The sequence below is a fragment of the Notamacropus eugenii genome, chromosome 4 (assembly GCF_028372415.1).
Source record: "Notamacropus eugenii isolate mMacEug1 chromosome 4, mMacEug1.pri_v2, whole genome shotgun sequence".
In the NCBI taxonomy this organism is placed as follows: Eukaryota; Metazoa; Chordata; class Mammalia; order Diprotodontia; family Macropodidae; genus Notamacropus; species Notamacropus eugenii.
The window spans coordinates 64,909,432-65,053,071 of record NC_092875.1 but is presented as its reverse complement, the minus strand read 5'-3'; the positions used below and the strand labels follow the sequence as shown (position 1 = coordinate 65,053,071).

Genomic DNA, 143,640 nt, shown 5'->3' with positions numbered 1-143,640 from the left:
TGGGGAATGGCTGAATAAATTATGGTATATGAATGTAATGGAGTACTATTGTGCCATAAGAAATGATGAACAAGAAGACTTCAGAGAGGCCTGGAAGGACTTATATGACCTGATGCTGAGTGAAAGGAGCAGAACCAGGAGAACTTTATGCACAGCAACGACCACAGTGTGCGAGAGTTTTTTCTGGTAGACTTAGATTTTGTAATAACACAAGAACTTCTTACAAAAAAAATCCCAATGGTGGTTTTCTAAGGCAAAATGCCTTCCGCACTCAGAGAAAGAAATATGGAAGTCATTCGCAGAATGTAGCAGATCATGTTTGTGTATGTGTATGTTTTTGTGTATCATGTTTTGATTTGTTATATGATTTCTTCCATTTATTTTAGTCTGACTATATAGCATGACTATAGTGAAAATGTACTCAATAGGAAAGTATACGTAGAACCTATACAGAACTGTATGCAGTCGTGGGGGGTAGGTGTGGGTGGGGATAAAATCTCAATTGTATGGCAGTGATTGTTAAACGTTAAAAAATAAAAAATAAAAAATAATAAATAATAAATAAAATAAAAATGAATGTTAAAAATTTTCTTTATATCTAATCGGAAAAAATAAATTACAAAAAAAACCTGACTTGACATTTGTGGGAAACAAGGAAGTTCTGTTTCCACAGAGTCATGACCTAGCATGCTCAGGTGAGAGGTCAGAAACTACGCAGGTTCTATGAGTTGTTTGAGGGAAAGCCTATCAGAGAACGTAAAGTCACATGACCAGGGGATAGTGTCGAGGGAGATCCAAAGTTCTGAAAACAGTCTAAGAAGTTCCATCTTTCTGAACATGTTGTAGTCATCCTGTAACCTTACTGGGGAGGCTACCCGTCCATTCAGGGGGAATGGACGTAAAGATGAATAAAAGCTTTCCTGATTTCCCAACAGGTAGTGTTCTTTGTTTAAGGTGAGCATGTTTCTCACAGTTGGGGGCTTGTTAGATAGCCTCAGTTCTCACAACCTAGAAAAAGAAAAAAAACCTTACAGTATAATTTTGGCATTTTGTCCCTCCTAGTTCCTAATGCCTCCCAATTTCTTTCTATTTATTAATAATAATAACTAGTGCTTTAAGATGTATAAAACATTTTAATCTATCTCATATTTACTTTGTATCTATTTTATATTCATTTTTCTATGTAACTGTTGTCATTCTGATATGCCGCCCTGGGTTTTTTGGCCTGGGCTGCCCCCTGTGCCTAAGATGTGCGCCCTCCCCGTCTCATCCTGGTAGAATGCCCTGGCTTCCTTTCCAGGCTCAGTTCAGGTGCCTGCTCTGGCCTCAGTAATGAAGGTTTCATGGGTGCGGAGCTGGATTCCATTCAAGGTCTGTCTCTGACACATCCTAGTTACATAACCAGTCAAATCACTTAATCTCCCAATACTCCACACCAGAGGCACCTAACTCATCACCCACTGCAGCAAGCAGTGGCAAAACCCTCAAGTACAGCCCAACCGAGATTAAAATAGAATTGGGAAACATTTAACAAAATAAACAGAAGTATAATACAACATAGATAATGTTAATTTGTGGTTTTCTAAGACAATATGTAGCCTGCAGGGATTCATTTTCTGTTGGATCTTGACATTACAGCTCCACACAGGTCGAAGTTTATAGGTTACTGAAGAAGTCATATTCTTCTAATTCAGGAATTCCCTAGAATATTAATGGAATAAGAGGTCTAATGAAATAATAATAACTAGCACCAGCTATGTGCCAGGCACTTTGCAAATGTTATCTCATTTGATCCTCACAACAACCCTGGGGGATAGGTGCTATTTATGATTCCCATTTTACAGATAGGACAATTGAGACATGCTGAAGTTAAGTTGCCATTAAGTGTCTGAGGTTGCATTTGAACTCAAGTCTTCCTGACTCTAGACCTCTGGATCTATCTATTGCAGCACCGAAATCACAACTCTAATCTTTATCCTTCCTTAAAGTACTACAACTTTACTTATCTCTATATTCTCCTTCAAGCAGAATAGAAACTCCTTGAGTGCAGGGATTCTCTTTACTTTTCCTTCCTTCCTTCTTTCCTCTTTCTCCCCTTCTCTCCTTCCTTCTCTCTTTCCTTCCCTTCTTTTCCCTTTTTTCCTTCCTTCTTTTCTTCTCTTTCTTTCTTTCCTTCTTTCTCTCTTTTCTTTCTTTCTTCCTTCCTTCCTTCCTTTTTCTTTCTTTTTCTTTCTTTCTTTCTTTCTTTCTTTCTTTCTTTCTTTCTTTCTTTCTTTCTTTCTTTCTTTCTTTCTTTCTTTTCTTTCTTTCCTCCTAGAATACTACGTTGTATAAAGAAGAATATAAAACTTATTGTTCAACTTAATTGAATTTTTGAGAACTGAAGATAAATGTCGTACCAGTCCGAGCCATCAGTGCAAAGAGGAGCCAAGGGTTAAAAGGCCCACCAGGAAAGAGACATAGACCAGGTAAGGTTTCTTCAGGGGAGGCAAACATCCAGCTGCATTTGGATGGAGAAGAATTGGCCAGGAGGAAATGCTGTCTTGCTGAGCTGTGAGAAAGCCCCAAGGCTATGGATAGGGAAGGCCAGAGGGCCAGCCTGGCGAGAGCTTGGGGAAGAAGCAGAGCTGAGATCTAACCCCCCAATCCTACTCTGGGGGGTTGGCCAGAGCAGTAAATCTCACAGACCGAAGGATTAAGTGAACCCTCTGTTCTCCAAGGAGGATCAAGTGGTCCAAAGAAGGAACACAGCACCTGCTCTGGCTTGGGGTGGGGTGGGGGTGGGGTGGTAAGGAGAGGAGGCAGAAGGAAGTATCTGGAAGTAACAATTTCCTGTGTCCTGATTTCTTATGAAAGAGGAAGAAATCCAATTGTCTCCCCATCTTCATGCCAACCTCACTATCCCTTAAATCCCTTCCTCTTTCTTCCTCCTTAAAATATCTGTTAAGTCTTTTTCTCTGCAAGACTCCTAAATATTAACTCACACCTAATCAGAGTTCTAGAGGATGGTAGAATGTCTGAGCTAGGATGGGCCTAGAGGATGCAGAATGATAGCTCACATGTGAGGGCTGGGAGGGGTTATGTCTAAATCTAATCCCTTTATTTTGCACAGGGGGAAAATGATACCCAGAATGGTTAACTGATTTGCTCAAGGTCACATATATACTCACAACCCCTCCAGAAACCAATAGACACATTCAACTAGAAAAAGCCAAGAGATTATGGAAAAGCCAGCCACAGCATTCAGAGAGAAAGCTGGATAGGTTTTTGTAAGATAGGAAAGGGAAAGATGTTTCCCAGCCTTCGCATCTAGAGACTGACTAGCAAACCTGGAATCAGATTTCTTGATTACAATGTATTCTCTCAATATCTATCTACCTGCTTCTGGCTCTTTGTGAAGCCTTTGCAATTTATTTATTTATCCCTTGTTTTGGGGGAAGTAATTGGGGTTGAGTGACTTGTCCAGGATCACACAGCTAATAAGTGTCTGAGGTCTGATGTGAACTTAGGTTTTCCTGACTCCAGGGCCACTGCTCCATTGACTGTGCCATCTAGCTGCTCCCCCTTTTGTGATTTATAAAAATCAACTAACTGTGGAGGTCAGAAGAGTCAAGAATTTCAGGGGTGGGGAACTTGAGGCCTCGAGGCCACAAGTGGCCCTCTAGGTCCTCTAGTGCTGCAGGTTCTCCATCCCTGGTTAAGATAAAAGTTCTTATTCATCAGAGGAAACTGAGGTCCAGAGAACAGGACTTTCTTGTGCAGAGACACAGGGATAATCAGTGGCAGAGCTGGCAGTAGGATGCAGGCCTCCTGCCCCTCACTCTAGGGCACATGGCCTCCTCTTCAATTCAGACTGTCTAGCTTGAACTAAGGGGGAAGGGTGGTACAGGGGAATTGGCTGAGAAGGGCAACTAGCTGAAGAGGACAGAACGCTGGACTTCAGTGGAACCAAAGACAAAGAAGGTGTTCTACTTCTGACCCACGCTAGCAGCTTGACATCAGGCAGTCTCATTCCGACATCGCATTTCTGAACCTCAGTTTCCCCATCTGTAGGATGTGAGAGGTAGAAGACCTAAGGACCTCTTCCTCTTTAAGTCACACAGTTCCTAGGGATGACTCACAGCGGTGCCTTTGGAAAGGGAAGGGAAAGCCGACCAAAAGTTAAACTGTCCCTAGCAAGTGGGCGGGGCCGGGAGGGGTGGGCAACTGACCTGGTGGGCGGGGCCAGACGAAGAGGCGGGGGCTTCGGGGGCGGGGCCGGAGCTGACAGCTGGGGCGGAGCGGCGGGAGCCGGCCCATCATGTGAATTTCCACATGTTACATTGGCCACCTCTGCTCCGAGAAAGTAGGTTAGCAGAGTCCTGGAGCCGAGCCGGGCCGGGTCGGGCCGGGCTCTGGGAGGGAAGAGGTGGGGGACACTGGAGCGACAGTCCAGGAGACCGAAGAGAGCCCGAGAGCCAGCCGTGCGCCCCGGCCCAGCTCTCTGCCCGGCAGTTAGTCCGTAAGAGTCGGTTGTGCAGAAGGGGCGGTAAGCGGCCAGCCGGCAGCATGAGAGGTAGGGAGGCTGGCCGGCGGGAGGGTCGGCTATGTGCGGGGTGCGGTGGGGGGAGTTGGGCAGGGAGGGGAGGCCCCTCCTCAAAGCTCACCATCTCCTCAGCCTGGCTGGACACCGTGTTCTACTCTGAGAGGGAGAGGAAGAGAAAGGAGGGAAAGAAGGGGAAGGAAGGAGAAGAAAGAAAGGAAAAGAGGGGAGATGAAAAGAGAAGGAGGCAGGACAGGCAGAAAGGGGAAAGAGGAGGGTAGGAGGAAAGGAGAGATAAGGAGGAAAGGAGGGAAAGAGGGGAGAGAAAGAAAAGTGAGAATAGGAGTAGAGGAAGGAGGGAGAAGAGAAGGGGAAAAAAGGTAGAAGGAAATTCAGGAAAGGGAGAGGAAAATGAGGGAGGGATGGAAGAAGTGGGTGAGAGGAGGGAGAGGGGAAGGGAAGGGCAGAGGATGAACGATCAAGAAGAGAAAATCAGGGGAGGAGGAAAGGAAATAAATAGGGAAGAGAAAAGGGAAAGGAGTGAGAGGAAGGAAAGAGAGACAGAGAAAGAGATAGAGAAACAGAGAGAGAGAGACAGAGAAAGAGAGACAGAGAGAAAGAGACAGAGGGAGAGAGAGAGACAACAGACAGACACAGAGAGACAGAAAAAGAGAGACAGAGAGAGAAAGAGACAGAGAGAGAGAAACAGAGAGAGACACAGAGACAGAGGGATACATAGAGAGACAGAGAGAGAAAGAGAGACAGAGAGACAACAGAGACGCAGAGAGAGAGACAGAGAGAGGGGAAGGAGATGGGGAGGGAGAGGAGGAGGGAGAGAAGGGAGAGGGACAGGAGATGAGAAAGAGAGGGTGGAGGGAGACTGAAAAAGAAAGATTGAGGCAGGAAGAGTAGAGAAGCAGAGTGTCACTGTAGTTCTCCTCTCTCTCAGTCCCCTGCCCTCCCCCTGGCCTAGGACCCTCAGTATGTGCTAGGCCAACCCTAAGGAGAGCCAGCTCTCAGAAAAAAAATTATTTTCCACTGCTCAAGTTGTTTGTTGCTAGGAGGGGTTTCCAGTTTCCTCACCCTCTGCGTGCCCAGGCGGGAAGTGCAGACGTGGGACCTGGGAACCTCCCATTCAGGCTGTCTTTCCCCTCCCTCGCCCTCTGTTCCCTGCCCCTCTAGCTGGTGCTCTCCTCAATTTCCCCAACTCTCCTTTCCTTTATTCCCCTTAATTGGTTCACTGCCTACCTGAGTCCTTATATTTGGGCAGCCTGTACTTTCACATCACCCTCCGCCCCCGCCCCACAAGCTTTTCCCTTTCTGGCCTCCTTCGTCTACTATTTGTCATTTCTCCCTCCTCATCCTCCCCATCCAGTCTTCTCTCTTTCCCTTCCTCTTGCCTATTCTGTCCCTATCCTATACACACACATGTATGTGGGATATGTGGGATATAAAACCCATATGTGGTAAAGGTATGGGATATATATACATATGTGTATACATTGTTGTTTCCTCTATCCCCTTCTTTCTCTTCCCTGTCCATTTTCTCTCTCCCAAACCCTCTATTTTCCCCATCCTTTTCATCCTCCTCCCATCTCTCTCCCTATCCCCTTTCTGTCTTCCATATCTTCTCTCTCTCTCTCTCTCCATCCCCTCTTTCTCTCTTCCCTATCCCCTCTTTATCAGTCCTTTACCTTCATTTCTCCTCCTCATTCTATTCTCTCTCCCCATCTCCTTTTTCCCTTGTTCCTTTTCATCTCTTCATCTCTCTTACTCCTCCCTTTTCCTCTTCCTTCCCTCCATCCTACTCCCTTCTTTCCTCCCCTCCCCATTAACTTTCTCTGTGTGGCTTTCCTGACCCCCTTCTTCTCCCTATGACAGTGACGTGCCTATTTTCTCCCCAAATATCTCCTAGCACTGGATCTGGGCCTCCCCTTTCACTGAGTTCACTGTCCCTTGTATCCTAGGTCTCCATCTGTCTTTATACCCACTAGAATATAAGTCCCTTAAGAGCGGTACCTTTGTCATAGCTCCCTTTGTATCCCCAGCCCAAGGGATGTATAGTTTGAACTGGATGTTTAGTGAGAGGTGAGCTTTCTGGGGCCCTGGGAAGCTTGAGTCACCCAGCACCTCCTTGAGGGCAGTGAGGTCCTTACCACAGGGACCTCTGTCTTTTTGGCCTTTTTCCTCAGGGGTGAAGAGGGTAAGGAAACAGTTGGAATGCCCTACTTTATCCCCTGCTTTACCACCAACTAACTGAGTAACCTTGCAGAAGTCACTTCGCTAAGACTCAGTTTTCTCAACTGTATAATGAAGGGAGGAGGCAGACTAGATAATCTCTAGGGGGCAGAGATTCTTAACCTTTTTTGTATCTTGGACCCCTCTGTCACTGTGGTAAAATCTATGGATCCCTTCTCAGAATAATATTTTTAAATGCATAAAATAAAATGCATGGAGTCATAAAAAAGACCAAAGATGAGTGAAAATAATGAGAAGACAGGCTCTCTCTTCGCTCACAAGCTCTCTACAGCTCCATTCCTCCAGGAGAGGAACACTGAATAATCAATCTCCACCATTGAGGAGAGTCTTATGCAAATGACCTTTGAGCCTTACAGACAGCATTTTATTCCATCCAAGTTCATGTCCACCTTGAGATCTAATCCAGGTTAAGAGCTCCTGCTCTCCAGTCTTAGTCCAGTCCCAGATCCTAGGATCCTGTGGCCTGGCACACCCTCCTCCTTCCCTCCTTTCCCCCTTCAAGGGTCTGGGGGGTTAGGCCCTAGTGCTCTTTCCTCCCCAGTTGCTCAGACTGCACCCAGGAAGCCAGGGGCTTTCTAGGCTTCCTTCTGGCATCTTATCTTACTGGACCCCATCCAGCTCATTTCCCCCTGGGTAAGAAAGTGTTGATGCCCCCTAGAAAGGATGGCAGACAGGCAGATGGATGGATGTAGAGGAAGACCTCCCACCTCAGTTCCTCCTCCTCACACTGGAGTTACCATGCTAATCCATACCACACACATGCATGTTCTCCCTAGGTGCTGTGCTCCCACTCGATACACACACACACAACCATTCAGCTTAGACTTTCTTCTTATGGAAAGCCCTTATAAGCCCACAACATCTGGCCAAGAGACTACATTAAGATCCAACAGCAGCCAGGCCTGGCCTGATTGTCCATCCAGAGGCTCACTGTGTCCTGAAATCCTTCCCAGTAATGACTCTCAGCTGCCCTGCTTTGTCTTTACCCTCCTCACCTCCATCAGAACCTCTAGATCCAGCTTGCCTGGGCCCTGGCAGAGTGGCCCTCTCTCCATTTTCCTCCAGCTCTAATCCTGTTGGCTTTACTGACCTCCTGCGGGCCTCCGGAAGAGCCAGGCAGCAAGGGGCTAAGCAGCCACAAATCCCGAAGCCTGGCCCAGTGACCTAGATCTGTTGCTGAGGAATAGGGGAGACCAGGGCTGCAGAAGGCCTAGCTCAGGTCGGGGTGGGGGGGGGGGGGGGATGGCGACGACTTGCCTGGGAGCCCAGGGGGAGGTGAGACAATGAAGTGCTGGCTGACTGGGAAACGGAAGCTTGAGGATACAAGGCAACCAAATGTCGCCATATCTGGGGGGGAGGGGGAAATGGATGTTCCCAATAACTTGGAGACTACTTTTGCCATCCTGATGGGCTCTAGGTCCAGCCCCCAGCCTCCCAGATGTGCTCCCCACAGTGTTCCATGAATCGTACAATTTGTAAGATCCTTGAGGGCAAGGATCGTTTTTTTTTATCTTTGTCTCTGTATTTCCAGTGCTAACTAGTAGGCTTAGCCTGGGGTTTTGAACGAGTGACTGGATGCTCTGTTCTTATTCATTTATTCAAGAAAAGCCAGCATTGGCAGCATCTCCCCTATCCTTCTTCTTGTTCCCTAGAACCGAGGACTCCCAATACAGCCTCCCCAGGGCATGAGAAAGAGAAGAACATTCACAACCCCCTCGGTTCCCCTCTTTTCCCTTTAGCTCAAGTGTTCTTAATTTGTTTTGTGTCCTGGACCCCTTTGGTGAGCTAATGAAACCTATGAATTCCTTCTCAGAATAATGTTTTTAAATGTATAACACAAAATAGATTACCAAAAGAAACCAATTCTATTGAAATAGTTGTATATATGTATATATATAATATAGATACACACAGATACACATATATGTATACATACACACACATATGTGAATGAACCCCAGGTTAGGAACCCTAATTTAGGTGAATTTCAATTAAAATGAACAATAAGGGCAGTTATGTTTGAAATGGAGGAAATCACTTCTTGTAGGAATCAGTCTATAATCTCAATGGTCCTCAACAGCACTGACACTCTGTGTTCTAGGGGTCCCTGTAACTCTGCCATCCTGTGTTCTAAGGGCCCTTCCAGCTCTGACATTGTGTTCTAAGGGCCCTCCTGGCTCTGCCATTCTGTGTTCCAGGGACCCTCCCAGCACTGAATTCTGTGCTCTAAGGACCCTTCCAAACATTTAGTCAACAAGCATTTATTAAGCACTTACTATATGCCATGTGAAATCCTGCCCCTCCCCCATCTAAAGGATAATAATTATGCCCTTTTCTTTAGTCCTTTAATGAAAATGCTTTTCTTGCGTTGTGTCACTATTATTATCTCCATTTTATAGATGAAGAAATTGAGGTTTAGAGAAGTGAAATAACCCAACTTCAGTAATGGACCCAGACTCAGGTCTTTTGCCTCTGGGTCCACCACTCCTTCTATGATGCCAGCTTGCCTCTCTTATCCTTCTCTTTCTCTCTCAACCTTCCTCCACTGGCTCTGGATTTCTCTGGGCCTCTGCCTGCTTCTTGCCCTGAGGGGCCCTGAACAGTCCACCTCTACTAATGGTCTCTCATTTTTCTTTCTTCTCAAGTTTTTTTTAAAAAATGAATAAAAATCCATTTTCTCTCCCTCCAACCCCTCACTCTGTTGGAAAAGACAAAAATAAATTAAAAAGTTCCTTGTAACAAATATTCATACGCAAAACAAATTCCCTCATTGACCATGTTCAAAAAAACATATACCTCATTGTGTCCTCTGAATTGGTCACTTCTTTCTCAAGAGGTGGGGAGCATGCTTGTTTCATCATCAGCTTTTGGAGTCATGGATGGACGTTGCGTTGATCGTGGTTCTTACTGACTCAGCTTTGAAAACTGTCTTTACATATTGTTGTTATTGCAGAAATTATTCTCCCGATTCCACGCATCTCATTCTTCATCACTTTATAGAAAAGTCGTTGAAATTGTTCGTTTTTGTGAGATTGATGTTAAGCCTGGTGTCCCAAAAGTCTTAGTACAGTTTTAGGCTTAAAATTCTCTCAAGTCCTTAAAGTTTAAAACCACCCTAATACTTTTGGGACACCCCGCAGTGGAATCCATTCTTTGGTTTCTGCTTACTTCCCTTCTTCATCAGTTGGGACAAATCATTCCATGGTCTCTTTGAAATCATCTTTTTCCTCATTTCTTAAAGCATGATAGTATTCCACCACATTCATATACCATGATGTGTTCAACCATTTCCCAGTTGATCTTCCCACCCCACCCCAGCCTTCGTTTCCAGTTGTTTGCCAACGCAGTCATTCAACGTGCATTTATTAGACACCTACTAGGTATCTATGTTAGTTTATGGTATTAAAAAGGCAAAAAAAGAACTAGTCCTGGACCTCAGGGAGATGACATTCTGCTGAGGGGATTCAATATGTAGATGGCTAAGGAAAGCCTCAGTAGTTTTAGGGTAGAGGAGAGGATGTTGGTTACTGGGGAAGATAAGGAAAAACCTCAGGAAAGAGGTCATGGATCTGAGCCTTAAGGGAAGCTAGAGAGTCTAAGAGGTGAAGGTGAGAAGGGAAAGTGTTCCCCAAGAAGAAAACCTAGAATTATCAATGTCTGCCCAAGAGCTGATCAGGCTTTGGAAGGCCCTTTGGTTAATAGCACATGGATGCTCACCCAAAAGCACATAGACACATGTCTGTCCGTGTGCATGTAGGTGCTTGTCCAAGCACAAAGGCACAGATACCCGTGTGCTCACCTACACAGGCATAATTCTTCATAGAAGTGTGCTCACCTGAATGTTTATATTCTATGCCTAATAATACTTCCTCAGGTTTGTAGGTCACATTTGCAATTTATTTACAATTTAGCTCTACCATGTAGCTAGGTGGCATGGTAGATAGAGTCCTGGACCTACAGTCAGGAAGACTCATCTTCCTGAGTTCAACTTTAGCCTCAGACATTTACCAGCTGTGCAACCCTGGGCAAATTACTTTACCCTGTTTGTCTCAGTTTCCTTATCTGTAAAGTGAGCTGGAGCAGGAAATGGCAAATCACTCCAGTGGTTATGTCAAGAAAACCCCAAATGGGGCCTCAGAAAGTCACAACTGAAACAATTGAACAACAACACTGTCCATCTGACCCTTTTCAGATTCCCCTCACCTCAGACCCCCAGTCCCAAAATTACCTTTTACATATTTTGTTTACTCATGTGTTGTTTCCACTGCTAGAATTGAAGCTTCTCGAAGTCCTCATTCGATAAAGGAGGAAACAGGCTCAGAGAGAGAGCATGGGGTGTACAGCTGTAAGGAAACAAAAATTTTCAAGTGCAAGCTCTTTATTTTTAAGATAAGGATACTGAGGCCCTGAGAACAGAAATGATTCACCTCTAGTCTCACAGGTTTTATGTAGAAAAGGAAGGATTTGAATCCAGGCCTTCTAACTACAACTCCAGGACCATCTCCATTAGGAACATGAGAGGGCAGAGGATTCAAGTGTGGTACCCAAGCTCAGAGTCTCTTTGCCCAGGCTGAAGCAGCCAGACTCTCTTGAGTCTACCTATCCATTCTTCTTCTCACCCGAGGACTCTGCCCTCCTGATGTCAACAGGAGTCAGCCTCTGGTACAGGGCCAGGTACACTCCTCCCAGGCCCTTACTCTGTCAGGGCCCAAAGGGAATGGGGACACCACCCAGGAGAGGGAGGAACAGCTTCCAGGCCTCATGGAGGAACTGAAGCCACCCTGGCCGGGGAGCAAGAATGCTAATTCTGGTCCCAGCACAATCCCTAACTTGCAGTATTTTCTTGAACTACACTACATACAAAGCCTGCTCCTCTATGGCCTAGTTTTGTCCTCTGTAAAATGTATGGGTTGGGCTGGATGACCTTTGAGGGCTTGGCTACTTCTGATAATCTGAGTCTATGTTTTAAGGCCCCTTTCCCCAGGTCTAACATTGAAAATTCATTCAATGAACGTTTTTAAACTCCTGAATTATGGAACACTGGGAGAGATAAAGTAAAGTTCAAACAAAGTTCCCTCTTCTTTGGGGGATTAGAGTCTAGGAGAGGGATGAGACTCAAATCTATTTCACTACAACACCTTATTACTTGGTGAGTACATCAGAGAAGGAATAAAGCCTAAGATGAGATCCAAAGAGGAAAGCTGGGAAGGTGATGATAATAGTGAGGATCTCACCCAGATATGAGGATCAAATGAAATCCTACTTAAGTGCTTTGCAAACCTAAAGTCACTATATGCATGTGAGATGTTACAGAAGCCCAAGGAAGGCTTCCTGGAGGAGGAATGCATAAGTACCTTCCAGGCCTGGACCACAGTTTGCTGTGATCTGATTGTCCCCACCCTTCCCCCTCACTTCTTGTATTGCTCTAGGATTCTGAGAAGCAGCATGATGTACTGGATAGAACCAGAGAGCCCCGACTTAGAGTCAGGAAGACCTGAGTTCAAATTCTACCTCAGATGCTTGTTAACTGTGAGACCCTGAGCAAACCAGCCAACTTCTCCCAGCCTCAGTCTCCTCAACTGAAAATTGAGGTTTGACGAGATGACCTTTGAGGTCACTGCCAAATCTCAGTCTCTGATCCTATGATTTTGTATTATGGGGTTTTTGTTTGTCTTTATATCCTTAGGGCCCAACACAGTGCCTGGCACACAGTAGGCCTTTAATAAGTGATCGTTCATTTGAAAATCAAACCTTGGGGATCATCAGTCCAATCCAATCTTGGGAGTTCAATGGCATTTCTCCCTCCCCTCCCAGCTGATCCCCCCAGATTTCAAAGCACAGCTCAGTTTCTCCCAGACACTTTGCATTTGCATAGGATATTTACATGTGAACCAGACTTCAGATGCGAGGAGACTGCCACCTTTAAACCTCCCAAAAACTTCCTTTTGCTTTGAGGATTCTTCCTTTCAGACCCCACCCACTGGAAACCTACATCCTACTACTTTTGTGTTTGGTGAGGGAAACAATTGCTATTCAGCTTTTAGCGAGTGTTATATCCCCATCTTACAGTGAAAGAACCTGCGGCTGGGAGAAGTGAGGATGTGATTTGCTTAGGGTCACACAGTTAGGATGTATCTGAGTCTGGCTTTGACCCTCCTGACTCCAAGTGTAGCACCCTTATCCACAAAGCTGCTCTGTAAAATGAGGGGGGTGGGCTCTGTGGCTTGAGGCGCAGAGATTGTGAGAACTGAAAAGAAACCTCAGAAGTCTAACCTCTTGGTTTTATAGGACATCAGTGCCCAGAGAGTTTTAAGTGACTTGGTCAAAGTAGCACAGCCAGTTAGTGGGCAAGACAACCCTGGCACTCCACGGCCCTCAAGCTCTCCCCAAGACAATTTCACTGAACAAACATTTATCAGACGCACTGTGTAGTGATACAAAGGGGATAAAATAGTTCCTGCTCTAAAATAGTTTACACTACACCCAACTTTGGGGACCTGGTAGGAAATAGTGAGTGACCTGGTCAGGAGGACTCAGCCCTGGGTAACCTCTGTTCTTTTACCAGGGGTAAAAAGGAGAGGCCTTGAAGTCTCTTCTGAAATCTCGAGGTAGATGAATGAGCCTTGGGAAGGATGGGGTTAATCTCCCACACTGTCTGTTACACAAGCAGTGTTGCTGGCAGAAGTGTGTCAGTGGGACAGTGAGTGGGTAAGAGAGTGGGTGGGACAGCTGGGCCTGGGGACGCCCGCCCCCAGCTTGGAGGCCCAATCAGCATCTGCCTCTCCCCTCCCCTGCCCTCCTCCCATTCTCAGAATGATGTCACAGATAGATTTAACAGCTGCCTTTTATATAACTGCAGTTATATAATCTCAGGCAAGCTGGAGTTACAAGGTGCTGTGTGTCAGTCTATGAGGGGGTAGGTAGAAATGGAGGAGGGAGAAGAGGAGAAAGAGACTCAGAGAACACAGCATGTCAGAGCTGGGAGGGCCCTTAGAACTCAGGATGTCAGAGCTGGGAGGGCCCCTAGAACACAGGATGTCAGAGCTGAGAAAGCCCCTAGAACACAGGAGGTCAGAGCTAAGAGGGGCCCTTAGAACTCAGGATGTCAGAGCTGGGAGGGCCCCTAGAACACAGGATGTCAGACCTGAGAAAGCCCCTACAACACAGGAGGTCAGAGCTAAGAGGGGCCCTTAGAACTCAGGATGTCAGAGCTGGGAGGGGCCCTTAGAACTCAGGATGTCAGATCTGGGAAGGTCACTAGAGGGCAGAACATAAGAGCTAGAAGGACCCTTAGAACACAGTATGTCTGAGCTAGGAGGACCCTTAGAAGACAATATGTCTGAGCTGGGCGGGCCCTTAGAACAGAGAATGTCAGAGGTGGAAGGTCCTTCAGAATGGAAAATGCTTGGAGGAATCTCCTTTTTTTTTTTCATACTAACTACATATTGCTATCAAGGTGCCCAACTGACATAGACCTTTCCTAGGGGTTGCTTGGGGCTTCAGGGAAAAAGAAAGCTTCAGCTTCCTCCCTTCTTTCAAAACTTAGGGTCCATGGGGTACAGGGGCAGGTCAGCGGTGCCAGGGTGGCATCTCCTGGTCACTGGGGGAATTACAGCCACATCTGGGGATTCTAGGCCCAGGGGTGGAATACAGACACCAAGACATAAAAGGGATTCCCTGGAAACAGTCTCCAAAGGGGACCCCCACTCCCTTAGAGCAGGCTCTGTCACAGATTTACTTCCAACTTGAGGCTGAACTCCATCTCTGGAGAGTGACTGAGCCCCAAAGCCCAGCCAGCGACCTTGAGGGGCAGGTCCACAGGGAGTTAGAGGAGCCTCATTTTACAGATGAAAAAGCCAGGAGAGGCTAAGTGAATTCACCCATTACTGTATAGCTACCTAGTGGCAGAATGTGAATCAGAACCTGTGTGTCCCATCGCCTCCAGTTCCACATGGAATCCACCTGCCTACCTTTCTCTGGAAATCCTCATGGGGGGATATAGGGTCTAGTCCCTCGAAGTGTGGAAAAGCTCTGTCCTGTGGTTTGGGGGAGCTCCCTTTCTGCCTTCACCACACCTTCTGCTAGATGTGTGACCGTGTCTCCCTGCAGCTCAGATCGAGGTAATCCCCTGTAAGATCTGTGGGGACAAGTCCTCAGGGATCCACTACGGTGTCATCACCTGTGAAGGCTGTAAGGTAAGGGAACACTGGGGAGGAACAGAGGGAGGGACATAGTGAAGGGGAGAGGACCTCAAAGTCTGAGTCCCAGGATTTTGCCCCCTTTTATATACCAAATAATTTATTTACAATTACTTGGGACAAAAAAGCTAGTAAAGATGAGTTCTGTCTCTACTTTTCTCACCATGATGTTCCCTTTGTCTCTTGAAGACACTGGGCCTCACTGAGAAGTTCCAACTCATGTTCTGCTGGGACAGGTCTGTGGTCCTTTTGTAGTTTCCTGCCTCCCTCTTCAATATCCAGCTAAAGAGGGAGAAAGGACCAGGGACATGACTGCCAAGTGACCAATCTTCCTGTCAGAGACCAGGTCTGGCTGAGGCCTAGAAGCTCAGTCCTGACCTCTTTCCAATCCCCTCACACCCCCCACCCCTCTGGGTCACAGGGCTTCTTCCGACGCAGCCAGCAAAACAATGCCAGCTACTCCTGTTCCCGTCAACGAAACTGTCCCATTGACCGCACCAGCCGAAATCGCTGCCAGCACTGCCGCCTGCAGAAGTGCCTAGCCCTGGGCATGTCACGAGATGGTGAGTGAGCACATTCCCTCAGTGCCTTGACCGTGAGTGAGCAAGGCTAGTGCCTGAGTACATGGAGTATGAGAACTTCAGAGCAGGGAGAGCCCTTAGAACACAGGATGTCAGAGATGGGAGGGCCCTTAGATCAGAGAGTGTCAGGGTTGGGAGGATTCTTAGAACCCAGAATGTCAGAACTCAGAGGGCCTTTAGAACATAGACTGTCAGAGCTGGGAGAGGCCTTGGATAAAATATAGAATTCTAGATACAGAATAATAACAATAATGAAATCAATTCTTCTTATTATATTTCAAGGATTTATTTTCTTGGCATGGGTATTTCTGCCATCAATGTGGATTTCAATGAGTAGTTCCTAAAATTTTAAAAAATATTTCCAGATGCTATTTTTTTATACCATTGTAACTTTCCAATCAATGAATCAGCCAGCCTATTACGTACCAGGCACTGTGCTAATTACTCGGATACAAAGACAGTATTAAAATAGGCCTTGCCAGTAGAAGCTTACTTGGGGAATGACTTACAAGGCGAATGCCTTCTCAGTGATTCCCTCCCACCCCTCAAATAGGACTCTTTCTTGTATCAAATCAGGATAGTCAAGCAAAGCAGATCGGTACAGACACTGTATGAAATTGTGTGCTTCATTGGCACCTATATAATTCACCACCTTTCTACTGAGAGGTGGGAGACATGCTTCATTGTCAAGTCTTATGACGTATCACCGTTAGTCATTGCGATGATCAGAGTTCTGACGTCTCTTTGTGATGTTTTCCTCTATGTAGTCATTATGTAAATTATTCCCCTGTTTCTATGTACTTTTTACTCTGTATGAATATTTTTATACAGATATAGATATAACTATATGCATAAGTATACACACATATATGTGTGTACATATGTCTAATCAAATTTCTTTGAATTTTTCCTACTTATCATTTCTTATAAGAATAATATTTTGTTGTTTGATGTAACATGACTTGTTTGACACTTCCCCAATCAATGAACACCCTCTTTCCTTCTAGTTCTTGGCTATGATAAAAAAGAAAGTGGCGTTATAAATATTTTTGCATTTTGAAGAATTTTCCCTCTGTCTCTGAAATTATGGGGATATACCCCTAGCAGTGGTTTTGCAGGTTCAAAGGACATGTTCCCTTTAAGTGACTTTGTTATTATGATCTCCAGGTGTTTTCTAAAATAGCTCAAGCAACACATAGCTCTACCAAGAGTGCATCTATATGCCTATCTTGCCACAGCCCCTCCATTTTTGATTTTCCACCTCTTTGCTAAAAGATGTGAGGTGTAAGGTGAAACCTCACAGTGGTCTGTTTTCATCTGAATTCCTCTTATTATTAGAGTTGTAGCATTCTTTCACCTGGTTGTTGGTTTTTTTTTAGTTTTTATTGATTTTCTTTGTTCTTATATATTCTTCATTTTCAAGTATATTTTTACACCTCCTATTCCCATTCCTAAAATTTCCATGAAGTTTTTCCATTTCCAAAGAGTTTTTCCAATTCCAAATTCTAACTCCCATGGAGTTGTGTTTTGTTTTTTTTTAAATGAGGGTGGGGGATGGCAGTTCAGCAAAACTAACCAATATATCAACCAAGTCTGGCTGTTTGTATTTGGTGCTCTACCTTGATAGCCCCCCATTTCTGTGTTATCTCCGAGTTTCTACAGGACTTTCCCATGGTTGTTGGCACCTTCCTATTAATGACCCTTCATCTATTCAGGAATGGTTCTCATTCTTACATGTAGAGAATATTCAAGACATATCCCCATGGTCAAAAAAATGTATCCTCTTGTAGCTAACCTAATACTGACTAACCCTTCAAAACCTATCCAGACTGGTCCCCTGAGCAACACACACAGAACCTGCCCCCTGGTCTGCTGTCCTCTGGCATGTTTTAGGTCCCTTAACGTACTTTTTAGCTGGATGGGACATTCCAGAGCCTGTCCTCAGCTAGCATGTCCCTTGTGAGAGGTAACCTTTGGTTCTTCAAGGCTAAACCATTGAAGATCAGACTTTGACAAGTTTTCACAAGCCAGAAGGCTTTTGAGAGGTAGAGGTAGGGTTGCCTGGTGGGTAAGGCACTGAAATTGGAACCAAGAAGACCTGGGTTCAAATCCAGCCTTAGATTCTTACTAACCATATGACCAGATTACCTTCTCTGGCCTTGGTTTCCCATCTGTAAAATAAGGAAGTTGAACTTGATAGCCTATTAAGGACCTTTCCAGCTCTAAATATATATGATCTAGATCCTAGAACATGAAATGTCAGAGTTGGAAAGGACTTTGGAACATCATATGTCAGAGTTGGTAGGGCCCTTACAACCCAAAATGTCAGATCTGAGAGAAAAATGCTGGGGCTAGAAGGGTCCCTAGAACACAGAATGTCAGTGCTGGGAGAGCCCTTAAAACACAGAATGTCTGGCCTGAGAGGGCCATTAGAACAAAGAACATCAGAGATGGAAGGACTGGAGCACAGAATGATCATAGCTAATAATTGGTAGAATTGAGATTTGAACACAGGTCTTCTGAGTCCAAGTCTAATGCTTTCTCTGCTGTGCTTTGTCAAAATGATGGTAGGATCAAGAATGTTCCATCTGGAAGGAATCTTAGATAGCATCTCATTCAGTCTCATATTACAAAAGAGGAAACTGAGATCATGAGTAGGGAAAAAGCTTGCCCTAAGTCACAGAGCAGATCTCTGATGGAGCCATGGTAAGAAGCCAGGTCTTCTGGGTGTGTCCAGTGCTTTGTCCACTAGGGTAAGATGCTACCTACTGATGATGGACTCCAATGGCCAGATGTTGCCCACCCTGGTTGTAGAGTCTTTCTCCTGATCTCAGATCCTCATTCTTGCAGCGGTCAAGTTTGGTCGGATGTCCAAGAAGCAGAGGGACAGCCTATATGCAGAAGTACAGCGACACCAGCAGAACCAGGAGGCGGGCCAGTCTCTAGACAGTAGCGGCTTAATTCCCAGAGACGGCACCAATGTGGGCAGCAGTCTCTCTGACCTGGACCACCTCTCAGGCCTGCCAGATGGGTTACTCTTTGATATGCCGCTCAGCCCAGAAGAGACAGAAGCCAGCTGCACAGCCCCTGCCTACTACACCCTGGATCTGCTGGGTTCGGCCCAGCCATCACCAGAGCCAACGTGCCTGGAGACACTATATGAGATGGGCCTGGATCCTGGGGTCCTGGTGCCCAGCGGAGCTCCTGGAATGCTACCTGATCGTGACATTGGTCAGTGATAACAAGGCTATTGAGGGTTGGTGTTGAATCTGGGCATAATCTGTTCTGGTCCCATCTCCTTCCCTCCATTTTGTATCTTCTCTAGGGAAAGAGGGAAGAGTGCCAAAGTCATTTGTAATCAGGCTACTTTCCACCTATCTATCTCTAGATCCCCAATCTGTCCCCTGGGAGTGGATGAGATTTAGGGACAACCACTGAGGAATGTGAGGACCCTTAACTAATTCTGATAAGAGTATGGTCATGACCAGTCAGTGTGTGCCCTCCTAAAGGTATACTTCCTGCCCCTTGTCATATGGAGGCACAGGAGAAGTGAGTCTTACTGAGACTCTCTTCTGACACACTGGAACAGAGAAGAGGCTTAGAAACATCTTTATGAAGACCTGTAAAGGTTCCTGCAGTGGGGAGACTGTGCAGTGGAGTGTAGGGTCTGTTTATGGCAAATCATCCTATCTATCCCCCATATGCCCAATGTACAAGGAGAAATCAGGTTACAGAAGATCAGCCAATCAACAAGCATTTATTAGGCACCTACCATATGCCAGGAATTTTTCTAGGTGCTAGGGATACAAGTTCAGAAGTAACAACAGTCTTTAACTTTCAGGAATTTATAAGAGACAACATGGTTCATATAGGTATATGCAAAATCAATACAAGGTGATTTGGGAGATAAGGCACTAACAGCTACAGGGATCAGATGAGGTCTCATGAAAATTAGGTGGTGCTTCAGCTGAGTATTGCAGGAGACTAGGGATTCTGAGAGAACAGGGTAAAGAGGGAGAGCTTTCTCTTTTTTTGTTGTTTGTTTTGTTTTATTTTTTAATAAATCAATTTATTTTTAGTTTTCAACATTCACTTCCATTTGTTTTAAATTTTCTCTGTCTTCCTCCCCTCCCCCTTCCCCAAGATGGCATGCAATCCAATGTAGGCTCTACATGTACATTCTTATTAAACATATTTTCACATTAGTCATGTTGTAAAGAAGAATTAGAATGAATGGGAGGAACCATGAGAAAGAAAAAACAAGACTAGAAAAGAGAGCAAATAGCCTGCTTCCTCTGCATTCAGACTCCATATTTCTTTCTCTGGATGTAGACGGCATTTTCTATCATGAGTCTTTTGAAGTTGTTTTAGGTTCTTGCATTGCTGAGAAGAGCTAAGTCTATCAAAGCCAGTTATCGTACAATGTGGCTGTTACTGTGTACAATGTTCTCCTAGTTCTTCTCACTTCACTCAGCATCATTCCAGTCGTTCCAGGTTTTTCTGAAGTCTGCCTGCTCATCATTTCTTATTGCACAATAGTGTTCTATCACAATAATATACCACAACTTGTTCAGCCATTCCCCAATTGATGGGCGTCCCCTCAATTTCTAGATCTTGACCATCACAAAAAGGCTTGTTATAAATATTTTTGTATATGTGGGTCCTTTTCCCATTTTTATGATTTCTTTGGGATACAGACATAGAAATGGTATGCTGGGTCAAAAGGCATGCACATTTTTATAGCCCTTATAGTTCCAAATTGCACTCCAGAGTGGTAGGATCAGTTCACAACTCCACCAACAATGAATTAGTGGTCCAATTTTACCATATATTCTCCAGCATTTAAAATTTTCCCATTTTGTCATGTTATCCAATCTGATAGGTGTGATGTAGTTCTTCAGAGTTGTTTTGAATTGCACTTCTCTAACCAACAGTGATTTAGAACATTTTTTCATATGACTATAGATAATTTTAATTTCTTCTTCATAAAACTGCCTGAGAGCATTTTTGGTATAAGGAACAGTCAGTGCAAAGGCAGGAGGCAAGAGATAAGAGTGGCAGCTTGTGCAGACAGACAGGGGAAGGGTAGAAATAGGCCTTACCCATTGTACCTTGGTCATGGTGGGGATGTGTGGGCTAATTGTATGAATAGGAAGCACAGTACCAGGTTGAGGAATAGTGTTGCTTCCTTACCTCTGAGACACTGTCCAACAGATAAATGTCTAACAGAGGCCCTAGGAAAAAGCCCTGGTTTTCTTATATTTCAGGCTATTTATATTACAGTTTGAGGGATATCCTCAGACTGAGGGGCTGTAGGAGGTAAGGGACAAAGCCAACCTGAGATGAGACCTTAGCCTGATCCACAGGTGAGCCACAGAAAACTGGTATCTTCAAAGTGCACTAATGATAATGATACTGATAATAAAAGATCTGTCTTTATCATCCACAATCTTTTCAGTGCAAAGTGAATCTTAGAATCACAATACTGGAAAAGGACGTTGGAATATAGAATATCAGAGCTATATGCGCCCTTAGAACAGAGAATGTTTAAGTCCTTAGGACACAGGATATTAGAGCTGGGACTTAGAACAAAGAATGTCAGGGCTGGAAGAGCTCTTAGAACACAGGATGTCAGAGCTGGGAGGGCCCTTAGGACACAGGGTATCAGAGTGGGAAGAAATCTCCAAAAACACCAAGTCCAATCCCACCATTTTACAGATGAGTTCCAGAGAGAAATCAGTGCTTACTCCCTGTGTCACAGAGTGAGGATCAGGTTATAGAATCTTAGAAATGGGACAGTAGGTGCTATCTAAGACTCTCAAGGTCTTCCAGATCCTGGTCCAAAGCCATTTTGGCAACATTGTCTTCCTCTTCCACCAAATCCTGGGGGTACTTGCGCTCAAGTGGCAAGGAGCAGTCCTGGTTGTCTCCTCGTTACTCCTTGTATGAGGGAGGGGGGAGTATGGGGGCTCCTATGACTCCAGAGTCATAGAGTGTGGGGGTTGGAGGTTAGAGGTTTTTTCCACTAAAAGCCAAAGTCTGAGAGGCAATTAGGATTAAAGTCTAAAGCTTACAGAATCAAGATTGAGAGCTGGAAGTGATTTGGAAAGATTGTCTAATTACTCTTTTTTAGACTTGAGGGAAAACTGAGACCCAGAAAGAGATCGAGTGGCTTGTCCTCAAGGCCACAGAACTTGTAGAAGTTGCAAAGATGATAACAAGGGTGACATGACCTTGCTTCTTAAGTCCCATAGTTCTAGGATGAATGCCACCCCCCCCTTCAAGCCTGAAAGAAGAAAATTTAGGACATATTTCTGGCTGTCCTACTTACCCAGCAGGGAACAAACTTGAGGTAGGACAGGCTGAGATTATAAATAGATTGAAACAAGGCTAAGAGAAATCCCCTGTTGACAAATGGGCCTTTTAGGAGAGCTGGAACTGGGGTCTAGGATTCTCTTTGGAGGGGACCCATGAAGGGAGACCTCCTCCAAATTGTCTGCTGGGACCCCAAGAGAGACCAAAGGATCATAGCATCAGAATTAAAAACCATGTGTTCTAACTTTCTCATTTTACAGATGGGAAAACTGAGGTCCTGAGAGCAGAAGGGATATAAGCGAGGCAGCAATAGAGCTGGATCTGGAGCCAAGATCTCACTCTCCAATCTAGGGACTTTTCTATAATACCGCTATCATCTGCTAATGATATAGCTAGGGCTGGGGTAGAGGATGGATAGCTAGCTAGCTGGATGGATGGCTAGATGATAAATGGATAGCTAGCTCGATAAGACAGACAGATAAATAAGACAGAGATAGACAGAGAAATAGAGATAGATAGATGAGTAGATAAGACAGAGACAGCAAAAGAGCAAGATAAGGCAGATAGATTGAAATAGAGATAGATAGATAGATGGATAGATAGATAGATAGATAGATAGATAGATAGATAGATAGATAGATAGATAGATAGATAGATAGATGGATGGATGGATGGATGGATGGATGGATGGATGGATGGATGGATGGATGAGACAGACACAGAGAAATAGAGATAGGTAGATAGATAAGACAGAGACAGATAAGACAGAGAAATAGAGATAGATAAAACAAAATTCATTAAGTGCTAATTATGTGCCTGGCATTAAGCTGAGTGCTAGGAATATAATTAATTAATTAATATTAATAATTAATAATAATACAATTAAGCAAAACAATCCTTGCCTCAAGGAGATTACAATCTAATGAGAAAAGGCAACAGACAAAGGGAAAGGATGACTCTGGACAAGATAACAATTACTTGATCACTTCTGAGATAAATATTCTTGGAGAGCTGGGCATAGGAGAAGTCTGGAGGTATATACCAAAAGTAGAAAGAGGGGCTCTTTGAAGAGTGTGTGTGTGTGTGTGTGTGTGTGTGTGTGTGTGTGTTTGCCCAAGGCTTTCCATGCCTGTCCCTTTTCTTCTCACAATAGAAGGTAATTAGAAAAGAAGCTTACATTCTGGTATGCAGACTGTTAAATTTTTTTTATTTCTATCTTCCCACCACCTCTTACAATGTTTTGTGTCCCTTTTTTTGGGACAGGTGGGATTGGACCTGTGATTTCTCCCATAAGAAAACTTCTCCTACTAATGTAGATAAAAATCTGTTCTGCAACTTATGACTTTGGAGCAGGGATTCTTAACCCTTTTTGTGACCTGGACGCCTTTAGCGATCTGATGAAGCCTATGGGTCCCCTTTCTCTGAATGACATTTTTAAATAATTGAAGGAAATGCTAAAATTCAATTAGAGGTAGTGGAGAAGAAAAGGTGCATTTTTTTTTCCCCATCCAAGTTCACAAACTGTCAATCTTTCCTCAGAACCTCTCTCTCCCCCAATTCTCTTATGCTGGGGACCAAAGGTTAAGAATCTTAGAGAGTTGCCTGAGGCACTAAAATGTGAAATGACTTGCCCAGGATCACGAAGCCAATATACTCATACATACCTACATACATACATATACTCACATATGAGATGGAACTGATACAAAAGATTTGCTGACTCCAAGGTCAGCTTTCCACTCTGTCTTATACCTGTTACTGTTTGTCCTTCATTCTCAAAGAGGTCCATGATATCAGGGAGGTGATGTCATGACTTGTAAGTGAAGTGGATTTAAGTGAGGCAGGGTTGTGCAAGGTCACCGGCCTCATTCTGTCCTCCAGAGCCATCTGGGTCTAGTTGTAAGATACAGATCAAGATGACTGAAGATGGCCCCAGGTACAGTGGGAGACCTTGGTCTTTTTAAGTTAAAGACTTCCCCAGGTTTCAGTCTGACTGAGGCAACACCCATTCACTGATTAAGGCTAGGTAAAAAATGAGGCAAAGAATGGCTGGGAAGGGAAGACCTTCAGGGTTTCTAGCTAAAACAGGAACAATTGCTATTTACATTCACTCTGAACAACCAGGGCCCAGCTTGGGCTGGAACCTATTGTTGGCCAATCAATGAGAGCCAGAGTGATTTGGATTTAAGTCAAGGTCCTTAAAAAATAAAATCTACCTGGTCAATCCCAAGACATCTTATGAGTTTTCAGCGATCAAAACTTACACTCCTTTGGGCAGAGCTCCCAAAGGTAAGAGTATGATACTTATGCGGATAGAGGGAGAGAAGAGGAAGGAGGAGAGGAGAGAAGCTGCATTACCCAACTGGAACTGACCAATTAGGTCCCCAGTGGGGCGGCTCATGATACTCATAGATTTTTGTTTGCCATTCGTTCTTGAAGAGTTCTATGACATTAAGAAGGAGATGTCATTATCTGCAAGTGAATTAGATTTAAGGGAGTCAGGGCTGTGCAAGGTCACCAGCCTCACTTTCTCCTCCAAAGTTATCTGGGTCCAGTGGCAAGATCAGGATGACTGGAGATGGCCCCTGCCTTACACCTAGTAGGCACTTAAATTGGTGCTGCCTTGGACATGTCTCCTCCACCCTTGGATATGTCTCTGTCCAAGAGCATCTTCAGTGGCCTGTGGTGAATTGGAATGAGCTGTGGTCTCACAGTCACAAGTCCAGACTTTGAATCCTGGCTCTGTTCTTGACTTGCTGTATGATTTTTCTGGGAATACCTTCTCTCTCTAAGCCTATTTCATAACCTGGTAAATAAGGATGAAAATTGAACTGTCTCCTTCACAACACGAACTACTGCAATAACAGTTATCATTTACATGGTGTTTCAAGGTTTACAAAGCATTCTGACCTTCACGACAACTAGGGGAGGCAGATGCTACTCTTATCCCCCTTTTACAGATAAGCAAACTGAGAGACTTGCCTAGGATCACAAAGCTAGTAAGTGTCCGAAGCAGGGCTAGTATTCAGGTCCTCCTCGGTCCTGGTCCAGCGCTCTATCTACTGCTCGACTTGGTCGCTTAGGATAGTCAGTGTTCTTTGTAAAGACAAAGGTGCTATAGAAAGGTTGGCTATTATTATAGGGGTTTTTATTTAAATTTTTTTCTTAATTACATATAAACAAAGTTTTTTAACATTCATTTTTTTTAATTTTGAATTTCTCTCCTTCCCTCTCCTCCCTGCTCCTTGAGAAGGCGAGCAATTTGATATAATGGCTATTGAAGTAATCATCCTCTTTTTTAAAAAATCATTTCATTTCATCAGTGCAAAGAGGCCCTGGTGAAAAACTTCCTCTAACTCTCTCCACTGTCTTACAGAGTTGCCTGGGGCGAGAAGGAAATGAAAAGGCTTGTCCAAGGTCTTAAAGACTATAGGCCTCAGAGGTTGATTGTTGTTTGTATTAATAGTAATCTAAAAACTGTTAAAAGGGCTAGTGGAAGGCATCTAGTACCTCAGGATGGATTTCCCATCAAAGATTTAGGAAAAGACATTGACAGAATCAGTCAGGATGAGGACTAAAGAGCTGAGAAGCACTCCGGCAGAGAGAGGCTAACAGAGCATGGAAGGCTATTCATGGAAGGGTCTCCTTCCCCCCACAGAGCGAGTGGCCCAGAATGTCATCAGGTCCCACCGGGAGACCTGCCAGTACACAGCAGAAGAGCTGAAGAGGCTAGCGTGGGCCCAGCACACCCAGGAGGAGCTGTGCAGCCTGCAGGCAAAGGTAAGGCCCCTACTCTTGTCTTCTGTCCGGCTGGTTCACTCTCCCTTACTAGATAGTCCCTAAGGGTAGCTTTATAACTACTCAGAGTTTAGAGCTGGAGGAGGCAGTGTGGGTTGGTGGTTAGAGTACTGGCCTAGGCAGTCGGGAAGACCGGGGTTCAAGCCCTTTCTCTGACATATACAACCCATGTGACCCTTTACCTCTTGGGGACTCAGTTTTCTCCTCTGTAAAATGAGGCTATTGGACTTGATGGTTTCTAAGGTCCTTCCAGACTGATAGAGGGAATTTCATACTAGGAACTCCCTTACCCCATTGCATTCACAGGTTTCTCCTATCCTCCCCCAAAAATCTTAGAGCTGAAAGGATCATTAGAAGCCATGGAGGGCAACCGTGGGAGTATTCCTTTAATATGCTCTATACATCATACCTAAAAGGTTGCAAACTCTGAATACTTGCAGAGACAGAGAACTCATTCTTCTTCCCCCTTTCCCATCAGACATCCTTTTCTGTTGTCTTAACTGATTTATCAGAAAGTCCTTCCTTACACTGATTTATTTCAAAACTGCTTCCATATATACATGCACTCATTGAGCCTGGACCACTTCGGCCCTTGGACTGAATCCAAACCATAGAAGAATTTGCTCTGTGAAGTTTGGAGTCAGACAAAAGGCTGCACCTGAGGGGAAGAGGGCATCCAGGTGAGGTCCAAGATAGGTTGAACAATCAAGATGCTATAATCCTATGACCTAGCAAGAAATCAAAAGAAATACTTTATAAAGTAATCACTAATGGTCTGATACAATTAATTTTTTTTAAAAAATTATTTTAAAACTACAGTTGCATCCCTTTTAATATTTTATTTGCTTTTTTGGGGGTATTATGTTCATTTCCAAAAACTGTATGTTCCTTTCATGTCCTGTCCCCTGGAACAAAAAGTAAAAGAGGGGATAAGCCGGTCAGCAAAATGAAGCATTTGCTATTTTATTTAATTTCATAAGCAACAATAAGATTTTTTTTTGAGGTAATCTGGATTAAGTGACTTGCCCAGGGTCATATAGCTAGTAAATGTCTGATACTGGATTTCAGTTCAGGTCCTATTAGCCATAGCTCTATCCACTGTGCCATCTACCTCCACCAAAACACTAAGATCTTAACAGATTATGGGATTTAATAATAATTGCTAACGTTTTAAAACCACCTACTATGTGCCGGGCACAGCACAAAGTACTTTACCATTAGTGTCTCATTTGAGCCTTACGAACAACCCTGGGAGGCAGGTGCTATTATTATCCTTGTTTTACAAGTGGGGAAATTGAGGTAAAGAGGTTAAGTGATTTGTTCAGGGCCACATAGCTTATTAGCATATGAGGCTTGATTCGAACTTGGTTCTTCCTGACTCCAGGCCCAGCAGCAACTGGATGATAGACTCATAGACCTAGGGCCAGAAGGGACCTAAAAGTCCTAATCCCCTCATTTTACAGAAGAGGAAACAAAGGAGGAGGCCCCTCTGAGGCCAAGAGAGATTAAGTGACTAACCCAAAGTCACACAGCCAATAAGTAAGTATGGACTCCAATCTCAGGCCTCCTGATGGAAGCCTGGGGACAGACTCTCTATCAACCTGAGGACTAATTATCTGGTGGATGAGTTTCCTCATCCACCAGATAATTGACCAACAGGGGAGGAAAGTGGAGGTTCTTTGGCTATACCAACTCATGAATACTGGCTACTGAGGCTATACTGGAGACACTGTGGTCTTTGAAGGGGGATCCTTGAAACATCCAACATGACAAAATAATAACTCCCATTCTTATGGTGCTTTAAGATTTACAAAGCACTTTTCTCTTCCCAGCCCTCAGATTATAATGCCTATTTGACAGAGGAGAACACTGAGGCTGAGAGATGGGAAATAATTTTTCTGAGATAACAGGGCTAGGAAGTGACAGAGCTGGTATTCACAACCAGATCCGATTTACTTTTCTTTTTAGCTAGTTTTTTTCCCCTTCATTTTCCTTTTCCAATATATCCTACACTGTCAGCCACTTCCCATAACAGAAGAATTTTTTGAAAAGAAAAAGGAAAAAAGCAGTCCAGCAAAGCTAAACAGCATATCAACAAAGTCTGAAATATAGGCAATATTCCAGACCTCTTCTCCCCCAACTTTTCAAAGATGGAAAGGAGGTCCAGTATTCTTTTTACTTTTTACATTTTTTAATTAACAAGAAATTATTTTTTCTCCCTCTTACCTCCCCCCACCCTTATTGAAAAAAGAGACAACAAAAAATACTTGTAACAAATATTCATAGTCAAGCAAAATTAATCCTCACATTGGTCATATCTAGAAATGTATATATTATTCTGGACCCTGAGTTCCTCACCTTTCTGTCAGGAGGTAGATAGCATTCTAGGAAGACCTGCATTCCAAGTCCATCTCTGACATAGTGCTCTGTGACCCAAGGCAACTCACTTGATCTCTCAAGGTCCTCAGCAATTCTCTCAAGACTATAAATTAGAGAACAGTTACCAGTAGGGAGTTTTCTAACCATAAGTTCCCTAAATAAATCCAAGATCTACACCCCCATAAAAGGGATCATACAGATAATTCTGTAGGCCTAGAATCTGGTCTGTGATTGTTCAGGTCCAGGTACAAGAGGAGGGGGGATCAGGAAGGGTCAGGGAAGAGGAGCAAAGCCTGAGGCCTGCTCCCCATCCCGGATTCTCCCCAGCCTTGTGAGGTCCTGTGGCAACAGTGTTCAGTCCAGATCTCCCACGCCATCCAGTTCGTAGTGGAATTCGCCAAGCGTATCTGCGGCTTCATGGATCTTGACCAGAATGACCAGATCATCCTCCTCAAAGCAGGTGAACCCTCTCCCCCACTGAAGGCCTGGGCCCTGACCCTCCTTCTCTCCTGGCCAGGAAGCCTAGGGTCATAACTCTTGGAATCCTAGGATCTTCAGGCTTTGAATTGGAAGGAGACCTTAGAGATCATCCAGTACAACTCATTCATTTTACAGATGAGGAAACTGAGGGCTAGATAGTCAAAGGGAATAGCCCAAGGTCATAAAAGCAATGACAGAGGCAAGGCTCAAAACCAGTTCTTCTGGCTCCAAAATCCAGACCTTTTCTCCAATTACTCCAGAGTGCTAGAAGGGACCTTAGAGGCCTTCTGGTTAGACTTGCAAGGAAACCCTTTGACTGCTTTCCTGATGGCTGCTTGCTTTAATACCTCCAGTGATGGGGTGCTCACTACTTCAAGTAGTGAACTATCCCAGGCTGTGTACATACTCCCTAGTCCAGGCTGTGTATTTACTGAGTACCTTCTGTCTACCCCAACCCTAATCCTACAACGTTTTCTGATGTTAAATAACTACTTTGTTCATGCATGACCAAGTCTTCTCTCTGTCCCACCCCATTGTGAACTCTCCTCAAAGGTAGGTTCCTGGCTTTCCCTTATCTCCCGCCATCCACAATTTAGAAGAACTCCCTGCCCTCCAAAAGCATACTCTAGGTGATTAATAATGCTTCTTATTTGGGGGTTCAATTCCCTTCTTTCAAATAAATTTAGATTCCAGATCAAAGTATAGTTTTTAAAATATATTATGTCTCCGTGGGGAGAGGGCATGAGAAGGCGATGCTGGGCTCCCAATTGGGGTCAGCTTCCCCTCCCCCTTCCTTCTCTGTTTTCTTCCTTTGCCTGTCTCAGGTTGCCTAGAAGTTCTGCTGATCCGGATGGTTCGGGTCTTCAATCCTTTGAATAATACTGTGCTCTTTGATGGCAAATTTGGAGGGATACAGATGTTCAAGGCCTTGGGTAAGGAAGCCTCGGGCTGACCAGGAGCTTCCCAACAAGGGTTTGAGGCCACTACACCAGCATCCAAAATGGCATCCAAGAACTTGGGCTACTCCTGGCCAAAAGGCTGCTGTGCTTCCTGTACTCTTTTCTCCAAGGAGAGAATGTGTCTTTGTCACCTGGAAGGGGTATTTACCCCCTAGGCATCCAGTAACACCAACATAGATCCTGTAAGCTAAAAAACAAGGTCCTGCTGCCTGGGAACACTGGGTGCATTAGGGCTGCACAGAGCTGAGATTTGAATCAGGCTCCTCCTCTGACTCAAGTGCCCTGGTCTTTCCACTCTATCACTGCCTCCCTGGACCTGAGGCCTCCACACCTGACCTTGGGGGTGGGGCATCAACATTTCCTACTTCCTTTCCTTCCTGGAGATGGGGCTGAGGGGGAGTCTGACCCTCAAAGGGAGCTGGAAATCAATACAGGATTGAGGCGGATTTTGGGCACCAGCTCCAAAACTCACGTGTGTTCTCTGTCCCCTGTCTGTGTCTCCCAGCCTGTGATGACTTGATTGGGGCCATCTTTGAGTTGGAAAGGGGCCTGTGTCGACTGCAGTTATCAGATGAGGAAATCGCTCTGTTCACGGCGGCTGTCCTGCTGTCCCCAGGTAATGGTGCTGGGTGGTCCTCTCCAGATTGATGTGTTCTTGGAAAACTATGGCTATTCATAGCACATGAAATGTTAACTGGGAGGGTCCTTAGAATATAGAATGTCAGGGCTGGGAGAGCCCTTAGAACACAGAGTGTCAAGGATGGGAGGGCCCTTAGAACAGGGAATGTCAGAATTGGGAGGGCATTTAGGACATAGAATGTTAGAACTGGGAGCTTTGAAATCTAGAATCAGAATCATGGAATTTCAGAACTTGGAGAGACCTCAGATGCCATCTAGTCCAACTTGCACCTGAGCAGAATCCCCTTCCATGATATCCCCACCAAATCATCATCCAGCCTCCAGTGAAGAGGCGTCCACTCTAGCTTCCAAAGCAGCCCATTACACTTTCTTTTTGTTAGACATTTTTCTGTGTGAAGAACTAAAATTTGCCCCTCTGTATGTCCTAGTCATTGTTCCCTTCTCTTTCTACTGGGAACGAAGAGTCAGCCCTTCAGATCCTGAAGACAGCTGTCCTGTCACCCCCAAGCTTCCCTTTCTCTCCTTCCTCTCTGTGATAATCCTATCACAAGCTTTCCGCCTCTCCCTCTATTTTGTTCTTTCTCCTTTGGACACGGTCTAGTTCTTCAGTGACCTTCCTAAAATGCTAAATATGGAACTGCTCAGGACACCCTCCATGGGGTCAGACAGTGACAGCAGTGACTCTTCTACCCCCACCTCCCCGTTTTAGGCTTTATGACTCTATTAAGATCACAAGATTTTGGGCTCTCTTTCTAGAGCCAAAAGGGACCTCTGAGGCCAATCTGGTCCAAATTAGGGAAACTGAGGCCCAGAGAGAGAAAATGACTTTCTCAAAGTCACAAAGATAGTAAATAGTAGAGTATGGATTTGAACTCAGGTCCTTAGACTCCAAATTCAATATTCCAAGTTTGGAGTTCTTTCAAGTGTTCAGTGCCCAAAATCTTAGAGCTGGAAGGGATTTCAGATCATCTCATTCAAGACTTCTTGACCTGGGGTCCATGAACTTGTTTTTAAAAAAAATATTTTGACAATTACACTTCAATACCTTTGGCTTCTTTTATAATCCCCTGTATTTAAGGCATTTAAAAACATTTATTTTGCCAAGGGGTCCAGAAGCTTCACCAAACTGCCAAAGGAGTCCAGGACTCAAAGAAGGCTGGTCAAGTCCAACCTTTTCATTTTACAAATGGGGAAACTGAGGGTCACAGAGGACCAGAGATATACCAAACATCATATATCAAGTCAGTACCAGAGCAGGTGCTAGAATCCAGGTTTCTTATTTTTCAACCCTTAGAAGTTCCTAATAATTTGTTTTATCCTGCTTGCCCTGGGGTTTGTTTATTCATCCTGTACCTGGCAGACCGACCCTGGCTCCTTGAGGCAAAGAAGGTGCAGAGTCTCCAGGACCAGGTTTTCCTCGCTTTGCAGCATGAGATCCAGAAGCAGCCTTCTCCAGAGGACAGGCTGGCCAAGGTAGAGCCCTTGGGGAAAGGGGTACAGAGACTTGGGGGGCACGGGGGTGGTATGTCATGTCATGGACCCAACATAACTGTGGGCCCCTTCCTACCACCCAAGGGTGCTGGCTGGTCATCAGCAGGTCTATGGTGAGGATGTACCAGACTCATACTCAGCCATGGTGTCCTTTTCCTGTGTCCATTTCACCAGCCCAATGCCAAATAACCTCTTCATGCCTGGAATGTCATTTTCTTTGGCACGTCCCCCCCCTCCAATCCTGATATCCTGCCCATCCTTCGAGGGTCCACTCTAACTCTTCTCCAGGATACTTCCCCTGATGCCCTCAGTCAGGAATCAGCCTCATCTCCTGCTCCAACCTCGCCCATCACCTCTGCTCTACACTTAAGAGGCATCATTTTATTTTTAAAATTTTTCTTTCTTTCTTTCTTTGTTCATTCATTTGTTTGTTTATTTATTTACCAAGTGACTTGCCCAGGATCATACAGCTAGTGTCAAATTTCTGAGGCTGTATTTGAACTCAGGTCCTCATGACTCCAAGGCCAACATTCTATCCACTGTACCACCTAGCTGGCCCCGAAGCATCATTTTCTGTTACATGCTTCATACCACATTGCTAGACTGCAAGCTCCTAAGGGCAGAAATTCTGTCTTATTTATTATTATTCACTTAACAATGCTTCAAGGGAAATGTTTATAAGAATTAATGGCCCAGCTTGTATAACATATTATGATTTATGGAATGACTTCCATAAATTGCTCAGTGTTGTTAAATAAACACTGTGCTAAGTACCAAAGAGTTGAAGCTACTTTCTCAGGGTCATACTAGGAGACCTTTGGACTCAAACCCAGCCTTCAGAAGTTGAAAATCCTGGATTATTTTTAATCAGCAAATTTTTCAATCACCAGATTTTTGCATTAATGAAGTAGGTGGTAAACAGCATACAGCAGGTAGTAAATAGATGTATGCTGAAGCTTCTCATGCTTCTGTGTATCCCTTTGTTTGCCTGACTGCAGAGAACTTTCAGCACATGGTAATTGAGGGAATGGAAACCACAGGCATGTGAGAAAATAGATGGACCTCTGTGAAGGAGACCAGGATTTTAAGGGCTCCTACTCTGGTTGTGAGGGCAGTGGGCAAGTCCTTTCTCCAAATCTGACCTTCAGTTTTCTCATCAATGAAATGAGAATAGTGACCTTTGCCTTGCAGACCTCATGGAATTGCTGTCATGAGGAGAGAAAGAGAAAGAGACAGAGATAGAGAGAGAGAAAAGAGAGACACGGAGAGAAAGACAGAGAGAGAGAGAGAGAGAAGAGAAGAGACAGAGTTGGGATGTGCTATGGGTATGATGGACCTGACAACTGCCAGCTAGAAGGGAAGGGAGGGAAATAAGCATTTATGAAATGCCTACTATGTGCCAGGCATTATGTAAAGCACTTTACAAATATCATTTCATTTGATCCTCACGACAGCCCTGGGAGGGAGGGGCTATTATTAGCCCCATTTCACAGTTGAGCAAACTGAGGCAGACATCCTGCCCTTGCCAAAGGTCACTTCACTAATAAATGCCTGAGGCTGAATTTTGACTCAGCAGAGCTCTGTTCTCCCTTTCCCCGACTGGACTGTCCTGGGAAGGGAGCATCTGGGCTATCCCTAGTCCATCCTGACAGCTTCCATCTTTCTTCCTGGGTAGCTGATCGCCAAGCTGCCTTTGTTGAAAGCTATCTGCCGCCTCCACCTGGATAAGCTGGAATGTTTCCGCCTCCTGCACCCAGAAACAGCTCGTCTCTTCCCCCCACTCTACAAGGAAGTGTTCAACACTGAACTTCAGTACAGCAACCTCCGGGAAAGCTAGAGGCTGAGTGTCCATCTCTTGGAAGGGAGGAGGGAGGGAGGAGGTGGACAGTCCATGTCTGTGGGGGGGCCAGGGGACTCAGATCAGAGAAAAGAGAAGGGAGAGGGGGGAGGAGAAGAAGGGAGCATCCCTGAAGCCAGACCCACCCACAAACTGCCCCAGTTGCCTTCATTTCCCCTCGCAATGGCTCCCAAGCTTTTCTGTGGATTGTAATAGCTCTGGAGGGTAGCCCACCTTGACTGATCCAGGAAGGAGGATGCTGCTGCCCTCACTGGGGAAATGAAGGGAAACTACCCACCCTTGGCCAAAGGAAGAGGGCGCTGAGGTGGACCAAAGCCATCTCCTATATAAGCCCTTTCCCACGGGTCTGAATTCTTCACCCAAGGAGACAGACAGAGTCAGCAACCTGTGTGGCGTCTTCGTGCTAGAAAGGGACTGCCTAAATCTGCCAGTCCAGTCCTCCCTCCCCATTTGACAGATGGACAAAGTGAGGCCCAAGGAGGTGTCCTGACACTTGCCCAAGGTCACACACCAGACTGGAGACTTATCAGTGTTGTATTTTGTTCTCATTGCTTTCTCTGAGAGAAAACAGGCTGACCTAGATTCACAGGCTAGGAGCCTCATGGAGAATGATGGATTCTCACTGCCCTCCTCTTGAATCTGTCTGGAGCCGGAATGGTGAAATGGGGAGCGGATCACAACAAGAAACTACGGATGCAGTGCAAAGTGCTCTGGACCAGGTGTCAGGAGAGGTGGCTTCCACTGGGGCTCTTCTGCTGAGGAGCAGGGTGAAGGGACAAGACGTGTACCCTAAGATCATGACCCGTTACTTAAGACTGTAGCTATAGAGCCGGAAGGGACTTTGGAGGCCAGTGAGTTCAACCTTCTCCTTTTACAGATGAGGAAACTGAGGCCCAGGGAGAGGAAAGGGTCTGCCTAAGCTCATATATATCTCAAATGACAAATCTGGATTTGAACCCAAAGCCTCTTTCCAAATCCAGCACTCTTTCTGTTGTGCTGTACCCTTTCTGGACCTCACTTTTCCCCTCAGTAAAATGGGTGGGTGGGTGGTGGACTAAATAATTTCTTAATTTCCTTCTAGCTCTAAGGGCCTAGTTTTTGTTTCTCTTCTTGGATGTGCCTGTAAAGTGAGGTCACACACTCAGTGAGTTTTAAGGTTCCTTCCAGCTCTGACTTTCTGTGATTACTATAGCTCCATGTGGGAAAGGACAGCAGGGAAGGGAGGCAGGTCCTCCTATCAGGGCTGGTTCAAGGCTCCTTGAGTTCTTGGGTTTGAGGGGTAGGGGGAGGATTCCAGATCCAAAGATCTTTCTCCTGTGTGTTGCAGTTCTCTGCCTCACTAGAGGTGACTCAAGCTTTTGGAGGGTTTTGAGGAGGAAAGGGGAGGGATTCAAAGACTCATGCATCCCAGCAGCAAGCCCAAGGGACCTGCCCTGTGAGTCATGCCCAGTTGAGCTGAGGGGTCCATTTGATCTCATGCCCAAGTTCTCAGGTCTAGATCAGAGCAAGCCTAGTTTAAAAGAAGTTTTCTCCTAGTGCAGAGAAGCCCTAGATGCGATAGTGTCACCCTGAGCTTAGAGGGGGATCCTGTGGCAGATGGATCAGTCAGCAACATCAGTTCTTTAACAAGTAGACCAGAACTTGGCCATAAAAAAAGCCTGATGTCCTCTTCAAGGTCATCCCCTTGCCAAGCCCTACTCTTATTCCCATGAGAATCTGGGAATGGCTCCTGGGACCAGTGCACAAACCACATAATTTGAGCCATCCCCTTACCTAGGCATTGATGTGGAGATTGCAGCTGCCATTCAGCATTGATTCACTAGATAACCTTCAGCATGTCATTTCCCTTTTTAGGGACAATTTCTTGTTGCTAAGATAAAATGAGGTTGGTAATACTCTTCCCTGTCTATATCATAAGATTGTTCAATTCATGGGATCATGGATAGATGGAGTGGACCTCCGAAGTAGTAACTTTTATATATGTAAATGATATCAAGGTCAGAGCAGTAACAATGAATAACAACTAACTCCCCTTGTAGGAGCTAAGACTTTAAAAGAGCAAGGGGTTTACTGTAGATGGAGGTGAGGAAGGAGAGAATTCTAGACATGAGAAATGCAAATGCCTGAAGGTGGGAGATCAAATGAGATGATGGTTATGGAAGCATTCTGTAAACCCAAACAGCAAAGTGATGTGCAAGGATCTACTGTTCATATACCCAGATCCATCTTGTTTATGGTTCTAGTTGGGATTCCCCAGTTGGATTCTCTATCTTATTTACCAGAAGCAGTTCCCAAAGTCCAAACCCACCCATAAAGGACAAAGCTCCCAGTGAGGAGATTCCAAAGCATGAATGTGCCACAGGCTCTGAAGGTCAGATCTTTGCTGTGACACCATCATTGGGTTATGTCTAGCCTCTCAATTTCACAACTTTGGAGCATGTGTAAGTCTTTCTCTTTGTTTAATAGACTAATAGAACATCCTGGTTGAAAGAGACAGCTAGAATACAGAATTTTAGAGCTAGGAGGGTCCTTAGAACCCAGGATGTCCAGAGCTGGGAGGGCCTTTAGGACACAGGATGTCGGAACTGGGAGGGTCCTTAGGACAGAGACTGTTAGGGTTGGGAAAGGCCTTAGGACAGAGGATGTTTGAGTAAATTCTGTATGTACAAGCACCTCCTCATCCTCCCCTGCCCCAATAGCTAAGGAGAACAGTCTTCATAAAACCAGAATGCTGAAAAGAAACTAGGGGTTCAGGCAGCTGGGTTCAGGATCTGCTTCCAACATCCCAGTAGTATGACTATGGACAAATGACTTCAGCCCTCTGAGCCTCAGCTGTGTTTTTCGTCTGTAGTCAAAGTCTGTTACTGGGGTACAGACATTCTCAGATTCTTTGGTCTCAAGACCCCTGTACTCTCTTAAAAATGACTGAAGACTCCAAAGAGTTTTTGTTTATGTGAGTTACATCTATCAGAAATTTAAGATTTGGAAATTAAAACACACTTTAAAAATAGTTATTAGTTCAGTTAAAATAACATTAATAAGCCATTATATGTTAATATAACATTTTAATGAAAAATAATTCTATTTTCCAAAACAAAATTTAGTGAGAGGAGTGGGAATATTTTATATATTTTTGCAAATCTCTTTAATGTCTGGCTTTAGAAATGACAACTGGATTCTCCTAGCTGCTTTTGCATTTGATCTGTTGCAATATGTTGTTTTGGTTGAAGTATATGGAGAAAATTTGGCCTCATCTAACTATGGAGTTGGAAAAGTGAAGAGTATCTTAATAGGCAAATAACATCTTAGCATTATTAAAACAACAGTTTTGATCTCAAGGATCTCCTGAGGGAGATTCTCATCATGGACCTACACTTTAAGAATGTTGCTCTAGGGAATTCTGGATAAGAAAACTTCCACCAATACAAATGAGTATCTTTCCATATTATACTCTTAAAAGAGTTGTTTGGGGCTCTAGGTGAAGTGACTTACCCAGGGTCAACACGGTATGTGTCAGAATTGAGACTTGAACTCATCTCTTACTCCAAGGTCAGCTCACTATCCATTATACTACACTGCTACTCATTTTCATTACCTGCTTCAAAGCTTTCTAGAAATGTAAAGAATTTTTACTAGGATCCTAGGAGAGATCTTAGAATCTTATCTAATCACCCCATTTTATAGATGAGGAAATTAAGAAATCACACAGAATGTTAAGGGCAAAGCCAGTACTCTACTACTTTCTTTGCTTTGTGGTCACTCCCATAGAGTTGGGTTGTCCTGACATGCCCAAACCTTGGGTTCTGTAGATCTCCGCTCAGGAACTGCTCCTCTCCTTGAATTCAGCTGAGTGTCAGACATGGACCTATACCGGCTGATTCTAGAGATTAGTTCCTAAGAGAGGTTAGCTGTTCCCCATGACTTCAGAAGAAGAAAATAGCTTCCTTTCTCCTGAATCAGTCTAGGCTCCTTTCAATCATCTGCTACACGGCACAGAACACCAGTGCCTCCCCATGAGACTCCTTTCCTTGTCATACACACCTGTCTTGATAGAGGGTCTTGTTTCTTGTAAAATAATTGTACGTTATTATTATTATTTTATAACGGAGAAGGGTTAATATTGGCTTGGAAACTCCCTCCAGCAACGCAGATGGGCCCTGAGAAGTTACATGACTTGCTTTTGGTTTTTCAGTCCTTAAATATGGGTCATAGGAAGGACTTCAACCCAGATCTTCCTGAACCCAAGGCCAGTTTGGTAGGCCACACTGCCTGTCTGTCTCTCTCACATACACACACACACCATGTGCATGCACAAACATGTACATGTGTGATCATACCTGTGCACATATATGTGTACATATGTATACACACATGTACCTATATCCTAATTGCTCTTGCTGTTTAAGATTTCCCGGACTCTAATGGCAGCCTCAGGACTTTGAGCTTTGTAAGCAAAAGGTCCAGAGCTGAATGGAACCTTAGAGATCAGCTAGTCCACCCTCCTCATTTCAGTCAAGACCTGAGAGTGGAAAGGACTTGCCCAGGTCACATAATGAAATAATAGAAGGATGGAGACTTGGACCTTAGACTTGTGATTCTTGCTCCAGGGCTCTGATTTTCTGTCATCTGGTATCATTATCTGCAGGCTGGGCTTTGCATGCTGTGGTTCAGGGGCTCAGAAATGAGACTAGATTAAGAAGTAACTGCATCCTGAAGTCCACTCCTCAGTGCTGCCATCACTTACAACCCCATGCATCCCACATATTCAGGGAGGTTGCCAGAGAAAATTGGACTGAATTCCTATAAGCGCCAAAACTTTTTTTTAACTTTCATTAGTATGGATGGAAATCTTTCTAAAAATAGGTTATGTATCTCTCTTTTTTAAAATCAAGGAGACTGAACAGAATATAACCTTCTTTTTATTTTTCCTTTTGGATGAGCCAGGCAGAATCTGCCTAAAAATAGAAGGGCTGCCCTAAAAGATAGTGAGTTTGTCCTCTTTAGCAGGTGGATATTTTGAGGGGATGGAGAGGTAAATGACAATTCATGCTTCAAATAGGAGAGAAAAGAGAGCCCTCAGAGGTTCCTTTCAGTTCTGAATCTCTGATTATTTTGAGGATCACTAAATATACTTTCTAGGAGCATAGGGATGCCTTCAGGGGCTGCTGAAGTATGTGGAGCTGTTTATCCCTTCACCAGCCTCCTGGGCTCTTTAAGACCTTATATTTCTTTTTCATAGTTTTCTGTCTCCTCCCTATCACCTCTCCCCGCTGACTATATGCTTTGTTCAAATTGCAGAGCTTCCCCACTTTTCATATGAGCCAGGGAACCATATAGCCAAGCTCGTTCATACTGTGTGCAAATCAGGAGTAATTAGGCACTGAGCAAAGGAATGGTTATTGAGTTTGTACTATGGTATCCTTCACTCCCAGATGTCTGCCCTGTTTATGTTTCCTTAGTTGTGTTTTGGACTAAGTTGGTATGGCTAGACAAGTGACCCCCAGCTCTATGAGGCATGGTTATAGTTTTATCTCCTAATTTGTAGAGACCAGACGTGGTACAGCATATATTTTGCCTAAAGAATTTGGTTCACTTCTAGAGGAAAAGTGAACATGCTTGTGAGGAAGTGAGAGAGGGGACTCCCTCCCACCCCTGCTGCCGTGGGATTTAACGGCCCCCAAACCACATCCAGACTGTCTGGCTTGCTTTTTCTGTACATCTATCCAATCTTTCCCCAGATACAATGCTGTCAAATGCTGCTGTGAAGGATGAGGCCTGCTCCTGGTCAGCCCCAAGCACATAGCTCAAAGGCGGAGGCTGTCTCTTTGGGGCAGGCTAGGAATGACCTGCTCTTAGTCCCCAGGGTACGTCTGCTGGAAGGAGTTAGCCTCATAAAGGCCTCCTGGGAAAGGTCAGGTGACTTATTGAATGGTGTGAGGTGAGGCATAGGAAAGAGCACTGGATAGGCGATTAGCAGCTTTCAACAATCATTCCTCAAGCTCCTAGCACGTGCCAGGCATTGACTAGACCCCCAAAGGTTGCAAATACAAAAGTGAGATACACCTGCCCTCAAGGACTTTACATTCTGGGTTTGTATCTCAATTCCTTGGACGAGTAACTGTGGGCTTTGGTTTTCTCATCTGTAACAGGAAGGAGTTCATCTCAAAGGTACAATATTATTATCCTATGACTATTAATGAATAACCCCTTGAGGGAAGGGGTCAGGAAATAGGAAATACAAGAGACTTTAAACATTTATTCCAGTTCCTTCATTTTTTACAGATGGAGAAACTGAGACCCAATCGAGGGAAAATTGACTTGCCCAAGGTCTCACAGCCAGTCAGCAGAAGAGCTGAGCCTGGAACTCAGGCCTTCTGACTGGCTCTAGTTTACTTCCCATGATTCCAGGCTGCTTCTCATGGTCTTATGTGCCCTTTGTATCCTGGCATACCACTGGGCAGGGCATCATGCTTTACATGTGCTGGTTTGGGTTGGGTTGGGTTGAATTGCCCCATTGGAGAAGACAGGATCTTTCTTATTAGTGACAGTAACAGGCTTCTGGAATGGTTCCCAATGCTTCATGTCACTTCCTTTATAAGTCTGTGGCTTATTTGCCCTGTATTCTGGGACAGATCTCATTTCACACCTCATTCCCTGCCCCACCCCCAGGTAACTCAACGTACTTTAACTGAAGGAAGAATGAATGAGGGTGCTTAGGGTGTCTGTCATTGTTGAAATAACAGCCCCAGGAAAGTGAGAGGTCAGAGCTCCAAACCATGTACTGACCCCACAGAAAGATCAAAGCAGAGATACAGCCCTCCCTGCATGCTGGTGGACATGTTCACTGAACCACTTGTGGGCTTTTTGTCTTAAGGGGACATATAATGTTGGAATCATTGCACATCAGAGCTGGGAGGGCCCGTAGAACACTGAATGTCAGGGCTGGGAGAGTCCTTAGAACAGAAAATGTCCGAGCTGGGAGGGGCCTTAGAACAAAGGACGTCAGAGAACAGAGTGTAAGACTTGGAAGAGTCCTTGGAACATAAAAGTTTAAAGCTGGGAGGACACTTAGAACACAAAATGCCAGGACCAAGAAGAATATGTAATTCAGAACTGAGAGGAGCCTTAGAGCAATTCAAATCCAGGGTTCAAATCCAGTCTCAGACACTTAACCGTATCAGACTTGAAAGGGTCCTTTAGAACCTAGAATGTCAGAAACATTAGAGGTCACCTAGTCCATGGATTGTTCACCAAAGGGTTCACAGACAGATTTTAGGGGGTCCATATACTTGAATGAGAAAAAATTTACATCTTTATTTTCACTAACTTCTAACTGGAATTTAGCATCTACTTTCATTATGGATATAGACCACAAACATTCTTCCGAGTAGGTGTCTACAGACTTGATCAGACCATCAAAGAGGTCCATGACAAAAACGGTGGAGAACCCTTCATCTTGTATAAACCCCTGCCCATTTTACAGATGGAAAAACTGATACCAAAGAAAGGGAAAGTGCCTTCCCTATGGCCACTGGGTGAGTCTGGCCCCAAGTTCAGTGCTGATTCATGCAGTTGCCTCTAAGGTAGAATGAAGGGGAGTGATTGGACAGGTGATGTTTTCTCCTATGCCCCAAACTGCCAGAGGATTAACAGTGGGGGCAGTGGAGAAGACCTGGGGTGGGTGGTGCCAACTCTGCCACAGATTGTGGAACTTTGGATGACTGAATTCTTTTCTCTGGGCCTTAGTTTCTCTTTTGTACAATAAGAGCTCTGGAGTAGTAGATCTCTCTGGGTCCCACTAAGCTCAGACCCCCCGTGTGGTTTTCCAGGCCCTCCTGACTCTGATGTTCTGTTGGATCCTTGATTTTCCTTTGAGTTTTGAGGAACACACTGTTTATAAGCATTAAGCACATGTAAATGGGAATTATTGTTATTTTGTTGGTATTATCTTTGTGAAAGATTTTCAGAGCTTGGTCATTCAGCTCTTCAAAGAGGAAGGAACAAGGTGGGGGGAACTTCCAGAGGAAAATACATGGAGATGTCCGGAGGTGAACTGGTGGGCAAAATGATAGGGTCTGGAATTTGTCCTCTGGGATAACCGGAGCTCTGTGCCTCCAGAGGGATTCCCTGCCAGATCTCCATGTCTCTCCTTAGCCCATGGGCTGAGCTGATTCTAGTCAGATTCTAGATCATGTTGACCTGGTGATAGAAATGTTGATAGAAATCTTCAAAATTACCTTCTCCTCCTCTCAATTTTACAGATGGAGAAGCTGAGTCCCAAAGAAAGGAAGTCACTTGTCCAAATACTATTTCCAAAGATCAAATTATTGGACACATCTACTGCATTATACACTAGCTTATAAGTTTCTCTGTGTATTATATAAGAGCAGCCCCATGCAAGAAAAGGTCTGTACCTGCAGCCACACCCCACCTCTACCCACTGTTGCCACATGGATAGAAGTGAGGCAGCTTGGTGACTCAGTGAGCAGAATGCTGGACATGGAGTCAGGAAGACCTGAGTTCAAATCCAGCCTGACACTTAACTAGCTGTGTAACCTTGAGCAAGTCCCTTAACCTATCTGCCTCAGTTTTCTCATCTATAAAATGGGGATAATAATAATAGCACCTACCTCACAGGGTTGTTGTGAGGATCAAATGAGATAATATTTGTAAAGCACTTTGCAAATCTTAAAGCGCCATATAAAGACCAGCAGTCATTATCGCTTACTATGGTTGCAGCAATGACTCTTTCCTTCCTGCCTGGGGTTGTCTTTGCCTATGTACAGGGACCCTCAGTGACACACTGAAATCATCTGCCGCTGAGCCCAAATGCCTCGCATTCCCTTTGGCCTTCTGTCTGTCCTGTCTAGTTTTTCTTCAGGGACTGCTCTGGATTTCAAAGTCTCTCATGGTCTTTGTTTTCTTCTGGCAGGTTCTGGTGTTTTCCCTGTTTGTTCTCACAAGATTACATGCATACTGCAAATCTCCCCCCTCCCCCCCCAATTATTTCATCTGTCAGGGTGAAGAATAACTTTTTTTTTCTGCCTTAGTATATGGTTTTCAGGAATTACTGTGCTTAAAAAAAATTTGTCAGCCAGTGACCAACCTGGCAATGTGGTGCCTCTCCTAATTTCACTGGGCTGGTTCTTGAATGACAGATGCATATTCTTTCCCTGGGCTTGTCCTGTAAGCCTTTCTAGCCTGGCTGGATATGTGGTAGCTTATTCTCCAGTGGCCCAATCTTTGAAAGCCCAGGGTTAACATCCACAATATACACCATGAGGCATCAGGGTAGGACTACGGGAGAAGGCCGAATATATAGCATCACATTAAGAAGACTTTGAAACCAGGGATTGGCAATCTTTTGAAAGTGATGTGCCTATGTTATGTTGAGTGGGAGGCTGCTACCCACTAGTGACTGTCTACTCCAATAGGAGATAGGCATTCATATATCATAGGATCAGAGTTCTAAGGCTGGATGATATGTTAGAGAGCATCTAGTTCACCCTCCCCCCTTTAAGCAACTTGTTCAAGATCACATGAGTGGTAAAAATCAGAGGCAGGATTTGGATCCAGGGACTCTGACTTCAGGGCCAATGCTGTTTCCACAGGACCGCACATTGTCAAGGTGAAGACAACTAGTCAACCAAATCAGGCATCCAAGAGGAGACATACCAGTAAGGCCTTGGGGCTCGTTGATCATTCCACAGATCGATAACTGTGTTCATTCGGGGGTAGGAAGGGGGGCTGGATATTTGGAAAATTAGGGTCTTTTGACTGGATCCTCTTTGACTGAATTTCTGAACCTTAAACAAAAGGAAACTTCAAGGAATTTCTCTCTCCTTCTATGTGAATATATTCTCTGCGTATGTTAGGTTGTATGGAAAAGTTAAGAGATTTCCACATAAGTACAAATTGTTGCTTATGCACTTATTTATATACAGGAATATTTTCTGTGCATCAGCTGCAAAACATAAGTACAAAAGGAAACTACTGAGTTGGGCTACCTTTTTTTCTTTGTTTATCTCAAACTGAAGGGAAAGGAGGAAGGGAAAGGGAAAGAAACTGTTTGTCCTTTTCCCCCCTCCCTACCTTTGCTCAGGGGAGGGGATTGCTGCTGATGTTTTCTAGGTGTAGGAAAAACATTACTTTTGCTCTCATTGAATGTTGTATGTATCATGTCAGATTGTAATGTCTATCTTTTTAAAAGAAAAATATTTGTGAGCTGGTGGTGATGGTTCTTGTCAATGAATTGACCAGAAAAGGAAAATGTTTATTTTTTTAAAAGAGAAAAGAAAAAGATAATTGTCTGAATTTTTCTTGACTTAAGATGGTGATATAAAATAGAAAAAGGAAATCCTTTTCTTGGGTATAGCCCATGAAGAGAGAGATGTCTCTTACACAAGATGTATCAGAAGAAAAATAAAATGTTTTGCAGTTCGGAAAAAAAAGGTATCTCAGTAAAGAGCAGGCAGTTTGTGACTCCTCTACCATAGCTTGCTTGGTGGGTTGGGCTAGTCTTGTCTGCAGAGTGGGGGAAAGGCAACACCCTGCCAGGTGTCTGGCCAGCATCCTGGTCTTCAGTCCAGGCCAAAAATAGTTCCCTCTATGCAAGAGTGGCAGAAATCTTTGCCATCTAAGGCAAGTGATTCTTCCCCTCTCTGCTTAATAGTATTAAAGATAGTTTTCAACATTCACTTTTATAAGATTTTGAGTTTCAAATTTTTTTCCCTCCCTGTCTTCCCTCCCCCGTCCCCAGATAGCATGCAATCTGATATAGGCTATACATGTACTCTCATATTAAACAGATTTCCATATTAGGCATGTTGTGAAAGAAGAATCAGAACAAAAGGGAAAAACCATGAGAAAGAAAAAACAAAAACCAAAAAAAGTGAAAATAGTCTGCTCTGATCTGCATTCAGATCCCATAGTTCTTTCTCTGGATGTGGATAGCCTTTTCCATTGTGAGTCTTTTGAAATTGTCTGCAATCATTGTATTGCCGAGAAGAGCTAAAAGTCTATCAAAATAGATTATCACGTGGCTGTTACTGTGTACAACATGCTCCTGGTTCTGCTCACATCACTCAGCATCAGTTCATGTAAGTCTTTCCAGATTTTTCTGAAATCCTTCTGCTCATCATTTCTTATGGAACAATAGCCTTCCATCACATTCATATACCACAGCTTGTTCAGTCATTCTCCAATTGATAGGCATCCCTTCAATTTCCAATTCTTGGCCAACGTTAAAAGAGCTGCTATAAATATATTTGTACATGTGGGTCCTTTTCCCTTTTTCATGATCTCTTTGGGATCTAGACCTAGTATTGCTGCTGTTGCTGGACCAAAGGGTATGCACAATTTTATAAGCTTTTGGGCATGGTTCCAAATTGCCCTTCAGAATAGTTGAATCAGTTCACAACTCCACCAACAATGCATTAGTGTTTCAATTTTCCCACATTTTCCAGAATTTATTATTTTCCTTTTCTCTCATATTAGCCAATCTAATTGATATCAGGTGGTACCTTAGAGTTATTTTAATTTGCATTTCTCTAATTTATAGTGATTTACAGCATTTTTTTTCATATAACTACAGATAGCTTTAATTTCTTCATCTGAAAACTATCTATTCCTATTCTTTGACCATTTATCAACTGGGAAATGACAAATTCTTATAAATTTGACTCCGTTTTCTATATATTTTAGAAGACAAGGGAATCTTAACCTTTTTGCATCATGGACCTTCTTGGGCAGTCTGGTGAAGGTTTTTTTGGGGGGAGAGGGCAATGGGGGTTAAGTGACTTGCCCAGGATCACAGAGCTAGAAAGTATCTAAGACTGGATTTGAACTCAGGTCCTCCTGACTTCAAGGCCAGTGCTCTATCTACTATGTCACTTTGCTACCTCCTGGTGAAGCTTATTAACTATCATAATAATATTTTAAGTGCATAAAATGTAAATATATAGATAAATTCATAAAACATAAATAGAATTACAAAGGAAGCTAATTATGTTGAAATATAGTTACCAAAATATTTTTTAAAACAAGGTCACAGACCCTAGGTTAAGGATCTCCTGATTCAAGGAACTGTGTCAGGGCACAGCCATAATTAGGAATTCTTACACCTGGGATAAGTAACATAAACCACCCAGTCATCGGGTGAGTGGTCTTAACTCTGCCTTCAGTTGAGGCTGGAAGAGCTAGGTGGGGCTGGGGAGAAATTCTGGCTAGTTCACAATCTGGTACCTTCCTATTTTTACTAATTATCCTTGCTATTAGATGCTAAACTTTGTTGTGTGGATGTTGCTGAAGAACTCTAAATTCTAGTTTCTGGGGCAAAACCCTAGTGGCCCATTCTACTTATGACTCCGATTATGCTTTCTGGGTGACAGTTACCCTCATTCATTTAGGGAGGAGAAAGGGGAAGCATCAACCTAGCACCTACTATGTGTCAGACCCTGTGCTAAGTGCTGTACAAATATTATCTCATTTGATCCTCACATTTTAGCAAACCTTTATTCAGCACCTACTCTGGGCAGGGCCATAGGCCTTCCTCTGAACAGAAAACAAAGATGAATAAGACATTCTAAAGGAGACACCATCCTACCAAGACAGATCAAGCCTCAGAGTCTGAAGAGAAAGAGGTTTGGGGATTTTTGTTGTTCAGCTGTTTTGGCCACAGCCAACTCTTTGTGACCCCATTTGGGGTTTTCTTGGCAAAGATGCTGGAGTTGTTTTCCATTTCTTTCTCCAGATGAGAAAACTGAAACAAACAGGCTTAAGTGACTAGCTCAGGATCACGCAGCTAGAAAGTGTCTGACACCAGATTTGAACTCACAAAAATAAGTCTTCTTGGCTATAGGCCTGGCGCTCTATCCACTGCACCATGTAGCTGTGGATAGAAGTGAAAGAGGACCTTAGCATAAATACAGATGCAGCGAGGTTCCCATTTTCTTTTTTTAAATAGCATTTTATTTTTCCAATTATTTATAAAACAATTTTTACATTAATTTTTACAAAATTTTGAGTTCCAATTTTCTCCTTTCCTTCTTCCTTCCCTTCCCCCTTCCTAAAATGGTAAGCAATTTGATAGGTTATATATGTGCAATCATGTAAAACATTTCCATATTGGTCCTGTTGTGAAAGAAACAGAGATTTCCATTTTCAAAAAAGAATCATCAGCCATTTTAGGAAGAAGCCCAGGTTCCTGAGGAGACAGGCAGGAAGACAGGGAAGGTCTTACTCAAGGTCACCCAAGGAGCTAATGACAGCACCAGAATTAGAATCTAGGTCCCTTGATGCCTGGCCTGACACTGTTTCTCCTGTCTCATCCTGCCTCTCAGAACTATCCTGGCAGCTCCTCATTAAAATTTAGTGAAAATGCTACCCTTGGCCTTTTTTTTTCAATCAGCTGGTGTCTTCGGTTTCCAGAGGGCAATGGCAAAACATGGTCATAGAGGAATGAAGTGGAGTTGTAGGTGCAAGCCTATTTAGAGACTAGTAAGCATCGGTCCTACTTTCATTGCAAAACTCAGAAGTGCCCCATTAAAAGGGGAAAGCAAAAACCTTCACTGACTGGGTGCATTTCTGCTTGCCTGGAGGGGAGAAATAGCTGAGCTTTCAAAACACATCAGTTACATAAGCCTGGACCCTTCATATATTTTTGCTCTCATAGGCTACTCTCAGAACACTAGAGCTGGAAGAGAACTGATGCTCCAATCTCCCCTCAACATCAGTTTATACCCCTCTGGAGTCCTGGCATTTAGCTCACATAAAGATGTGCTTTATTTATAGATTCCTAGAACATTAAAACGGGAAACAGCTTAGGGAAAACTTACCTCACCCTATTTATTTGACAGGTGAGGAAACGGACCCTTGAAAGTGGAGAGGAGGTCACTGAATGAGACAGTGTCAGAGCTAGAGATAGGGCCAGGCATCCCAGGTCTTTTGATTCTTAGTTTGAGCTCTATATAAGGAAGAGTTCTACATAGGTAACATTTCCAGATAAACAAATCTCTCTAGTTATATGTCCAATTTTTTTTTTAAATTAACTACTTTGTGTGGATGTTTTTTATAAGAATATTCTTTGCCTTCTGAATGTAATTTAATGTTTCCTTGTTGGCTGAGGAAGACCAGAGAAGTTCATCTAGTTTTGTGGCTTATAGGAATGTTAAAGAAAGTCTAATAATTTTGCAGCTGGCAGTTATAATAAATAATCTAAGCCAGGGGCATATAGCCATATGACCTCATCTAGCATTTTTGTCCTTGCATCAAGCTGATTTGTCTGCCAACCTAGAGAATTATGGGAAGCTAGAGGAAGCCTTGGATCCTGCCTCACATAGTTCCTTGGTAGTTTTCTTTGTGTGAGGTCCTTAAAAAGATCCGGGGGGGGACAGAGATCAACATTTAAGGGTTTGACAGAAGTTAAAAGGTATTTTCTAACCCTAAGTCAGGTTGTTGGCTGGGACCAAGGACTTTGGATAAGAGTAAAAGCAAGTCAAAACAGCAGAATTAATCCCAGCATAAGGGCTCTGATTGGGTGTGGCTGTTATGATGTTAGCCCTCCCTTGCCAATGGGAAGCTGAGTAGTACTTGTTTCATTGCAGCAATTAGGACCAGACAAAAGTATGTTGCAAGAAGAGGCTAAAACAGTTGAAGACTAGCAGATGCTAACAGAGAGTAAGTAGTTCAGCAAATAAATACATCAGTGAGAAACTTGTCAAAACTGCCAACAGAGATAAAGTATCACCTGGCAGAGATGCACTGATTAGCAGAGAAAAGGAATAAAGAGATGCAACTCCCAGCAAATAGCATCAGAGGACAGAACAGATACGTCTCAAGAGGGCATCATATGATGGATGTTGCCTTACCCATGTCTATGCCCTGGCCACAAATGTCCCTATATGTGTGCCTTCCATATGTGTTCCCTGTGTATTCTTGGTCACACGTATCCCTCCATGTATGTTCCCTGGTCATGTACTGTTTTGTGTATATTTCGTACTCCTCCATGGTGGTGTGGCCATCTGTGGCAGTGTGTATTTTGTGAGTCTAAGGGAAATATTTTCTATTATCTAATTTGCTACACTATTTGATTAAATGTCTTTTGCTTTAAATTGTATCTTTTCTGTTTGGTTTATTAAGAGAAAACATCATTGGGGCTTGTGAACTATGGATGTGTGTAGACATTGTTCCATGCCCACTAAGTGCCTTAACCCTAGTGGAACTTTCTGTGGGGAGGAGAAGCATATGTCATTGGCATAGATGCAACATGTCATCAAATTTGGTAAATATTTATTAAATATAAATTATGTGCAAAACCTTAGGTATAATGTTGAGGACACAAAAATTCAGAGCTTTTCCTCAAACAATTAATCTTAGTATAGGAGATTCATCATATATGCCATGGGAAAAAGCAGAATATGATTGCGCAAACCAGAAATCTAGACAAAACACTTGAAGAAAATGTGATGATCTATGCCTCACTTTCAGCTGGAGGATAAAGGAAAGCTTCACGGAGGAGGTGATGGAAACTGAGCTGGACTTTGAAGGACAAGAAAGGTTTCAACAGAGAGAATTATGTAGAGGGCACATTCCAGACATGGAGTGGACTCTGGATCCCTGGTGCTGCACACAAGGTCTGGCAGGCACATAGCAGGAGCTTAATAAATATTCCCAAATTTCTAGGTAGTTCCTTGATTTCTCTCCATTATCATAATCTCACCAGGATTTGCAATGTCTCAATGACCTTTGACTCCTAGACTCCCCTCTCTACCCACATCCAATGAATTGCCAAGTTTTGTCTATTCTCATCTATTATGTGTCTATTACATGTCTATTATATCCATTCCCTTCTCTCTACTTAAATAATCCCTGCCAGAACTACTGCCTAGCAGGACTTCCTGCATCCTAATAGTTCTCCTTACTTCCACCCCTCCTTCTCCAATCCATCTCCTCTACAGGAGTCAAATTGAAATTTGTCAGTAAGTCAATAAGCATTTATTAAGAATCTACCATGTGCTAGGTACCGTGCTAAGAACTAGTGACAAAGAGACAAAAAACAGGGCAGTATTTTGCCTGCAAAGAGCTCACAAACAAATGTATTTACTAGGATCTAGTATATACCCTAGAGGGAAAGAGCTAGATTTAAGAGGGGTTGGGAAAGGCCTCCTGTTGGGACTTGAAGGAAGACAGAGAAGGCAGGAGGTAGAGGTGAGGAAGGAGAACATTCCAGGCTTGGGGATCAGCCAGGGAAAATTCCCAGAACTGAGAGATGGAGCATCTCGTTTTTGGAACAGCCAGGCCAGTGTTACTGGGTCAAGGAGTACCTGTTGGGGAGTAAGATGTAAGAAGAATGGAAAGGTGAGAGGAGGGGAGGTTATGAAGGGCATTAAATGCCAAATAGAGCATTTTGTATTTGATTCTGGAGGCAATAGGGAATCACTATAAAAGGGGTGTGTGTGACATGATCAGACTATATCCAGGTATGAGGTGATGAGGGTCTGTACCAGAGGGCTGACAGTGTCAGGGGAAGTGAGGCATATTCAAAACTTGTTGCAAAGAGGAAATTAACAGGCCTTGGCAAGAGTTTAGATATTGGGGGGCGGGGGAATGGGGTAAGAGAGATAACGACGGGTCCAGGATGACTCTCAGGTTGTGAGCCTGAAGGACAGGCCTTCTACAGTAACAAGGAAGGTAGGAGGGAGGGAAGGTTTAGGGGGAAAGATAATAAACTTAGTTTTAGACATGTTGAGTTGAAGATATCTACTAGATACCTAGTTTGAGATGACTGAAAGACAATTAGAGATGTGAGACTGGAGGAAAGGATAACTAGATTTGAAAATCATCAGCACAGAGATGGTAATTAAATCCATGACACAGGATGAGATCACCAAATTAAATATATTTTATACACACACACACATAGAGATGTAACAATACATATACAAAGAAGAAGGAGGAGGAGAAGGAGAAGAAGATGGCATGATCTGGATGAAGATCCAGCAAAGAAACATTCTGATAAATAGGAGCAAAGTGAGAAGGGAGTGGTATCCTGAAGACAGAGAGAGAAGAGAATATCAAGGAGCAGACAGTGCTAAACTGTGTCAAAGGCTACAGAAAGGTCAGGAAGAATGAGGATTGAGAAAAGACTTGGGTTTGGCAACTAAAAGATCATGAGTAACTTTGGAGAGAGTAGTTTTGGTAGAATGAAGAAAACAGATTGTAAGTTAGTGAGAGGAGAAAAAAGAAAGGCATTTATTGTAGATGATCTTCTCAAAAGAGTTTAGCCACAAAGAGTAGAAGAGATATAGGATGATAATAAGGCAGGGATGGAAGGATCAAGGGAAATTTTTTTTGAGCATATGAGAGACATGGGCATGTTTGTAGGCAGTAGGTAGATATGGAGAGACTGAAAATAATTGACATATCCTTTGACCATTTATCCACTGAAGAATGACTTGTATTCATATAAATTCAACTCAATTCTCTATATGTTTGAGCAATGAGGCCTTTATCAGAGAAATTCTCTATAAAAAATTTTCCCCCGTTTCCTGCTTTCCTTCTAACCTTGGCTGCATTGGATTAGATTCCTCCAGAGAAGCAGGAATTGAGTGTCAAGACTGGCAATGACCTGCATTGTTTTGGTTATGGCCTTTTTCAGACAGAATCTGAATGTTAACTGTTCAAATAATTATATTTGCAAACCACACTGACTTATATCATCCAAAGAGAAAGAAATTCAGTTTCCTCTAGGTATATTTAAATCATTATCATAAATATGTCAGGCCTAGAAGCCTAAGGGCTACCCGAGTCTTACCTTACCTATCGCAGGTCTTCGGCTGGCCAAACCGGATAAACGTATGAGAGAAGAGACTTTCCAGAGTCGAACAAGGGTTAGGCTTTATTCAGGGTCTTGGTTACATGTGCAGGGGGAATTTTTCCTGAGGAGAGAGGAATCTCCCAAGGAGGCAAAGATCTTACAGTAAGAGAATGGAAGCGGGAGAGGGAGAGGGGAGAGGGAAGATGGGCCTTCTGTCCTCTAAGGGCCCCTCAGCGCTAAGAGTGCCTTCAGGCTTTCCTGACCCTACTTAAGCTCTCCCGCCACATGTTTGCACCTGAATACCGTGCCTGTTAGACAACAATAGGTGTGCTCAGACCATGGATTAATCTCGAGGGCGGGGATGCTCTTCCCCAGCAAGTTTCCCACGGGGAAGAGGCGGAAATGCACGAGATAGCCCGGGTCTCACACCTCAATTCCCAGCTGTTCCCTGGGGGGCCTCATGAGAGGTTTAGAAGTCCTCACCTTTACCTGCCCGAGACTGTCCACATGGAACTGAGCTTACACCCCCAACATAAATAGTCATGAATTAAAGAAATATTCCAATGAAAGGACTACAAAACACTTTTTTCTGCTGCTTTCTGGACAAAATTCGCTAACACAAATTTTAGTGCTGTTTTTGTTAACTATGTATACCGAGTTAAAAAATCTGGCTCACTCTTTTATATTTCATGTTCTTGATTTTAGGAGCATTTTTATTTAGGTTTAAATTGTTGTCTAATAAAATGCTTTGATTGCTAATAAAGAACCAAATAAAAAAGATATTCAAGTTTTTGAAAAGGTTAAGAATATTTCCAAATCTGGAAGAAAAGCTTTTTTTGGAACAGTACTCATCTGCAATATTTTGTTTCTCACTTGCAGAAAATGAGAAATAAGGGGACAACCTAAAAAAAAGAAGTGATATTCACTCTAAGAGTCAAGGCAAGTCGGTGATACAATGGACCTGAAGGCAGGAAGATCTGAGTTCAAGCCTCTGATACTTACTAGTGACCCTGGACAAGTCACTTAATTACCATGTGCCTCAGTTTCCTCAACTGTAAAATGCAGTTAATGATACCACCTATCTCTCAGAGTCATTGTGTGGATAAAATGAGATAATATTTGTAAAGTGGTTAGCATGGTAATTGGCATATAATAGGTCAGTTTCCTTCATTTTTACTAAGCCATAATGGTTGTGTTTGTCCTTCATTCTTGACATCAGTGAATGATGACATGACTTGCAGTTGGCTTGGATTAGAGTAAGGGAGAGCTGTGAGAGGTCATCAGCCTCACCTTCTCCTCCAGAGCATCTGGGTCCAGTGACCAGACGACTGGAGATGGCCCAGGATACAATAGGCTGTTTGCTTCCTTCCTACTAAGTAAAATATCCAGTATAAAGAAAAAGCTTGCAATTAGTCAAAATAACCATATGGGATCTTTTTTAATAAACAATGAGCAGAGATTCTAATTGTAATTTTTAAAGTCATGTCACTGAATTATTCAAATGATTATAGGGAAAAACTACAAAGCTATGGAGAAAATATTATTGTTTAATAGAAGTAGCACATAATCCATTAGTGAAATAAAAATATCTAATTCCCAAATTTGCTACTATCACTAATTTTGGGTGACAATAAATAATATATATATTACATTTTATATTTCTTCCTCACAAAAAAGACAGAACTCAGCAAAAGTGTCACAATTTAAGATGTAATTCAGTTGTTCGCTCTCTCTCCACACACACACACACACACACACACACGTTACAGTATGTGATTGTGATGGAATACTATTATGCTATAAGAAACGACAAGCTGGATGCATTTAGAAAAACCTGGACTTACATGAACTGACACAAAACGAAGTGAGCAGAACCAGTAGAACATTGTACCCAGTAATAGCAATATTGTATGATGATCAATGGTGAACGACTTAGCTATTCTAAGTAATATGATAATCCAAAATGATTCCAAAGGATTCATGATGAAAAATGCTATCTACTTCTAGAGAAAGAATTAAGTCTGAATGTAAATTGAAGCATGCTTCTTTTTTTCAAACTTTCTTTATCTTTCTTGTTTTGCTTTGGGGGGGATTTTGCTCTGTTTTCTTTTACATCATAATTAATATGAAAATGTTTTGTATGACTGCATATGTATAACCTATATTAAATTGCTTGCCTTCTCAACGAGGGGGGAGGTATAGGAGAGAGGGAAAGAATTTGGAACATAAGATTTTAAAAAACAAATGTTAAAAAATTTTACACATAATTGGAAAAAAATGAAGTCTTTTTTAAAAAGACAATAATTGGCAAAGTGGGTATACCAGAGGGGACAATCTGTTGGAGGAGGTGGGGTGGAATGGGTTAGCTTGTGAAAATAAAATGATTTTGCCTTGGTCTCCACTACCTCTTCTGACCACCTGTTCATGTGTAGTGTTTTTCTACCCTCTCAATGGGGAGAGAGGGAAGAAAAAGCAAGAGAGTTCAGAAATGAAAATAAAATAAAATTGAATTAAGAAAAGAGACAAAAGGAGGGGAGTGGAGCCAAGATGGTGGAGTAGAAGGACTGACCTGCTCTAGTTCTCCCCTCATAGCCCATAAAATACCTGTAAAAAATGACTCTAAACAAATTCTAGAACAGCAGAAGCCACAAAATGACAGAGTGAAAGAGATTTCCAGCCCAAGACAGCCTGGAAGGCCGACAGGAAAGGTCTATCCCACCAGACTCAGAGCAGAGCACAGCCCAGCCTTGGCCTTGTGGCACAGCACAGGACTGGAGCAGGCTTCAGGGAGCCGAAAAATCACAGGTAGCAGCTGCGATTCCCAGATTCCTCAACCCACAAATGCCAAAGACAGCTTCAGAGGTTCAGTTGTTTTCAAACTTGTCCGGCTCTTCATGGTATCAGTTGGGGTTTTCTTGACAAAGATACTGAAGTGGATTGCCATTTCCTTCTCCAGCTCATTTTATGAATGAGGAAACTGAGGCAAATTGGTTTTGCTTAACGATTTTTCTTACTTACAAGGGAAGGTTCAATTTTAGAGGCAAGGGGTATGCAAGCAGGTGGAGGTATATTCTGAAATGACAAGGTTGTAAAAATAAAATCCATCAATATCAACAAAACTTACTTTCAAACAAAGCAAAACAAAAACGATAGCTATCCAGAAGTGAAATGGGTTTCCTTGGGATCTAGTGACTTTCTAGTGACCACAGGTGATCTTCCAACAAAGGCTGAGGATGCCACTTGTCAGGGATGCTGTAGAGGTTCAGGTAGGATGATATGCCCCTTGAGAGCTCTTTCGGTTAGAAGATTCTGTGAAGTTATAGGGAGGTCGATTTTGGTTCAATACAAGGAATATCTTCCTACTAATCAGAGATATTTCCCTTTCTTAAAATCTCACGTTCATCCTTACGGTTCATTTAGGAGAGGCAGAGAGAAATAGTTGGGCCTTGAAGTCAGGAGGATCTGGATTCAGGTCCTGCCCTTGACACACACTGGGCAAGTCACTTAATCTCTCAGTAAGACTATTAAGTTTTAGTGAAGGTGCTGAACTGCTTTGGTGGACTGAGTTTCCCATACTGAGAAATCCCAGGTCCTGCTGACACTCCTGTGCTTTGGACTTACTTAGGACCTCACAGAGTGGAGTAGAAATCTCCTACTCCAATCCCCTCATTTTATTTTTTTCCACTCAAATTTTTGATCGTTGAGATATTCCAAATAACATAATTTTAAATAAATGTTTTCCTCACGAAGCTTTACTGAATATAGTATTAGATTTTTATGAATACGAACTACAAATAACTTGAAAACATTTTTTTCAAATTATGACTCCACTCACTTGTAAATTATTTAAATATTAATTCCAAAACCTACCCTGCTATGGGGCATTTTCTTCAACTCTAAATATAACTTCACCTTCGTGTAACCAAGAAAATTCAATTCAATTCAGTCCAATAAGCATTTATTAAGTGCCTCCTCTGTGCCAGGCACTAAAATAAAGAGGAAACTAGCAATTAAGAGAGCCATCTGCGGCCTGACCGGGATGTACTTTCAGAAAAGTGCCCTCCGTACGTCACTTTCGACAACACTTTTTACTTATTTCATTCATTGTGAAAAAATAAAAATTTCTCCATTTCCAGCGTATTGCCAAGATGAGGCTCATCCGTCCGTATTTCTTCTCAAGTTCAAAAGTGTCAAGCAAGACGAACTGCCTCACCGCCTTTGGCTCGGCGACCCTCTGCTCCCCCGAGCTCGGGGCTTGAAGGACTTTTCATTCACTTACTTCACCATGACAGGCGCGAAGCTGCGTCTTGGTCCGGAGGCGCTAGGTGGCGCCACAGCGCACAGAGCGCAGGGCCTGGGCTCAGGAAGCCCGCGGCCGCGGCCGGACGGAGGGCCGGTTACCGAAGCCATCTCCCGTGCACCTCTACTTACGGATGGCCCGCGAGCCCTTAGAACGTAAGCTCCCTGAGGGCAGGCGCCTAGCGCAGCGCCCGGCACACAGCAGCCGCGGACCGAAGGCCGGATGACTGCGCATTATAATAATTACCACGTGGTCTAGCCTCCTCAAGAACAAGTGTTGAATGGAACGGATTCCTAGATAGCTAGGAAGTTCCCCATCACCGAGGGTGCTCAAAGGGAGGCCGGAAGACTTCCCGCTCAGGAAGAGCTTCCCTGACACCGCGAGGAAGGAGGTCGCCACGCTCCAGAGAGACTCCACCCGACCATCCTCTCCCTCCCTCCCTCAACTGCCCCGTGACTGGCTTCCAGAAAGGCCACGCCCCCGTCACGAGAGCAGAGGGCCGTCCTAGGGGGCGGGGATTCGGCTGGGGAGCGCCAGGGCTTCTGGGGGCTGTAGTCCAGCTCGGGCACCGTAGGTCCGCGACTGGTCCCGCGGAACTACGACTCCCGTCATGCTCCGCGGCCTCGGCCAAGCGAGCTGGTCGAGGGTGAGGGGAGGAGAAGGAGAGAAGGCAGCCGGCGAGCGTACTTGCCTGTTGCTAAGCCTCGAAGGAAGCTCGGTGCTCGGGCTACGCTCAGGTAAGGTCGAGGAAAACATGTGTGCGGCGGGCAGTGGCCGGGCAGTGGACTCGCTGCTGTCGCGAGGCTGGGCTCCGGGGGCGGGCCACGCCCCCTCTTCCTTCAGACGCGGCCGCTCCTGGGCCTGGGCCTGGGTCCCGGCCTGGAGGGTCCTGAGGAGGGGCTGTGCGAGGGGTGGGGGGAGAGAGGGAAGAGGAAGGAAGGAAGGAAGGAAAGGAGTAGAGAAAGAGGAAAAGGGGGAGGAAAAGAGAAAGAAAGGAAAAGGGAGGCGGGAGGGGAGGGAGAAAGAGGGATCGGGAAGGAGAAAGGAGGGGATGGAGAGGGGAGGCGAGGCCTGGAGGGGGAGGGGAGGGGAGCGCCGGAGCCGAAGCCCCCTCTGGAGGGCGGGGCGGCCCGCAGGGCACCCACGTGGCTGGTGGGCTGGGCTCCCGGGGTGCTCTCCGTGCGGAGGAAGCCCCTTTCCCAGGGGAGCCACCTGAGGCAGCCTCCCGACGAGGGGGCCGCTTGTTTTCGTGTCTTTGTGCCTTCCTCCCTGCCTGAGCCCTTTCTTTTCCCCCTCCCCCAACGACAACTACGGGGGACCCACTCCAGCCTCTCTGCGGTGGCCGTTCCTCTTCAGGTCCTGCTTGGGCTAAAATGACTTTGTGAGAAGGACCTCCCTACTCTTCTCTCCTGTGGGAGCCGTGAATGAATGAATGAGTGAGTGAAAGAAATGGATTATAGGCGAGTTAATCCGTCGCGCCTGTGTGTGCCAAGCGGTCATCTTGCCAAGCGCTAGAAATAAAAAGACAAGACACAATCAGTACCTGCTCCAAAGAAATTTAATTCATTTCTTAAAAGAAACTTTCATTCTAATGGTAGAGATTGTTGTGGTTCGGTTTGTTCAGTCCTTTCCCGACCCCATCTTCTTGACAGAGGTACTGGAGTGGTTTGCCACTTCCTTCTTCAGCTCATTTTACAGATGAGGAAACTGAGGCAAACAGGGTAAAGTGACTTGCCCAGGGTCTCACAGCTAGGTCAAATTTGAACTCAGGTCTTCTTGATTCCAGACCCAGTGCTCTATCCACTCAGCCACCAAGCTGCCCCATAGTAGAGATAGCACATTTATAATTAGATCGTTTTATCTAAGTAGACCATTTTGCAGATGGTCTTTGTAAAGTGATATTTAAGTAATGTGAATTTGCCAGCAGACAGTGGGAAAGGGAGGGAAGGAGGGAGGAAGGGGGTCTAGCCCCTTTATAAGGGAGGGAGTCCAGGCATGATTCAAGGACTCTTGGTGGGGGCCTGGGACAGACTCCATAACAGAAGGAAGAACACAGGTGGTGGGCCAGCCATGTGGAGGCCTGGCCTGAACTTAGAGGAAGAACTCGCAGGGGATAGACAGTTGGAGGCTGAACGAGGACACAGACAGGAGAGGACAGGCAACAAATGGGCAGGAGACAGACACGTGGTACCCAAGCTTGGACTGACCCAAGACAGAGACAAAGGCCAGAAACCCATTGGACTGTGCAAAAGTCTTCTTTCTTGGCCCAGATGTTTCAAGCCAAGCCCCAGTAGCAGCTGTGCTCTCTCCTGTGTTGGTTCTTCTGCTTTCACTTGGAGGGTTTTTTTAAAAGTTTTTTTTTTTTTCTCTTTAGATGGGACAGTGAGAGGCCACAGAGCACCAAGGCAGGCTGGGTGGTGGAGGAGTAGGAAAAAGACACAGGACTGTGCAGTAAAGTTAATGTAGATGGGGGTTTTTTATGTGAAATTTTTAAAACCAAATTTCTGCAGTGCAAATTTATGTAAAGTGGGTACTGTACATACAAAATGCCAGAGAAGTCCTGGACACATAAAAGGTTATGAATCTCTGATCCAGAGGAGGGACTCCAAGACATTGGGGAGATCTTTTCTGGGAGCTTGTGCACAGAAATCCCAGGATGGCTAGGTGTTTCGATCTGTACTCATGGAAGGAGAACCATGTTGATGAGATCACAGATCAGTTGAAATAAAAATATATATGGCATTCTCACCTCCCTCCCCACTCCCCATGCTAACTGTGGGCTTTATAAGGGCAGGGGCTGGGACTTAACTTTGTCTCTCCTTCTGCCTAGTATTCACCGTAGTGTATTTACTTAATTGATATTTGTCGAGTAAAGTAGAGTTTACAGCCAGGAAATGGAACATTTCATTTGCCTCAATAAGTCATGAGTTCCCTGTCACTGATGATCTTCTAGTGGAGGCTGAATGATTGCTTCTACTGTGGGGTAGGGGGTAGGATCATTGATACTTTAAAGGACGTCTAAGCCAAGCCCCTCATTTACAAGAAAAACAGACCCCTGGAGGTTAAGGAGCTTGCCTGCCTATAGATTACTCAGATAGTAAGCCTTAGAGATGAGATTTGAACTTGAGACATCTGATTTCCCAGTCAGTGATCTTACCCCTGTACCATGTAAGCTTGAAGAGACTTTAAGTTACATAGGTCAATCCTTTTATTTAAATGAGACCCGAGGAGGCTAAGTAATTTGCCTGCCCTCAGATAGGCTCCAAATGGCCACGCTAGGACTCCTGCCAACTTTCTTTCCACTATTTGGCTGCCTCAAACTAAATGACTTGCCTCCCTCCGCTTGTGTGTCTTGAGTTGCTACCCAGTGATTAGGGTTGCAGGCTGATGAAATTAAACAAAACTAAGTAGCCTACATGGTTCAAGGCCTCCTGGTTTCAGAAGTAACAGCACCCCATAACAAAGCCAGCTGGAAAATCTGAGAGCATGGAAATGTACAAATGTGGGTGTGTAGGATAGCTGGGCTGGTGAACAGGGGAATTGGTGTGATGGGCAGGTTAGTTAGGGAGGTGGTGATAGACAGGAAACTGGGGCAGTAGGCAGTTTTCTAACCAAGTCTAACCTAATTAGAACACATGTTCAGGGTGTTAAGTTTGACTGCATTCTTCTGATTCGTCTCCCTCTAGGATTGCAGTTGTGTTCCTGGTTAGTATATTGGCCGGTATCCCCCGACACGGGACATACAGGGGGGGCTTTGTGTCGACCACCCGAAGGTGAGTTTTCTCAAGCAATGTGGCCTAATGGAAAGCGTCCTGAACTGGGAGTCAGATGGGAGTTCTTTAGACTATTTATTAGGGGGCCAAGAGAAGGGGGCAAAGCAAGTGCAAAGGATGTTTGTCAGGACAAAGATGCTGATTACATTCAGCTGGGAGCCTGAAAGGGGGGGTGAGGGGAATACTGCTCTTTTTGCCTCCCCCAACATTTTTCTACTTACCCTAAGGAAACGGGTGAGGAGACCGGATGAGGAGACCGCCAGTGGGTCTCTCTTCATGTTTGTTTATCTTATTTTTTTTTAACTTGGGGGAAGAAGTCAACATTCTGCTAGAGAGAAATAAGGGTGTTTTTGTGTTTTGAATTGGAGACAGTGGCTGCTTTCATGGAGCCTAGGCCTGATTTTGTGTACCAGAGGAATCATGTGGTAGGGAATAGATGGTATTCCATCTTATCCTATCAGCTAGAGAGAAACTTGGATTTCAGACCAAGCCTTGTGCCCTGCACAAGTAGCAAGTGCCAGTTGGATCGTTTCTATAGCTGTGGAGGCAGTGTGGACGGGTGGGGAGAGGGCTGGAGTTAGGAAGGCCTGGTTTAGACATTTAACAGTCTGAGCCTTGGGCACCCCACCGTAAGAGGACTAGAAGTTATAGACTCGCATTGTCCTGGTGGAGGAATTCTTGTGCTGGAAAAAAATACTGTAAATGGTATAGATTATGAAGATCACTGTACTAGTATTAACAATAGCTAACGTTTATATGATGCTTTAATGCTTGCATATTTTATCGCACTTGATCCCTGTGAGGTGGGTGCTGTCATTATCCCCTTTTTACAGATGCAGAAACTGAGGCTAGTGCAGGACTGAAATGGGATTCAAACTCAGGTCTTTCTGACTCAAGTCCAGCTCTCCACTGTACCTCCTGGCCGCCCAGAATGAATAAATGAGTCATGCCTTTCTGGTATTTCCATTAACTTGCAGAGTATGGAAATGACACACCCCAATGTAAGGGTTTTCAGTCTACAGCTAGGCATTAGAACAAGGCTTTTCCAAACCTAAAGGTGAGGGGAGAATCAGAAGCACTTAATTGAGCTCATCTCTTCATTTCTAACATCTTTCCAGATCGTTAGAGGCAGTAGAAACACCCTTCATTTCTAGCACCAGTGGGAAAGCTAGATTTTGATTGGATATCTTCCTAACAAGACCCTTTCTGTAGCAGAATGAGCTGCTTTGTTAGATGCCGAGAGGTGTCAGAGTTCTGGCCTAGTCACAAGACCTTCCCAGGCCTTGATTTCCTCTTCTCTTCAAGGCTCCTTTCCAGCTCCCAATCCTGTGATCCTCTTAAGTTCTTTTCACTGAGGTTTTGTTTTTTTCTTTTTGAAAAATCTTAGTATTTTTATTTGTACCTTTTTTTTTTTTTTTTGCGGCAGCTGGTGGGTAGCTCCCTGGAGAGAGTGCTGGACCTGGAGTTAGGAAGACTTGAGTTCAAATTCAGCCTCAGTCACTTATTAGCTGTATGAGCTTCGGAAGTCACTTAACTCCTTAGCTACTGTGTACCTTCCTTTGTAGTGTACAAAGCCCCCTCTTGACTGATTCTCCCAAGTCAATGAGATTGGTTCCCCTCATTCACTTGAGTGCTTTCCCTCTGTTAAATGATTTCCTATTTATCCTATCCGTAGCTTGCTTTGTTTTTGCTTGTTTTCATGTTGGGCACCCCTCCATTGGATTGTAAGCTCCTCGAGAGCAGGAACTGTCTTTTGACTCATTGTATCCCCAGCACTTAGCACAGTGCATGGGACATAGTAGGTGCTTAATTGATGTTTATTGAATTGAATTAGACTTCACATAGCACCTTGTAACTCTAATGCACTTATCAGAGAGTGATGTGTCTTCTAGCTCTCCGTTTTTGGAGAGACAACATGGTATAGTAGTGAATAGAGTTGGGGTCTGGATCAGCCAGACTTGGGTTTAAGGCCTGCCTTGGGCACATGCTGGCTATGTATGACCTGGGCAAGTCACTTCACTTCCCAGGATCCTTCCGTCCCCACCCCAAAGTAGATGGGCAATTGTCCTGCAGTTTATATACTTAGAAAGTTGCTTGGGTGTAGGTTGAGGGGGTGGCAGGCAGGCTTGGGGGCTCTTTGACCAGTAGCCCATGATACCAATGAAGTCAGATACTGATTAAACCTGTTGAGACCAAAAAGAAGTTTGTGTCTTCTTCCTATATCAGACTCTGGTCTATTAGGGCAGATAACTTGCCTTTATCTAATCTCAGTTTCTCCCCCATGGTACAGCACAGTGTAGTCATTTAAATAAAAGAACGAATGAATAGAATAAGAATTCAAATCTAATGATTTAAGATCTACAAATTAAGTGCTGGCTTAATTTTGGAAACTAGTATTGGTTCTTGGGTTTTTTTTTATGAAATGTGAGTGTACTTTTTTCCCAAAAAAATGATTAATTATGATGAAGGCTCATAGATGCATACTGTGGAATAGTTTATAATTGTCATAAAGCTTTGCTCAAGGGATGAGATTTCCAGTCTTTGCTTAGTAGTGACTTGAGGCCACCTTTCTCACAGGGAATTAGAGCATTTCAGAGGTAAAAGGGTCTCTGGACGGCACTTTATCCAACCCCTTCCTGGAGAAATTCCCTCTATTCTATCCCTACGTAACCCTTAAAGTTTATTTAGCCTCCGTTGGACCACTCCAACAGAGGGTGGATACTACCTCTCACTGCCACCCATTTCCCTTTTTTGTAATTAGGAATCACATAGGAGAATTTTCTCAACATCAAATTTAATTTTGCTTCTTTGCAGCTTCCATCCCTAACTCATTCTTCCCTTGGGTGCAGACTGAACAAGTCTGAGTGGTCTCACATTCACAGTACAGGGTCTGAGATGCTTGAGGGCAGCAGTCATGTTCTCCCTGAATTTTCTCTAGTTCATTCTAAACATCCTTTGTTCCTTCAAGCAGTTATGTGGTGTGGTTTCGGACCCCTTCTCCATCCTGACTGCTCTTCTCGGGACACAGTCCAGCTTATCAGCTCCACCCCTGCTGGTTCCCAGAGCCAGCCACATGTGGTCTGACCAACACATAGGACAGAGGAAGTGTCACCTCTTGGATGAGGCCTCAGATGGCTCAGATGGCCTCCATGGCTGCCAGACCACACAGACAACTCACACTGCACTCTGTCGATCCCCCAAACCTCCAGGTCTTTGTCCAACAAACTGCTCTCTGACCCTCCTTCTTGCGTTTTTTAGTCTGTGTAGTCCAGCTTTCTGAGGCTGTCCCTGTGAAATTAGATCTTCTTCAATCTGGCTTCACGGTCTGCTCTGCCCAGGCCATCTTGGGTCTTGTCTTGGTCATCAAGTAGATCCCCTGTCTACCAGCTCTGTCATCAACAGACTTTATATGCTTGTCACCTTTTGGATGTCCTGAGCCCCTTTGGCAGTCAGTCTGTTGAGCCTAAGGACCCTTTAAAAAAATAAGGTTTATAAAGTAGAGAATTACAAAGGAAACCAGTTCCGTTGAAACAGAATGTCAAAATGTCATTTGTTTTTTGTTTTTTTTTTAAAATGGACCCTAGGTGAAGAGCCTCTGAAAATCACTAATAAAAATGTTGACCAGCCTAGGCCCAAACGCAGACCCCTGGGGCCCAGCCTCTGCCAGCGTGCTTTGACATTGACAGGAAAGCATTAATGATTTTTCTTTGGGTATAGCCAGTTTTCTGAATTCTATCCTCCTTACTGTACTATCTCATTTAGCTTACACCTCTCCATCTTGTTCATGAAGATAGCACAAGAGACTTTTGTCATGTTTTGCTTAAATCTCAACCATATACCTGGCATTCCCCTGAGCTACCAATTTAGTAACCCTATCAAAAAAGGAAATGCAGTTCGCCTAGCATGACCTGTTCTTAGTGGAGCCATGCTGGCTCTTTTCAAGTCTTGCTTCCTTTTTTTTATTTTTAGATGGGATGTTTGCCAACTCTCTCTCTAATAAGACACTAGAATTTTGCCAGGAATCAAGTTTAAGATTGCTGACCTATAGTTTACAGTTCCATTCTCTTTTTTTTGAAAACTGTGCCCTTCTCCTGCCTGGTGGACCTCCCTGCTCTCTTCCATGTTTTAGAGATCACTGGGCCTGGTTCAGCCATCACACCCGCCCCTTCTTTCAGGGTCCAAGGAAGCAGGTTATCTGGGGCTGGCAAATTTGAACTCAACACAGGCAGCTTCAAGGGGTTGTCTTAGGAGCTTCTCAGCTCCCTGTTAGTCACTTGATTCTGTCCTTTCTAGTCCAGAATTTATTCTCATTGACAGAGAAACCAGATCCAAATGAACAGTTGAGCATCTTCGCCTTCTCTCACTTGCTCATTAGTTGTCAATATTGTTGGCCCATCTGTCCAGAGCAGCAGTCCTGCTCTTGCCTTAGACCTTCTCTTGTCCTTAGTAGACTGAAAAAGCCGCTTTCCATTGCCCTCAGTTTCCTTGCTTTAGCACTAACTCATTCTGAGCTTTGTCACTACTAATATTATTCTAAAATACCAAGCCACACTTTTGTATCCTTACCTACCCCTGATTGCATTGGCACAGGTGGAGGAACTAGGATTTGATTGTGTGATTAAAGACATGCAGGATCCCAAATTTAGAGCTGGGAGGGACATTGTAGGCCACTGAGCCCAATCCCCTTATTTTACAGATAAAGAAACTGAGGTCGAGAGAAGTTAAGTGCATTGCCCAGGGTCACACAGCTAAAAAGTAACTGAGGTGGCATTGGAATCCAGCTCTTCCTGACTTTTAAGTCCAGTGTCTTGTCCATTATTTTATGCTGTTGCATAGGAACACCAAAGAAATCAAGAAAATGACCCAAAGACCGGACTATAGTTGTTTCTATGTATTTCTCCCTGCCTTTCACTGGTAAGACTGGATTTGACAGTCCTTGGCATGAGCTGGGAAAATGGCAGAGAAGGGGGCAGGGCTTGTATCTGCCCGCCAGTTGCCTTTTCTCTGCTGTGTGGAGCCTGAGAGTTGGCAGGTGGTGCAGGCCCTCTTTCCTGTTCCTAGGACAGCTGCCCACACTCACTCTGAGTCCCAACAACCAGTGGTCTCCACCTTCGGGACAAATAGAGAGAAGTTAGCACTTTGTCACATCCTTGTGAAAACATGGAACTGCTTTCCTGTGCTGTGCCAAGCGTCATTTCAAAGGGCCACGGAGCTAAAAACTGGAAAAGAAAGTTTCCTACCTGTTGAGGAACTCTCTGTTGTTTCCCTTTCTGCTTGTCCTTCAGATTAAAAAGTGGTGATGACCAGCCTCTGACAATCAGTAGTATCATCAGGGCTCCCATAACAGATAGTCCTGTGAGCTCTAGGTGGTAATGCAAGGACTGAGATCCCTTTCCCCATTATACAAAAGGAAAACTGAGGCCAAGGCTGTCGGTGAGTGACTTGCCCATAATCAGTGTCACAGAACCCCAGGTCTAACAGCTCTTGACCAGTGACCTTTCCCAGTGCACCAGCTTACCTTTAGTTATTATGTTAGAACAACTACTCTCATTTCTTTAGCACAGAGCTTCTTAACCTGAATTTTTTAATATTTTTGTAACTTCAGTATAATTAATTTCCTTTGAAATCCTGTGTATTTTACTTTATGCATTTAACAACATGATTCCGAGGAAGGCTCCATAGGCCTCACCAGACTGACTGCCAAAGGGGTCCAGGACACAAACACGGTGGAGAAAGCCTGCTTTTGCTCTATAATGTTGGTGAAGCTCTTTCCTCAGGACAGTTGGGGAGGCTTTGTCATACCAGAATTCACCCCATTTTATAGAGGGACTCATTGGCTGGAGTAACTAGAGCAGCTGCCTCGGACTGTGGGCAAGATCAATCACCGAACACTCTGCTAGGCTGCCGGGTGGCTTTGTCCCATGAGACTAGCGAGGGCACCACAGGCATTATGGGATAAAGGATTTGGAAGAGGCAGGAGAGCTAGGGCTTAGTTGGTCTTGCTCTTGGTGGTTGAAGGGTATAGTACATGTGTTAAGGTCTTGTCGGGGTTTAACAGCTGGACGTAACCCCAAGCTCATCAGTGGTAGCAGCCAGCCAGACCCCTCAGAATGGTGCACAAAATGGTGTACATGTGGAGCCCAGCAGTTAGATGAAAAGCCCTAAGGAGGGGCTTAATCAGTGAGGAAGAAAGGCAGCCTTCCCCTTGATCCCCTTGATCCCCTTGAGACTTGCCATGGTTTAAGTAATAGGCTTGAGGTAAGAACAGCTGGAGCTTTTCTCTAGCGGTTTTAGGGCTTAGTGGGTTTGACCCATCCAGCTGTGAAGGAGCTAAGAACACAACATCCTGCAGCTCCTCCTTCAGGGTCTTAGAAGAGAGCAGAGGAGGTTCAGTGTGTGCTGGGGCTGCCTGGGCCTGGCACCTTGTGGCCCGTAAAAGACTGTCTTTGGGGTTCGGTAAGGAGAGTGAATAATAATATGATAATAATAGCATTTATATAACGCTGTAAAGTTTGCTGCTAGACAGGTAGGTGGCACGGTGAGAAGAGCGCTGAGCCTGGGGGCAGGAGGACCTGAGTTCAAGTGTGGCCCCAGACACTTACTAGCTGCATGACCCTGAGCAAGTCACTTAATTCTGTGGGCCTCAGTTTCCTCATCTGCAAAATGAGCTGGAGAAGAAAATGGCAAAACCACTCCAGTGTCTTTACCAAGAAAACCCCACGTGGGGCCATGAAGAGTTGTGGCTGACACAACTGAACAACAACAAGAACGGTTTGCAAAGCAATTGAGATACTTAGTGTTTTCTTACATCAAGTGAACTTAGGCTAGATATAAGGAAAAACAATCAGCACTGTTGAGAAGGAGGTGGTAGTAATAACGATAGCATTTATAAAATATTTTAAGGTTTACAGAATGCTGTACAGTTGTTATCTCATTTGATCCTCACAGTATCCCTGGGAGGCAGGTGGTATTATTATCTCCATTTTACAGATGAGGAAACTGAGGCAGAACATAATTAATTGACTTTCCCAGGACCGCACAGGTAGGAAGTATCTGAAGCAGGTTTATTCACTGTGAGACCTAGCTGCTTATGCAGAAATATCTATTATTTGAAATGATACATGATAAAATAATGGCAGGATTAGGGAGTAAAGGAAATCATTCAGTCAATTACCAGGTTCTAGGCACTCTGCTATGGTGCTGGAGACACATACAGTGAAATAATTCCTATTCACATGGAGTTTAAATTCTAATGAGAGGCAACAGATACGTTACAAATCTTATATAGACTAAATATAAGGAGGATACCCATGGAATCACCTAATACAGAGGCTTTGGGATAGAAGGCACTGACCCTGAGATAGCAGGAAAGGCTGCCTCTAGAAGATGGACCTTGGTTGTTACTTTGAATGCAGAGATGAGGAGAGAATGCATTCCAGGCCCAGGGGACAGCTGGTGCAAAAGCAGATGGAGTGTTGTGTGCGAGGAGCAGAGGAAAGGCTAGTTGGCTGGACCCCAGAGTACGTGAAGCGATGTCGAGACTGGGAGGATAGGTTGGGGCCATGCTGTGAAGAACTCCAAAAGCTAAACAGAGGAGTTTGGACAAATAGCTACGTCTCCTTCCCAGACCTCTTTTTAAAAACAGACTTTTATTGGTGTCTCGTGTTTGCATTGCCTCCATTTTCCTCTGTACCTCTCCCTCCATTCCCCTCCCATAGAGCGACCCCCCTTCCATGGAGCCACCCCTTTATAACGGAGAACTTTGGGGTTTGATTTGGTTTGGGTTTTTGGAGGCAATCTGAATTAAGTTGGTTGCCCAGGGTTACACAGCTAATAAGTGGCAGTTGTCTGAGTCTGGATCTGAACTCAGGTCCTCCTAACTCCAGGGCCCGTGAACAGAGAACTTTTTAAAAAGAAAAAGAGACAAAAAGGAGAAAAAAAATGAGTAAAACTAATGGTCGTAACACTGATGTCTTATTTTTATCTTCAAAGTGTTTAAATTAATACCTTTATGCATCACCTTACAAAGACTTCTCTTCCCTCTCCTACCTAGGGAGCAATCCCTTATAACAGAGTAAGAGAGAGAAAAAGGCTCCTCAAAACGAACTCGTTAGCTGACTGACAGTGTATACAGTAGTTTGCTCCCATTACCTCCCACTCTCCAGTGAGGGCACTGAGGTTCATTTTCTCATCTCTTTTGGGGCCAAGCTTGGTTATTATCATTGGGCAGGGTTCAGTTTAGAATTTTTGGTTCTTTCCATTTACATTGTAATTTTTATGTGTAGAAGTATCTTCAGCCTTCTCAGTCTCCATGTTCATCATTTCTTTTGATGCAATAATATTCCATTATAATGAAGTACCAAATATGTTTAGTCGTTCCCCAGTTGATGGGCATCTACTTTGTTGCCAGTCCATTGCTCCCACAAAAAGAGCCCTCTAGATATTCTGGTATATATGGAGTCTTTTTTTTTTTTTCCATCAGTATTTGCCTAGCAGCAGGATCCCTGGGTAAGAAGTTATGGACATTTTAGTTACTTTCTTAGAATGATTCCATATTGCTTCAATCAATTCACATTTCGACTAGAAATGCCTTGTTTTAAAAGAGAAATAATCACCAACCACAAGATAGTATTGTGGGGACCCATTGTAGTGGCTTTCCTGGATTTAGATTCATCTTTACTGACTCAGCTGTTAAAATATAGGTCCCCTCATTCCCATGTTGGGACCAGTGTCAGGGTGGAGCTTACTTGAGATAGTGTTCCTGCAGATCCAAAGAGACCAAGGGTTAGGATGGCCAGCTGCATAAAAGAATTATTAGCATTGCCCTTTCATTTTCTGCTAGAGCAGAGTCTTAGGAAAGACTCCATCTGGAGTAGAATAAATAATATACTTCCCTTGGAGACTTAGGTCTCTGCCTAATAAGCTCATGTTGGGGGTGGGCCCAGTTAGACCTGGCCCTTTGGTAACTGGTAAAGAGGCTTGGTGATGGGCATCTGGTTATCTGATTGTTGATGTCTCTCACTTTCACAGCTGTGTCAGTAAGGAGACATCTGGGGAAATCGTAGACACTGAGCAGAGCTGTTTCCTTCTGGGTGTGATAAGGAAGACTCTTTAGAACAAAGCTTCTTCACCTTTTTTATACACTGGACCATTTTTTGACAGCCAGATTGGTGAATCTGGCAGATCCCTTCTCAAGATTATGTTTCTAAGTAATTGAAAGAAGTGCCAAATTTCAGTGAGGTGTTAGTGAAAAGAGATGTATTTTTTTTCCCCACCTGTGTTTATAGCCCTCCCCCCCAAATCTATCTGTAGACTTGTGGTTTAAGTACTAAGGAGCTGCTTACTAAAGTCTTCTTCATCTGGACCATCTTTCTCAACAGACACAAGAGGGGCTTTGATGAAGGATGTTCTAGTGGGAACATTCTGAGTTACTGAGAGTAGGGCCTGCTGGTATTTGGGATCCTGAGGGCACTCACTCAGTTTGCCATTGGCCAGAAAGTCATTTAACCACACCCTAGGTTCCTGAAGCCCCCTTTACACTGGAGACTTCTTAATATCCTAGTTTATGAATTGCTTTGACTTCAGGTTTGGGTGCTACAGTGCATTCATTTGGCTTCTGAGGCCTTCTTTTTTCTTATTCTGGCTGTTAAGGCTGCTGCTAATCCTTAGAGGCCTTTGATTTACCACCCGCGCAACTGGTCACATTGGGGGGAGACTTGTTGACTGGGTCATCAGACTCCTCTTTAAGTAATGTAAATTATTGACTGAACACTTGTCCTTCTTTTGATTCTAATCATTATTTTTCCTAATCCATTTTTCTGGGATAGACTACTGCAGTCATACCAAGCAATTCCACTAGGTTTCCAGCAAAGTCCTGACCTTACTTTGGCCTTTATGCCTCCTCTGTGAAGTGCTGTGTGACCTTTGGGGCAGTATAATCCATAAAAGTTGTTTCATATCTGCCCATGTGGAATTTTATCAGTGGTTAGTTTAACAGTATAACTCATGAAAGGTGTTTTCTGTCTGCCCATGTGAAATTTTAACAGTGTTTAATTCAGTTTTCTAAGTTCTTCATTAAGAGGAACCCTTATGAACGTCACCTTGATGGGGAGGCATGGAAGACAGCCAGATTCCCATCAGTGCTGGGGAGTGGTTGTAAGGTGTGGAATTCCCCTGGTTGGGAAGCCCTATACCTCCCCTGTAATTGTGGAGTGTTCTTTTGATGCCAAAACAAGAGACCACAGAGGTCCAGGTTTGTTACAGGTAGTAGTTTAATCAGTCATTGCTTATAAAACAAGGGCATTCTGGGACAGCTGCCAGACAGTTCAGTGGATCCCCACAAAGAACCCCCAAAATCCCTGTAGTGGTTATAGAAAACAGACAAAGGAAAGAGGAGTGAGAGAAGTGGTGGATGTTTTTGGTTTTCTGCTTAGTAATGAGCTTGGGTGTGAAGCCAGTGATATGCCCAAACATAAGTTTTATTGATCATGTGCCGATCATGATATTCTTGTTATGGCTTTCGTTGATCATAGTTTCTTAAGTTATGACTCAGTATATTCAGTATCTAAATTATGTTTTTAACAGATCACCCTGTTCAGGCTTCCGCTTTCCACAGAGCTTAAGTTTTTATGATTTTTCACTTATTCCTGTATTTTATGCCTTTTCCTTGGTTGAGACCACACAGTGGTGAGTTGGTGAGCAGGTCATTGTTAAGAAAGAAGAGGAGTACAAGGAGGCCCCAGATGGGCATTAGGAACCTGTGGGCCAGCATATTGTGCCCTGTGAGGGTCCTAAAAGATCCCATGCTCTTTTCCCAAACATGAACCTTGGTTAGTAGAGAGTAAAGACCTGCCCAGAACTGTTCAGGAAGCTAGCTTTGGTTCTGTGGGGCTTCTTGTAAGAATGTGTGAGCTCCTTTGTCTGGATAGTCTTGCCCCCTTGTCCAGTCCATGGTGAATTCTGAAATATTTCATATATATTAAACCATCAGTCACCCAAGAGGCATTTATCAGATGCTTTCTGTGTGTCAAGTTCTGTGCTAGGAACTTGCATTCTAACCTGGGGAGTCACATGTACAAAGTGTTTCTGTATAGGTACATAAAAAAGAAATACACTATAATGGGGGGAGGGAGGTACTGGTGTGTTGGGGGCAGGAAAGACAAGGAGAAGGTAGAACCTGAGTTGAACCTCAAAGAAAATTCGAGATTCTGAGAGATGGAATTGAGGAGGAAGAGCATTTCAGGCACAGGAGAGAGCCAGGGAAAAGGCATGGGAAGAGGCAGGATTGTAGTGTGTGTGTGTGTGTGTGTGTGTGTGTGCGTGCGCACATGTGCATTCACATATGAAGAGGGGAAGGTTGGGGCTAGGTTGTGTTTATATTTGACCCTAGAGGTAATAAGGAGCTGCTGGAGTTTATTCAATAGGGGAGTAACTTGATCAGACTTATATTTTAGGAGAGTCACTTTAGTGGTTGTGTAGAGGATTGATTGGATTGGGAACGAGACCAGGGACACCAAATGGGTTAATGATGATGGATGATGGCCTGAACAAAGGCAGTGCCTGTGTTGGTGAAGATGTAAAGGGACAGATACAAGGGGTCTTGTGGATATAGAAATGACAGCTGACAAGATTTGTGAGTGGACAAGGAGTAAGGAGTCGAGAGGAACTCTCAGCTTATAAACCTGGATGACAGGAAAGGTGGCAGGACAGAAGTAGGCAAGTCCATTAAAGGGGTGGGTTGTGGGGAAAGATGTGGAGGACTGGCTTGAACATGGTCAGTTTGAGTTGCCCACTAGGGCAGCTGAAGCCAGGGATGAGATTGGTGGTCATTGACAGAGAGGGGAATTACTGGGTCACTGAAAGAAGGGAGAGGAGAGAAGAGGCTTTGACAGCTCCCATAGTTAGGGGCTCCAGAGGGATAAAAAGCTGGCAAATGAAGCTAAGAAGGAGCTATCAGACAAGCAGGCAAAGAACCGACGATGAGCAAGGTCCCAAAAAACCCAGCCTGGAGAGAGCATCCAGGAGGAGAAAGCTCCCAGGCTGTAGAGAGGACTGAGGGAAGGCCTTTAGATCAGGCAGTAAGAGATCACGGGTCACTTTGGAGAGACTGATCTCATTTGAGTGGTGAGGTCAGAAGGCAGGCAGATAGTATAGGAGAAAGACCCTGAAGTTACTCCTTATGTGCTGACTGGGAACCCTGGATAGTCCTGAGGTTGGTGGGTTTCCCAGGCCAACTAGGAATTGTAGGATCTGTAGTGACACAACTTCACCCTGGACAGTGTTAAGAGACAAAGTTGTGTGTTCGTCCTTCATTGCCAAAGAAGACCATGCCATCAGAGAAATAATGACATGACTTGCACTTGACTTTGTTTTGAGTGAGGGAGGGCTGTGCAGGTCACCAGCTTCACTTCTCCTCCAGAGCCATCTGAATCCGGTGACCAGATATTCATCAAGATGACTGGAGATGTCTCAGGGTGAGGCAGTTGGAGTTAAGTGACTTGCCCAAGGTCACAAAGCTAGTGAGTGTCAAGTGTCTGAGGTGAGATTTGAACTCAGGTCCTCCTGACTCCTGCACTGGGGCTCTATCCACTGCACCACCTAGCTGCCCCAGGAGAGACAAAGCTAAAGTAGTACCAGGACATTTAACATATCCCCATTGGTGATTAAATTCAAGGTCACGTGAGTCCAGGTCAGGTCACCATCTAATTTTTTTTTTTTTGAGGTAATCTGGGTTAAGTGACTTGCTCAGGGTCATGTAGCTAGTTAAGTGTCTGAGGCTGGATTTAAAGTCAGATCCTCCTGACTCCAGGGTCGGTGCTGTATCCACTGTGCCACCTAGCTGTACCTCCATCCAATTCTTTTTTTTAATAGATAAATTATACGTGTGAAATAATGCAAAATGTATTTCCACATTCACCAAATTCTCCCCAAAAAGAAAAAAATAAGGTTAGAGAATTATATTTCAATTTGCACTCAGAGTTCATCACTTTTCTGTCTCTCTTTCTCTCTCTGTAGGTTTTCCATGCAGTTCTTAAGGGAAAAATAAAAGTTCTTGTACTTGAGTTTTAGTATTCACCTAATCTTATTTGCTTTCAAATATGCCTGGTCATTTCTCCAGAGGATAATGGACAATATGGTGTGGCTTAAATTGTCATCTTCATAGGAGGGACTTCAGAGGGTCTCATGCCCAACCCTTTTATTTTACAGATCAGGAAACAGGCCAAGAGAGGTTAAGTGACTTGCTCAGGATCACTCAACTGGTAATTGTCAGGAGCCAAATTTGAACCCAGGATTCTATCTGCTTTACTAACTAGTTGTCTTAGCCTCAGATGTGGTATGGAATATAACACTACAGTGAGGACTTAGCCTGGTTTGGTTTGGGGCTGATCCCGTGCAACCCAGAAGTTAGTTGTAGACAGTCACAGAAATCTAACAGTCACTTTTATGTGGGTTTACCACATTGATTGTTGGACATTGAGATTCTGTGAGCATCTTGAAGAGCTAGCCCACTAGGCTCAACTCTGAAGCCTATCTCAGAATCTCCTTAGATCTCTTTCCTTTTGTTGGCACCAGGGTCTAAGAGGGGAAAAATCCTGTGAAGGCCATATTTCCAGTTGGAATTGATTTGAGTCATGGCATCATAAGTAGTGATATATGTATGTGTAAGGCCTAGTTTTTATTCAGTCTGCAGAAAGGGTGGTGTATCTACACATGTATACATTTGGAGAATTGCCCAGACCCTCTTGCCAAGGGCTGGTACCACTGGGAATCACTGAATTATTAGTCTAGACCCAACCTTCTTTTTTATAGATAAACTGAGGCCCAGAAATGATAAAAGACGTGCCTGAGATTACTCAGCAGTAGTAACCCATCAAGCCAGCATTTGAACACAGGTTGTCAGGCTCTAAATTCATTCTAGCTTGGACAGGCAGACCTCAGGCATGATAGTTTTTTAGACATTAGTATCAACGTATTTCTAAATAGAGCTGACACTAATGTAATTCTCTCCTTAAAGCATGTACTCCTTAGAAAATACTTGTCAGATATACATATTTTGTTAGCTTTGCTAGGATGATCTGAAATCACTTAGATATAGTAAGGACCTTGGAGATCAGTGCTGCCTGGAATCCTGAGGGGTTTTATGCAATAATTTTGATACTAATGATATTTTCCCCTCTGAAATATTAAATATGAAATTATGCATGCAAAAAAGTATTTAACACATGTAGCTATTTTTCTTTTTTTATAGTAATTTTATTTTTTTTCTGTATTCTACAATCACTACCATATAATTTAGATTATTTTTTCCCCTGCTTCCCCCACTCTCCTGAGATGGCATACAATTTTATATAGGTTCTATACATACATTCCTATTAAATACATTTTCACTATAGTCATGTTGTGTAGAAGAATTAAAATGAATGGGAGAAATCATATAACAAACCAAAACATAATACACACAAAAAATAATCTGCTACATTCTGCGATTGAATTCCAAAGTTTTTTCTCCGGGTATGGAAGGCATTTTGCCTTAAAAGACCACTGGAAATTTTTTTATGTACTTGCATTGCAATGAAGTTCCCAGTCTACTAGAAAAAACTCTCACACACTGTGGTCGTTGCTGTGCACAAAGTTCTCCTGGTTCTGCTCCTTTTGCTCAGCATCGGGTCTTTCCAGGCCTCTCTGAAGTCTTCCTGTTCATCATTTCTTATAGTGCAGTAGTATTCCATTACATTCATATACCATAATTTATTCAGCCATTCCCCAGTTGATGCGCATTCCCTTGATTTCCAGTTTTTGGCCACCGCAAAGAGAGCCGCTTATAAATATTTTTATACATGTTGGGACCCTTTTCCATTTTTATGATCTCTTGGGGATGTGGCTGGTTTTCCTCTCAAATTTTCCCAATTCTTCTTTATTCTGAGGGTGTTCCAGTTATTTCACCTTCCTCACCCCTTAAGCAAGTGTTTGTGGGTTTTATCTTTTTATTTTGATCCCTCACACATTCAGAGACCACATTACACCTTGTCCCTGTAAATGCGTTTACTTTTCTAAGATAGTAATAGCAGCAGGTTTTGTAACAAGAGACAGGGTTGGAATAGAACCAGTTGCTGGTTGCCATGAAATGGAACTAGACCTAGTGGAAGAAGACCTGCTCCATCGATGTTGGGCTGATCCTTTGTAGAAGCTACCTGGGAGAAAATAGACTCTTAAGAATGGTCCAGGATGAGGTGGGCATGGCTTTGTCTGGAGTGGTGGAGGGAATAATCCCATTGATGAGATCACCATTGAATTATAATTAATAGCAGTAATGATTCTTTGCGTTTATAAGGCATTGACTTTCCAATTAGCTTTCAGATTTTGTATCTCTTTTACTCTTCCGCTATCATTTGGAGTGAAGAAAGGAGGTGGAGAGCCATTTTGAGAAGTGATGTTCCCCCATAGTTTTGTTAAAATGTTGTCCCTGTTAATAAAATAGTAGCCATTATCGTATTATGGTTAATGAAATATTAGTACAGTGACACTTATGCAGAATTACTTACTTGGGAATCTCAACTGTTCATAATGGTGAGAACTAAAAAATAAAGGGGAAAAAAGTCAGTAACCATAAAGGCTCATGTATATCGTTTATAGAAAAGCCCTTAAGCTACTCAACATCCTGAAAAGTTACCCCTTCCATTTTACACATGATTCTAAAAAGTGTGGTTATCTGGCTTCTCAGCTCAGCAGAGATTAAAATTTAATGTGATTCGACAAACCCTGTCAACCATAAAGAGCATGCTATAAATTGAGATAAAACGGTCCCTGTCTTCATAAAGCTTACAGCTTAGTTAACAGCAGATTAGAAAAGGGAGAATGGAGTTGTCTAAGAAGCCTGGCTGAGAAAGACACCAAAAAGTGAAGACAAGTTGACATAACTCAAAAAACAAAATAGTTTGGGCCTTTTTGGGGTCAGAGCAAGCAGCCCTACACACGTCACTAGCCTCTGTTAAAACCATTTTATCACAGCACAATATCATGATGCTACCCAGAGAGAAAAAGATGAAGTGTTATAAAGAAAACAAACAAAAAAATAGGTTTCATATATTTTGGAGAAATGTTAATTTCAGGTGGAGAAAATGAAAATTTTGTCACTTTTAAAAGTGTAAGCTTTGGTTTTCTGGAAAATTAACTTATGTGGGATACCTCATTCCCCAAAAATAATTGTATAAAGCATTACACTTCTTTTAAGAAGTTGTAATAATTCTGTGCCTTGTTTTTGTGCCAACCCCAGTGGTGCTGCTCTTTAAATGAATATAAATTGCCATGTTACAATATTACAAACATTTTAATATATGCTTATGTAACAAAAGTGATTATAGTAAGTATGCTGTATGTTTCATCAATTACTGTATTTTGAAAAACCTTGTTCTTCCTGTTGTCTGTGTGTGGAACAAATAAAATGTTCCCTAAAGAGAAAAAAGTGATGTTCGCACCTCGGGCTAAGAACAGATAATGGTTTAAATGTAGAAACCTTGAATGTACTGTTTTCAACATGCGTTCTTGGTGAGCTGTGAATGTCAGTAACCGTAATCTTTCCTTTTATCTTGTGTTAAATATAGTGTTAAGTTAGTCTAAAAACAGTTGACCATTCTGTAGGGCTGATTATTATCACACCAGTCAATGAGTATTGGTTTGGAATGTTTCCATATGGGAAGGGGGCCTATGGCTAAACAGGATGTGTCATTGAATCATTCATTCCAGCCATTTGTCACCAACCCCAACAGCCAGCCAAACCCTGGCAGATATGAAAAAACTACTTCTAAGCATCCTTTGGGGACAAAATGATGGAACCAGGACTATTTAACTTGGATAAGAGAAGGCTGGGATTTGTAGCCCTCAGACTTCTGAAGGGCGGTTCTTCTGGGCCCAAGATAGTGTTCCTTCCAGCGGTGGAGTTGCAGAGAGGCAGATGTCAGCTCAATATAAGAATTTCCAAGTAATAATTAGAGCTTTACATAAATGAAATGGACTCTCCATCACAAGAAGCCTTCATGCGTGTATCCAGAAGTACCAGAGGCAGCAGCATCTAGCTCCCCTCCCCGAGAAAGGATGCCCATTCATGTTCCAATATAAAGATATAGGCTTTCCCCAGATTCCGTGAGTCTCCACACGGCATCATGAGGCATTTCTGCATTTCAGGACACCATGTCTCTTCACACATAGATGCAGTGAAGGAGAAGCAATGCAGTTTGAGAAACTGAGCACTGAATTTAGAGTTGGAGCACCTGAGTTGGAGTCCAGACTGCCACTTAAGAGCTGTGCACAACCATAGACAAAGCAATTCATCTCTGAACCTCTGTTTCTTCATCTTTAAAATGGGGATATTAAAGTCTCCTTAACTCACAAGTTTGTGAACTTTGTCGGCTTGAAATTATGAATTGTTATGATGGTGGGAGATCGGAATGGGAACTTAGGGCAGGCAGCTGCTTAAAAAAATACTTTTTAACAAGGTTTTAATACACATACATATTTTTGGTGCTAGAAAACTCCACTCTCCATGAGACTTTGGAATGTAGTTTATAATGTCATATCGCATATGTTAGTGCAGAAATTTGCTGTCTTGGAAAGAGCCCTCCAAATCAGAAAACTTAGGACTTTTGACAAGACAAGAAGGTATCACATCATCTGGATGCAGAGAACTGTGAATGCTGGGAAAAATACAGAAATAAACTCCTAGACCTAGAGCCTGCTAGGTGAGACCCAGACCCAGATCAGTAATAACAGTATAGCTCTTGCTAGCTATGTGATCCTGGGCAAGTCACTTCATCCTGTTTGCCTCAGTTTCTTCCTCAGAAACAGCTGGAACAACATCATAATAATGAGAGGAGCAAAATGAGGTGCTGAGTGAGGCTCCAAGGCGGGGGTCCTTTTCCCTTGTTATAGGCCTAATGCCCCTAGTTCAGTGCAGTGCAGTGAGGCATGGTAGGAGGAGGGCCTAGGTTCGAGTCCTTCTTCTGCCCAGTCTAGCCTGGGCACCCTCATTCATTTCACTTCCTCTCTCCTGGTCTCTGCTCTTTCTTGTGAATTGACCCAACAGCTTTCAGGATCTCTTCCAACACTCCCCCGAAATCCAGGAGATCCCTCAATCTAGAGCAGGGCTCTTTGGAACCCTTGAGCAATTGTCCCCTTCTCAGAATAATCATTACAATCACTAGCATTGATGGAGCCCTTTGAAGGTTTGCAAAATGCTGTGCAAATACGCTCTCCTTTTGTCCTCACCACAGCTCTGGGAGGGAGGGACTTGCCCAGGGTCACACAGCTAGAGTGTGTCTGAGGCTGGATTTGATCTCAGGTCTTCCTGACTCCAGGCACAGCGCTGTGTGCACTGTGCACCACCTAGTTGCACAAAATAATGTCTTGTAATGCATAAAATAAAATACATGCAATTATAAAAGAAACCAGTTTCAATATAGAAATAGTTAAATGAATATTTAAAAATAAAGCCAAATTCTCAGACTCCAGGTTAAGAACCAGTGGTGTGTAGGAATCCTTTTCCAGTGTAGACTCTGCACTGCTCATCTTCCATACAGTGGTGGACAAACCTTGGGAGGCTCTTCCTGTTTTATGCTTCTTTTGATGTTACTTGTCAGAGGGTGATCCAACGAAGTTACTCCTGTCCCATCTTTTACAAAACCTCACGTTAATATTAAAATATGCCAAGGAGACACTTTCTTGTGGGAAAGCTTCAGAACAACATTGTGTTCAACCAAACCTTCTCTGATAGTCAGCAGGTAATGAGCATCTGTCAGTTATACGCCTGGAAAGAATACGCTGTAGAATATTGTTGAAGAGGGAGAGCTCTGGAGTTGGCTGTCACTGGAGGGCATTGAAGGCCCCAGCCGCAGAAGGCTCCCCAAACCACGGGGTTTTGTCAGTGCCTACTTCTGTTCATCTTCAGCTGTGCAGACAAAGGAGTTGTTTTTGTCATGGGCCCGCCATGCCAGCTGCACTGCTTTGCAGGGGGCAGAAAGGTGTTTTGTGTGTGTGTGCTTAACCGCTGCTCTTTGGGCCCAAAGGATTTCTTCTTTGATTGAGGTATCACTAAACATCTAGAGTTGCTTGTCAGACCAGGCTTACTCTGATCTGGTGAGGGACTGGGCCTGACAGTGATCTGTACTCTAGGCCTGTCACTTTGTTTCTCTGGGACTCAGTTTCCTCATCAGTAAATTGAGGGAGTGGGACTGCATCAGAGATTCCTAACTTTTGGGGGGTCATGGACCCGTTTGGCAAGTCTAGTGAAGCCATTAGACCTCGGGAGAGGAGTTTTAAATACATAAAATTACAAAAGAAATGGATTATTAGTTTCTAGGTGGTACAGTGGATAAAGATTTGGGCCTGGTGGCAGGAAGAGCCAAGTTCAAATCTAGTCTCAGATACTTACTCAGCTGTGTGACCCTGGGCAAGTCATTTAACCTTTATCTAGCTCCATTTCCTCAGATGAAAAATGAATAATAATAGCACCCATCACTCAGGGTTGTTGTGAGGATCCAATGAGGTAACATTTGTAAAGTGCTTTACATAATGGCTGGCATGTAGTGTATGCTTATTTCCTTCCTTCTTATATTGAAATAGTTATTAAAACATTCTAAAAAACAAACTCAGGTTAAGAACTCTTTCCCCATCCCCCACTATGTGGTCTCTAAAGTCCCTTCCATCTCTTCTATTTTTCTCATTTTCTTTTTATTAAATGTTGGGTATGACAGTTTGTGATCATCAGTTAGGTCCCAAGACAGGTTTTGCACCCTTATTGCTGCTGTTTTTTAAAATCAGTTTCAGAATCAATTCTGTGGTAATGGGTTTCATTTTGTATGAAAATAACACTTCTTGCCTTGCCCCATCTCTTAATAACATCAGCAACTCATATGAATTATGTTCAAGCTTAAAATGCTACCCAGATCAGACTTCAAGCAGTTGGGTGGGAATGAGCAACAATAGCAAATCTTTTACTCTGTCCTTTGAGATGGTTTTTATGTTCTTTTGGAGGGTGGGAGAGGCACTGAGGACTTTCTACATTCCTGACATGAAGCCAGCTTGCCATCATGCTGTGCCTTCATCCTGGGGCTCTTGGAAAATTGTTTCTATTCTGTTTGGGTTCTTACCTATTGTTCTGATGCAAGCAGGATCATAACTCTCAATTCATAGGTTGGTTCATGTGGGGGCAGGGTGGAAAGAACTCTGGGTTTGGCATTCAAGGCCTCAGTTTAATTTCTAACTTTGTTCCTTACTATTGGTGTGACTTAACAGTTTTGGGCTCTCTGGGACACAGTTTTCTCCTCTGTAATATGAGGGGGTTGGACTCGGAGGTCTCTGAGCAACTCCCTTCAGTTCTAAATCCTATGATCCAAGAAACTTGCTTCATGACTTTTTAACTTGTCAGACATCTTTGCTTCAGACTCATCACTCTAATGTGGAAGATAACCCCTTCACAAAGCCTGCCTACCTACCTGAAGGGGGATTGTGGGAAAGCCACAAAGTAAATCAAAGTCAGAGTATCACCTACTGCTCTGGCCCTGCTTCCACAACTTACCTTCTATCTCTAAGCCTGCTCTTGGGAAATTGGCATCTCTTTTCCCATAGAAACAGTGACAGGCCCCCAGGCTGTCATACTACTTACTAATTGCACTATAAACTCAAACCATCATTTACAACAATATCACTAATTCTTTTTTGTGCCACTTTAAGGCTTACAAAGTATGCATGTGGTTTGGTGACTGTCTTAGTTTGAGATGGTCAGAGTGTCTAAGGTAGATCAGCATTTAAGATATGTCTGCTTTATTAAAGAAATCCAGGAATGCTCATGGGATGAGTTGAGTAGGTTGTTTTAAGGCTATGAGTTCTTTGCTTTTCTTTTTAAAATTAATATATTTTGTTTATTACTTTCATTTCCAGATATATCCCTTCCCCCTTTTCCCCCAGTCTTGTTACAACAAAGGAGGGAAAGAAAGTAGTTCAGTACATCAACTGAGTCTGACCAGGTGTATCACATACTCTTGATTCCTCATGTCTGCAAAGAAGGAAGTGAGGTAACATTTTCCCCTCACCTGGTTCCTTCTTGTAACTGTGTAGCCCCTCTCCAACCTTTCCCATGACTTGCTAATAGGCACCCTTTATTCTGCTCACACGAGAGAAAATCACTGTCTTATAAATTAATTGTATTTATTCTCACCTTTGGTCATGTTCCTTACCCCTCCTTCAAGGCCTAGCTTAAGGGTCTAGAGACCTGGGTTTATATTTGCCCTCGATTCTCTTTAGTTCAGTGATTAGGGGAGGGGAAGGCCATTTTGCCTCTTCATATGTGGTCACAGATCAGTATATTGTTGTAAATCTTAAAGTGGCATATAAATTATAAGATGCTCCCACAGCCCTTCCTTGTAGCCTTGCCTCTCCTCTGAAATTCTGATACACAGTTTAACCCTTCATAATATTTTGCCTCGATATTTTCCAGATTGTTTTGTATGTTTGTTATGTCTCCTTAGCTGACTGTAAGCTCTCAGACGACAGGATTGGGTTTTATGCCTCAGTACTTAGTATAGTGTCAAGACATACTAAACACTTGCTAAATGCATGTTGATTAGTTGATAGCATTAAAGATGATTTTAAATTGTGTTGTGAGTCTCCTACAGAAATTTTTTAAACTTGTAATTGTTTTTAATCCCTTTCAGCCAACATTAAGTGCCCTTGGTCTGGGTTGTGTGCAGGACAGTCCAGGCCCTAGGGATGAAAAAATTATAGTTTCTGCTTTAATTGAAATGACACTCTAATGGGGAAAATCAGATACATAGATAGATGAGTATTCAAGCAGAATGTGGAAGGGAGGGATCATTTTTACCCAGAAGTGATCAAGGAAAGCCACATTGAAATGTGCAAGTGAAGGTGTGGCATGAGCGACTCCATCTTGAATTCTTAATAGAGGCACCCAAGCACTTTGAGAATATAATAAGCAGCTTGTTCTTCTCAATTGTGATGACCAGATATTGGTCAGGACAGGCTGATGTGCGTGTTGAAAACCTTTTGCTGGATATAAAATAGCCAGACATACTTGCCATAAGTGGTTTACCAAATCTATGCAAATCATCTGTAGGCCTGTTGTCAGTGTATTAGCCTAGTGGCACAAGTATCCTTGGGGATTGATTGGATAATGATTACATGATTTTTAAGCAGATTGGTTAGAGTCACTAACCATAAAACTAAGTCATGTTGAACCTAGATCTCCACTCCTGATCAGGACAAACAGATCTGATGTTGTAGTACTGACTAAGGTTTCTACCTCAACTATGGTGTGCCAAGGCCCTACCTTAGTACCAGCCTGAAAAACAGATTAAGAAGCCCCAAGGGGAGGCCCGAGGAGACTGACTTAGAATCAGAGCCTCACAGACTGGACCGGGCATCTGGCCCCAACTTTCCCTGCTCTAGACCCTCTAGACCCTACAGCCTGAAATTGAATCCATCTCTCCAGCTCCCAGATCACTGACCTTGTCATGTGCTCTGCTGTGGAGTAATGAAATGGAAGGGCTTATAGGGTTGTCTCTCAGTAACTACTGCCTGGCTGACAATCCCCAACCTTGGGGCAATTAAGTGCTTTCTGTTATGGTGTAAGATACCAAGAAAAGACTTTTCCCTTCTTTCCTCATAGAGTGACTTATTTTGGTATGTAGAGGTTTAACTTGAAATGAATAGTGTCTTCTGCTTGGCCCTTCTCTGTACAAGTGATCAATATATAGGTTCTCCTGCTGCATGACACCTTGGATGCCTGAACTTCAGAAGTCCAGTATATGCAGTAGAAGAATCTATAACAATAGGATTCTAGCAGGAGAGGGTTAGGAGGGAGGAAGTGTATTCCAGGCTTGGGGAATGAATGACCTGCTATGGAGGTGAGAAGGCATGATGAAATAAAAGAACCATGAACAGTCCAGTTTGGCTAGAACTCAAAATGCTTGAAATAAAATATGAAATAAAGCTGGGAAAAATGTATTGCTCAATAATTAGCCTATCCTCGCATTTTACAAAGGCTGATTGCAGAAATGTAAGAAATGAGGGCTGACCTTGTGTCTGTTGTTGCTTTGGAGAGAAATGAGTACCCTCTTCTGGTGAACTAAAAATAATTGAAAAGAAAGGAAAAGGTTTGATTACATTTGTAATTCTCGAACTTTAAAAGGGACGCCTTCAAGTAGTGATTCACATGGTCGACTCATGCTGACTCAGACAGTACCTATTATGTGCTAGTGATAATGCTGGCTAAGTGCTGGGCCAGATCTTTCAAGGGGTGTTCGGTGTTGCTAGAGTCAAATGCAGAGTTTTTAGAAACCCAGAGCAGAAACCCAGCATAAAAACCCAGCATGGGGTGGTGGAAAGAGGCTGGGAACCAGAAGCTGTGTGACCATGGTCAGGTCATTTACCTCTTCTGGAACTCTTTTTCTTCTATGATAAATGACAGAGTTAGATTAAATCACCTCTTGAGTCCATGCCAGATCTAAATTATATGATTTTTGCTTTTTGATAGTTCAAGTTTCTTAGCCTACTGTCTAGCTTTGACAGTGTTAATGATCTAAGTCATCTTTTTAAAAAAATTTTTTTATTGATACCCTTTTTTTTAACATCACCAAAATTTTCCCCAGTATTCCTCCTTCCTCATCTTCCCAGAAAGTGGATATTTTTAAAGGGGGAAAAGGATACCCACTTCTGTAGAATGGGAAGGGTGGAGGGGAGGCAGGTTCTCATATATCTTCTTGGGGACCAGGCTTGTTCTTTGGAATTTTGCAACATTTGCTTTGAAAAAAATATTTCAAGAAATATTTCCCAATTACATGAAAAAAATTTTAACAATCATTTTTAAAAATTGAGTTCCAAATTTTCCCCCTTCTTCCCCTTTCCTGTCCTTGAGAAGATAAGCAGTCAGGTATGGATTGAATGTGAGAAGTCATGCCAGCCCTGTTTCCACATTAACCCCGCAGCATTCACTTTGGATTTTTTTTCTTGCTCTTCCCACTCCCATTGTCGTAGTCAGTGTGTCTGTTGTTTTCTTAGTTCTTCTGTCATTTGTTATCTAGAATTAGAGCTTACATTTATTATTGTCATTGTCTCCAGATATTATCCTAATTATATCTCACCAAATATGTTTTAAATAGTATTTTATGTTTTCCTTCCTGTAAAGATAATAATAAGCATTCATTTAAAATAACTCTTGAGTTCCAAATTTTCTCCCTCCTTCTCTCACCTCCTCCCTTCCTGAAACAGTAAGCAATTTGATATAGGTTACAAGTGTATAATTATGTAAAACATATTTCCATATTAGTCTTGTTGCGAAAGAAAAAACAGACCAAAAAGAAAAAAACCCCACAAAAAATAAAGTGAAAATAGTGTGCTTTGATCTGCATTCAGATTCCATCAGTTCTTTTCTGGATGTAGAGAGTATTTTCCATCCTGAGTCTTTTGGAGTTGTCTTGGATCATTATATTGCTGAGAGCTAAGTCCATCATAGTTAGTCTTCACACAGTGTTGCTGTTACTGTGTGCAGTGTTCCGGTTCTGCTCACTTTGCTTTGTATCAGTTCATGTAAGTCGAGGATTTTCCGAAATCCACATGCTCATCTTTTCTTTTTTTTTTTTAATTAATTATTTTTAGTTTTCACCATTCACTTCCATAAGATTTTGTGTTCCAAATTGTCTCCCTGTCCTTCCCCTCCCCCCACCCTAAGATGGTGTGCAGTCTGATACTGGCTCTACATATACATTCGTATTAAAACTATCTTCACATTTGTCATGTTGTAAAGAAGAATTAGAACCAATGGCAGAAGCCACAAGAAAGAAGAAAGGAAAAAAAGAGCAAATAGTGTGCTTCATTCTGCATTTAGACTCCATAGTTCTTTTTCTGGATGTGGATAGTATTTTCCATCATGAGTCATTTTGGAGTTATCTTAGATCTTGCATTGCTGAGCAAAGATAAGTCTATCAAATTTAGCCATCACACACTGTGGCTGTTACTGTGTACAATGTTCTCCTGGTTCAGCTCACTTCACTCAGCATCAGTTCATGTAAGTCCAGGTTTTTCTGAAGTCCTGCTCATCATTTCTTATGGAACAATAGTATTCCATTACATTCATACACCGTACCTTGTTCAACCATTTGATGGGCATCCCCTCAATTTCCAGTTCTTGGCCACCACAAAAATCTGCTCATCATTTCTTATAGTACAGTAGTATTCGATCACAATCATGTACTGCAGCTTGGTCAGTTATTCCCCAGTTGATGGACAAACAGAATAATTCTAATCCTTTTTCCAAATGACAGCCTTTTAGTACTTGAAGCCAATTATGTGTCTCTTGCATCTTCTCTTCTCCAGGCTAAAAATACCCAATTCCTTTAACCAGTCCTCATTTGGAATGCACTGGCGGCCCTTCACCATCCTAGTTGCTCTCCATCTTATCTGTCTGATTTGATCTTAACAGATTTGTTTATTTTCTTAAATTAATGTTTTTCAACTAGCAAGCATTTTTTTCTCCCTCTCACCCCTCCCACAATTAAATAAGAAAATACCCTTGTAACAAATTTGCATAGTCAAGCAAAACAAATTCAAGAACTGGCCATATGCAAAAAAAAGTATGTCTCATTCTGCATCTTGTCACCTTTCTGTCAGAAGTGCATGACATGCTTGTTTCATCATCAGCCCTCTGGAATCATGGTTGGCCAATGCATTAAATCTTTTAAAAATTTTTACCTTTACAATATTGTCGTTACTATATAAAATGTTCCCCTGGTTCTTTTCAGTTGGCATCAGCTCATACAAGCCTTCCTAACTTTCCTGGAAGCCATCCCTTTTATCATTTCTTACAGTACAGTAGTTTTCCATTACATTAACTTGTTCGTCCATTCCTCATTTGATGTTCACCCCCTTAGTTATCAGTTCTTTGCTGCTATAAATATTTTTGTACACATTGGTCCTTTTCCTTTTTCTCTGATTGATCTCTTTGGAGTGTAAGCCTGCTAGTGGTGACCCTAGGTCACAAGGTATACATAATTGACCAGATTGCTTTCCAGAATGGCTGGATCAATCCACAGCCCCTCTAACAATGAGTCTTTGTCAAATATCAGTTTAACTTAGTAAACACTTGTTAAGTACATACTTTGTGTAAGGTACAGATAAGGGACCAGTAAGAAATGACTAGAAATGTAGGTGAAGGCTAGATTGGGGAGGCCTTTTCATGTCAGACTGAGTCATGTGTATTTTGTCCTAGAGGTGAAAGACAATCACTGAAGATCTTTGAGAATCATGTGAGAGGTGTCTGATCTGTGGATGAAAGTAAACAGTATAAATTCCAGGTACAAGGACCACTGCCTTAGTCTTGTCTATGAAGAGCCAGGAAGTGCATTCCAGAGAGGAATGTAAAGAGCTCCATTAAGATAAATTCATAGACAGTGAGGAACTCATCAGGTGGTAGACTGTGCTTTGGCTGAGGAGAAGACATTGTATTTGGGGTCAGGGAAACCAGGGTTCAAATCCTCCTCCTTCTGACACTCTTAGTTTTGTCACCATGGGCAAGTCACTTAAGTTCTTCTTTCATCAGTTGCTTCATCTATAAAGCAGGGGGTTGGGTCTTTAGATTCTTTGCCAACTTTAAAACTCTGATCTCTAAAGGAGGGGGTTGGCTAGGTGACTGCCAAGAGTCTTAGCTGTATAGAAAAGACTCTCTAAATAGAGTTTCACTAACTCCCTCATTTTGCAGGTGAAAAACTGAGGCTGGGGAATGGAAACTGATTATTTGAGGACATACCAAGATTCAGGGGCAAGGCTAGGATTATAATGCAGGCCTTCTGACTCTGGTGTTGCTTATAAACAGAAGTGATGAAAACTGTGGCTCACCATCACCGGGGATCAGGTCATAGGCCAATTTGGCATCATCAGTGAGCAAACCATTCACACCCTAGGAGGCCACCAGAGGTCCTACAACAAACCACTTGTTGAAGGAATGCAGTCCTAGTCGCAAAGGAGGTTGTTTCTTCTAGGACCAGTCAATCCTAGTAGCCATGACGTGTGTGGGTGGATGTGCACATGCACGTGTAGGTGTATATATGTGTGTGTGTGTGTGTGTGCGCGTGTGCACACGCATGTGCTGACTTTAATGATTGCAGAGCACTTTACTTACATTTCCTCAATTAAGCTTCCCAGACACCTGGGGAACTATAAGTATTTCCATACTCACTTTACAGATGAGAAAACTGAGACTTAGAGAGGTGAATTGACTTGCCCATGGCCCCTTATATGTAATTAGTATCAGAGATGGGATTTGAACCCAGGTCTCCCTGACTTCATGTACTCTATCTACTTTGCAACACTATCTGTCCATGTAACTGTGGCTTTACTTAGGCCTACCTGCTATCTCCCTCCAATTGACAGATGTTGCTCTCCTCCGATCTCTGTCTCCTACAGTCAAAGTCTTTGCGGCCTGCTATCTTGGTGAAGAAGATGGACCGTGTCCTGTGCCCAGGGGAAGATGGTGAAGAGAATGGTTCGGTAATAGAACACAAAACAATTCCTTGGCAGATCTTCCCAGTACTTTCAGATCAACAGTCTCAGGGAGTTGAACTGGTCTTGGCATATGCAGTACCTATCCTAGACAAGAAAAAGACTTCTCGCTTGGTGAAGGAGATATCAGCTGTGTACCCACTAGAGGGCCAACAGCATCTCAAAAGGGTCCGAGCATGCAAAGATAAGGCCAGTCCTCACCCATTGGAAATGTTGATTTGTTTAGCAAAGCCTGGGAAAGAGAAGGCAGAAGGCTTGCATACACTTTCAGAGCTCTTGCCTGATAAGCAAGTAGACTGTTGTGGTCTAGGGGAACCATTTCTTGTTCATGTACCTGCCCATCCGCCTTTGACCAGGATACAGTTTGAAGAAGCCAAGTTCCATTGGCCTACAGCCTTTCATGAAGACAAACATGTCACCAGTGCCCTCACGGGGCACCTTTTCTCAAGGGAAGAAAAAGTGAAGATGCAGACTTACATGAAACAAGCCATCTGGGCAGCCGAGCAAGGAGCAGAAAAGGGGATGAAGGCTATTGGGGCCGTAGTTGTTGATCCAGCTACAGACACCGTTCTTGCTGTAGGCCACGACTGTAGAAGTGCTTCAAATCCATTGCTCCATGCCACAATGGTTTGCATAGACCTTGTTGCCCAAGGGCAGGGGAGGGGCACGTATAATTTTAAATCTTTTCCTGCTTGTGTCTTCTCATCACTGGGGAATAGAGACCCACCAGCCTCAAAAGCCATCCGAGTCGGAACAGTACGGAAATTTGAATCCAGAGATGATGGGTTGCCCTATATCTGTACTGGCTATGAGCTTTATATCACAAGTGAGCCATGTGTAATGTGTGCCATGGCTCTGGTGCATTCCCGGATTCAAAGGGTCTTCTATGGAATTGCATCACCTGATGGGGCCCTGGGCACCAAATACAAGATTCATACCAGACAGGACCTCAATCATCGTTTTGAGGTGTTCAGAGGCATCTTGGAGGACCAGTGTTGTTCCTTAATCAGAGACACCTAGGCAGACAGCCAGTCTTTCAAATAGTTTTGATTTTTTTCTTTCCCACATCTTCCTCTTTTCATCATAATGTAGCCCATATCCTGTCCCCATCTGTCCCGGGTAGCCAAGATACTTTTCATTTCCTTCACCAGTGCCAGCTACCCCAGGTGGTCCCACATAGGCAGTTCTCTCACCCTCTCTTTTTATGTTCTAGCTGTTCGTCACTCAGCGATCTGCTCATGTTACATTTATGAATTTGTTAGTCTACTTACTGGCTGATTTTACCTGGAAAATGATTTGTTGCATGCCCTTCTTGTGATCATGTAAATTAAGTTCATGGCTGTCTAAATGACATAGTATTTCAAACCGGGGTCCTTGTTGGTATGTGACTGGAATGTAGGGTCTCCAGCAGCAGGATGAAGTGGCAGAACCATTACTTTGTTTTTAAATCTCACAAATCCTGGATGTGACTTTTTATGATAACTGTGATTGTCTTTTTTATTAAATTATGGAACGCAAACCTTGAAATACCAAAATAAAAATAAGAGAAATAAAATTGGATCATTGACAGGACATACTAGCTGTGTGCACATGGGCCAGGCATTTAATTTCTCATCTGTAAAACGGGGATAACATGGGGATACCTACCTCACAAGGGTGTTGTGGGGAACATACTTAGCAGACCTTCAAGTACCATGCAGATGTGGGTTATTATTATTATAAGCATTGAGACCTGGGTACCACACAACTATACCTGTATTAATTGTACTTCCTAAGGGTCTGTGATGGGCTGAGAATCTCCAGTACCGATTCTGGCTCCACAAAGCAGTAAGTTAGGCTGAGCAGCGTTTCACATTGAGGACCTTTTGTGGAGCATGACTTGGGAAAATGCTTCAGCAGCAGCATGATGAAGGGAGAACCGTGACTTTGTCTCTCAAATCTCTAATCCCTGTTTGTGACTCCCACAGTGGAGGAGGTGACTGCTCTAAAAGGATACTGAATTTGGAGTGAAGAGACCTGGTGCCAAACACGTGGGCATGTGACCATGGTCAAGGCTCTTTGTCTCCTGGGGCTTCAGTTTCCTCATCTATGAAGATGAAAGGGTTGGACTTGTTATAAGATCCCTTTAGCTTTAAATCATGCTGGGTGCCAGTATTGCAAACACTGACTGATTCAGGGACTTGATTGCATAGAAGGAAGAAAATTGCTGTAGAACCCACAAACTTAACAGATAAAGGTTGGATTCAGTTTAAAAAACATTTTTAAAAATTTTTTAAAAAGCAAATTTTCATATTGTTTGTTTTTATATCATTTATTTCCTACTATAACCCTCTCATACCCCTCTCCTAGAGAGCTATTTCTTAGAATAAAGAAGAAAAAGAGAGAAATAAAGGTGAAAAATGGTTAAACTAACCACCATAGCAAAAAAACAAAACAACAAAAAAACCTGACATATTCGGTGTTTTACACCCATGGTCCATCACTTGTGTAATGAAGTGGTGAAGAGAATGTTAACCTCTTTGAAGGCAGGGACTATCCTGCTTGTCTTTGCATCTCCAGAGCTTGACACAGAGTGATTGTTTAACTAGATTGGATCTCTCTTCTCATCTTTCTTATTTGGAGCCAAGCTTGGGCTTTATAATTTTGCAACATTCATTTTAATTTGTTTGATTGTTATGGTTGTGTATATTATTTTCTTACTTCACTTTGAATCAGTTCATATATCCTTCCATGCTTTTCTGTGTTCATTATTTGTTATTTTTCACACTACTGTAAAATTCCATTATATTCATGTACTACATTTTCTTTAGCTGTTCACCAGTAGGTGGGCATCTACTTTGTTGCTGAATCTTTGCTCCCACGAATAAATAATGCTATAAATATTCTGGTGCACGTGGAGCCTTTTTCCCCCACTTTGGTTATTGACATCCTTAAGCCATATGCCTACCAATGAAGTCTCTGGGTCAAAGGGCATGAACATTCCGAATAATTCCACATTCACTTTCTAGAATGGTTGTACCAATTTACAGCTCCATCAGCAATGCATTAGTGTGCCTGTTTTCCCTTTCGGCACTGACAATTCCCATCACCAGACATTTATTCAGTGACTATATGTCAGAGTCTGCAGGCATGGGGAATATAAAGACAAAAATAAAATAATCCTTTCCCTTAAGGAGCTTACATTTTACTGGGGTGATATATCATGTTCTCTGATCGATAGATACTAAGTAAGTACAAAAACATTTTGCTTTACTAACAGTTGGAAAGGATCAGAAAAGGATTTATGTAAGTGATGGCCCATGAACTGAATGTTGAAGGAAACAAAGGATTCTTAGGGGCATGAGTTGGGCAAGAGTGCTTTTCAGACAAGGAAGAAAGCATGTACTGACATGGAGGTATAAAGTTTATCTTACTAGAAGAACAGCTTGTAGGCCAGTGGTATGTGGTAGAATTGTATTTACATCCAGTTTAACATGCAAATCCAACACCCTTTCAATTCTTACAGTTGCCCTGGGGGACTAGACAAGGGTGTGTGTAGTGTGGCCTCTGTGAGGAGAAGGCACCCTCTGGTAAGAAGAGGCAGCTAGAAGGATAGAGCATTGGCTCTGCAGTCAGGAAGACCTGAGTTCAAGTTTGACCTCAGCCATATATTAGTTGTGTGACCCTGAACAAATCACTTAAGTTCTGTCTGTCTTACTCTCAGCATCAATAAAATGGGAACAGTAGTCCTTACCTCTCACGGCTGTGACCATAAAGTGAGATATTTATAATGTCTTTTACAAACCTTAAAACTCTGTATGAATGTTAGTTATTATTATTAGCTATTATTATTGCTAACTAGGTGCTGTATTCACTTTTTTCCTATCTGCTGAAGTACATATGCTGTTAGCACCCTCTAAACGTTGGCTAGCATTTGGAGACAATGTTCTAGTTGCATGTCCTGTTTACAATTCTTGTCTTTTTCTTTTTTTAGTATCTTCCATTGGACCTTTCACATTGTCTGGTACATAGATGTTCAATAAATGTTTGTCAGTTCATTGTTGATGACTTAACAATAAGAAAGTCTTTATTAATAAGTTCCATGCATGGGAAAATTAGGTTTCTAATTCTGCTTTTAAATAATAAGATACCTCTAAGATAAACTAGAAAAACTAAATGAGGATTATCTATATATTATAAGGAACTTGCTTTTGTCCAACTTTAGACAACAAACTTGAAATAATGGTCTTCACCTGGTGAATTTGCCTTTCATTCTAACCACTCTATTTTGGTAGCATCTGGTAAGGTTAGTTTTCTCAAATGTAAAAAGGGGGTAAAAATGTATGACTAACTTCCTCTGAAGATCATTGTTAGGAAAGCACTCTGCATATGGTAAAGGAATATGGAAATGGGAGATTTGCTTATTATTATGTACAGTAACATACAGGCAGTTTTGTGGGTGTGAATGGACTATTCCAGATCAAGCTCCATTTAAAGAAATGGAAACACTCCTTGCTTATTTTTTTTTCTAACTATGTTTCCTTGTACAAGAGCCTCAGCTCCTGGTGTCTCCGCTGTCCGTCTTCCGTACCAGGCATGCTGTCCCTCCTCACCTACACCACCTAACCTTCCTGTCTTTCTTCAAGTCCTGCTAAAGTGCCCCCTTCCTCAGGAAGCCTTTCCTAATCCCCCTGAATTTTAGCTCCTTCCCTGTGAGCCCGCCCTTCTTTATCTGTCTAAATGGTGTTTGTACATAGTTGTTTGCACATTGTCTCCCCTGCTAGACTGGAAGCGTCCTGAGGGCAGGAACAGACTTTTGCCTTGCCTTGGATCCCTAGCTTTTAGCATAGCGCCTGGCACATAGTAAGCACTATGGAAATGGTAACTGTTGTTATTGTCATCATTATGATCGCTGTTGTTGCTGTTTTCTTCACCAGTGTGTTCACAGGTCCATTCTGTCAGTAAATCCATTCAGTGAGTAAAGTACATGATGAAGTCCTGTTATTGAATGAAATTGATTGGATGACATCAGTGGGTCCACGATCTCAACAGAATGGCCACTGTGTGATCCTCGGCTTTGCCTCCCCCGAGATGAGCACAGCGCCCCAGGAACCTTCCCTCCCTGGCTCTCACATTCCTTAGAGAACAGTACAGCTCTATGGCAACCCTGTCTGCCCTTGGGTCACTTCAGGACTGGTCTTTGTCTTTTTCAGGTCATACACATCTTCTCTTGCTCAAATCATTATTTGTAATATACTGTGGCCAATATACACTTTGCTGTTGTTCAGTCATGTCCAACTCTTCACAACCCCATTAGAGGTTTTCTTGGCAAAGATACTGGCATGATTTGCCATTTCCTTCTCCAGCTCATTTTATAGATGAGGAAACTGAGACAAACAGGATGAAGTGCCTTGTCCAGGGTCACACAGCTAGTGAATGTCTGAAGCCAGATTTGAACTCAAGAAGATGAGTCTTCCTAACTTCCTAATATTCTATCCACTGCACCTCTTAGTGACCCCTGTATACATCTATTGTGTGTCTTTTCTTTGCTTTTGGGATAATCTGTGTTTTGAATTCTGAGATCACAGTGTTCCTTGATGCACAGTCATGTAGCATCTTTGGGAGAAACACCATGTGTTTAACACCACTATTTGGAACAGTGAACAGCATGCACTCATTGAAAGCTTTGTACCTTTTTCCCCTTGTAGCCCGGCCTGAACTCTTCATTCTGGGGCTCAGTTCATTGACCATCTGTAGCTGTGAATAGAAACAGGGCCACTAAACTATACCTAAGGATCTTTGCAGGCTGCATATTGACTTAGAAAACCACATATTAACATCATCCATCTCCTATCATATTTTTATTTATTTGGTTAACTATTTCCTAATTTTTAATCTGGTTAAATGTTGAGGGGCACCTGATCTTTGGTACCTAAAATAGAGGTACAGTGGGACTGACTCATTGAGTTGCTTGTCCAGTCCAGTCACATGTCATAATGATCATTGCATCAGAAAGGCAGGGCTTGACCTTTTAAATTGAATTCCTTACTTAAAAAAGAAAACTGTATTTGAGCTATTGAGGATTTTCTTAATCCTCATTCTCCTTGGCCTGTCTGCAGATTTAGACATTGTTGATCACTTTCTCCTCCTTGATACTCTCTTCTCTCTGCATTTTTGGGGCACTTCTCCCTCTCCTGGTTCTCCTCCTACCTCTCTGATTGTTCCTTCTCTGTCTCCTGTGCTAGATCTTCACCCAGGGCTTGCCCTCCAACTGTAGATGTCCCTTAGGGCTCTGTCCTAGGGCCTCTTTTCTTCTCCCTCTACACTATTTCACTTAGTGATCTTACCAGCTCTCATGCATTATCATCTTTGTGCAGATGATTCTCAAATCTACCTAATCTTGCCTCAGCCTCTCTGCTGACCTCTCATCTCAGATCTCCAACTGCCTTTGAAACAACTTTAAAACAAACATTTCAAACTGAATATCCAGGCAACTTTTTAAACTCAACATGTCCAAAATAGAACTCAATATCTTTCCCCCTAAACAATCTCCCCTTCCTACTTCCTTATTACTGGGGAGGGCAACACCATCTCAGCCTCTCTGGTTCCAACCTAGGAGTCAGCCTGGACTCCTCACTTTCACCCCCATATCCAAGCTGGTTCCAAGGCCTGTCGATCTCACCATTGCAGCATCTCTTATATACTCTCTCTCCTGTAACTGTCATCCCTGTAATGTGAATCCTCATCACCTCCCACTTTGATTGCAGTAGGCTGCTGGTGGGTTGGCCTACCTCCAGTCTCCACTCCAGTCTATCCCCTAGTCAGTCACTAAAGTGATTTTCTGAAAGCACAGGTCTGATCATGTCTTACACACACACATGCACGCACGCACGCGCGTGCACACACACTCCTTCACTGCACTCCAGTGGCTCCTGTTGCCTCCAGGAACAAATACAAAATGCTCTGTTTGGCATTCAAAGTCTTTCACAACTTAGCCTCCTTCTACCTTTCCAGTTTCCTTAAACCTTACTCCCACAGGTATACTCTTGTATCCAGTGACACTGGTCTCCTGGCTTTTCCATGAACCAAACCCTCCATCTCTTGGCTCCAGGTATTTTCCCTGATTGTTTTCATGCCTGAAGTACTCTCCCTCCTCTATTTTCCCTCCTGACCTCTCTGGCTTCCTGTATGCCCCAACTAAAATCCCAACTTTTATAGGAAGCCTTTCCCAACTCCTTTAAAAAAATTATTTGTTTGTTTTTAGATTTCAACATTCACTTCTACAAGGTTTTGAGTTCCAAATTTTCTCTCCATCTCCCCTCCACTGACCCCAAGACAGCATGCATTCTGATTACCCCTTCCCTCAATCTTCCTTTCCTTCTATCACACCCCTCGCTTCTTTTATACCCTTCCCCTCTATTTTCTGGTAGGTCAAGATAGATTTCTATACCCCATTGCCTGTAGGTCTTATTTCCCAGTTGCATGTAAAAACAATTTTTAACATTCATTTTTAAAACTTTGAATTCCAACTTCTCTCCCTTCCCCCCCATTGAAAAGGCAAGCAGTTTGATATTGGTTACATATGTGTAGTCATGCAAAACACTTCCATAACAGTCATGTTATGAAAGACTATATTTCCCTCCATCCTATCCTGCCCCCTATCTATTCTATTCTCTCTTTTGACCCTGTCCCTCCCCAAAAGTGTTTACTTCTAATTACTCTCTCCTCCTATTTGCTCTCCCTTCTATCATCCCCCCATGCCTGCTTATTCCCTTCCCACCTACTTTCCTGTAGTGTAAGATAGGTTTTCGTACCAAAATGAGTGTGCATGTTATTTCCTCCTTAAGCCAAATCCTTTGAGAGTAAAGTTCGCTCTTTCCCTCTCGCCTCTTCTCTCCTCCCCTCTACTGAAAAAGCTTTTTCTTTCCTCTTTTATGTGAGAGATAATTTACCCCATTCTATTTCTCCCTTTCTCCTCCTAATATATTCCTCTCTCACCCCTTAATTTTATTTTTTTAGATATCATCCCTTCATATTCAACTTACCCTGTGCCCTCTGTCTACATATATAAAATCCCTCCAACTACCTTAATACTGAGAACAAGTCTCAAGAGTTACAAATATTATCTTTCCATGTAGGAATGTAAACAGTTCAACTTTAGGAAGTCCCTTATGATTGCTCTTTCCTTGTTTACCTTTTCATACTTCTCTTGATTCTTGTGTTTGAAAGTCAGATTTTCTATTCTGCTCTGTTCTTTTCATCAAGAATGCTTGGAAGTCCTCTATTTCATTGAATGACCAATTTTTCCCCTGAAGTATTATGTTCAGTTTTTCTGGATAGGTGATTCTTGGTTTTAATCCTAGCTTCCGTGACCTCTGGAATGTCATATTCCAAGCCCTCTGATCTGCTGCTAGATCTTGTGTTATCCTGATTGTGTTTCTACAATACTTGAATTGTTTATTTCTGGTTGCGTGCAGTATTTTCTCCTTGACCTGGGAGCTCTGGAATTTGGCTACATTATTCCTAAGAGTTTTCCTTTTGGGATCTCTTTGAGGAGGTGATTGGTGGATTCTTTCAATATCTCCCCTCTGGTTCTAGAACATCAGGGCAGTTTTCCTTGATAATTTCTTGGAAGGTGATGTCTAGGCGAGACCACTCTACTTTCTCACATAGATCTACAGGTTTTTTCCCCACTGACCCTCCAATTTGTCCTCGGCGTTTTGGGGTTGTGAAGTATGGAAACCAACACAGGTGTCAGGGATTCAGTTCCCCTGAGGCCTGCTCAGGTCTGGTCTGTGCCAGGGCGACCCTCTCTGGACTGCACTGTGCTCTCAGTGAAGTGCAATTGATGCTTCCCGTCGACCTTCCACACTGTCTTGGGCTGATTTTCTTCACTCCGTCATTCTGTGGGTTCTGCAGCTCCTGAATTTGTTTAGAGGCATTTTTCACAGGTATTTGGCTGGGTTTGGGGGGAGAGCTCTAGCAAGTCCCTGCTTCTACTCTACCATCTTGACTCCACCCCTTTCCCAACTCCTCTTAATTGTCGTGCCTTCTCTCTGTTATTTTTTTTCTACATATCCTGTATAATGCTTGATTTGTGTATATTTGTTTGCATGTCATCTCCCTCATTATACTATAAGCTCCTTGAGAGCAAGAACTGTCTTTTGTCTCTTTTTGTATCTCTGGTGCTTAGCACAGTGCCTGGTATATAGTAGGTGCTTAATAAATGTATATTGATTGAACTTTGTAACTGAAACTGTGGCTGTGCCCTACTTAGGGAGTACTCATTCTGTGCAGGGCTTCCCTCAGTGAAAAGAGAAGTTGGGGGGAAATGTAAATGTGAGAAGAATTGGTCAATAGTATAAGACAGAATCAAGTTCCAGAGTGTCAGGTGATTGTAGCAAACAGTTGTTGGTCAGGCTGTCCTGGGAGGAAGAGAGCCATGGGATGGGGAGGTGAAGTGGGCTTCCTGGAGGAGCGGGGGTTTTTTGATCAGGGCCAGAGCAAGGAGGAAGGTGGCCACTGGGGACAAGGGAATGGTGCAAAGACAAGAAAGTACAAAGTGTAACAGGGGCACCCTAGGTTATCTTGGGCATGATTTTTTTTCCATCCCTTAGAATATCCTGCACCCCTTCAAAGAATTCATTTAGAAAGCAGTTGTTAAGTGTTTTCTGAGTGCCAGGCATTGTGTGAGATGCTGGGATTGTAGCCCATGGGTGCCAGTATGGAACAGAGGCAGTGTGGGACAGTAGGAGGAGCACTAGTTTGGAGCCAGAGATCCTGGGTTCAGATCCTGCACCTGCCACATCTACCTTGTGGAATGTAGGCTATCAAACCACCACTTCTCTCAGGCTTGCTTTTCTCATCTGTAAAATGACAGGGGGAGGCACTGGGCTTGGTCGTTTAGTGTCCCTTCCAGCTTCAAATCATGATCCTCTGGTCTTGTGACAGCAGCTTTTTGTATGAGAGAACTGTCTGGGTTGGTAGGTATTGATGCTCTTATTGAGAGAGCAAACTGCTGCCATCTGGTCATATGGTAAGCAGCTCTGGAGGAGTTAGAAACAAAAGGAAAATTGTCGACCAAAAGATGATTTGGTGTCTTCTTTGTTAGTTTAATTGAGTTTTTCACTTGGATGCATGCAGGGAGGTGTTTATGCATTTCCTTTTTAGGTGTTGGTGTCTGTACCAGCATCCGAGCATAAATTGAAGTATCTTCTTTGAGTTGGACTGAATGTGTGCATGAGGCCTGCACCGTGTGATTGTATGAAGACCTCCTCCACAACATGTGGACACTTGGGCATCTGGTGGCTTGGTGTAACTTTTGTCCCCTTCTCTTCCAGGGTTGCCATCTTCATCAGCCAGCTGACTTGGGGGAGCATCTGTTAGAGCAATGTCAGGTAAGGAACATTGTCACGTACAGCTGGTGCCATGGTTTGTTACCAACATTTTGCTGCACGTGACTTCCATAAGTCTGCAGATGCCCTAAGGAGAAGGTGGCTGGATTGGCTGATTTGTTTAACTTGGAGTATCCTGTGTGGGCATTTATAAAAGTGGAAACGCTCAGTGTCCACATTGAGTAGCCTTGAGAAACTCTCTTGCTCTGTTAGCTCAGCTGATGATTCAGTTAATTCAGTGAAGCTTTGGGGAGGCCTGACTACGTGCTTGGCCCCTGCTGTAAGCACTCAGAGGCAAGAATAGATTTGGACACGTTTTGTAAGGGCCTGCTGTGTGCAAGGCATGGGGGATACTACAGAGTCCTGTCCCCTACAAGCTTAGCTACTTAGATGTGGGGCATGTCCACAGACTAGTACTATGTATGGTTGCATTTGGTGGGGCAGAGCCAGACAGAGTGCTCTGGGAAAGCTAAGGCAAAAACCACTTTCACTTGAGGAAAATTTGGATTTAGAGCTGGAAAGGACCTTAGATTCTAATCCCTCATTTTACAGATAAGGAAACTGAAGCCTGGAGGGGGAGGGCTGGGATTGCTGCCTGAGGCTCCCATGGTGGCACAGGTGAGCTCAGTCCACTCTTCTGGCCAAAGAGATAGAATTTCCAGAGAAAGCCTTTCTGGGCATCTGCTGCTGCCATCTCGGATCCTTCCTTCCTGAAAGATAAGTCATGCTGGGAGCTCTGGTTCCTGCCTTGTGGCTTCCTTTTCGGGTCCTGACCATTTCAGGCCTGAGCCACGACTTTGATCTCTCCTGTGGCTGTTATATCCTCCTTCCTCCCTGGTGACCAAGGCCTCTTTGTGATTGCTTCCTATCTCTTGAAGATTCAACTTTGATCTACACATTATTTCTTATTACTCTTTAATAATTTTTTTCTCAATTACATGTAAACTAAAATTTTTAACATTTTTTTTTAATCTTGAGTTCCAAATTCTCTCTCTCCCTCCTTTCTTCCCCTCCCCACTCCTTGAGAAGGCAAGCAATTTTATATAGTTTATATATGTGCAGTCATGCAAAACATTTCCATATTAACCATGTTGCAAACAGAAATGCAGACCAAAAAACCAAAAATAATAAATTGAGTTAAGAAAGCATGCTTCAATCTCCATTTAGACTCCATCAGTTTTTTTTCTCCAGAGGTGGCTAGCATTTTTCATCCTGAGTCCTTCGAAATTGTATTGCTGAGAATAGTCCTATTTAGTCTTAGCACTTTTCTAGCCATGGGCCTGTTTCCTCATCTATAAAATGGAAATACTATTTAGTCATTGAATTAGTGTTAAGTGTGGGCTATCTTTCAGGCTGTACTCACTGGGGAGGCAAAAAAAGGCCGGAACTGTCCTTGCCCAACCTCCTTCCTAGGTTGTGAAAAGAGAGCTCCAGAAGTGAGGTTTGCCAGCTTGGATCTGCCAGATCCTGATTGGTGGTTCCCCCATTGCTCTGTTAGTTGCCCCATCATTCGTATCTTTGCTCCCTGCAGTGGATACTGGGACTGAAGTGTCCACTCCAGATCTAGTCCTGGCCCTTCCTTCCAGAGGCAGGCACTTTGAACACCATCAGTGGCTTGTATTTCCATGTCCAGCAGCACTTTAGGGGTGGGGAGGAACACTGAAAGCAAAAGTAGCTTTGGGGTGTGTTGTCCAGTTAAAGTGAACATGTCATTTTCCTCTTTCAATCTTTGCTCCCACCATTAGAAGGCCCCATGCAGGACTTCATGGTACTTTAGGGGTGAGTCTGAGTTCCCAAAGGTCAAGGCAGTCAAGCACAGTCTCCAGCAGGTCCGACTAGCTGAGAGAGGTTCTGTCTTCCCTGCTGGCTCCAGATGTGCTCACTGCAGCCTAAAAGCATGGCTCCCCCTCAGTGCAGTTGTTCTTTCTGGCCCCTGCACACACCCCATGAGAGCCTGCTTCATATCCATTCCTGTGGGGGCCATTCTTGGGATCCTCATTTAGATGTCCTGTGGGGCAGGCGATATTTCAGGACCTTTCTCTACCTTCAGAAAGGATAACAATAGCTAGCATATATATAAAATACTTCAGGTTTGCAAAGTCCTTGGCAGGTATCTCATTGGATCCCCCAACCACCCCAGGAGGGAGGTGCTATTATTATCCCAATTTTACAGATGAAGAAACTGGGGCAAATAGAGGTGAATTGACTTGCCAGGGGTCTTATAGCTGGGAACTGTTTGAGACTGGATAGTTCTTGCAAGTCCAGTGCTCTATGCACTATGGCGCCCCCTAGCTTCCCCAAAGCCTATAGCACCTGATAGTCTCAGCCATTCAGGCACATTCAGGACCATATGAACAGTGGTCACCTTCCAGGCCCGATGTGTAACCATTCAAGGCCGAGACTGGGGGCAAGCAGATATTCTAAGGTACAACATGGGACATTTTTAATGGGACACTGCAAATATCTGATCACATTTCCCAGGGGATCAGGCCAAGGTCTTCCCTTTGGAGACCACTGTGGTGCGGAAGGCAGTTGGCTGACTCAGAGTAATACAGTATTTGCCATTCTGCACTAGTGAAGGCAGCTTTCTTGCGAGGCATTCCCTGCGCTAATGAAATCACAGGTCCAGACTTAAAAAAAAAAAGTTTCCAGAAGTTGAGATTGGACTGGGAATAGTTAGTATATTTCAGAAATATGACCGAACATTATTGGTTGTGTCTCATTCTTTATTAAAATTTAAAACTGTCTTTGAGTTGAGAATTTCACTACTTTTTTTACAGTCTCAGAATTTTAGCCTTATTCCTTTTTATGTTTTACAATATGCACAAAAGTATAGTCGTACGTATATGCACGTAGGAGGCGTGATAATAATCAAAATCTTAAAGCTGAAGTGAATCTAGGTCAGTTTTTGCTTGTGCTCTGCACAACCTCACAAGTATTTATCCAGCCCCTGCTCGAAGACCATCAGTAACAGAGAACTCAGGAGATGTTTGCATGGTTAGACACCTAATCATTGGAAACAAAAGTTGACCTCCTTGTGCCTTCCTCCTCACTATCCTCTGGAGCCTCAGAGAACAGTTTTCTCTCTCTCCCCCATGATCGCACTTCCCTCTTCAGAAATACTTCCTAAGTCTCCTCTTCTCCAATAAAACACATTTTCTGGGGTAACTATTCCAGCTGCCCCTCACACTGAGGACTTGGGTCCCCAGAGCTCTTAGGTTTTCCCTGAGGGGTCAGGAAAGGGTTGGCTTTCTGGTGCTATAGTTTGAGTCCTCTCCCCCCTTTATGAGTACTATCAATCAGTCCCTCAGACTTAATTAGCTTTTAGAAAGGATCTGGCATGGGAACAACAGGTGGCACAGATCATCTCCCTCCCCAAAAGTCTGAGACATCCTCAAAGAGCACATGGGGAAAGGGGTTTCTCCTAGCTCCTGGAAGGAGTCCTCAAGACTCTGACCTAGGTGGGAGTGGACCCTTTCTGGAGGGCACAACTTCTACCCGGGGACCCATCTGCTTTTGGCTCTGGAGGCTGATACTGCTGCTGGCCACTGCTTTCCTGGGTGCATTGCTAGCCCTCAGCTGGAAAGATGAGAAGGCTGGACCCTTCCAATCTCCTAGGGTCTTCTGACCACAGAGACAGGGACTTGGTCAATGTGGAGGCTCTTGCCTCCTCCCCTCCCCCACCAAAAGGCAGCTCTCTCTCCCCTGCCAGACATGCAGATCTGGGCTCAGAACTAGCCCTCAATTGTATGTAGACCTTCCAGTGTGACCAAGGTTCCCTAGCTAGTCTGAACAGACTTTCTAGGGAAGTGTCCAGACCTTGCTGACTGCTAGTTCTGATTAGGTTATTCCATCAAGAAGTGTTCTCACCCAACAGAGGTGTGTGTGTTAGTCCTTCATTGCCAAAGAAGACCATGCCATCAGAGAAATGATGACATGACTTGCACTTGAGTTTGTCTTGAGTGAGGGAGGGCTGGGCAGGTCACCAGCCTCACTTCTCCTCCAGAGCCATCTGAATCCAGTGACCAGATATTCATCAGGATGACTGGAGATGACCCAGGATGAGGCAGTTGGGGTTAAGTAACTTGCCCAAGGTCACTCAGCTAGTGAGTGTCAAGTGACTGAGGTGAGATTTGAACTCAGGTCCTCTTGACTCCTGCACTGGTGCTCTATCCATTGCACCACCTAGCTGCCCCTCCCAGCAAAGGTAATTAGTAACCAAAGGACTCTTCTTTTCTCACCACACACACACACACACACACACACACACACACACACACACACGGGTGTGTGTGTGTGTCCTGTTTCATTTAATTGTTCAGTGGTTTGAAAGTCTTCCCATCATCCTGGCCACTCTTTCAAAGCATTTTAATATACCTGAATACACTTTGGCCTAAAGGGGCCAAGGTCTCCCAGGACATCCTGGGTCATCTCCAGTCATCCTGATGAATATCTAGTCACTGGAGTCAGATGGCTCTAAAGGAGAAGTGAGGTTGGTGATCTGCACAGCCTTCCCTCCATCAAAACAAAGTCAAGTGCAAGTCATGTCATCATTTCTCTGATGGCGTGGTCTTCTTCAGCAACAAAGGACGAACACAACAATATACTAAATGTCCATACTAAAATATGTGAAATTAACACAGTACAAAAGATGTAGTCTGACTGAAGCAGCTTATGTGGATACTGTTGTCTCCTTTCTGGGCATTAGGGTTCTATTAACTTAGTATTAATTGCTTTCTTAGCATTCATTTGATCAATAAGCATTTATTGAGCTCCTACTATGTGCCAAGTTGAGTCCCTACCTTTAAGGAGCTTAGACACTATGAGGGAAACCGCATTTATATAGAAAATTAAATAGAAAACACATACAAAGTCATTTTAGGGGAGAGGGCATTAGCTACTTGAGAATCAAGAAAGGCTTCTTATATGGAATTAGCCCTTGAACTGAACTGTGGAGAGAGTGAGAGGCTCTCAAGAGTTGGGAAAGAGGAAATTATGTATTCCAGGCAAGGGGGGGATGAGAAGGAGGGGGCAGCCTGTGCAAAGGCCTGAGAACTGAAGAGGAAATTTCCCAGAGGAGGAGCTGCAAACCACCCAGCCATTCCACTTGATGGGAATGCAGACTAAGTGACAGAAACCTAGGATGGGAGGTTTCAGCCAGATTGGGAGGGGCTCACAAAGTCATTCAGTTAGGATTTATTTAAGTGGCTACATGCCAGACACTGTGCTGTGTAATGGGGTACCAAGACAAAACAGAAACAATTCTTGCCCTCAGGGATTTTAAATTCTATAGTGAGAGATAACATGTCCACCTAGGAGATACAAAATACATATGATATAAATATTAGATCATTTGTAGAGGAAGATGCTGACAACGGGGAGAGTCAAGAAAGGCCTTGTGGGAAAGTGGACCCTTGCGCTGATTTTGGGAGGAAATTTCCAAGGGTTCTAAGAGATTGAGGTGAGAGGGGAATGTGTCCCAGGCATGGGGACACTTGCTTTTCAGGTAAGAAAGAGCCTCCATAAGGACCTGACTGTGTGCTGAGGCACTTTGTGAGGAGTTCTGGACACACAAAGATGGAGATGACATGGGTCCCATTCTCCAAGAACCTCCAGTTTTCCTTTAGGGCTGGGGATGAGGAGGGTATGTACACAGATAACTAATAGGAGAGTGAAAAGGCCAGAGCTAAACTCAGTACCATGAAGGTGTTAGGACAGATCAGTCGCTTTCACCTGAGGTTGGGGGCAAGGAGGAGAAAGTTTAAAAATAGACCAAAATTTGGGCAGGTGTGGTGTGTATCTGCTTTTAATTTGACATGAACTCTTTACCTGGAATTGAGACTAGCTTGAGATAAGGAGCAACCAGGTGGTGCAGTGGGTAAATGTTGGCTCTGGAGTCAGGAAGAGCAGAGTTTAGATCTCGTCGCTGTCCCTTAGTATGACCAGGTGAGGATCAAATGATGTAAAGTACATAAATCGCTTTAAAATGCTATAGCAAGTGTTACCTTTTGTTATTAGTAGCAATAGTAATTCTCTGTTAAATGGCCAAATATAACACAAAGGCTAAAAGTGCTATAAAAAAAAAACTCTACACATTTTATATAAGATACTAAGTTAGAAATGTGTCTCTATGTTTTCCACTGTTTGAAGGTTTTCACAGGATGTTTTCTCTTTTTGTTGTTTTCAGTTCTCAGTCTGAAAACAAGGCATTTATTAGATACCTACTGTGTGCCAGGCACTTTGCTAAGCACTGGGTTCCAAAGAAATGACAAGACTAAACTAGTCTTTGCTCTCAAAGGCAGTCACATCCTAATGGGGGAGACCGCATTGAAAATACTGTGGACAAGCAAGATTTGTACAGGGTGAGCTGAAGATAATCTCGAAGGAAAGAAACTGAAATGAAGGAGGACTGAGAAAGGCTTCTGGTAGAAGGTGAGACGTCATCTGAGACTTGATGGGAGCCAGGAAAGCCAGAAGGCAGAGATGCAGAGAAGGGGACAGTGCCAGGCATGCAGTTTAGCCAGCATCACTGGAGCACAGAGTAGGGAAGGCTCTGTAAGTTGTCAGAAATACTGAAAAGGCAGGAAGGAACTGTGTAATGGAGGGCTTAAAGAGCCAAACAGAGGATTTTGTATTCGATCCTGGGGATAACAGGACTCACTGGAGTTGATTGAATTGTGGGGTGAACATGGTCAGATTTTGACTTTAGGAAGATCAGTTTGACAGCTGTGTAGAGAGAACTATAGTGGGGAGAGACTTGACAGGGAGACAAACCAGGAGGCTTTTCCAGTAGGCCAGGCGTGAGGTGGATGAGGACCTGCTCCATCTTGTGACTGTGGAATGAAAAGAAGAGGACATAAAGGAGAAATTTTGTAATGGCAGAGGTGATAAGACTTGGCAATGGTTTGGCTATGTGAGGTGAATAAGATTGAGGAGTTATGGATGACATCTAAGTTATAAGCCTGGGTGACTGGGAGGATGGTGGTGTCCTTGACAGTAACAGGGAGGTTAAGAAGAAGGGAGAGTCATGAGGGGGAGGCATATAATAAGTTCTCTTTGGGACATGTTGAGTCAAGATGTCTACTTGACAGGGGTAGAGCCAAGATGGCAGAATAAAGGCAGGGATTCACTTGATCTTTCCCAAATTCTCTTCCAAGCAACTTTAAAATAATGCCTAAAATGAATTCCAGAGTGGCAGGACTAACAAAAGGTTAGGGTGAAACAATTTTCCCAACCCAAGACAACCTAGAAGGTCATCAGGACCACCAGTGTTCAGTTCCTGTTTCTGGTCTCCTACTGCCTGCTCCCTTATTCACAGCCCCTATGACCCTTGGATCAGGGTAGAGAGATGTTGATAGTTCAGGGATGATGGGAAAAAAACAGAGCTGGAGGTGATGATGAGGCTGAAGAGTAAGGCTTGAGGTTGTAAAGCAGAGGGAGAGGTAAAATGACAACAGGCATTGATCAGACAAGGGAATTTCAGGCTTCACAAACATGGTGCATTTGTGGGCAGTGGTAAGATCTCAGGGATGACCACCTTTGTGTGGGACCAAGCTATGGTGGAAGAGTAGGTCATGGGAAATGAATAAGTTGAGATACTGGGGCTCAGGGCATATATATATATATATATATATATATATATATATATATATATATATGCCCTGATTATATATATGTATATATATATAAGTCCCCTAAAGCGAGGGCAGGAGTCAGGGAGGAGAGAGTATCAGATTGTCCTGATGGGGAATAGACATCCACCAGAATCTTGACTGAGTGATAAATATGGACTGAGTGATAAATATGGACTGAATGAACTTCAGAGGGGGGAGGTGATTGAGTAATGGAGGTAGAGAGTAGAAGGGACAATGGGGCATATGGAGTATTCCAGCGCCTCCATCCCAACCAGCAAGAGCCCACCCAGGGCTGGAAGGAAGGCCCAGGAAGCTGTCCTCATTAGGGTGCCAGATCTTAATGCATGCAGGAAGATGAAAGGAGTGAGAAAGGAAAAGGTTTAAGATGAAAGTTAAGTCTGTTGCCCTGGGAGCAGACATTCCAGAGGGCACAGTGGAAAGGCTGGTGGGGAGCTTTTGAGGGGACATGGTAGGCTTGGGTTTCGGGGACTGTGAATAAGGGAGCAGACAGGAAGGGACCAATGGCAGCCAGTGCTTCAGAATCACTGGGATGGACGAAGAAAGAATGGGGTGGCAATATCACAGGGCAGGCGCAGGGAGTTGTAGGTGGTCAGAGAGCGTACGCAGAGCAGAGTGGAGTGGCAGCTGCTATGGAAACCCAAAATCTATTGCTTTGGAATATCTGAGCTGTTTAGTTAACATTCTGACATCCCAAGAAGGAAAACAAGGAAGGCAACTTAACATCCCAGGAAAAACTTGTGTACTCGTGCATGAATAACCTTCCCCACTGTTCTCAGAATCTGTTACATTTCTGTTTCTTCCAGAATCCACTGATGGCGCACCCTCTTACCCACCCCCACCCCCGTGGATGGTCTTTATCAGTTGCTTTGACAGAGAAATTCATCTCCTGGTGACTCCCCTAGTGAGGGCTTCTGGGTCCTTGTGAGGCAGGGCCTTGGCCTATAGGCAGGTAGTCTGTCTTTGGATCCACACATGGAGGGCCATGCCAGAACTTGGGATGTACTTGGAAAACTTGTGAGAGCTCGTTGTCATTTCCCTGCCAGGCTGCATCAGAGGAGGGTTCAGGGAGGTAATAATAATCCTAATACTACAAGGAGGTTTCTTCCCTGTAGTAGTGGCTCTCACGACTGGGGAGGGGAGCCCTTCCCTCCATGCCTTAGGTCAATGGTCATGGTGACTAGGCCCCTGTTCAAGGATCCTGTGCTTCATCTTGCCCTGGTAGGACTCTCGGAAGCTCCTCTTTGGCTGCTGAGGCTTTTCAGAGCCCAGGTTCACATTCATACATGGTCATGGAATGTGGGACCTGGAAGAGACCTTGGAGATCATTGAGTCCTTATTTTATAGATGAGGAAATAGTCCCAGAGAGCAAAGTGACTTGCTCAGCAGCATCACCCAGGTAATAAATGACCAAGGTAGCATTTGAACTTGGGGTCTCTGACTCTGAGTTCTGTTCAACAAGTCAGTAAATTAGCAAGAATTTATTTAGCATTTCTACATGCTAGAGGCTGTGTTCAAGCAGAAAGAATGAAATAATCCCACCTCCAAAAGAGGTCACCTTGTTGCAGGAGAGACAGGCACAAATCTAAAAATATACAGAATAAATACAAGGTAATTGAACACCAGGCAGGGGAAGGAAAGCCCTTACTTGCCATTCTGGAAAAGGAAAAAGACGTCTTATAGACCAGAAGTTGGTTCTTAGCCTAGATTTCAGGGGATCTATGAACTTGAGTGGGAAAAAAATAAGACACACCTTTATTTTCACAAACCTGTAACTGAAATTTAGCATTTCTTTCAGTTATTTATGATTCTGAGACAAGGTCCCCAGGCTTCACCAGACTCTGCCTGAGGGGCTTATGACCCACAAAAAGGTTAAGAGCCTCTGTTGTAGAAGGTGGTGCTGGAGCTGTGTTTTTAAGGAAGTTCAGGATTCTGTGAAGTGGAGAACAGGGAGGGCATTCCAGGCAAGGGGGATGACCCACCAATGCAAAGTGCCAGCTGTATGCAGGCCCTGGAGCTAGGTCCCACTGCATCCCACTCTCCTAATGGTAGCTCTGGCATGAGCAGCAAAGTGAGGTTCCCAACTGGAAAGCTCTCGAGGACTATGAAGTTATTCTGTTATGTCATAGGCGCTCAAATTTGACAGGTAATGCCATTTTTAAATTTTGAATTGTGTTCATCTTTCATTGCCAAAGAAGACCATGCCATCAGAGAAATAATGACATGCACTTGACTTTGTTTTGAGTGAGGGAGGGCTGTGCAGGTCACCAGCCTCACTTCTCCTCCAGAGCCATCTGAATCTAGTGACCAGATATTCCTCAGGATGACTGGAGATGGCCCAGGATGCACTGGGAGACCTTGGGCCCTTTATGCCAAGGTCTTTGCAGGTACTCACTTAGGGTGAGGCAACACCCATTCATTGACTAGGCCTGTTTAAGTAGCCAGGGCATGGCCCTTTTAACGAGGTCAAGAAAAAGAAAGACATCAGGCTGGAGGGAAACAGCAGCAGTTACTATTGATAATCACTCTAAAGGCAGGAGGATCCAGAAGAGCCCTTAGGCAGGGGCCCATTGGCATCCCAATTTCAGAGTGCAGTAGGTTTAAGGTTTTGGGAAAGGACAGGACAGGGGGAAGGAAGGGAAGGGAAGAGGAAGGAGCTAGTAAAACCCAAGTCAACTTGGGCATCTTTTGGCCATCCAAATTTACCTTCCTTTGGAGAGGAGAAGGAAGAGGAGGGGGAGGCAGACAGGAGAGGAGGAGTTGAGTTACCCAGCTAACTGGGTCCCCATTCAGCCAGCTGCATCTGCTCACAGGATTGTGTTTATCCTTCATTGCCAAAGAAGATATTCATCAGGATGATTGGAGATGGCCCTAAATTTTGAATTAAATACGAAAACAATGCCTTGGAATATAAGAAAATGAAAAAACTGCTAAGGACCAAGGAATCTTGTCTTTTGGAGCTTGACCTCTGGTATCATTGGGTTAGGGATGTACCAGTAAGGAAATTCCTCTAACAGTTCTGAGTGCCCCACCTCTACCCCCAAGACCAGTCTTAGTGCACCAAGAGGAGCAGGACTTGAGCCTAGGTCTTCTGACTTGGAAGCCAGCTCCCAGGCCACTACACCCTGTTGACCCATCATGTGTCACAGATGGCAGAAAACATACATTTGGTAGTAGAAGAGAGGAAATAATTCACATTTTCATGGGCAGCCTAAGGAGGCCCAGGCTCCCAGCAATAAAAAGGGGCAGGACCAGAATTGAAATCCAATCTGTCCTGACCCTAGTGCTACTACCCTTGCCAGTAATTGCATCACAGAACTGTGGCAGGTGACATTACTAGTCATGAGACATTGCATCAATGAAGCATTCAAAGTTCACTAACCTAATTCTAATGAAATGTAATTGTTTTTGTCTTTACAGAAAAAGCTAACAACTTTCCTCCACTGCCAAAGTTCATCCCCCTGAAGCCCTGCTTTTACCAGAACTTTTCTGATGAGATTCCAATAGACCACCAATTTATCGTGAAAAGGATTTACCATTTATGGATCTGTAAGCACTTCGTGGAGCCATTCCTAAGAAATCCTGATGGGATAAGTAGGAAAAGCGATAAGTACATCTGTTTGGTTTAAAAGAACTGTTGTAAACTATGTGAAATGACAGTTAGGGATTGGGAATATTACCTAACCTTTAAACAGCATGTTGGAGCTAGGAGAGCCTTAGAACACACAACGTCAGAACAGGGGTGAACTTAGAAGAACAGATCTGGAAGGGCCTTTGAATCATAGACTGTTGTGACTGGGAGGGTCTGACCTAGAAGAAGGCTTATTCATTCACTTATTTATGGATTTAGGGCCTGGACGGCAGAACTAGCAGCAGGAGGAAGTTCTGGGTTGTCTGGAAAACCTTCCCAAGCAGAACTTTCCAAATGTGGAATGAATTGCCATGGGAGGTAATCAGTTTCCCCTTCTTGGAGGGTTTTAGGCAGAGCGCTAGAGGACCGTTTGTCCAGTATGTTTTAAAAATTATTTTTCAGATAAAGATTCAACTCAATTCAACCAGCATTGATTAAGTGTTTCCTGTGTGCCCTCAGGCACTGTACCAGGTGCTTGGGATATAAGACAAAAGGGAAACAGTTGGAGAACTTAGATTCTACTGGAGAGAGAGAAAGAGAACACGCTTACAGAGCAGTGGACCCAAAGTAGACATTCAGGAGCTTTATTTAAGTTGTGTCTTGGTAACTAAGCACAGGAGCAAAGCCCTTGTGCCACAGGAGGTCCCTGGCTGGTGCTTGTGGACATTAGGAGGCAGGGGGCTACAAGCCCAACATTGGGGGCCCTGCATGCCAGGAACTGAGCTTGGAGGAAGATTGCATGGTGTGGACACAAGGTACTAGTAGGCTTAGAATGACTGGGATCTGGAGGGCAGGATGGGAAGCTGTATAGAAGAAGACTGGGAAGGTGAGTGGGGGCTAGCTTGGGAAAGGTTTTACATGCCAATCTGAGGAGTTGAGTCTTCATCTTAGAGGCACTAGAGAGCCCTGATGTTGAGGACGAAAATGACACACAGTCTAAACCTGGAAACAGAATGGCCTGATGGACTCAAGTTCCCATGAGAGGTATTGATGGTCTGAGCTATGAGAGGAGCCATGCATGGGACCAGAGTTGGGGAATGGTTAGAGATGCTGTGAAGGCAGAGTCTACAAAAGTCGACAGCAGACAGGCTGGGAGCGAGGAGGGGGAGAGACAGGAGAGAAACAAGGTTGTGAACCTCCGTGAGGGCAAAATGTCCCTCTCTGACCCAGGCTAGCTGCTCTTCTGTCTGTCTGTCTGTCTGTCTCTCTCTTTCTCTCTCCCTCTTTCCCCCTCTCTCCCTCCCCCCCATCTGTCTGTCTGTCTGTCTGTCTGTCTCTGTCTCTCTCTCTTCCCCTCTCTCTCCCTCTCTCTCCCTGTCAGCTCCACCTCACTCTCTCTCAGCTGTGCCCTTCCTGCTCCACGCATTCAGCAAGCTTCCTGTGACTCAAGCTGTGGGCTGGGCCAAAGCTCAAAGCAGGTCACGTGGGCCTATTAAAGGGCAGGGAAGATCTTTAAATTCCCTTAACATAAGTTTTATGGTAGTGATTGTAGAACATTAAAAACAAAAACAAAAATTTAAAAATTTAAAAAAAAATTCCCTTAACATTACACACCCTTATTGGGTGGGTGAAAGATGATGTTTCACCAAAGGAGACTGAGAGGAGAGTGTCCAGGCAGGGATGAAGCGATCTCAGAGAGAACAGACCCAGGGAAGAGACTATCCAGGAGCAGGGAGGGGACTCTGGGCAGTGTCAGGTAGAACAGGGATTGACGTGAGGCTGTGAGGGGATGTTAGCCTTTGAAAGAACCCACCAGGTTGTGGAAGAGGATTAGGAGCAAGACTCCCAAGGGTTTACAAAGTGAGGGGAGATCAGGAGGCAGCTGGTGTTTCCAGTGTCTGGTTTCCGAGAGGGAGCCTGAGTGAGCGGCAAGATCAAATGAAGATTTTTTTTTTTTAAATGAGGAAAGACAAAAACAGTGTAAGAAGCATCTCCAACTATGTGAAAGGAAGCTGCAAAGACACAAACCCATCCCAGATGGAAGTGCAGTGTGGTGTGAGGTGCAATGGTCCCGTGTGGCCCAGAGAAGACAACAGAAGGCGTGCCCCCACACACTTCTCACCAAAGTGAAGGACTGTGGGTACAGAACATTACATATGTTGTTTGACTGTCAAATTGAGGGAAGAGAGAGATTTGAAAATGAATGTGATGGAAAAACAAAAGATGTCAGTGCATTTTCAAAAGGAGAATGGGAGGTCCCAAGCACAATTGTATACAGCAGGGAAGGAGCCAATAAATAAGGCAAGATTGAAGGTGAGAGAGACAAGAGGACACCAGGGGGAGGTGGGTACAAGCCAGGGCACAAGTGGAGCATCTTAGCCTTGGTAAGAAAGAAAAGGGACCACCTGTTTGTCAAAAGTTGGACATGAAGAGGAGAGAACGGAAAGGTCAGCCAGAGTAATTTGGATGTAGGAACTGAAGGAAAAGAAGAATCCTGCTCCAGAGTCTCTTTCTTGGGCTGGGTTCACCAGCTCCTGCTGCTTTCCTCTACCCCATCCATGCCACCCCCACCTCCCCCCCATCTCATGATTCTGAGGCCCCTGTTACTTCTGCCACCACTAAAAGACATTCCTTCTCTCAGGCCTCTCTCCCATCTGGCCCTTCCTGGGCATACTACAGTGACCTGCTTCAGGCCTTGTCTTTTATTTGGCCTCGGAATACCTAACTACCTGGTTCCCATGCTGCTTCTTCTCTCCCTCCTCCAGGCTGGCCTACACAGTTTACCAGGATCATCTTGCTAACATGAGTTCTCATCAGGCTTCTCTCTGTTGCCATAAAACTGCTGCACCTGTTCCCAGGACTCGCCTATTTAGATGGTGTTTTGGAGCACTCAGTTGTCTCACAACAGTGCAGCTGCCACTGGTCTTGGGCCCCAACCACACAGAGCCCCCTGCACCTGGCCCAGAACCCTCTGGAGCCCTCCCCCCTTCTCTGCCTGCTGAAATTCTGACCCCTGGTTCAAGGGTCCTTTCCTCTGGGAAGCTTCCCTGATCACCTAAGCAGGCCTTCTCCCTGGGGTTTCCAACTAGGATTGGGGTATTATGTGTCCAGGAACCTTGCCTCAGGCTAATTCACCTTTAATACACCTCAGAGACATTCGGATCTTAAATAGCAGGTGTTAGCAATTAACAGTTGCTCCTCTCTGACATCCAGGTGGCAGAGCATTTGTTCCTCATGGCACGTTTTGGTCCAGGTTCTTTTTATAATTCATGTTAGCTCTGGAAATCTCATTAGGAGATAAACTCTTCAAAAAATATTCTCCTTTTCCTGGAATGTGGGATAAGACTGAACCTGTGGTTTTGCTGATAGAGAGAAACTCATGGGTGAGGAAACCCCTCTGCAGGGTGACAGCTTCTGCAGATTATCATCTTGGAGAGTTGCCTAGTAGCGTAGTAGGTTATGCTGGTGAACTGGATTGCTGCTCTGGTCTGTCCTCTAGAGATCAAGAGGCTTGGGGGTCTGTGGAGCAAACATACACTGATCTAAAGGATCCCCTGTATCCCACTGTCTCCTAAACTGAACTGATAGTGTAAATCTCAGCTATTTATGTCCAGTGAAAGTTCTGTGGGTATCTGGTTTTCCTACATGAAGAATATCACACACACACACGACAACGCGCTGTATCTCTCTGCAAAGTGGGCACCACTACCCCCAAGCTGCCTAGCTAAGGTCAGGGGAGGTGGCAGCAGGGGCACATGTGTCTCACAACAGAGAGCCTGGAAGGAGCAGGGATGGGCGTCCAGCACTCCCTACCAAGGAGAAGTAGCGGAGCCATGAGTCAGTCTGACAAGCTGAAAAGGGATTGCTAGGAGCAAAGGAGAGGAGGAAGTATGGTCTCTGCTGCTGTATCTGGAAATGGGCAGATCAGACTTGGGGGCGTTGAGTTGGTAGGAGGAGAGATGGCACATTCAGCACAGGTGGTAGTGAAGCCAGCTTTAATAGCTGCTCACAATCTGGGACAGTTGCATTTTGGGATAATTTTAAAAGCAGGGCATTTCCTATTATAGTCTCCTGTTTGGGGAGCATAGCACCCACATGGAGATCTCCAATGGGATATTTTTCCCCTTGCAGAGGATTTTTTGAGACTGGGTTTTCCATCTTACCCAGGCTAGAAATGCAGCAGCTCTTTCCCAGGTCTGATCGCAATACTGATTAGCCCAGAAACTTTTGTGACCTGGGCCAGGCTGCCACTACTCTGCTCTGCTCCCCAGGGGTGCTCAGCACATGGTGCCTGCCTTGGTAAGGACTCCAGATGGGCAGTAGCCGTCCTGCAGCTCTGTTCTCATCCCTGTACTTTTTTTCTTTTGGTCATTTGAAAAAAAAAGTTTTATTAATTCTCTTTTTGCTTAATGTCTCACGACCACCACTGACCTGTCTTCAGCTCTCCTCAGGTAAGAATCCTCTATTGGGACATTGCTGAAAAGGGCCAGCTCAGGAACTTTGCCTCTGGTTTAATTTGTCCACATTCAGGAGAGCTAACTTTTAGATAACCAACAGGAGTTTATTTAGCACCTGCTGTGCACTAGGCCCTGTGGGTACAAAGGCCAAGATTATGCCTCCTGCCACTGAGGAGCTTCCATCCCACTGAGGGAGACAGTGTGCGCAACAGCAGCTGGTATTTGTGGAGTGCTTCAAGCTTTATAAAGCGTGGTCCTGTGAGATCTCATAATCCTCACAACAACCTAGACACTATTTTTAGACTCATTTTACAGATGAGGAAACCGAGGCTGAGAGAGGTAAAGTAACTTGCCCCGGGTCATAAGGCTAGCAGGTGTTTCATGCAGGGTTTGAATAAGCCCATACAAGATATGTAGAAAACAACTACAAGGTAACTTGGGGTGAGAACTCACTAGGAGTTGTGGGGAACAGAAAAGGCTCCATGTAGAAGGCAGTGCTGGAGGTGAGGAGGGAGTGCATTCCTGGCATGGGATACAGCCAGTGCAAAAGCAGGGAGATGAGAGTTGGTAAGTTGTATATGAAGAACAGGGAGAAGCACAGTTTGGCTCCCTGTGGAGCGTGGGAAGGAAGGTTAGAAAGGTCCACGGGGGCCGCACTGTCCAGGCTTTTAAATGCCAGACACAGAAGTTGATATTTTATTGTAGTTGCATTTGGGAGCCCCTGGAATCTGTTCAGCTGGGGTTGGTCAGAGAACAGCTATGTGGAAGATGAGTTGGGAAGGGAGGCTAGTTAGAAGGCTATTGTCCTGGCCTTGAACATGGGTGTGGCCATGTGAGGAGAAAGAATCAGTTAGGGGCTCGGGGCATAGGCCTGGGAGACCAGGTGGAGGCAGCAGCTGAGGGGTGACGGCAGTGGGTGTGTGAGGCCTAAAGAGAGGCTTGGAACAGCCTTGTGGGGAGTGGGTCAGAGATGCTGTTAGGGTAAATCTCGGAGGAGCAGCTTGCTACAGTGAGGGGTTGGTCAGTGGGCTCAGGCACTCAGTTCCAGAAAGCCCTCATCAGCCCCATGGGTGAGGAGGGGAGGAAGCAGACAGTGGACAGGGGGCTCCAGTGGGAATCGGGTGAGGCCTAAAGTGATAGTAGGATGAGGGGGAGGTCGTAGTGCTCTTTGTGAGCCTTGTGCTTCTGCTTTCTTCTCCAGTTTACTGTATCACCCTCGTGGTGAATCTCATTGCCTGCCTTGCTTGGTGGATTGCTGGTGGCGACGGAGTAAACTTTGGCTTAGCCGTGCTTTGGCTGTTCCTCTTCAGTCCTTGCAGCTACGTGTGCTGGTTCCGGCCTGCCTACAAAGCTTTCAGGTAATGCAGAAACCGTTTTTTTCCTCTGAATTTTTGGCCCTTCATTTTTTCATAGGATTATAGAATGTTAGAGCTAGAGAGGACCAGAGCTGTGGGGGTAGAGAGAAGCCTCAGAGTATAGGATGTTAGCACTAAATAAGGAAGCACAGAGCATAAGAACTTAAGTTGAGCTGGAAGAGATGTTATAGCACAGAGCAAGCCTTGACAGGCCTATAACAGAATATAAAAACACAGAATATCAGAGCCAGAAGCAGCTTCTCATCCTAGAACATCTGAAATAAATGGGACCTTAGAATAGAGTACTAAAGAGGATTGCTATAAGGCCCACTAGAGACCCTCTGATCCATTTTTGTCATTTTATATTTGGAAAAGATTTGGAAAAATTGAGGCCTAGATTGGGAAAGACACAGGCTGAGTCAGTGGCAGAGTTGGGGCTAGAACCCAGGTCTGCTGATTCCCATATCTGTTCTTTCCACTGAATTAGATGGCAGACAGTTCAGAACAAGGCTTAATGTAAACACTTCTGAGCCAAATTGACAAGAAAGGGAATGTCTGATGATTTAAGGGAAAATTAGTCAATCAACAAGTGGCAGCTAGGTGGTGCAGCAGATAGAATGTCGGGCCAGGAGCAGGAAGACCTGAGTTAAAATCTGGCCTCAGGCACTGACCCTGGACAGAGTCACTCACTTGACTGTTTGCCTCAGTTTCCTTCTCTGTAAAATGAACTGGAGAAGGAAATGGCAAACCAGTTCAGTGTCTCTGCCAAGAAAACCCCAAATCGGGTCATAGAGAGTCTGACACAGCTGAAATAACCGAACAATGACAAGTGTGACTTTATATCAACAGAAGGTTGCAGGCTCAGCTATCTTAACTATGGGAACATAGAATTAGAAGGAACCTTAAGTCTAGTTCTGTTTCTTCTTTTTATAAATGAGGAAACTGAGGCTTAAGATCACACTGGAAGGGAGAGAGCCAAGATTTGAATCCAGATCCTCTGACTCTAAATCTAATGTTCTTTCCAACATCATCATCATTATCATAGCAGCTAACATTTATGTAGCATTTATAGGCACTCTGCTAAGGGCTGGGCCTACCAAAGGAGGCTAAAGACTGTCTCACAGTCTAATGGGGGAGGCAGCAAGGAAAAGGATCTGTACAGAGTAAGCTCTGTGCGGATAGCCTGGGAGGTCAGTAATTGGAGCGGAGGAGGAAGAACATTCCACGCTGTGGGGCACAGCTAGAGAGAAGTCCTGAATGGGAGAAGTGGAGTATCTTGTTGGTGGAACAGCCAGGTGGCTTAAAGAGTATACATCAGGAAGGAAGGAGTCAGGACGCTGGGTCGGGAGGATCAAAGGACTGTAGGACTGAAGAACCTAGCGCTAGGGCTGGAAGAGACCTCCAGGGCCCTCTAGTACAAAGCCCTCATTTCACAAAGGAAGAAACAAAGGCCCTGGGAGATTAGTGATTTGTCTTAGGTCCCATAGGCAGTAGCATCAGAGCTGGCATCTCATCCCTTGTTAGAATACCAGCTCCCTCAGGACCTGAGCCACTGCATTTTTGCCTCCAACCCATCTCTGCATTAGGGAGATGTCTGCCCCAAGCATGTGGAGACCTCCCCTGGCCGAATGAGCAGATGAGAACGACTTGTTCCAGTGCCATGACAGCAGCTGAAGCAGGTGCTAGGAAGGTGTAGAGCTCGGTCACACCTTGCAGGTGCCATCCCCACCATCCCCAGCCATTTTGGCCTTTGTCCTGCCACTGGACTTCGATGACTCCAGAAGACAGGGAGGCTTAGTGACTGTGCGACTCTGCCTCACTTCAGTCCAATTCACCCATGCGTCAAGACGTCACTCTCTGATGCCATTGGTCTTTTTCAAAAACGCATGACGAACACCAATATCACCAATGCCTGGCACATAGTAGGGAAGAGAAAGAGGAACAGGCAATTAGATTACTCCTACTGTGTGCCAGACATTGTGCTAAGCGCTTTATGATATGATCTTACTTGGTCCTTGAAACAACCCTGAGAGGCAGATGCTGTTATTCCATTTTACAGTTCAATTTACTGAGGCAAACAGGGGTTAAGTGATTTGCTCAGTGTCACAGAGCTAGGAGGATCCAAGTCTAGATTTGAATTCAGATCTTCCTGACTCCAGGCCCAGGGCTTTCTCTGCTGTACACCCTAGCTACTTCTATTAGTAGTAAACTAATAAATGTTGAATAAATTTAATTAAACAAGCATTAATTATGTATGAATGTACCTTCACTGCTGTCTTGCTCCAGTGACATATGACATGGTCATGACACATGATCCTTATTCTTCAGAGTTATATGAGAGCTGAGTCCAAATTCTGGTAGGCCCTACTAAGTTAAATGGCCTTTGATCATGAGTCAGGTGAAGAACTTGTGTGTCTGCTCTTTTGGAGGCTAGCCTTGCAGAGCTAAAGAGATACTCATTGCCAGGCCAGCCACAGTAGGACAACTTTTCTGGCTACAGCCCCTCAAAGATCCTTCCTGGGAAATAAGGAGAGGATATCTCTACACAAGAAGGAATCAAAGAGCTTGCAGTGTGCACATTCGTGGGCTTGGCATGAGCCAGACAGAAATACTATGAGATTATTGAAGCACGACTTGCTGGATAGCATGTCACTCAGATCTTGAGAATCAGTGATTAGCAGAGCTAGGGGGGACTCTCAGGATCATGTGTAAAACATGAGCAAAGAGGAAATTGAGGCCCAGGGTTATTGGTCTTAGAGGCAAGAGATAACAGAACTGAGATTCAAGTTAAGTCAACAAGCCTATTAAGTACTGCCTATGTAGCATCCACCATGCTATGCACTGGGAATACTGGTGGGCTCTTGCCTTATGGAACTCACATTCTAATGAGAGCTAACATGCAAACAGCTCTGTTTACATACAAACTACATACAAGATTAACTAGTTAATCTCGAATGGAAGACACTGTCAGTAACAGGGATTGAGACCAGTTCTGTATCCTAGTCGGGGTTTGATTTGAGTCTTGAAGGAGGCAGAGGGGAAGAAGGGGATAGTTCGGGCATGAGGGACAGCCATGAAAACCCTCAGCTGGGAAATGGAGAGTTATGTGTGAGGAAGAGCAAGGGGGCCTGTGTGTGCAGTCTGTGCAGGAGGCTGAAGTGGAAGGAGACTGGGAGGAAGGGCTCTAAGAGCATTTTGTAGTGTTGAGTGATCTTTGGGGAGAAGGATCATTACTGGGACGAGGGATCAAGGAAGGCTTCAGGGAACAAGTAGTAGGTTACCCAGGCCTCAAAGAAGGATCAGGATTTCAGCCAATAGAAATAAAGGGGGAGAAAGACCTTCCCAACGTGGGGTATCCTACCAGTACAGAGGCTTGGGGAAGGGGCGGGACAGCAAGGATCATATCTGAGGAATACAAGGCAGCCTGGTTTGACTGGAACTTAGAAGCAGAAGGATAGTAATGGCTGAGGGGGGCACCAAGTCATAGGTAATGGAGGCCCAGGTTCAAGCTTAATTCAGCAGGCAATGGGAAGTCATTCACTAATACACAATCTCAGGAAACATTTCCTGGTTCAGTCATTTCAGGTTGTCTGGGGAGATGTAGATATCCCCTTGTACAACTCGGAATACATAGCATTATTGTTCTTAGTGAGGAAATCATTGGACTTGGAACCAAAAGACCCGAGTTCAGATCCCAGCTTCCCCACTGCCAACCTGTGTGACTGTGAATTAAAGAGGAGACATGAATATTGGTCCAGCCAGGGTCCGCAGGTGGTTGTGAGGAACGGGGAAGATAATGTCTTTGTCAAGTGCTTTATAGATAACGAATGGGAGTTTTTATTGCTGCCGCCCTCAGATATGGTTATCAGGAGACAGCAGGGTGGATGTGTTTTTCCCCAGTTTGACGGATGAGGGCTAACAGGTAACTTAGTAACAGGGCTGTGGGAGATCCTTCTTGCCAGAGTCCGGCACCATTTTAGGTAGAGCGCACAGCACAGGCAGGTCAGCTTCCAGGCAGAGGAGTTTAGAATTTAAGAGCTAACAAGAATTTGGAGGAGCATTTATTCAAATGGCAGCATTGTCCGAGGATGACACTGAGCCATGAAGGTCTAAGTTGACTTTCTTTTAATGGGTCAGTGGCTTTCCATAGCTGAAAGGTAGCTATACACACATGGCCTTTTGCTGGAGGTACCTGGGTCCTTCCTCCCACTGTGATAGGGGTTTGTAGCCATCTTTCTATCTTGAACCTATCCAGCCGTCAGTCCTGAAGCTTATGGAGCCCTTCTCAGAGGCATGTTGTTAAATCCAGAAGAGAAAATATAGAGGATTGCAAAGAAAACCACTTCTTTTGAAATAGTTATCAAAATGTTTATTTAAAAAAACAAGTTTATGGACCTCTGGACTCAGTTAAGGTCCCTGAAGGCAGAGCTTTCGTTGGCACCATTTTGTGCACGCACACCGCCCCCCCCCCCCCTTTCTTTTACAGAGTCTAGGGTGACATGAGTGTACAATATTGAATATAATGTTAGATATTTTTTTTAATGTATTGGTCCATTTTGATGAGTTTTTATTTTTTAAATTCTTGTTAAAAAGGAATGACTTTTTGGACAAGGGAAGGATAGCAGTGCAAGATTTAGGCCATGAAAAAACCAAAATTTCTAAGAGATCTGTTTTAGGGAAAAAGCCTATTGTGTTATCCTCAATGCCAGGTACCAGAACTTGGGCATGATAGGTGCTTAAGAAGTGTTGAGTAAGTGACTGAATAAATAAACAAATTAATCAGAAAGGATTTTGTAGACAAGGAGGCTTCAGTGCTTATTGACTCAGTCTGTAATTAGAACAGTCTAGTTTTTCATCTCATCACTGATGTTACTCTTGCTGCATTTGAGCAAATCTTTATTAAGCACCTACTGTGTGCAAGGCATTGTGCTAGTTGTTGAAGATAAGACAAAAAAGAGAAGCATCCTACCTTCAAGGAGATCCCATTCTTCTGGCTTCTTTACTCTGTGCACAAATCCTGCTTTTCCAGCAGATTATTCCTCGTATCATTCTCATTTCTTACTAAGCTTTCCTTTCTCTTTGTCTCTAGGCTGCTTCTTTAATTCCTACAAAAACAGCCACATCTTCCCCATTCTCAAAACCCTCTTTCCATCCATCCATCCCTAGTAGCTATCATCCTGTCTGTTACTGTTTATGACTAAACTCCTCGAGAAGATGTTAGCAACTTCCTTTCCTCTGATTCTTCTTAATCCTTGATGTTCTGGCTTCTGGCCTCATCATTCAACCCAAATGACTTTCTCTAAAACTACTAATGATTTCCTCATAGTGAAATCCAATGGCCTTTTCTCGGTCCTCATCCTTCTTAACCTCTCCGTGTCCTTTGATACTGGTGACTTCCCCCTTCTCCTGGATGCTCTCCTCTCTCTAGCTCTTTGGGGGACCCAACTCTTTCCTGACTGTCCTCCCCAGCTACCCCATCATAGTTTTTCTTGCTGGATCATCCTGGTCACCCCAGCTGACCTCGAGTGTCCCCTCTGGCTCCATCTGGGACTCTCTTCTCCCTCTAGACCCCTCCATTTGATGCTCTCGTCATCTCCTATGGTTTCAGTTACCATTTCTATGCAGATGATTCTCAGGTCTCTTTATTCTGCCCTAAACCTCTCTCTTGCTCACATCTCCAACTGCCTGTTAGACTTCTCAAACTGCGTGTCTTATAGTCACCTTAAATTCAACATGTTTCAAACAGAGCTCACTGAGCTCTTTCCCCCACACCCTACGCTCTTTCTCTCAAGGGTACCACCACCCTGGTCATCTAGTTCAAAGCCAAAATGTCATCCTCTACTCATTACCTCACAGCCAGTCACTGCCAAGTCCTGCCAATTCTTCTTTGTCACTCTTTTAAAATGCATTCCCTTCTCTCCTCTGACACTGGCACCGCCTTGGTGCTGACACTCATCACCTCTGGCCTGGACTTTACAATGGCCTGCTGGAGGGGTGCCTCACTGCCAGCCCCTCCCCACTCCGGTCCATCCTTCCAGGTTCAGCTGTCAAGGTTCTCTTCCTAAAGGTTGTCTTCCAGATCTGGTCACACGCCCCCTTCCACTAACTGCCATGTTCCCCTCCTCCTTCCTTCAGATAGAACATCCTCTGTTTGATTTTTAAGGCCCTTGGTGGCCTGGGCTCTCCCAGCTTTTCAAGTCTTCTTCCACCCTCTTCCCCTCCACATACTCCACCATCTAGGGTGGACGGCCTCCTGGCTATTCCTCAGACACAACACTGCATGCCTCTTCCCTGGCTGTCCCCCATATCTGGGCTGCTCTCCCTCCTCAGTCCCCCTCCTGACTTCCTTCATGACTCATGGATACATCCTGCCTTCTGAAAGGAGTTTTTCCTCTTCCCACTGAGCTCACCTGCAGCTTACTTGCATCTGTCTCGTACGTACATGTTGTTTGCATCTTGTCTCCTTCAATGGTTTGTAAGCTAGCCCCCTGAGGACAGGGGCTTTTTTTTTGCCTTTCTATTAGCATATTTGATGGAACATGGTAGGTGCTTAATAAATACTTATTGACTTTCCTTGACTAATAGGACATACACACACACATATATATACACACATCTACATACACACATACATGCATAGCTACACACATACATATATACATACATACATATACACATACATATACATATATACCCTTTCTTTCTAAGTCTTGTCCAGAATCATCCCTATCCCTATTTGATGAATGTTTTAGGCAGTATATGTTCTCTCCAAGCCTTGGGCCCTAAAGGATTGATTAAGCTGCAGGGCCTTAATGGTTGAAAGAGCCTGCTTGTCCCTTAGTCATAGAGATCTGGAAAGGGGCTAGGGCTAGGCCAGATGTACCAAGGCCTGCTCGTGGGAAATCGTCAGACCCTTTGGAGTTGGACAATACTTTACTCCCTTGAACTTTTGTTACAGACCTGGGTGTGTCCGCCTGGGAGGGACCCTGGAGAGCTGCACCTAGATAACCTTATAGAAGCTGGTGTGTATTTAGTGAAAGGGCTTTTTTAAAATGATTATTTGCTTCCCTGATCCAGTCTTTCCAGATTGTGACTTGACGTTTGGCTCAGGTCTGCACCTGGCCAAAGGCAGTCTGTTTATTCATTTTAACAATCATTAACCTCCTATTATGTGCAAAGGTTGGAGTTCCGGGTTGGATACTGTAGCTACCTTGAAGAGCTCTATTCTCACAATAACAATGAAATAGTACCTTCATTTTACAGATGAGGAAATTAAGGTTCTTAACCTTTTTTCATGTCATGGAGCCTCTTTGGCACTGTAGTGAAGCTAATAGATGCCTTCTCAGAACAACGTGTGAAATAGCATAGAGATGTTTACAAAGGAAGCCAATCACATTGAAATGCAGTAATCAAAATACTAAAAAACTAAGTTTACGGACTCCTAGATTAATAATACTAGCAGACACACACACACACACACACACACACACGCACGGCACTGTTTGCCCCGAGCAAGGCTAACCGCTTTTCAGCTACTATTTCTTTTGGTCTTCACAACAAACCTGGGAGGTAGGTGGCAACATTATCCCCATTTTATAGTTGAGGACACTGAAGCAGACAGAGGTTAAGTGACTCACCTAGGGTCTCATAGCTAGTAAGGATCTAAGGCCAGATTTCAGCTTTTTGTCTTCCCGACTCCAGGCCCTGCATCCTGTCCCCTGTGCTGCCTCAGTGCCTGGCTAGTAAGGATCTGACTTGAAGTCTGGGGCTCCATTCCCCATACTCTACCAGTATGTCACATTGTATGCTCCTCAAACCATTGACCTCAGTAGCCCCTCCAATTCCCAGGATTTTACAAACACAAAGGGCCCCCCCTACCCCAGGTTATCTTAGTTTCACCTTCTTATTTTACAGATCAGGAAACTGAAGTTTTAAGTGACTGATTTGATAGCAAAAAGCTAACAGTAAAAGTAGTTTGTTTTGTATTCTCTTGCAGGGCTGACAGCTCTTTTAATTTTATGGCCTTCTTCTTCATCTTTGGTGCACAGTTTATCCTGACCGTCTTTCAAGCAATTGGTTTCCCCAAATGGGGAGCATGGTAAGCAAAACTCTTCCAGAGTCTTTTTGAACATTTGAATGATGGCATTCATTCCATTCTGAGAGATTAGAAGAGGGAGGCCAAGATGGTGAGAAATCCTGAAATGAGAATGATTTTAAAAAGTGGGAATATTCAGGCCAGAAAAGAGGGACCCTGGAGAACTGCTTCCAAAAACGGAAAGATTGCATAGGAGGAGGAGTCATTTTGCTCCCTATGGCTCCATGTCCCTTCCTGGTGGCATCAGTGTTGGGAGCAATGCAGAGAAAGACTAGGATCTAGTTAAATGATTTACTCACCAACAGTTAGTTTTAACTGACAGCTATAGGCCCCAGAGAGCTAAAATTCCCTTCTCTCCCAGAGATCACATCCCTGCAAACGTTCCAGGCATGATCCTCTCTCTCACAGTGGCCCAGGAGGCCCTGCCTCTCAGTGAACATGCATAATTCTGTATGGTTCTGTATAGGCCAAACACTGGGGAGTAGGCTCCTTTGTTGTTCTGGGAATGGTCTTATTGTACTTGTGTGTTGAGTACTTCAGATCCTTCTGGTTCATGCCTGTAACCTTCCAAAGGATGACTAGAAGGTCTTTTGACCTGTTCAGACCACAGTGGAAGGATTGTCTTTAATTCTAGGTGTGTGACTCTGGTCACGTCACTTTTAACCTCTGTTTGTCTCAGTTTCCTCATCTGTGAAATGAGAATTAATAGTAGCACCTCTTTCACAGAGTTGTGGTGACAATCAAAATCAGATAGTATTTGTAAAGCACTTAGAACAGTACTTGGTACAAAATAGATGTTTCACATATATATACCTCTTGTTATTGTTAGTGGTGGTGGTGGTAGCAGCTGTAGCAGCAGCAGCAGCAGTAGTAGTAGTAGTAGTAGTAACTTCTGACCTCATAGTCTCAGTTCACCCCTTCCCTACTCCTGCTCTGCCCTCCAATTCTGCCAGTCTTTGGGAACCATTAGCAAACTGTCCTTCGGCGTAGATTTCTTCCTCACATTCAACCCATCTTCTGTGCCCTCAGAAACCTGGATCTTTCCAGAAGACACTCTGTTCCCTACCACCTCCGTCCCGTAACCACTCCCCCAGTGCTGGGCATTCCCTCCTCTCAAGGAAGAGCAGCCCCCAGAACCTTCCTCTGCCGCCATCACTAGGAAACCGTCATCTTTGAGATTCACTCTATCTGCCTATGCAGATGCTCTTGCTGAAATCTGCCAATGTACAGGTCACTTTCCTGACTTTCTGAAGGAGTTTCATCCTTGCATCTCACTTGTCTTATTCATCCTACTTGGAGACGTTAGTAAACTTTAGGAGACATGCTATATCTGTTTTCCTTCCTCACTGTGCCCCCCTCTTTCTCTGTTCTCTCGATCCATCCCCCTCTTCTGCCCTCATTCGAATCTCTTTATGATTATCCCTTGTCATTTAGCAGTCCTCTGAATCCCTCACCCTGTGCAGTCCTCAATCTGTGATCTCCCTCAGCATGTGCCTTCTTTTCTGCTGCTCCCATCCCACAGGAAGAGGAAGTCAGGAAGCCTGCTGTGCTCTGCACAGTCACTACCTGATATCAGTGAGTCTCCCGTTCCATGGTAGTCTTTTTATTCTTTCCTGTCTTCCCTGTTCTACACCATCGGGTTACCTTACCTCCAGCTTTCAAGAGAAAATCGGGGCCATGCATTGTGAGCTCCCTCAGCTCTGCTTCTTCACACCTCAAAAACTCTCTTCATCCATCTTTTTCTTCTTTCCTCAACTCTCTAACAAAGAAATGGGCCTGATTATCAAGTCCAAGCTCTCTACATGTCCCCTTGGTCTGCTCTCAGCTCTTCCAGTTTCTTCTTGGAGTGTAACCCAGCAATAATTCCTTCCTTCTCTTTGATCTCTGGTCTCTTCCTTTCTAATAGCACTCATCCTCCTGCCTAAAAAATGTCCATGTCTCTCCCATCCCTGAAAACCTTCCCCTAACCCTGCTGTGATCCTCTTTCTGGCCTCCCTGTTACTGCCAGACTAGCAGAAAATGTCATCTCCTACTCTCAGTGCTTCAGCATCTTCCCCATCTGCTTTCTTATCGGTGTTTTTTTTTTCTCCAAAGCAAAAGTCATTTAATTAAAACAGAATGATAAAGCAAATATGAAGGAGTCAAATCAAGGTACCCAAATACCAATGCTTCCCCTGTCTCACACTCTTCGAAGCATCCGACAATGTGGCTCCCACCCCAGCACTCACTGAAGCGAACGATCATCTCTTACCTACTGAACTTTTGCCAGGGCTCATCCTCCTGATCCCAGCAGCTCGGGATACTGTGAACCCTCTTGCCTCCTGGGCACTCTGGTAGTTCCCTTCTCTTACTTTTCCTCTGCCTCTCTAACTGCTCCTCGTCCGTTGTCTCTTCTGCTGCTTTATCACCCATCATCCCATGCCCTGGCTTCTCATCAGCTCCCAGGGGCTCCATGTTCTCCTCAGCACTCCTTTCTCCTGAACTCCTCCCTGGGATTTCCCATTGCCTGCTAGACATCTCCAGCTGGACTTCCCTTATAGACTTCAAAACTCAGCATCTTCTCCTCCAAACCTGCCTGTCTTGAGGGGACCACCCTCCTTCCATTCACTCAGGCCCTAATCTCAGCATTATCCTTCAGCCCCTTATCCCCTCTGATGATGCACTCTTGATTCTACCCCCTTAACATCTCCTGCATCAGCAGCATTCTCCTCATTTATACCACTGTCACACCACCTCTCACCTTGAGTGTCGTGATAGCTTCCTGATTTTCTCCCCACTTCAAGGTTCTCCCATCTCTAAACCATCCTCTACACAGCTACAAATATAATCTTCTTAAGTCAGGGGTCTGATGTCATTCCCATTGTCAGAAATGGCCTGGCACATAGTAAGTGCTGTATAAATACCAGCTATCATTCCTCAGATGATAGTTGTAAGGAAGGGACTATATTTTTTTTATAGTTTTCCATTAATTTTTATATTTATAAATAATGTTTGCAAAATAAACTTTGCTAAAAATATTTTAGAAAGTATCCACAGAAGAGTGAATTTTATGTTTATTATTCTAGTAATAATAAAGATGGTATAATATGGCTACACTGGAGGCAGACACATGGCAGACAGATTTTTGTTTTTGCTTTTCACCTTTTGTTAGAACAAAGGTACATGCTTGACATTAACTCTAAGAGGCAGTCGACATTTGTTGAGCATCTACAAGGAGGAAGCAATCCCTTCTCTCTTTGTAACCTTGTAGTGAGGGGAAACAAACCCACAAGAAAATAAACACACTTTAGATTTACTCTTTCTGTACTTATCTAGTTAGAGGGCTAGGTGGTTTGGAGGGAGAGGAGCTTCCTGTAAAAGATGATACTTGTGCCAAGCCTTGAAGAAAGAAAGGGATTCTGTAAGAAAAGTGATTCTGGCATGAAGGATGGCCATTGCAAAGGTGTGGAGATGAGAGATGAAGCACTGAATGAGGCATAGAGGCTGATTTTGCTGGATCACAGAGTATGGGGGAGGCAGTAATATGTAACAAAGGTGGAAAGATTGGTTGAGGCCAGATTGTGTTGGCTTTAAAAGCTCAACAAGTTTATAGATGAGCCTATGGACAATAGGAATCCACTGGAATCTGTTAAATTGAGGGGTGATGTCAGATCTGCACTTAAAGAAAATGGCTTTGATGACCTAAGCTGGGAGAGACTGGAGACAGGGACAAGAGCAAGGGGGCCAGAGGTGGCAGGGCTTGAGCTAATGTGACAGGGGTGGGAGGAGGAGGGCTCCCACCCAGAGAGGTGAGGGCAGGAAAAGTAAGAAGATTCAACAAGTGATTATTGTGGGGGCTGAGGGAGTCCGGGTGACAGTGATGGTGTCTTCGGCAGAAATGGGGAGGCTGGGCAGGCGTGGGTTAGGAGGGGAAAATCTTGGTCTGTTTTGTTCATGGTGTGTGTGTGATGTCTCCAAGACATTGACTTTGAAGTGTCCAGTTGGGAGGAACTAAGGGTGGGACCATAAATCTGAGTCATCTACACTGAGATGATAATTAGCCTGGTGGGAGTTGATAAGGTCACCAAATAAGAGAGAGTAGAGAGCCCAGGACAAGAGCCTTAGGGAGTGCCCACCTTAGGAGACAGTTTGTTGTTGTTGTTGAGTTGTTTTCAGTCCTGTCTGACTCTTCATGACCCCATTAGGGGTTTCTTGGTAAACATACTGGAGCAGTTTGCCATTTCCTTCTCCAGCTCATTTTACAGATAGGAAACTGAGATTAGGTAGTTAACAGGAAACTGAGGTTAAGCAAGGTTAAGTGATTTGTCTAGGGTCACACAGCTGGGAAGCATCTGAGGTGGGATTTGAACTTGAAAAGATGAATCTTTGTGATTCCAGATCTGACTCTGTATTCACTGAGCCATGTGGCTGCTCTGTCAGGAGAGGGTAGCACCACAAAATCCCACGTAGGAGAGAGGATCCAGAAGGGAAGGATAAAGTTTAGCTGAGGAAGGGAGGAAAGACATAAAGTGATAGCTGAAGGGATGAAGATCCAGTGAGAGTTTTTTTAAGGCTAGATAGAGAAATAGGCATGTTTGAGGACATGGAGAAGGAACCAATGGATTAGGAAGAGGTTAAAGATTAAAGAAGGTATGATTGAGGGAAATATACAATAGCCATCATAGTCTGAATAAGGTAGAAAATTTTAATGGAGCAAACTTCCAAGGAGGAGCTGATCGCAGCATAAGGAGAGTCTGGAATTGGCAATGGGTCACAAGGAATATTCCAACCTTCGCTCCAGGACCAGTGTGTTTGTATATGAAGGGGAGGGTGAGCTGTGGTATGACCAGTACTGGAAAAGATGGTCAGGGGTGCAGGGTCATCTGGGGAAAGTGAAGCCTCCCTGAGAACAAAGAGATGGAAAGAGTGTGAGAGAAAGAAAGTTTTGTTCACTATGGTATGGAAATTCTAGAGGAAATCAACAAACAGATGAAGAGATTTACCACACACCTTCTCTGTGCTCAGCATCCTAGACCTTCCAAGCAGACAGACCCGTATAAAGGACAGTCCTTCTCCCTTGGGGGCTTCTAACTTTGATGAGGGGGAAGACTTTAAATGTATGGAAATTCAAATAAAAATAGAATATCCAAATAACAGTCTAGCACAGCAGTAAGAGATGTAATTAGGTTGTAGGTGATCATAACCTACACCTGCCTGGGGTAAATGTCACAGAGAAATTTTTATTGTCCCTTATTATTTATTGTCAGATTGTTTTTACATGCACCTTTTCCTCTCCAGTGGAAACTTTGTTAGGGCTGCGTCTTCTTGGGTACCTTCCCCAGCCTCCAGCGCAGCGCTGTGGTTCTGTATGCATTTAGGGACTGTCCAGGGTGTGCCCTAGGGAAGGAGCCCCACTTGAGAGCCAGGGCACCTGGCAGCGCCACCGCAGAGTCTCTGGGGCTCCAGTCAGTAAGTGTGGAGGCTTACTCTGTGCACAGTGCTGCTGGGCTGCTTCCACTCTCTATGCCTTGGCTTCTTTATCTGTCAGATGAGGGGATTGAATGTGATTATCTTCTGTGCCCTTTGAGCCCTGATGTTTTGTTGAAAGTGTCTGGTTCTGGTCCGCGAGTGAGCAAAGACTCGATTCCAACTGAAAGACGCCTGCTTAGAAAAAAGCGCGCCATTTTAAGAATCGGCCACTAGAGGGCAGGAAGGAGTAGAACGCATTGGCTGGCCTTCTGTTCCTTCTTGCAGTTTCAACTCCTTTAAGAGTCCCTGCCTTCTATCCTCTGTTGGTCTCCAAATTAATCATAAATTTGAATTACATATGTGCCAGACACAAGGGCAGCCATTTAGTTTTTAATTTTATTATGAAGTTGACTAGATGATTTACAAAAGTCCTTTCTACCAAAGTCAGAGGATCTGGGGTCAAATTCTAACTTGGCCACTTACTTGGGACACATTTTCTTCATCTATAAATTGAAATGTTTGGACTTAGATGGCCCCTGGGCCATCTTCCAGCTTTACATCTCTGATTCCTGCCTTCTGCTCAGGGTGACATGTATGGGTAAGAATAATAGATTAGAATGCAGTTAAATGTACAAGGAGAAAGTAAGGAAGATTAGATGAGAGAAAACTCACTTCTTGCCAGGAGGTGGTAGATTTACCCTTTGAAGTTGTCTTGCTCTGTGTAACAGCTCTTAAGTGGGTTCCAAAGGTTTGAGTTTTTGTTGGGTTTTTTATGATTTGTTAATAATAAGATAAGGTAAATTAAAATTTCAACACCTCTTCCCCTTTTACTTATGCTTCCTGCAGGGAGCTATAACCATTAGTTCCCTAAAGAATCTTTGTGGGTAGATATCTCCTTTGTTTTTCTAGAATGGTGCTTACTTGCCATGTCCTAATGAACCTGATGCCAGGGAGCCCTGCATTTAGCCCTTGGTTCTGCTGGAGAAAAAAGTCCTGGCTGGCTGTCCCCCACAGAGCTAACCTTGACTGCTCCCATAGTCCCCCTCAATTATAACTGAATACCATTAAAGGACTCATTTGCGTATAGTCATAGGACCTTAGGGCTGGATGGGACCTCAGAAGATAGCTGATCTACTGCCCCCCCACTCCCATTATAGAAGAGGAAACTGAGGCCCCAAGCTAGTAAGTACTTCCCCCCAAAAAATTACCTCATTTATTTGGTATATATATATATACACACACATATATACATGCATAATACATATATATATATACACACACACATATGCATATATACATGTATGTATGTCTCCCCATACTCCATGAGGGAAAAGGACTTTGTAATTTTTGTTCTTATACCCTCAGCTCCTAGCACGTAGTAGCCACTTAATTGAGGCAGTCATTTGAAAGCCACAACATCAAATTATTCTAGTATTTGTCACTTTGCTAACAAGTGATATTTATCACATGGCGATGATTACAAAGGCATCGCAGCGTGGTTTCCCACATAGAAATTTGAGGGTGAGGTGACGTCTAGATTTGTAATTTCGTTGATATTGGGACCTTTTAGTGTGGGAATCTCCTTCTACCCCTGTGGATGGGCAACTAGTCTCTCACTTAGAGTTTTAAAGAATTACAGAGGCATTGGACATGATGGCACAAGCCTGCAATCCCTATCCCTGGAGAGGCTGAGGCTGGTGGATTTCTTGAGTTCTGAGCATCAGGGTGCTGAGCCAGGTGGGCATCCAAACTAAGTCCAGCACCAGTGGGGTGAGCCTCTGGGAGTGGGGAACCACCAGATTGCCTAAGGAGTGCAGAAGGAGTAAACTATCTCCATACTTATCAGCCAGGGATGTTGAGCTCTGCTCTTCTGGACTAGACAAGATAGGGTTTTTTTTTTTAGAGTCTCAAAAAAAAAGTTACAAGCAGTGTTAAATGTGGAGATTGTGCCCTGACTGCCCAGATTTTAACACTGCACCTCAGCTAGAGGCTCTGGTACTTTCCTTACACCCGTGATCTTCTTCCCCAGGGCTTCCACTTTGGGCTTCACTACCACATCCCTGTCTCCATCCTCCCCTCCCTCACTTCTCTGCTCCTGTTTATGTGCTATCCTCCCACACTAGAATGTAAGCTAAAAAGCAGGGACCGTCTTTGTCTTTGCTCTTCTCTGTATTCCTGACATTTAAGACAGGGCCTAATGTAGCACATTAAATTCAATGATCATTGACCAGCTGACTGCAGAGAATCTATGTCAGAAGCTGGACTAAAACCCAAGACTCCCTCTTTCTGCTCCACTGCACTCTCATAGCTATGAGAAAAAAACCCAGGTCATATTTATTATTTGACCTCTTCCTTAGACTGTGAGAGAAATAGGATTTTAGATGTAAGAATAGGCTGCTGGTTAGGAAGTGGACCACGTCCAAGAGAGGCACCTCAAGTTACTGTTTCCTCTGACCTTGTTCTCTGCCGTTGGGAATATTATGGCACTTTGCTTTGTTCACTCAGTAGACATACTGTGTACAAGGCACTGCTCAGGCTTTTCAGTGAGAATGAGGTAAATGAACGAGAAACCCAGAGAAAGGGGCCTCACCAAGTCTTTTACTTCAAAATGTACCTGAACAAGAATCCCCCCTTTCCCTGGGCAGGGGCAGGGGCATCTCCAGCCTTTTCTTGAAGTCTTCCAGTTGATGGAGAACATGTTCTGCTTTGGGACAGCTCTCTCTGGAAATTTTCCCTTGTATTGAAAGGAAGTCTTGTCTTTTTCATTGTTCCTGTTCTGCTCACTGAGGCCAAGTCCAATCTTTCTTCCTCAAAACAACTTTCCCAACTGTCCAGAAACAGCTGCCCCTACCCTGATTCCCTCCACCCTCACATACACACATGAATCTTTTCCAGATTCACCATCTCCCATTCCTTCAGCCCATCTCGTATGACAAGGTCTCTGGTTGTCTGCCTGGACCCACTTTAGTTTACTGTTGCTCTTCCTAATACACTGGAATTAAACCCAGAACCCTTAGTAAGACACAGTCTTACTAAGGCAGATACCAGTAGGGATGTCCCATGCCTCTGGGATGCCCACTCCTTCGGTACTCAGCTTTTTCCTTTCCTGTCCTTCCATTTTCTAGCTCCCTCCTGATGGCACAGCCCCCTGTGTCTTTCCAGCGCTGGCTGCGCCTTCACTCCTCCATTTCCCCAGCCTCTGAATGCAACCTCAGATTGCTGCTTCAGAGCACTGAGCTTGGGTGTACAATTCACCACAGTCCCTGGATCTTTGTCTGGCCATTCTTCCCATTGTGTACAGAAGCAGGGATATTCTGAACCCAAGTTTAAAGCTTTACATTTATCCTGTTAAATTGCACTTTTTTAGAGCCTAGTTCTTGCTTTTAAGACACTTACATCCTAGTTAGGGAAAAGAAAACATGTCCCCAGGGCTGTTTTCTGTACAGGAGGCCTTCCATTTTATTCCACAAATATTGTATTGAGTTCCTTCTATAAGGAAGAAAGACACTATCCTAGGTCCCAGCTTTTAGAGTGTGAATGTGCCCAAGAAGGAATGAGTAAGCTGAAGAAAAATATTGAGGATACAAACCCAAGCAAACAAGACAGTTCTGCCCTCAGTTTCCACTCTAGTAAACAGTACTTTTGGAGGTTGGTCAGAGAAGTCAGGGGAAAAGGAGATTGGAGTCCTAAGGGCCTTACCTGGAATGAAAGATTTGACCTGATTACTGTACTCAGAGATAGGAGCTGCCTGTCAGTGAGTCATTCAGTGGCCAGGAAGTAGTCACTCGTCACAAGTCCAGGGTCCCAGAGGTGGAACCTTTGATTCTAAATGTGAATGTAGGCTGGAGAGTAGGTGGCATAGCATGGAGATGCCACTTGTAACAATGAGGACATCGGGTCCCAGAAAGTGATTGGTGACTGTCTTGTCCAAGATGTCCCCACTAGATGTAGCCTCCTGATTCCAAGGCACATTTTGCATTGGCAAAGGGATGGATAGAATTGGGAAAGGTAGAGAGACTAGAGGAAGGTGCTCCAGGTGGTCAGGGGTGGCTGGGAACAAACAGTGTGACAAAGGCAGATAGGCAGGAATGAGCAAGGTGATGAGAAGACCTTCCTGCGAATAGCATTCTTTTAAAGGCAGTTTAACTGAATGACACTGTCCATGATGGAGCACCCTCCATCATGGCTTTCAAAGGCTGAACCAACCCAAGAAGGGTAGAACTGGAGGTGAATATTTGTCCACAAAGGACCCACCTCAGCAGATTCAGAAAGCCTTCACACCCTCACCCACTCCCCAGAGCTTTGGCCACTGCAGCATACCTGGATGATGGGAAAGTGGAGAGAGTACCAGTGCTGATGGAATCACATCTCATTGAAGTAATGGGGACCCTGGAATGTTTCTGAACCAAGAGTGATGAGATCAAAACCTTTTAAAAAGGTTGATCTGGGAACTATGTGCAGGATCAGTGAGGAAGGGAGCTGCTGGTAACAGGGACACCACTTAGGAGCCTCTTCAGGTGGGAGTACTTCAGGTGGGAGATGTGGAGGGCCTCTTGGAGCAAAAGGAAGAGTCACCAGGTTTGGGACTATAAGACCAAGGAAGGGGAGTCAGGTAAGACCTTGAGGCTGCAAACACACTAATTGATGCCAAGATTAAGGAAATAAGAAGGGAGAGCTTGTTTTTCAGTGAAGACATTGCCTTGGTTGAGTTGGAGGTGACTGTGGACAGAGTGTGCTGCGATTCCACCACTGCTAACAGGTTTCTTTTTCTATATCTGCCTTTCAGCAGTGGACGAGTGGAGAGGTTTTGTGCACAGTACCTTAGGTTGAAAAAACAAACTAACTAACTAAACTTGAGTCTCTAAGAGGGGAGAATGAAGTCAGACTACCAAACAAGCTAACACAGCCTATCTCCTGTTGATAAGAAGTGCTGGTGGGTCAGACTCGTCTGTTCTCCCATGGTAGTGGAAGCAGCCAGCTCTGAGAACAGTGTCTGCACAAACCCTGATTAAAACGGGGCCGTCATTATTCATTTAAATGACAGTTTGCAGTTGATTCACTTGGGCTTTATTGCACATCTATTCAGAGAGTTCTGAATGAAGTCATCTTTTAAGCCTGAATTAAGGTAATAAATGAAATCTATCTTATTAGAACTCAAGAGACCAGCTGCTCATTTATGGGATTCACTTAACAGGTAGCTTTTACTGAGTGGGAACCCAAAGCTTTTGCCAAATGTAAAATTTTCAAATGAAGATGAATCAGTAGTTCCTGTTATTGCTGGCACTATAGATGGGGTGGACTGTGGGTGGAATTGAAACCAACTGGCCAACATCAGCCAGTCACTGGCCTTTAGCCAGAGGCTCCTATTTGGAGACTGAGTCTTCCTGTCTTCAAGACCTCATCCCATGATTTGATAGGCATGGAAGCTTTGACCTGCTTTGTTTCAAACTTAAGCCAGTTTGCCCCTCCTTAGGCAGCCTGATGGCCTCCTGCTCCCAGGTGCTCTCCACATTGGTGCTGGACTTAGTGAGGACACCAGATCAGCTGTAGCCCTCCTGTGACTCAGAACTCCTGAACTCAGTCTACCAGCCTCTGCCTCTGCCGGTAGCCATAGTTCTAGGTCTGACCAGCTGGAAGCTTCTACAGCAGTAAGGCCACAAACAGAGGCCTGGGCCTAGCGATGGAGGCCCAGTCAGCAGGAATGACTGACCCCCAGCCCTTTCTTCTTTTCATTCTTGCACTGTTACTCAGTTTTTTAGAGTACTTCACAGTTTAAAAGTACATATTTCAGCTGCAAAAGTTACACATTGAATTTATTATATATTTAAAAGGAGAAGCAAGCTGTCTATAACAGATCCCTTATTTCATGCACCCTCTTTATCTGTTCTATTATATATATGGAAGTGCAGGGGAGGCGGGGATTGATGTTAAGAATAAAAAAATTCTAAAACAAAGGGCTTTCTTCACATAAGTCTAGTGAGGCAGGTAGCATTACATTAGAGCCCAACCCCAGAGAGATTAGGTGGATTGCTTTGGGTCATATTCACAGTGATTCAAGACTAGGGTTCCTGACTTTTAAATTTTAATTTTAAGTCTATTTTCTCATCTTCTCAACTTCCCCTCCCCTACTGGAAAGAAGGAAAAAACCCTTGTAACAGTATGTATACTCAAACCATATTCCCCTGTTGGTCACATCCCATAAAATATCCATCTCCTCCATGTCAGAAGGAGGGCAGCCAGCTTCATCATCCATTCTGGAATCCTGGTTGATTGTTACAGCATCGATCAGAGTTCTTGTGGTTTTCAAAGTTGTTTGTCTGTAAAGTATCATCACTGTATACATTATTCTCTTGGTTCTGCACATTTCACCCTGCATCAGTTCCCATAAGTCTTCTCAGGTTTCTTTGAAACCATCCCCTTTCATCGTTTTCTTACAGCCCAAAATAGCATCCTGTTTACATTCACGTAGAAAAGATGGGGAAATTCCCAGTTCTCCCCACCACAAAAAGAGCCACAATCAATATTTTTGTATACAGGGATCCTTTTCCTCTTTCTTTGACCTCTTTGGGATTGTATGTCGGTCTAGAAATAGTATGTGGCTGTGTCCAAAGATACGCACGGTTTAGTGATTTCAGGACCAGAGTCTGAAATAATAATACCTAACATTTCTTTAGCACCTACTGCACTCCTGGCATCGTCCTAGTGCTTTACAAATACTTCATATGGTCCTCACGGTAACCCTGGAGGTAGACACTATTATTACCCCCATTTTACAAGTGAGGAAATTGAGACATACAGAGGTTGAGTGACATGTCCAGGATCTAGTCCAGGACTTGGGTTTGAACTCAGGTTTTTCTGACTGTGGCCCCCTTGCTCTGTCCACCGTGCAACCTACCTTCCCAGAACTGCCGGTTGCCAATAGTTATTTGTAACATTTATTCATGTGGCTTTCTGTGGCTTGGATTTTTTTCCATGGAAAACTCTGTGTTCAAGGTTTTTTTTAAACTGTTTATCAGTTAGAAATGAATTTTGTTCTTATAAACAGGTTTTTTGACTCTGCTGCCTCATTCAAGCCTATGGTGCAGCTATCAGACAAATACCATCCAGGAGACAGGTGGTGCAGTAGGTAGAATATTGGGTCAGAATACCTAAGTTCAAATCCACCCTCAGACATTTACTGTCTATGTGACCCTGGGCAAATCACTTAACCACTGTTTGCCTCAGTTTCCCCAACTGTAAAGTGGTGGTGATAGCAGCACCTACCTTATAACGAACGCTGTTATAAGAATCAAATCTTTGGAAAGTGCTTAGCATATATGCTCTGACATATAGTAGGCTCTTGAATGCTTGGTTCCTTACTTCCTATATTGCCCTATGTGTCTCTTTATAGAACCCCTTTGTTCTCCCTGAAATACTAAATTCAGGAATGGAACAGACTTTCAAGATCCATATAATCTATCTCTCAGGTTCTACAGATAATAAACTAAGAGGAAATGACTTAGCCAAGTCATTTGGCTCTGGCTAGAGGCCTCAGTTTCCTTTCATATAGAACAAGGTGACTTCCAGGAATTCTTCCCAGTCCAATGTTCACTCTCTCCATACCTGTTTTTTCTGGGGCCTTTCTGTGGTGGGGAGGTAGGGTGTGTTATAAATAATCCTTATCCTGTTGTTCGAAAGGCTGGGAGGTAGATCTTCTATTGTTCCAACTTGGTATTTGTCAGTAAGTGTTGTTTCACTAAGTTGTCCCCTCACCCTTTTGTGCTCCACCCGCTGAAGCCCAGATTTGACAATACTGGAGATGTGGCCAGGTGAGAGGAAGGTGGCAAACCATCCGGCTAATCCTCTTGCTGGCTCCTTCCCCATTCCTTTCCCTTTGTTCACGCTGACCACACAAGGCCTGGTGTGTCACATGCACAGTGAGCAGCCTGAAGTCCCCCACTCTTGGCACTCACGTCATTGTCTCTTGTTCCTCCTCACAGTGGCTGGTGGTCAGCAATCTTCTTCTTCCAGACCAATGCTGCGGCTGCTGTGTTCATGCTTTTCCCTGCCATCATGTTCACCCTCTCGGCAGCCATGATGTTTGTGGTCCTCGTGAGGGTAAGTCTTGGGGAGGGGGGTCCCTGTGGCTATCATGCCCCACTAGAATAATGCACAGCACGAACCCTTGGGAACTTTCTTACCTGTGAAGAGTTGTTCACGTTCTTCCATGTTTCTACCACAGCGGCCTTGCCTCACTGCAGGAGGCCTTCCCGGGGCAGGGGGAGCAGGAGAGGCCCCCCCCCACAGAACTGCCCTACTTGCTGTGGTGATCACACATTTCCTCAGTGTTCTCCAGGAGCAACTCATCATATCACGTTTGGGCTCAAGGTTGTGCAGCTTATCAGTATCTTGGGCAGAATCTGAACCCAGGTCTTCCTGTCTCTAAATGAAGCCTTCTATCCACAGCACCTCAGTGCAGCTTCCTTGTGCTTACCATGTACCTTTTTTAAATTTTTTAAATGTATTATTTATTTTTAACATTTTTTTAAATGTGGAGTTCCAAATTCTCTCCCTCTCCCCCCATTGAGAAAGCAAGCAATGCAATGTCAGTCATACGTATGGGATCATGCAGAGCATCTCCATGCTGACCATGTTGTCAGAAAATGAATAGAACAAGAAGAAAGAAAGTGAAAAAGCTACACTTCAGCGAGCGCTCGAGTTCATCAGGTCTCTCTGAAGTAGATGGCATTTGTCGTCATGAGTCCCTGGAATTGTACTGATCACAGTTGCTAAGCCTTTCACATTTCATCGTCATTTCAGGATAGCTGTTACTGTGTACAGTGATCTGGTTCTGCTTACTTCACTTTGCATCAGTTCATTTAAGTTTTCCTAGGTTTTTCTGAAACCACTCCCTCGTATTTTCTTATAACACAGTGGTATTCCATCAACAATCATAATGCCACAGCTTCTCAGCCATTCCCCAATTGATCCACAACACATATCTTCATTGACCTTTGGGTCACTTGCAACTTGAATTCCTTGGAAATTGTGTTGTTCCAAGATTTGCAGCCACAAAGCATTTCCAAGGGAATGTTTCTGTGAAAAAGATGAAAGCAGCATAGCTTTTTTAAAAGCGCCAAGTTTCCCATAGACAGTCCCACAGACTCCTCCTTCTCCTTTGTGTCCATATCATTGTCCACGGGCAGCACCTCCTCCAGGTGCCTGAGCTCATGTAGTGCTCTATGGACAGGCTGTCCGGGCTGTTAGAGTCTGCACAGTTGGCATTTTTCATCCTTCTGTAGATTGCTAGGTCAGTCAGTCTTTTTTGTATAACCATGTTCCCATCAAGGAAGACCTAAGGTGTTAGAGGACATCATGGGTCAAACTGGCCACCAGCAGGTGTGTCAGGTGGCTCTCACTGTCTTCCTTTGGGCCCCGCACAAGCATCTTCTAGGGCTGTGAGAAATCCCTACTTCCCTGTTGGAAGTGACTCGGTGACTCGGGTCATTGGACAGAATTCTTCCTGTGGCTGCACTTAGCAGGGATGCCTGTCTGGGCCTAGCCCTTGCATGGAAGACCCCTGTTGACTCCAAAGTGGTGTCTTTAAGCTGCTTAGCCCAGGGCTTAAGAGTTTTGTTTTGTAAGCCACAGACACCAGGTCCTTGTTGCCCTGCAGTGACTGGAAAGGGGACCTGTACAGCCCAGGTGCTTGCCCAGCCAGCCTGTCTGACCTGCTTAAATTGCTTCTCTCCAAGGATGCCCTCAATTTCTATGGAAACTTCTTTTAAAGAGGGTCCAAAGATGAAAAAGGTGTATGGGTTAAACAGTGAAAGTCACTCGTCTTTTTAGGCATTACTATAATTTGAGATTTCTTTGCCCCTTCTTTTGACATCTTCTCCCTGAGTTGACTTTTGCTTTTGAGAGGGCCCTGAGGTTTCAGGGTCTAGCTGTGGCAGTTTCTCTGTCACCAATGATAAAATTATATTGTCCAAGAAACTCGGATGGATTTTCTCCATTTTACTTCTGTTCGTTGTTCTTCTGGCAGTTTCATCTCTGAGCACTCTTGAGATGACGTGACTACGTTGAGTCTCATGCCAGACTTTCTGTAGACTCACTTTTGGCTCCCTTGCTCTGGAATATGGTTTATTTGGGTCTGGTAACTAGCTCTCCTCAGTGACTTTCTCCTCACTTATCTTGGGTTTCAGTTCTCTTTTGGTCCTGAAGATAATTCTCCTTGTTAGGGAAAAACAGAAGCAGAAAAGGAGTTGAGTAATTCTGTCTTCTTTCCTCCCTTCTTATCATCAGTCCTAACCCTTCTTTGTTCTAATCCAGCTTCTAAAAAAAGCTAGTGGCCTTCAGTGTTCTAGCTCTGATCATCCCAGCCTTTAGCACTGACATTCAGGGCCATTATGTTCTTTGGTCAGCTGCATTTCCTTCCATTTTTCTGTATATCTCTTTTTAAATAAACACTCAAATTTCTGGATCAGTTCCCTACCAGCCTCTCTGGACAACCCCCCTTTTTTTCTTCACTAGCAGTTATTTGTGTTGCATCATCAGAACTTCCTCCTTGGGAGATCTCATCTGTTTGTTCAACCTGTAGAATCTGAGGCCCAGGGATCCCCCCTTTACTTTCATTGACCTCTTTGTTGGAGTGTGAGGAGGAGCATCAGAACAGGCCCAGCAGGTTCTCATCGTGGTTCCTGTCTCCCAATATCCTGCTGTCTGGAACTCGGCCAGCAGCTCGGCCTTGGTTGCCCTCAGTAGATAGCTTCTGTTGTTTCTTCCACCTTCAGGGAGAGAAGATGTGTTATTGGTCTCCAGCAGGCAAATTGTCAAAGGATATGAGCAACTGACTGAAAAAAGAGGAAATAAGGATAGTCAATAAATTACATACATGTGTATGTATGTAAATATGTGTATATATATGTAAATGTTGACTTAAACTACCTCATTAAAAAATTTAAGAAAGGCAAGTTACATGATGCTGATACTACCTCACACACATAAATCAGAATTACAGTATTCATTGTTTCCAGAAGTTTGGAGAAACAGGTACATTTCCATTGCCCATTGGTACAGTTTTTCTGTAAGCCCAATGTGATAGTACACAAGAAAGTCACAGGATTGACTAGGTTCTCTCTAAGCCTTTCCTTTTCTCTCTGTCTTCTCTCCATGATCTCATCCACTCCCATGGGTTTAATTGTCTCTACGTAGTTGACCCCCAGATCTATGTGCCTGGCTCTGGTCTCTCTCCCAGGCCATATCCCCATATCACCTACTGCCCATTGGACATTCTAAACTGGACATCCTAGAAGCTTCTCAGACTTGTCATGTCCAAAACAGAATGTTATCAACCCTTATTCAGATTTCCCTATTTCTGTTGGGCACCACCCACCTCTATGTTGTCCTCAGCTCCTCATCTCCCTTTCCTCATCTTACCATTGCTACATCCAGAACATCTTTGATCCTGTCTACTTCTCCCTACTCCTATGGCGCCCCCCGCACCCATCATCACCTCTCACCAGGACTGTAACAGTGGTCTCCTAATTGGTTTCCTAGCTCCCAATCCCGCCTTTTTCCAATCTACCTGCTATACTATTGCTAAAGTGATTTTCCTGAAGTATATAGATGCTGACCATGTTACTCCCCTACTCCATAACATTCCATAGTTCCTATTGCCTCTAGGAAAACCCTCCAGTTTTTAAAGCCCTTTACAACTACCCCTGTTTACCTTTGTAGCCTGATACATGATTCCCTTGCCTTCTTCTTCAGCTGAGCCAGACTGGCTCCTTGCTGTTCCTCTCAGGACTCAGCCTCCTCACGCACGCACGCACGCATGCAGACACACACACACCACACCACACCACACCAAGCACAGGGCTCTATATACAATAAGCACTTACCAGGTCTGTGTTGTTATAGCTCCTTTTTTCTGACATAAATTAATAATGATAATCTCCATGAACTTGACACCACTGAGTACATTGGCCAGCACCAAACAGACTCCAAAACTAGGAGTTTCTCACTGCTGAATCCCTTCTCATGTCCCCTCTTTCTTCCAGGTGCACAGGTTTTACCGTGGTGCTGGGGGAAGCTTTCAGAAAGCCCAGGATGAATGGACTACCGGCAACTGGAGGAACCCACCCACCAGGGAAGCACAGTTCAGCAACTTCTCAGGCAACAGCCTGCCCGAGTACCCCACCGTGCCCAGCTACCCCTCCGGGAGCCCCTGGCCTTAGACCAAGCCCAGCGGCTCCTGCCCTGCCCGGTGCTCAGCCATGGCCAGCACCTTCCTTTTGCTTATTTTGATTTGAAAGTTTGTTTGCATTTGTTCTCCCCACCCCATGATCCAGTGGGGGATGGAAAGCGGGGGAAAGCTTATTTTACTTTTTTGTGGAAGAGACCAAGCTTCCCCAGCAGTGAGGTTTCCTATGCAGCATCCTTTAGAATTTGGCACGTAACATTTATCTGTGCCTGGCTGCCAGTATTCGTCCATCTCACTTCAGGCCCTTTGCTGGGACTGGCCAGGGAGTCTTCTACAGCCAGTTTACAGCAGTGACAACTGGCTCCCCCTAGAAAGGCTCATTACTAATTTGCTTCAGGTTCTGCTCTTGCTGTCCTTGCCCTGAGGCCCACTGTGTAATGCCCTTTCACCTTCCTCTTCTGTTAAACCCATCAGAAACCCCAGACGCTGAAGGAGTCTTCTCTAGGAGTTGGGGCCCCTCGCCTTGGACTCCCCCTTTCTTACCCTGAGAACTGAGCCGGGGTCAGGTTCAGATATACTCTCTGGGGCCCAGCAGCACCTCACCCCCATCCCCCAGGAACTGTAGAATGACTTTCTATTTGGAAGGAAGTGAGAACTGGGATTACCTAAGGCAAGACTGAGTCAGCCAGATGTAGCCCTGTTGGCAGAATGGCCCCATTTACAATTACTCCACATTAAAAACCATAAAGATTATTTAAAATTCCACCATCCACTGATACTCCGCCTTCCAAGGTGAATAATGTGCCCAGCAGGCTTTCCAGGGAGAAGGTGCCATTGCAGGGGGGCCCTTTCAGGTGACTGCTAGAGGCTGGTTCCTTCCCTTTGTCTTGGGCCATTGGTCAGCCTTGATCAGGCTGAATCTCTCTTCTGGGCTACTTGTAACCAGTTGCCAGATCATCTCATAGACGCCTCTATAACTTCCCCCTAGACTAATGACATAGGAAGCTCATGGTGCTTTTGTATTGAATTGGCCGGAGTGTGGTTGCAGGGCAACAGTGTGCCAGGACCAGGAATCTTCTGCAAAGACAGAAAAATTGAAATCTCTTCCTTGGGTGAATTGGTGGAGTGGGTAGGAATTTTCTTGGGCTTCTGAAGGGAATATGAGGGTCTTCCTCTCTACATTTGAGCAAAAATAAAAAGATAAAGGGAAAACAGTTCTTTTACTGAAGTCAGGATAGGTATATCACATGTTGGTGCACATCTGCAGCCTGTGTCTTGACAAATACTAGACTAAAGTCAGAAAAGAAGAAGATTCCTCACCCTTGGAGGCCTTTACAGGAAGTATGGGGGTCTTCCTTTTTCACCTACACATTTGCATTACGGTTCCCTTTCTCCTAACCAGTTATCTGTTTGGGGCTGCTGAAGGGTTCCGAGGTTTACAACATCATCTTGTCATCTCCCCTTGATTTTTCCTTCCAGTTACTGACTCAGGTTTGGGGATCTCTTTGATCACAGGCCTGGCCTTCTGCCCCTAGGATCCCCAGAAACGATTTGATAGGATCTCTCAAACCCAAGTGAGAAGCCCAGACTGGTTTTCTAGAAATAAGATTTTCTTACATTCATGACAACACTCTCCAGCTGTCTTCTTGGGGAAGAGCCATGAATGGAAGGAACTACAGAGGCCGGGGGCTTCTCCTCAGGCCTCAGAGATGGTTGTTGGGGTGTAGCCTGGTGTGAGCCTGCCCTGATGGCTGCGCTCCCTGGTGGGTGGTTCGGTTCCCCATGATCACCTGCAGCCTCTCCAAGGGCACTTCACAGCTCTCACACACTGAGAAAAGAATTTCTACAAGTCTGCGTGCCTTAAGAAAGAACTAGAAAAAACTTTTAAGATTTTAGGTGACACGTTTTGTCCCTCTCCTTTTGGTCAGCACTCACATTTTCCTAAAGGATTTTGTAAACATTTACACAATTGAAATTGATAGCCACTCGGATCTGTGGAACACCTTTATTCGCAGGCCAGAAACCAAAGGTTTTTAACTTTCTAGCACGACAAGAGTCTCCCTGAGATTTTTGTTCCTGAAATGTCCAGGGCTCCTCCAGAGTAGTCAGTCATCTTTATTTCCTCTCCATTGCTAAAAATTGATGACTGCTTTTCCACTTCACTCCTTTGTAAACACAGAGGCTGCTGTCTGTCCGTTCTCCCTGCCCTCCCTTTCCTTTTTGCTATGTGCACAGAACGAACGTTCCAGGTGACTGCCACCCCTCTGTCCAAGGGGGGCAGACTACAAGGCCTCTCATTGCCTGCCATAGGACAGGAGGAACCCAACTGCCAGCAGCAGCTTCTAAGCCCAGAGCGCTGAACTGCTGACCTTTCAAAAACACGCCTCCAGGCCACGAAGTGATTTGCAGAACACTGACTGGAAGGGCGCACTGTGTAAACCATCGTGGCTTATTTTTGTACTTATTTTTTAATATATATTTCTATTAGACTTCTATGGAATTAACCTTGGGTGAGGGGGAAATAGTTTTTGGAGTTAGCCAACAGGTTTGTTTCCTCTCCACTGTTTTACATCATGTTATATTGTGGTGGTTTTTGTTATGCGAAATCATCCTTAAAATAAATCCTTTTTCTGCATCAGACTGGATGGAGTCCACTACAGTTGTGCTGACTGTTTTTTACACATGCATTTGTTCAAAGAAAAATGAATAGAGGAAGGCAGAAGTCAGAGTAAAGGAACTGGTCCTGTTTAACCAAAAGACAACAGTGCAGGAGAGCTCTCCAGATAGGGAAGGGCATTAGCTTTCCTCTGCTTGGCCCATGACAATAGAACTTGGAACAGAAGGGGATGTTGCAGAAAACCAGATTGTGTAGATTGCCAGATCTGAAAGGGGCCTGAGAAGTGACTAGCTCAACTCCCTCATTTTACAGAGGAGAGGCTTTATATGAGGTTACACTGGCTATTAGAAGAGCTGAATCCCAAAAGGTCCCCCTCCTATTCCATTGCTCCAGGCTGCTTCCGGAGCAAGAAAAACTAAGAGAATTGGACCTCCTTTTGTGGTAATGAGCTCCCCATCATTGAAGGGTTTCACAGTGAAGAGACAACCAGTTGGCAATGCTAAAGCAGAGATTAAAATGCCCCGCAAGGTCCCTCCCGGTTGCCCCTGAATGTTCTTTATGTTTACAAAATAACTTTTCATGTGGTTGGGAATAACTGGTGAACCTGGACTACGAAGTCCAATTTACTTTTCTTCATTTCTCTAAAATCTGAAAGAAAAAGTAGATGAGCATAACCTGCTGCCGCCATCTTCACCACCGTTGTCTTCATGCCCACCTAGAGTCCAGTGGTGTGCTGAACCTCCCACATCAAAAAAAAAACCCAGCCCCATGTGCCAGTCCTGACAATTAGGTGGAGCCATCCTAAGCCCAGGAGATGGGGGAGCCCTGTCAGGCAAACCACAAAAGCTGGTCTTTGACACAAGAGCTTTGAGTTTCTATTTTCTCTTAAGCTCCTAAAGAGGAAAATATCCGGGCCTTGGTGAGAAGCGTGGCTAGCTCTCCTGTCAAACAGACTGAGTA

At 44.1% G+C, this 143,640-nt stretch overlaps 3 protein-coding genes across 5 annotated transcripts; all 3 read left to right on the top strand.

The window, feature by feature from the left end:
* Nucleotides 1-4,314: 4,314 nt before the first annotated feature.
* Nucleotides 4,315-48,592, top strand: LOC140499722 (nuclear receptor ROR-beta-like). 2 transcript variants are annotated; one of them, XR_011965521.1, is made up of 11 exons: nucleotides 4,315-4,555; nucleotides 14,891-14,976; nucleotides 15,401-15,542; nucleotides 18,411-18,791; nucleotides 25,534-25,655; nucleotides 28,380-28,512; nucleotides 29,357-29,464; nucleotides 29,997-30,107; nucleotides 31,491-31,603; nucleotides 33,297-41,014; nucleotides 41,741-48,592. XR_011965521.1 is itself a non-coding variant. In XM_072601515.1 (10 exons), the coding sequence occupies exons 1-10, from the start codon at nucleotides 4,315-4,317 to the stop codon at nucleotides 33,456-33,458; spliced, it is 1,599 nt and encodes a 532-aa protein (XP_072457616.1). In that variant the 3' UTR covers nucleotides 33,459-48,592. The 2 variants fall into 2 exon arrangements, 1 of the variants encoding a protein (XP_072457616.1); XM_072601515.1 differs by having other exon boundaries at nucleotides 33,297-48,592.
* Nucleotides 48,593-56,215: 7,623 nt separating this feature from the next.
* On the top strand, nucleotides 56,216-142,717 carry SCAMP4 (secretory carrier membrane protein 4). 2 transcript variants are annotated; one of them, XM_072601518.1, is made up of 7 exons: nucleotides 56,216-56,331; nucleotides 97,248-97,304; nucleotides 108,374-108,502; nucleotides 114,183-114,339; nucleotides 122,333-122,434; nucleotides 135,859-135,976; nucleotides 139,921-142,717. In XM_072601518.1, the coding sequence occupies exons 2-7, from the start codon at nucleotides 97,298-97,300 to the stop codon at nucleotides 140,095-140,097; spliced, it is 690 nt and encodes a 229-aa protein (XP_072457619.1). In that variant the 5' UTR covers nucleotides 56,216-56,331; nucleotides 97,248-97,297; the 3' UTR covers nucleotides 140,098-142,717. The 2 variants fall into 2 exon arrangements, with proteins under 2 accessions (XP_072457619.1, XP_072457618.1); XM_072601517.1 differs by lacking the exon at nucleotides 56,216-56,331 and adding an exon at nucleotides 59,281-59,367.
* ADAT3 (adenosine deaminase tRNA specific 3) lies at nucleotides 59,281-97,304 on the top strand. The gene is made up of 2 exons (XM_072601516.1): nucleotides 59,281-59,367; nucleotides 86,833-97,304. Exon 2 carries the CDS (start codon nucleotides 86,869-86,871, stop codon nucleotides 87,946-87,948), a length of 1,080 nt encoding a protein of 359 aa, XP_072457617.1. The 5' UTR covers nucleotides 59,281-59,367; nucleotides 86,833-86,868; the 3' UTR covers nucleotides 87,949-97,304.
* Nucleotides 142,718-143,640: the final 923 nt, after the last annotated feature.

What these genes read in the sequence shown, in the direction of transcription:
- LOC140499722 (XM_072601515.1), top strand. Translation starts at nt 4,315, where the DNA reads ATGTTACATTGGCCACCTCTGCTCCGAGAAAGTAGGTTAGCAGAGTCC. An exon ending in CCTGGGCATGTCACGAGATG is followed by an intron (nt 15,543 to 18,410) that starts GTGAGTGAGCAC and finishes TCATTCTTGCAG; the next exon opens with CGGTCAAGTTTGGTCGGATG. An exon ending in GATCATCCTCCTCAAAGCAG is followed by an intron (nt 28,513 to 29,356) that starts GTGAACCCTCTC and finishes TGCCTGTCTCAG; the next exon opens with GTTGCCTAGAAGTTCTGCTG.
- ADAT3 (XM_072601516.1), top strand. Translation starts at nt 86,869, where the DNA reads ATGGACCGTGTCCTGTGCCCAGGGGAAGATGGTGAAGAGAATGGTTCG.
- SCAMP4 (XM_072601518.1), top strand. An exon ending in CCTGCCTACAAAGCTTTCAG is followed by an intron (nt 114,340 to 122,332) that starts GTAATGCAGAAA and finishes ATTCTCTTGCAG; the next exon opens with GGCTGACAGCTCTTTTAATT. An exon ending in TTCCCCAAATGGGGAGCATG is followed by an intron (nt 122,435 to 135,858) that starts GTAAGCAAAACT and finishes TCCTCCTCACAG; the next exon opens with TGGCTGGTGGTCAGCAATCT.